We start from the raw sequence: 144,179 nt of genomic DNA on the forward strand, positions 1-144,179 counted from the left end.
TTCTCACATTTTCAAGAGATAACTGCTTACATAGTTGTATCTATATTCAAATAATTGAGATAGCAGTCGGTTCGAGTGTTGGTAGGTACGAGTGTATTTGGCCAAAGCCCTTGTATGGTCCTCATTGCTAGAATATTAAGGCCTAATACATCTCGAGACAAAAAAATTGCCCTAGCATGTTATCGTTATTCATTGTGTTTACAATCCAGGGCATGAGAATATTAAAAATAAACTAAGAGAACTTGGCCATGTGCAAAATATTTAAGGCTATTGGGAATACACACCAATGGTAGATACCTAGCATGTTGCAGTAGCCACAATGTAGACCACTAGCCCAAGTTTGTCAATAACACAACCCTCATATGTCCAACCTGGCCTGAACATTTCAGCTTCAATCCAATCTCTAGTGGTGTTCGTCATGATGTATCTTCAACAACTCAATATCCAACAATCCCTTTGCTACAATAGTATGCACTTTCCCAACAAACACTATCCAATACAGTGAAGACGCCTGTTAAAATTGATGTCACTCGTGCAACAGAAATTAGCAAGAAAGAAAAATGAGAGGAGTAAGAGCGGATTCTGTATTGACCTTGCTGCATGCAAGGATTGAATGTAAGGGCATGGGTACTATTAGGATTCTCTTTGTGACGCATGCAGGTCTTCATCAAAGTCACCATCACGTTCTCCTTCACGATCAGAATCAAAGTCACAATCTCCAATCAAACGTCGGTGCAAGCATTCTCAAACATTGTCCCCTATATTGTAGAGGTGTGACTACTACTTGACTTATCATTCCAAGGACCATTATGGATACACGGGTCATAATTATAGGAGCTACTATAAAGGAGGCTACAATGACTATTTGCGGTGCCGGTATGGTAGAGATTATGATTACCATTATTGTAGGCAAAGTAGAAGCAGAAAATGGAGGCGGTCAAGAACAAGGTCAAGGTCTCTAACAAGGGATAGGAGTAGGGTTAGGAGGCAATCCCTAATCCCTTCTTCCCCTTCAAGAAAATGGTCTCAAACAAGGTCTCCAATAGATTCAAGGAAAGGAAGTGTCTCTCCACCTATAAAATGTTACATATCAAGACCACGACCTACCTCTGAGCCCTACAAGAAGTAGTAGCAGTGAGAACTTGGAAAAGTCTTCAAGCGGCCATATAGTAGAGAAATCTCCTCTCACGGAGCTAAGCAAAGACCAGTCATCAATGGTTAAGGGTGTTAGTTTTTTGGGATCCCCATGATATACGATAGATTCCATGCAAGCTGCGGGGGTTCGTGGAGTCCATTGATCCAATGGATACCCCAACTTTGCAAACCATTACACAAATTTATATAGCACATTCATTATCTGTTTGTTTGTACTCAAATTTTCCTACTTTCATTGGCAAATAACCCTAACTTTGCATCAATTTCATCATTAATGGCTTTTAAAATGTTGATATATTTAGTGTGCTGTTAAATTGTTGCTGAATTTAACAAACAAGAAATCATCTTCATAGCTATGTCTTTGACAAACACTTTTGCAAAAAAAGATAAGTACAATGCTATTGTATAAGAGAAACCCCAGGTATGAAATTTCTCAATGCATAATATAATATACATTTAGCAATATCATTTGGATTATCTCTAACGAGACAACTCTCTTTATGTATCTATAGGCCTAAATGCCATATATAACGCACCATTCTAGTGCTTATTCTACTTCCTTCTTTATCTTAAGACCTTTAAATTTTGCACCACCTCTTACAAACATTCTTATACGAAAATCCCTCAGTTTCATATACACGCTTTGACAAATGCTCGCTTTTTGTTGAGTTGCTCTCTTTGTAGATATTCTCGCTTGGCTTTCTTCACTTTTTTGTAAGTTGCTCTCTTTGCAGATATACTTAACACGCCACACCCAAGAATTTTGGCAACATAGAAGAAATATCGCCAAAAAATAAGGGCTCTTTTACTTATTTGCATTATTGTATGACTTTGTGAAATCAATTGATTCCAACATCGTGGGTTATGCTTGCTCTGGATAAAATTTCTATTGAGATGCTTGGTCACTAAGCTATACAACTACTCATTAGCACTCAAGTAATCTGGGATAATCCACAACACTTCGTATGCGCCAATTTCCACCAAATTTGGTATCACAAATAGGTAGTTAATATCTTGGTTTTTTTAAAGCCTTGTCTAGTCCATTGGTCATGTGCACACATATTCACCAATTTAGGCAATGTGAAAATGCTCATCCAGGTGTATATACACCGATTTAGACAACCCGAGTGCAGATTCACCAATTAGGTAGCACACCAACAAACAACATGATCACTACTTTAAATAATCTCAATGCAAATTCATCGGTTTAAACAACACAAGTACAAATTTGCCAATTTATGCAGCACGTTTAATTGGTGTCGAATCACCGATTTAGGCAACACCGATCACAAAATCATGCTGTAGTGACTGGCCACCATAGCCCTTAGTATGATTTTGTTACTACCTGTGTATACAATGCAGATGATTTCGATTTGGAATTGGATTTGGTTGTCGACACTATGTATGGTTTTTGAATTTTCGAATTGGAGTTGGATTTGAATTTGGTTTACAATGATTGGTTGTCGACGGTGTGTATGGAATTGTACTTGAAATTTATGAGAATTGATTATTGACCAATGAGTGTAACCAATGATATCTTGATACAGCAAGATATGACATATTCTACCTATTCTCGCAATATGGGACATTAGAATATGCAGTATGTGGATGACGATAGCAAATGTTGTTCAAGTTTATGACTTTTTATTCTAATCCATGATACTTTTGACACATAATTTTAATCACTATTTTTGAAATGCGATTTGTAGATTCTTAACTTAGCAATCGAGGACAATTGCTTTTTAATAATGAAAATGAAAAAATATTTATTAATTACTTACAAGTGGCAATTACATAAGTGTCAGTGGACTATGCAAGATGATAGAACGTTCATGAATATTTTATTATTAAAGTGCTCTTAACGAGCCGTGGTCATTCTATGTCCGAACGGACAATTTGTAATCATTTTGAGCGTTCAAAAAATCTATATATAAATACGTGCAAGAGAAAAATGCTCACTCTTGCACGGGGGGAGATTGCACCCAATGTATGTGTTGCTCTACTCTCCTCTCCTCTTCTCTCTCGCTATGCCAGTGTAGCACTTTACTGTAGGAGATGCACTTGCATGTGCTCTTCTCTGCCATCTCTTTCTTCTTCTATCTCTCTTCGATTGTGCAATGTTCTCGTTTATGCGTATGTGTGGTTCATCAGGTATGCACATCTATTTTTTGTGGCTTGTACCTTGTTGTTTCTGGTATTTTTGCAAGCCTTTTACGCTCCCATTTGTCGCATCTATGGTCGAATTGTGAAGCTTCCTTGGGAGCACCTATTCGAGCTTGTATACCTTGTAAAGGTGCAAGAGCTCATAATATGGAAATTGAGGGCTTTTACGAGTGCTTGCATGCTAGATCTTGTAGAAGAGAGAGTGACGACTTATTTTATTGGTGTGAATAAAGAGTTGGCTATTTGGTATCTGGCTTATGCGTGGATGCCTTCCTTGAAAGCCAAAAGAGAAATTGATCCTAGGCTTCTCGTGTAACGAAGGCTCTTAACTTATGGGTCATCACACTGCAAGGTCTCAAATCTTGACATTGTTTTCGATCAAATTATCACAAGTTCTTGACCTTGTTTCCGACCAAGTTATGAAAAGAGGGGAAACTACCAAAAAGCCCTCTATAATTTGAGGAAATTCTCAAAATACCCCTCAAATTTCAACAATTCCCAATATACCTTCTCCTACTTGCTCCTATTTGCTCTTCTTAAGTAAAAACCCCTATTATCGATGCATGACATCTCTCTCTCTCCCCATGTGTCGCCTCTCCCTTTTTTGAACTCAAACCCACCAAAGCATCTGAGTAGATTCCTATGAAAAGAAATGAAGAAAAGATTGCAGCTACATACTTGGGGAAATTTTTCAATAAAATTTGAGGCTTATTTTGGGAATTTCCACAAAATACTTAACAATTGTTATTACCAAAAGTGCTGAAACTAGGGAATGGAGAACGAAAGCTCTTAAGTTATGGGTGGTCACACGTCGGGGCGTAATAGCGGTTGAGGCATTTCTTTGAAGTAGAGTGGAGAATGGTTAAGGGAAGCATCTCACCGCCCTCTTCTGCAAGAAAAGCTGCTTTGTGTGTGTAGGATTGTATGCGTGTGTGTGCATACCCGAAAAACGAACATCAACCATTGCCCGCCATAGCCCACGCTCCTCAAGCTAGCCTCCTTATGCGTTCTCTGTGGGTTAGATCGCCCGTTTGATGGCTCAGTTGCAACCCCTGGTGGATGTTCTCCATTCACCTGGAAGCTCGTCGCCTCCATTGCCTGCCTCAACTTCACCGCAAAGCGTCTCCGATCCTTCTCTTCAGCATGCGCTTCGCCACCTCTCTGCACTCATTTCTCGCCTACCATCGTACCTGCAGCAGCCCCAGGTTGAGAAACAAGAAGAGAAAGAGGAAGAGGAAAAAGGCGATGACAAAAAAAATACAGAATTGGATTCTTTGACAGGCAGGGATACCCACAGCTGGAGTTCCTCGCAGCTTGACTTCGTTCTCAACCTGACACAAGCTTCGATCTTCCATTTTCGGCACGTTCCTATTGGTAGTTATATTTGATCTTCTATTTGCATTTCATCTCTCCTTAATGCTTATGAATTTGACCATAAGCTTGGCGTTTTGCATCTTCTCTGCTCAGTTTTCGAATTTATTCCATATTGGGGATTGGAGCTCCTTCTGAGTGCTTGTGCGAGCTGCAATTATTTGCTGCCTTATTGCTGCTCTGGTTTTCTTGTTGCTGTTGTTTTTGGTATCCTCATGCATGTAGGTGGCTCATTTTCTTGACCTCTCATTCTTTGGGGCAGAGCTTGGCCTTACAGAGCCAGTGGAGGGAGTTTTTTGCAGCACCATAGATGCATGCATTGAGTCTTTCAAGAAGTTAACGCGCTCAGGAAAGGCCAAAGAAAGCCTTAGCTCCTCGGATGAGCAGGTATGCTTTGAGGATACTGCATGTTGAAGCTTTTAGTGACCTTCTCCTGCATTGTGCAGAGCTGTCATTGGTTCTATTATATAATATGCTTTTTTTGGGGGGGTATGTGTGTGAGATGCTTATGCCTGACACTTAAGCTGTGTAATATGGACAGCTGTACAATAAATTGCTTCACCTCATGGAGCTGGCGCTTGACGAAGGAAAAACAATGGGTGCGCCACCTATCTTGAACTGCTCAAAAGAGGAACTGCAGGGGTTGGATATATATGGTCCTCTCAACGTTTCTTTTCAAGAATTTAGATCAAGGAACAGTTTGGACAGCTTTAAGATTGGTAGGTTAGGGATTGTGTGTTTATATTTTTCATGTTCATTATCTTAGTGTTGTTTGGTTTATCAGCTAGCTTGGTTTATCTTGAGATAGTTTGCTACTATTGCTCAGTAACCTTTCATCTTCTGTCTGGATAACTCCAGGTAGGCAGGAAACAGAGATTACTGAAGATATTTTACAGCTCCTAACCAGTGATCAACCGTTGAAACTAGGTATACATGACGTGGAGAAATCTCTTCCAGAGTTCTCAAACATGATTTCAGCATCACAACACTACGCAGTTAGTAATGCTGGCGTCCACAGGGAGCTAGTGAGCACATGTGGCAGTATTTTAGCAAATTTTGACTTCAAGTCTGTTGAAGATTCGCAAGCTCAGTTGCGGCTTCGATTATCTTTGATCTCCAGAATGCTAAGGCTTTTGTGCTCCTTGTCAAAGTTTGCTTCAGGATTCCCACACATGGAGGATATTGTGAGTGGATTGGTTGCACTAGTAGCTTGGACACCTCAGTTGCTCATGGAGGAAGTCTCATTGAACATGGAAGAGATTAATAATTACTGCTGCTATGCAACTTTCATTAGCAGTGTTATAGCTCTTGCAGAGGCTGTAGGTTTTGGAAATTGCTTTACTCAGAACCTTCGGTTGTTCGTGGCTGCCTCAGCCCTTGACATACTGGTCTCAACCAGATCAAATAGTGGCAAGGGCTTGCCATTACAGAAACTACCTGCTGTACTTGAACCTCAAGTTGTGTCCTACATTTCTGGTCTCATCACCGCAATGCATGCTCAAAATTGGCGGAGCAATGGTATTAGTCATGCAAGGAAACATGGACGCTCTTGGGTTTTGTGCAAATCTCCCATGCTAAATCTTCGATCTCAACATTTTGATTTGACAGTGGAAAGGAGCCAGAGGGAGATGATGCAAATGGTCTTTCCGGATGGTGAGACTTGGTTGGTTGGTTTATTAAATGCTGTGGGTCAGCTTTACTCTATAGGAACAGAAGCCAGCCCTGCTGGTGAGAAGGCTCTTCTTCGCAGAAAAGAAATCGATGCTGGCAGCTCAGTAGAAGGTTCATGTGTACCCTGTGAAGATGAGGCCCTGTTTGGGAACCTTTTTTCAGAGTCAAGCCGGCAGCCTTCAAGCAGTGATTCCAATTCTCTGTCTCATGTAGAGAATAGGTCATGTGTCTTTCATGACACAGTTTTACAAGCAGTAATTAATGTCTTGATTTTTATAAGGGATTGCATCTTTTGTCTGGGCTGCCAGACAAGCTGTTATCAAGGATTGCAAAAACACATGAATGCTGAAGGAATTGACCTTTTACTACAAATTTTCTTTCACAGCTCAAGTGAGAAGGTTGATGCACACTGCAGTATCGACTTGATTTTGCAGCTCAGCAAAGTGACCTTTGATCTTATCAACTTCATTTTGGTGAATGGTATTTTGTCCTTCCAGCTGGAACAGCATTTGTTGTGTAGAATTTTGGAGACGGGCTACATGGGGTGCACCATGCCAAGTAAAACCTTAGCAATTTTGATTAAGGTCCTGATTCATCATTCTTCAACACAAGGTGCTGAGCAACATGACTTGCTGACATTGGCAGTGTGGAAAAGTTTTAGGGAGAAAGTAGCTAGCAGCTTTCATGATTGCGAGTGGGCGGATCTTCCTGTGGTTGAGGCTGCTGCTAACCTTCCTTCAGTCTTTTTGGTTGAAGCGCTTTTGATGGCTTTCCATTCAAGCAGTGCTTCAGCTCGATTATCCATTCTAAAGGATGTCAAGGTTCTGTTGAGTGATTTATCAGATGGCTCTATCAATATGGAGGTGACTCGCTTGGATTCCTGCTCCTTGCTCTTCTCCAAAATGATGATGATTTTCAAATATATGTGTGTGCATTTCAAAGCCTTTCCTAGTTGGCTTATCACCGATCTGAAGGTAAATTTGAGCCGTGCCTCAGGGGAAGGCAGCCAGCATAGTACAGCAGTAGGCTTTTCCTTCGCATCCATGGCTGCTACTACTGGCCAGGGTCTCAGAGATGCGGGACCCGTTTCCGGACAAACTGGTGTTAGTGATGCTTTTCTTGCGCAGCTGTATGACATCAATGTCTTTTGCAAAGGAGATGGAGACTTGACAGAGATATCGGAGTCGATGGGAGGGGTTGTTAATGTTGGTGGCAGTATCTTGGGGTTTTTGGACAGGTGGAGGGGCCGAGCTGTATTGAAAGTAGAAGAAATGTTAGTGGAGAGACACACTTTCTTCATAGGGTGGTCTACCATTTGCAGTTTCAGCAAAGGGTCTAAGTTTTGCACATTTTCTGAGTTCAGTGAGATTAGTGGGGATACATCTGGTGCAGAGTTGATCTTGCGATTTACACAAACTCTTCTCAGCTTTTTCTATCATGGCCCGAGTAAGGGAGCCGATGGAATTTTATCTTTTTGGCAAGCTTTCTTGAAAAACACCATCTCTGGTTTTGAAGCTTTAGGGGAGAGAGCTGTAAAGAACTTTTCTATCGACAGGCTAAGACAGAACTCTATGCTGAGCTTGCTCATTTACTTTCTACAGAAAGGTTTTGAAGTCTCCAATGCAATTACCTCGCAAGAATCCCAGCATGAGGAGTTACAAAACTTTTGTAGGCACCTTGCTTGTGGCTATAAGGATGATGGGTCTTTGGAAGGATTATTGAAGACCTTGCTGTCTATTCTCTCTTCCACTATAGATTCATTCCATCATAGTGTCTTAGACATTCTCAATGATAAACAGAAGTGTGAGGTGTCGCCCTCAGTCCTTTTAGTCTTGAGAGGAGGTCTGAGCTGGACCAAGCAGGATCAACTGTTCACAAAGCTTGGGGTGAGCTTTTCTCCTTTACATACTTTGCTGAGGCGGGGAATGCCGGTATCTTGGCACACAGAAATGTTATCAAAGGTCACTGCATTTGGAAACTTTTCTGATCTTGAAAAGTTTTTCCTTCCGTCTTTGCTCCATGGCCACCCCTGTAGCTACCATCCAGCCAGTGCTATGGTCATGTCTTGCATGTGCTTGATAGATTGCGTGCTGGATACTATCAAATCTATATTGAAAGCTGATAAGATATCAGGGCACCATGGTGTAGTTGAGGGCCTTCTGGAGCCGCTCATGGTAGTCAAGTTTGAAGAGATTTTTGAGAGTGTTGTAACCAAGTGTGAAGAAGTTTTAAGCGTTTTACATCCTTCAAAGGATGAAAGATCAGGAGTTTGCCATTTATATCTGATCAAGCAGAAAGAAGCACTGCTGAAGGCTCTCTCATGTAGTGGTCAAATAAGTGATTCTATTCGAGAAGAGCTTATTCTTCATGTTGTTGAGGTCTTCACCACTATTTATACAGATCCTACCAGGTGTGATGTGTTCAGGCAATATTTTACTTCTGGGGGAGGATCCTTATCATCTTTAGTGGATGTTCTAGATGGTTGCCATCAGGAAACTGTCAATTTAAAGGTGCTTCAGTTCTTGACAAATGTGGTTGGAATAGAGTCAATGACACATGGTGGCTTGGGGTCTGCCTTACAAGAAAAGCTTCTCAAGACTGATAGTAAGGCTCTTTCTTTGTGGCTGGAGCAGAGACTACTAGGATCTAGCAACAAGCCAGCTGATGGAAGCCTTACAATTCCATCATCTTCAAACTCTGTGAGAGATGTCCTTGTCGCTTTTTTGAATGGGCTAGTGTCTTCTGAGTTCACTCTGGAAGGAAAGGATCTTCACTCTCATTTATTGAATTCCTTACTTCTGAGCTTAGATCAGGCTTTCAGCTGCCCAGACAGTAGCGGTCGTCGGTCTTATTTTACCATTTTGTTGCAACTAGCTAACAGGGAGCCCTACATAAGACGTGTACTCCAGTCTGTGATTCAGCTCATGGGGAAACTTTCTGGTCAAAGTATTCACATGGAAGGTTTAAAGGCACTTCTAACATTTTTGATTTCTCTGTTAAATTCTTTTGGTAACCAGCGCGGGCAAATTTTATGTAAGGTAGTAGATGGGAAAGGCTGGCATGCGTCAGTGGCTGGTCTGCCTCATTCGACAAACAAAAACAAGCTGTCAGAGCCAAGAAAAACTTTGGAGATAGCGAATGCAGTGATGGATCAAAGTGGCCACAGTGCTGATTGTGATGCTGTGTCTGTTGATGACGAGGAAGATGATGGAACATCAGATGGTGAAATAACTAGCCTTGAGAAGGATGAAGAGGATGATGGAAATAACAGTGAGAAGACTCTTGCTTCAAGAGTCTGCACATTCACATCAAGTGGAAACAATTTCATGGAGCAGCACTGGTACTTTTGCTACACATGTGACTTGACGGTATCAAAGGGTTGCTGCTCAGTATGTGCTAAGGTTTGCCATCGTGGCCACAAGGTGGTATATTCTCGGCTCAGCAGGTTCTTCTGTGACTGTGGAGCAGGTGGTGTTAGAGGGCAAAGTTGTGTCTGTCTGAAACCTCGAAAGTATGTCTCTCCTGCCCCTGTTGTCACATCAACTGATCAAGAGCAGCCTCCTTCTGATAGCGACTCTGATTTAGACGATGATGTGTGGATTGACAATGAGAAACTAAGTAAGGCGTCAATTAACGAATGTGAAGAGACCCAGCTTTTGTCAGTTCTTTCAGACCTGGATGTGGAAGGGCACGTGCTAGCTCTCTGTGACAGGCTTCTAAATAATTTTAACTGGATAAAGTGTTCTATGCCAAGTATACAGGATGAAATTGGTTTAGGTGATGACAAAAACTTGATTCTTAAAAGCGACTTTATGCAATTGAGAAGGTTTTACAAGAGTGGTTCATTTGATATGAAAATCAAAGCTGAATACGTCAATGCTAAGGAGTTGAAGTCTCACCTTGTAAACGGAACACTTTTCAAATCTGTGCTTTCGACAAATGGTAGAGGCAAGCTGGCTGTTGGAGAAGGGGATAAAGTGACTATATTTGATGTTGAGCAAGTAATTGGTCCACCATCGAGCACACCTGTGACTGTGGATAAAACAACAGTGAAGCCGCTCTCAAAGAATTCTGTCCGGTTTGAACTTGTCCATCTTGAGTTCAATCGTGCTAATGAAAGCTACTTAGCTGTAGCTGGATATGAAGATTGTCAAATCTTCACTGTCAACTCTAGAGGGGAAGTGACTGATCGTTTGGCAGTGGAACTGGCATTGCAGGATTCTCACATTTGTCGCGTTCTCTGGGTTCCAGGATCACAGGTGCAGCTAATGGTTGTCACAAGCAGGTTTGTGAAAGTTTATGATCTGTCACAAGATAATATTAGCCCAGTTCAGTATTGTACAATCCTTGAAGACCACATTATGGATGCTTCGCTTATACCATTGGGCCAAGGGCAATTTGTTTTGGTTGTTCTCTCTTATTCAGGATTTCTTTACAGGTTTTGTATAGCTGCAGGTGCTGAGCCCGGGGCTCGTGTCCTTACTGAAAACATACTCATTCCGGACAGGTTTCAAGTCACCAAAGGAGTGTCCTTGCATTATTCTTCAGCTTTGAAACTTCTTCTGGTCTCATTTTCAGATGGGTTATCATTGGTTGGCCGTTTGGATACGGAAGCAACCTGTTTTCTCGAAGTTTTAAGCTTACTTGAGGTTGACCATGATGGAAAACCAAATGGAGCAGGTCTACATCACTGGACAGGGCTTGATGGTGGTCGGGGTTTGTTTGTTGCTCTTAACAATCAGCGATCCAACTCTGCTGTGGCTATCTCTTTTGGATCAGTTGAGATAGAAGCTCAATACTTAAGGTCCTCAGGAAGTTTGGGATGTCCTCGAGTTGATGGGATTACTTCATATAGATCTTCTCTTAAGGAGAAGCATGATCTTCTGATTTTGCATGATGACGGTAGTCTTCAGGTGTTTTGTGTTGGACAGGGAAATGAATCTGTTGGGGATTCTGTAAGAACTTCAACACTAGAGGCAGAGCAGGTGAAAAAGCTGGGTGATGCAATTCTTGGCAGCCGGGCAGGCAATTCACCGGCACCTGTATTCCCTTTGGATTTCTTCGAGAAGACCACTTGCATCACGAACGATATAAGGCTAGGTGGTGATGTCTTAAGGAACCTGGATTCTGAAGGAGCCAAAATGAGTCTAGCATCAGATGATGGTTTTTTGGAGGGGCCAAACCCATCAGGGTTTAAGGTTATACCGTGATTTCTTCCTTGTTCTTTTTGTGGGTAGTGTTTTGCTTTTTGACCTTTCTTTTGAAGCAACACCTAATTGTCAGCATTGGAATGGTGCAGATCACTATCTTCAACTCTAATGCAGACGTTGTGATGGTAGGCTGCAGAGTGCATGTTGGGAATTCCAGTACGAGTCACATCCCTTCTGAGCTTCGCATATTTCAGAGAGCTGTGAAGCTGGAGGAAGGGGTGCGCAGCTGGTATGATTTGCCATTTACAAATGCAGAGGCTTTATTAGCGGATGAAGAGTTTACACTTACTGTTGGCTCAACTTTTGGAGGCTTCTCACTGCCAAGGATAGACAATCTTGAAGTGTATGGAAGACCTAAGGAAGACTTTGGGTGGAAGGAAAAATTAGAGGCTGTCTTGGACATGGAAACTCAAGCGTCTGTTTCAGGGTCTGTGGGAAGTAGGAGCAAATTGAAGTTTTTCAAGAGTGCTTCCACAGAAGAGCAAATTGTGGCTGATTGCTTTAGATTCCTGTTTAGCTATTTTATGGCCGTTAGAACCAAATCAACCTTGGAACTGAGTGGAATAAACATAGAAGCTAGTCGTAGGAGGTGCAAGCCATTGCTTGAGCTTGTGTTTGAAAGTGATAGGCAGCCGTATCTACAGGCAGCTGCTCGCCGAGTTCTTCATGCTCTGTACCCTACCAAGGACGCTTTTTACCAGGTATGATTTTGGCAGATAGTTCCATTGCCTTAGGAAGTGCTTGATTTGGAATTAGCACTGATATTGCATGCTGCAGGCCAAGGACACTTTACGGCTTACAGGAGTATCTCGTGTGTGCCCAGTGCTTGCATCGAAAATGCGTCTTGGTGGGTCTACTTTATCATCGGTCACACAGGAGTTCACAGTTCAGCTGCGAGCTGTTTGTAAAATCGCTTTGCATAGGAGGTCAAATTTTGCTTCCTTTCTGGAGTGTCATGGTGAGTCTGGTGCACGGTTACATCTTATCAGGAATATTGTGTGGTATTATTTGACTTCTTGGTTGTGGCTTGTGTATAGGTCCATCTATTATAGAGGATTTGATGAAGGTCCTGTGGGAGCTTCTGACATTAGACCTGCCAGATGCAGACACTGTGAATTGTCTTATAGTACCTTCAGTTGATCTTATCTATGGGTACGCGGAGTGTTTGGCGCTTCGTACTAACAATGGACTCGGGACATTATTATCTGTGGCTCCTGCTGTCACTCTCTTCAAGAAGTTGCTGTTTGCCCCTCACGAGATAGTTCGAGCATCTTGCAGGTAGAAGCTTTTAGTGTTGATAGTTTGGATGTTGCTGGTGAATTCTTATGGCTTGCATGCTAACATAATATTTTTGTGGGTTGGTAGTTTGGCAATGTCTTCCAGGCTGCTTCAAGTGCCTTTTCCAAAGCAAACAATACTTGCTCATGATGATATTGGTGAGAATACAAAGTCAACAACATTGCCATCAGAAAGCGGGCCAGGTGCTGGGGGATCTGATGGCCAGGTTATGATGGACGAGGATGGTGGAAATGCGTCTGTGCAATTTTGCTGCGATGGATGCTCAACAGTTCCAATAGTTGGGCGACGGTGGCACTGCAATATTTGTCCCGATTTTGATCTTTGTGAAGCTTGTTATGAAATCATGGATGGGGACAGGCTTCCACCACCTCATTCCAGGGATCATCCCATGTCAGCTATTCTTATCGATAATGATAATGCAGTGGGTGACATCGGCTTTGCATCTATTGAGGACCTCAGTGATGAAAATCTCTTGCAGGTGGCTACAGCTCTAAGCATGCAAACTGGTTCTATCCCTTTGGGGTCTTCGTTAGACGTATCTGATAGCAGGACTGACAGTCTTAATGCGGCTCTTGAATCAAGAGGAACCACAATTTCTGCTTCAAAAAGGGCTCTCAACTCTTTACTCCTTAAAAGTTTGATAGATGAGAGTCGAGGCTGGATGAAACAAATGTCTGGTGCTCAAGCACTCCCTCTAATGCAGTTCTTCTATCGGCTAGCTTCAGCATGCACAAGTCCTTTTATTGAGGCATCAGGAACTGAGAGCATAAACTTGGAAATGTTTGTTACATTGCTGCTGGAGGAGCTGAGTTTAGGTGATCCTTTGTCAATTAAAACAAGATCGAATTTTGGGGAGGTAGTTGTTCTAGTTTTCACTTTCTTTAACTTGATGCTAAGAAATTGGCATCAACCTGGGTCTGATCATTCATTGGCAAAACCAACATCAAGGGGTGGTGAAGTGTCTCAAGCAATGCCTTCTTCATCTGGGACTGGTTCACCATCTTCGGATGAAGGCCAGGTTAAGGGGGAGTCAGGCACCCAGCTTGATAGAGCTTGTGCTGCACTCAGACAGCAACAGTTAATGAATTACCTGTTTTTGCTTGTACAGCAGCTAGGACAGATATTCAAAAGTTCTTCGAGGAATCTAGAAGCAAGTCCCGTAACCTTAACGGGTGCAGTGTGTGGTGCTCTACTGACAGTGAAGAAAGAGTTTGCAGCTGGAAATTTTGCTCCTTTCTTCACGGACTCGTATGCAAAAGCCCACCGAAATGATCTTTTTGGTGAATTTCATAGGCTTTTGTTAGAGAGCACATTCCGCCTTGCTTATAATCTGGTTCGTCCAGAGAAAGGCAGTGACAAAGATCAAGTTAGCGGCAAAATGTTGGGGACCCCAGATCTCAAGCTAGACGGTTGGCAGGAAGTATTATGCTCATTTATCAATAATCCTCACACTACTTCAATCAGAAGGTTTGCTCGCAGGCTTTTGCTGCATTTATGTGGGTCAAAGGGACATTACTACAATGTGAGGGACGCTTGGCAACTCTCAAGAGAAGTTCGAAAATTGTTTAAACTGGTTCAAAAGGCAGGCGGATTTCACTCACTTCTCGTGTATGAAAGAAGTGTGAAGCTTGTGAAGTGCTTATCGGCTGTTGTGGAGGTAGCTTCTGCAAGGCCTAGGAATTGGCAGAAGTATTGCTCAAGGCATCCTGAAATTTTGCAGTTTCTCTTCAGTGGGATCTTTGCATTTGGAGAAGAGTCGGTGGTTCAGACATTGAAACTTCTCATGCTAGCATTCTATGCAGGAAAGGAATCAGGGGTATCATCTGCTAGCAAAGGAGAAACTGCAGATTCAGCCAATGCTGTTGCAGATAATGGAACAAAGCAGAACAATGATGTGCGGAAGAAGAAGCGGGGGTCCACTGAAGATTCTCCTGATACTGGATCAGAAAAGCCATTCTTGGACATGGAGCTTTCAGTTGAACAGCTGGCTGCTGAGGATGGGAGTGTTTTACTCCGCTTCATTGATGCCTTTTTACTTGAATGGAATGCTTCATGTGTACGAGCTGAGGCCAAAGCTGTCTTAATGGGTGCATGGTACCATGGAAAATCGCCTGTTCGAGAGCTGCTGCTTAAGAAATTATTGCTCAAGGTTCCCGTCTTACCTTCTTATGGACAGAATATCACTGCATACACAGAGCTCCTTACATGGATTCTAGGCAAGGGCCTTCAAGGATCTGGTTCAAACAATCAAGAATACGCTGTTGTTCAGTCTTGTCTCACCAATAATGCTGTGAAAGTTCTGTTTGATACACTATGCTCACAGAATGAGCTTCTTGCAAATCACCCAAACTCTAGAATCTACTACACACTCAGCAGTCTTGTTGATTTCGATGGGTACTATCTAGAGAGTGAACCATGCTTAGCTTGTAGCTGTCCTGAAGTTCCATACACTCGAATGAAGCTTGATAGCTTGAAATCTGAGACAAAGTTTACTGATAATCGTATTCTTGTGAAGTGTGTCGGGAGTCATACGATACAAAGTGTGACAATGAATGTGCATGATGCTCGCAGGTCTAAGTCAGTAAAAGTCTTGAATCTATATTATAACAACAAGCCAGTCACAGATCTGTCCGAGCTTAAAAACAATTGGTCACTATGGAAGAGAGCAAAAAGTTGCTATCTTGCTTTTAACCAAACAGAACTGAAAGTTGAGTTTTCCATTCCCATCACTGCGTGCAACTTCATGATTGAGCTTGATGCCTTCTATGAGAACCTTCAAGCATCGTCTTTGGAGTCACTGCAGTGTCCTCGCTGCAGTCGTTACGTGACTGACAAGCATGGAATCTGTGGAAATTGTCATGAGAATGCCTATCAATGCCGGCAGTGTAGAAATATCAATTATGAAAACCTTGATTCTTTTTTGTGTAATGAGTGTGGCTATAGCAAGTATGGTCGCTTTGAATTCAATTTCATGGCCAAACCTAGCTTTAATTTTGAAAATATGGAGAATGATGAAGATATGAAAAAAGGTCTTGCTGCTATTGAGCTGGAATCAGAGAATGCACATAAAAGATACCAGCAGCTACTTGGCTTCAAGAAGCCTCTCTTAAAGCTTGTATCCAGTATTGGTGAGACAGAGACAGACTCTCAGCAGAAGGACTCTGTCCAGCAGATGATTGTCTCCTTACCAGGATCATCATCATTCAAAATAAACAGAAAGATAGCAATACTGGGTGTTTTGTATGGAGAAAAATGCAAGATGGCATTTGACTCTGTCAGTAGGAGTGTTCAGAATTTGCAAGGACTAAGACGTGTCCTATCTTCCTATCTGGAACAAAAGAGATCTTCGGGTACAGAGCTGGTGGCATCCAAGCCATCAACAACAAGGCCATCGAACCGTTGCTATGGCTGTGCAAACACGTTTGTTGCGCACTGCCTGGAGTGGCTGCAAGTTCTTGCAAAGATGCCACACTGTAGACAACAGTTGGTATCAGCAGGCATCTTGGCAGAACTTTTTGAAAATAATATCCATCAGGGTTCTAAGATGGCTCGAGTACAGGCAAGGTCTGTTTTGTGTGCCTTCACAGAGGGCGATACAGCAGCAGTGGGGCAACTTAATAATCTGATAAAGCAAAAGGCTCTCTATTGTTTAGATCACCATAGATCTATTGACATTGCTACTTGCGTACGAGAGGAATTAAGTCTTCTATCTGAGACTTGTGCTTTGGTTGATGAATTCTGGGAGTCCAGGCTACGTGTTGTTTTCCAGTTACTCTTCACATCGATTCAGGTTGGGGCTAGGCATCCAGTTATTGCTGAACATATCATCCTGCCTTGCTTAAGAATAATATCACAGGCATGTACACCTCCCAAAGCAGAGGCATCTATTGTAGAAACTGAGAAGCCATCTTCCGGGCAGAGGTCAGAAACCAGAACTGTTGAGATTGACCAGGTATCCTCTGCAATTCATCGAGTGAATAACGTGCTCGTACCAAAAACGCAAAGTAGCTCTCTTGAAAAAGACAGTGACCAGGAGTTAAGAGGACATGATGCACCCCTTGTGAGCTATGTAGAGTGGAAAAATGGTGCTGCTTATGTGGACTTTGTGAGAAGGCAGTACATTGCTTCTCAGGGTGCACGGCCTGCTGTTCTAAAAACAAGAAGAGACCCAAAGCGTGCAGAATTTTTGGCTTTGAAATACATTCTCAGATGGAAGAGACGGGCTTGTAAGATTTCTTTGAAAAATGAGTTTTCAGCATTTGAAGAAAGCTCATGGGTCTGTGAACTTGCCTTAAGTGCTTGCTCCCAGGCCATTCGAGTTGAAATGTGTGGACTTATAGAGGTTCTCTGTTCACAGAGTCCTGCTAGGAGGTCAAAGTTTTTGAACTTACTAATGGCCTTATTACCTGCGACGAGAACAGCTGGTGAAAGTGCTTGTGACTACTTTGAGCTGCTTCACAAGATGATAGAAACAGAGGATGCGAGGCTTTTCTTGACAGTTCGTGGGTTTCTTCAAACACTCTGCAAGCTGATAACTGAGGAAGTCAATCGAATAGAAGCTCAAGAGCACACATTCCATGTAGACATCTCACAGGGTTACATTCTGCATAAACTGATTGAGCTTCTTGGAAAATTTCTTCAAGTCCCTAATATCCGAGTTCGGTACGAGCCAATTTTGGGACGTTAGCCTTTGTCAGTTTGCTGCATTGTTTGTCCTTTTTCTAAACAGCTTGCTGTTTGTAGGTTCATGAAGGAGGGGCTACTCTCGCAAATTCTTGAGGCACTTCTGGTTGTTCGAGGTCTTGTGGTACAGAAAACCAAGTTGATTGGTGATTGCAGCCGCCTTCTGAGGGATCTGTCAGATGGTTTGCTCGAGGAAAGCTTTGAGAACAAGCGACATTTTATACGAGCTTGTATAGTTGGTCTCCAGACTCACAGAAGGCTCAGGAACGATCGGACTTTAGTGGTGAGTAACATACAGTATGAACATGTTTCTGTGTTCAGAAGCAAGCCTTTGATTTCATCAGTTCTAGGGGCATTGGTCATTTTCAAAACTATTTAAATTAAATCATTCTGGTTTATTTCTTGCATCCTTGAGCAGTACATCCTGGAGCTTCTATGCAACATAATATGCCCAATGAAACCAGAGCCTGCGTACATGATGGTGCTGAACAAGGCTCATACTCAAGAAGAGTTCATTCGAGGATCAATGACAAAGAACCCTTACTCTAGTCTGGAGGTTGGCCCCCTTATGCGTGATGTGAAAAACAAGATCTGCCATCAACTGGATCTACTTGGCCTTATTGAAGATGATTATGGAATGGAGTTGCTTGTTGCTGGACACATTATTTCTTTAGATCTCAGTGTAGCTCAAGTGTATGAGCAGGTATGGAAGAAGTTCCAAAATCAGCAATTAGGGTCTGGCGTAGGGTCTGGGGGTGGTGCAGGAACCATGTCAGGCCGAGAATGTCCACCAATGACAATCACCTACAGGTTGCAGGTATGGATTCATGGAAAAGTCTTGACTGTTTATGTTGATTTTCAGCTATTTGCATAATTTTTGACATATCAACCTCTTGATTGTTTTGCAATGGTCTTCATTGTGTGGTGGTTTGTACTGCTCAATGTTCCTTTTTTCTAAGGAATTTGCCTTGAAGAGTGGAACGCTGGTTTAATAATAGGAGGTTTGCAATGAGAGTTGGACTTTCAAGAGTCAATGTGCTGGCTCTTCTGTTTCTCATATATTGCGTTAAGCTAGTGGAATGCTTGCAAGTGCTCTCAAGATGAGCTAAGTTTGTAAGCTCAAGAAACCATAGGAGTAGGCATGATGGTATGGCGAGCCAAAGGTGAGTGAAATGGGGGGCTAAGCAACAAAGGTGGGTGATAATTGCCCTACATGGCGCAAGAGAGCAGCTCGAGCTGCGCAGACACAGTGAGAGCCTGATGAGAGGAGAGGCTAGCCAGTCTCAGAGATGGATCACAGATTTCTTTAGAACAGACATTGGACAACCGGAGGAGTTACTATCACAACAGAGCTCACATTTGTCTCACACCAGAGGCACACTGATCGACCGACTGATTGTGCTGGGGAGTCCAGACGCCCACGACTGCGGAGGACTACACAGCATCGACGGAGGCTGCATCAGAAGATTCGGGTCACTTTGGCCAGGCATGCACGACGCCCGGTTAGACTACTGCCCATGGAGGAGATTGATTAGATCCGCCAATCTCCTGTGAATTAGCTATTTAGCTATCCCAGTCAGCTGCTTAGTTCACGTCGAGTGGCTTAGGTTTCCATAGTATTTTTATTTTGTTATGTTATGTTGTTATTGTTGTTATTTTTGTTACTCTGACTTTGTATCAGATCCACCACATTGTAACGCTCTGGTTTCATAGGTCATTTTTGCCTTTTTGAAGACGTTAATATAACATTTCATTTCATTTCTCTCTCTCTTGCGTGTAAGGTTGCTGCTGCTCGCGTAACCTGCTGTCTGTTCTGTCCTCTCTCTCACTTTGTAACTTTCGGGTCTCATAGGTCATTATGGCCTTTTGAAGACGTTAATATAACATTTCATTTCATTTCATTTCATTTCTCTAGCGCGAGGCTGAGCACGTGCAGGTAGAAGGCTTGCGCAGGTGTAGAAACGTGCAGGCAGGCAGGCAGAGGGCTCACGTCACACTCAGCAGGACAGCGAGCAGGCCCTCTCTCTCTCTCTCTCTCTCTCTCTCTCTCTCTCTCTCTCTCTGCATGGAGCCTGGGAATTATCGCACTATTATGATTGGGCACACACTGGCACGGTTGTATGCATCCATTCTTGAGCAACAACTGAGTAGATGGGCAAAGAGGGAAGGAATACGTGCAACTGGGCAGGCAGGATTCAGGAGAGGCTTCTCTACTCTTGACCATATCCTACCACTCAGGGCCATGATCGAGGAAGGCAGATCTCATGGGAGACGGATCTATTGTAGCTTTGTGGACTTCCGCAAAGCTTTGGACACGGTACCCAGAGCTAGACTGATGCGCAGATTACAGGAAATGGGAGTACCCACAGAACTCATTTGGGGGATCATGGCATTGTACAGATCAGTAGTAGGGCATGTACGCACCCCGGAGGGACTTTCTACACCGGTTCACTCCACTATTGGGGTGAAGCAGGGCTGCCCGCTCTCTCCTACTCTTTTCGGTATGTATGTGGATGAGGTTTCTGACTACATTGACAGCGATGGGGATAAAGGTGCTCAGTTGGCAGGGACATGGATTCCACTTTTGTTATATGCTGATGACATAGTGTTGATCTCCGAATCCCCAGAGGGAATGCAACGTCAATTGGATGCTTTGCATACGTTTGCCCACGAAAGTGGTTTGTCTGTCAACCTGGGTAAAACCAAGGTTATGGTGTTTAATACCACCCCACAATGGATCAGGAGGTCAGCACCTACATTCATATACGGCCAGGAGACTGTGGAGTACACAAACGCTTACACTTACCTTGGAGTGGTTTTTAGCGGACCTGCATTCTCACTCAGAAGAGCAGCTGAGACTAGACTTACTAGAGCCCACGCAGCATTGGGTAGATTGGAGAGGATGGGTTCGCAGGTTCAGTTTCAGGAGCCCCGGACGAAGCTCTGGCTCTTTGACACCTTGGTGGCTTCAGCATTGCTCTATGGAACCGAGATATGGGGACCTTCACTAGATCACCACGGGAGGCCGGGTCACACAGACGGATGGGGGAACATGGAGAAACCTCTCGTCTCTATGATCTCGCGGCTCATTAGAGCCAAAGCATCAGTACCACGGGCCATTATCCGAGCAGAGCTAGCGGCCCCCCCACTAGTGGTGGAGGCGCTCACCAGATCAGTCTCCTCCATAAACCGCACATGGGAACTTCCTAGAGACAGATATGCTCGCATAGGACTTGAATCCTCTCGACAGTTATCCATACAAGGAGATACAACATGCTGGTATGGGGAGATGACATCATGGTTTCAGGCACATGGGTTCAGCATAGACCGGCCGCCACCATTCCATTACTCATTGGATGCACCACCATCTCTCACTCTTACACAGTCAGAGATCACCAAGCTCATACGCCAAGACCTGACCCAGCTAGACACCAGAAGGACATGGATACAACCAGCACAGGAATTGGGCACGAAGATGGCTTTCTACAAAGACCACCTTCTCTAGCTTACGGAAGATGGTTTTGTGGCGAGACCCAGATACATGGATACCCACTTGTCTCATGGGATACGATGTGCTATTGGCCAGTTACGCACATCTTCTCACCAGTTGCGGATTGAGACTGGGAGATATAGCGGAGTACCAGCAGAGGACAGGACATGCCCCTTGTGTAACATGGAACGTGAGACAGAGCTACACTATACATGTCGTTGCCCCGTCTACTACGAGATACGAGGCCGCTTCCATTGCTTGTTCAGAGAAGGTTTTGGACCACTCTCAAGAGTCATGGGATACGAAGATCAGAGATGTCTGGGTTTGTTCTTGCTCGAGCTGCGCAGACACAAAGATAGCCTGATGAATGGTGAGGCTAGCCAGTCTCAAAGACGGATCACAGACTTGTTTAGAGCAGACACAGGACAGCCGCATGAGCCACTTCCACAGCAGAGCCCCCCCTCGTCTCACACCAGAGGCGCACCGATTGACCGAGCGATTGTATTGGGGAAATCCAGACGCCCGCGATTGCGAAGAACTACACAGCATTGACGGAGGCTACGACAGAAAATTTGGAGCACGCTGACCAGGCATGCACGACGCTCGGTCAGACTACTAACCATGGAGGAAATTGATGAGATTCGCCAACGACCTATGCTAGATCTCTTGTGATTCAGCTATCCCAACAAGCCGCCCATTTTTTGCTTAGTCTTTTGCTTGGTTCACATCAATCAACTTAGGACCGCATAGTATATATCTTTGTTTTGTATTGTTGTTAGGTTATTTTGTTACTCTGACTTCGTATCAGATCCACCACTTTGTAACTTTCGGGTCTCATAGGTCATTATATAACATTTCATTTCATTTCATTTCTGCAGGTGACGCAACAGGTGAGTTGAATTTTCTTTATCTCTGTCGCTTAAGGTTCTGTCTCGCAGCAGGTGCAAGGTGCAGGGCAGCAAGAGGTAGCACGCAGGGCAATTCATTTCTGCCTGTGTGTTAGGGTTTCGGGCATCAGGAGGCAGCGCACAGGGAGATTCTCTCTCTCTGCAGATGACGCAACAGATGCAGGGCAGCAAGAGGTGATGCAGGTGACGCAGCAAGTACAAGGCGCGGAGAGACTGCAGCAGCAGGTTCAGCGCGCGGGCTGAAGAGGGCGCAGGTGCAGGACACGCAGAGGCTGCACAGCAGGTGAGCTTCTCCCTCAGAGGGGGCTGCGCGTGGATTGAGCCAGCGCCCAACAGGCGCTTGTCTGAGCCATGAGTTGACTTTGCTGGGGGAAGGAGGGGGGGGGGGGCACGTGCATTTTTCTGCCACTGCGCAGGACAGCGAGTGCAAGGTCTTCATTTGAGTTGCCTCGGTTGCTTACGCCCGTAGTGGGCTGAATTGATGTATACACCCGCATCGGGGGGTTTGCCGAGCTGAGGAGGATACACCCTCGCTCGCCTATCCTTGTTTTTGGATAGGTTTCTAGTGTGCCCTGCCCGCATGGAGTCAGCCGAGCCAGAGCATCGAGCTATATCCGCATCGCCAATGGAGGCCATGAGTGCTTCGCCAATGGAGGCCATGAGCACTTCGCCAATGGAGGCCATGATCATTTCGCCGATATGTAAGCCCCATACGAAGGCAACCTTTGTGCTTACAAACAAGCGGATAGCACAAATGGAAAGGGAGATGAAAGAATGGAAAGCAGAGACGGAGGGATGGTGGAAAGAGAAGGCCAACCTTCTTCAAATGTTTCTTAATGAAAGCGCGCAATGGAAGAAGGAGAAAGAGGACTTGCATGCAGGGCTACAAGCATTTAAGGCGGATTCACAGGCACTTAGAGAAGAGGTCACAGCCCTCAAGCGAGAACTTGTGGATAGAGTAAGCAGTGGACTGGAAGAAGGGGAATTTCAGCCCTCGGTGATAGATGAGATCAAGGTCATCAAGGAGCAAGTACGGATGATCACGGAGGAGGAGAAACAGAAGGTGGTAAGGACATCTTCGTGGATGGATGTGATCACGAAGGCACAGAAGAAGGCGGATGAGGCCGAGAAATGGACAGAAGTCGCTAAGAAAGGGAAAGGAAAAGAAACCACATCCGTCCCCACTCCTACAATCATCAACATGACTCTAGAAGAAGAGCAGCGAAGGAAACTAGAGCATTGCATATAAGAGTAACCGGTCTAAAAGACCGAGATGATGTGGAAGGGGAAGTTAAGGAACTTCTCCGCATGATGGGTAGTGAGGCTACTCATACAAAGGCGTGGAGGGTAGGGAAGAAGACACAAGGCAATGGGGAGACTTCAAAGGGGAGAGCTTTAATCATCCGTTTTCCATCCATGGAGGCAAAGAAGGACCTCATGAAGAAGCGCCCTACACTAAAGAAAACGGGCATATTCCTTGGAGATGACCTCACTCTCACACAGCTGGCGCATATGAGAGAGGTAATGCGAGAGATTCAAGCGGCAAGGGAGAAGGGAAAGACTGCCTTCTACAGAGATGGCCGAGTGGTGATTATAGAGTGGCACTCCACATGACGGTGCGAGACCTATGGGACCACACTCAAAGTTGCCACCTGGAATTGCAATGGATCTATGCGCCTTGATGTGGGTGCCTTTGAGGATAGTTTTACGGGAAGAGACATCGTCTTCTACTCTGAGACACATCAAGCACCGGGGCAATCTATGCCTCATATTAGTGGATATAAATGGGAGACAACTTGTAGACAGGAGACACGATCAGAGCATAGAGGGCGGGGCTCAGGAGGAGTGGCAGTGTTATTTAGGGAGGAGTTGCAGCCATTGATACATATAGTCCGCAGGGATGAGCAAGCTAGGTACATGTGGGTGAGATTGAGAGCGGAGACATGCAGGTATCTTTAGATTGCTATTTGCTACTTTCCCCCGAGTACGTCAGTGTATGCACCACCCAGAGGACAGTCCCCCTTCTCTATTCTGGATGATGACATATGGGAGTTCTCTAGAGATGGTGAGAGAGTTGGATGTTACAGAGACGGGCCTATACAGACTATCACAGGATGGAGAACACACTGAGTATGGACGACACTTTATAGACATGGGAACTGCACATGGATTGGTCATCTTGAATGGCCTACATGGATTTCCCGCTGCTGGGGGTTTTACGTGCTTTCCACACAGACATGGAGCCAGCACAGTGGATTATGTCATGGCATAGCCGAGCCTCATCTCTAGGATCCAGGACCTTACGGTTGGACCCAGACCTGTTGGTGTGACAGTGGATCATGCTCTTGTGTCACTGTCCATTTCTTTTCAGTTTAGTGTAGCACACAGACGACGGGCAGCAGCCCCTACTCGCTACACCTTTACACGGGAGACGGACTCTGTATACATAGATGGGATCTACAGACGCCTGTGCACAGAGGATCCAGGGCGACCTCTGGAGGAGCTTACTACTATACTGACACAGACACTACATGATGCAGCAACAGAGGCATACCCACATACCCAGCCTGAGCAGAGAAGCCGTTCGGGAAGCATGCCCCAGAACAGCTGGTATGATGAGGAATACCGGGACACTAGAGCTAGACTTCAGAAGGAGGTGCTTTTGGGGGACATCACTCACAGGCAGTCACAGATTGACTTTCGACGCCTAGTGCGGCGGAAGAAGAGGGCTTTTTTGGCTCGCCTAGAGCAGGATCTATACCAGCTATTCTTGAGTCAGGACTCACGTGAGGCATGGAGGCTCTTTCATGAGCACTCCCCCTGTCACCAACGTGTGACTACTATCTATCCTTTTTGTTTGTTGATTTCTTTCTTATTATTTATTTACTTTCACTTTTTGGAAACACCCCTCAGGAAATCTAACTGCCTGCCCTGCATTGCATAGCTAGTGTGGAACTGTTCAGAGGGAGTCCAGGCTTGAGGGCAAGAGAGCACTAAGGTTGGACAAGGACTATGGTTAGCCAAAGTGGGGTCATTGACTAGCCAAAGTGGAATCCTTTGCTACAGAGGCTACATTTCAATTCTGGGTGTGGCTGCAGTGTACAAAGGGGGTCAGATGACCTAAAAAGATACAATGGCAACATCTCCTAAAATTTAGGGAAGTGCTATTTTGGACCTGAAAATGTGTTTGCGTCATTACCCTCGGAATGACAAGGGGAACATTTTATTACTCTGCCGCGAAGTCAACTGGGCAACCGGTCAGGATATTTTTAAGCGGCGAACCCAAAACGGGAAAATGCTTGTAAATGCGCCAAGTGTCCTCAAGGAAGAAGTGGCGCTGAATTTGAAGGGAAGAGGGCTCATTTGGAGTTTCTGTCACAGGTTAAGAGCTATGGAGTGCTTCCTTTCCCTCTTATGTACAGTGCGGTGCCAGGAGTGATGCCCTGCACGCTACGCACTGCCCTCTCTCTCCCCTATGGTAGTATGTTATGCCCCTCTAGTGGGCTTTTCTATTGACCAATGTAGAGTTGTGTGGGTTCATGCGCGATTGCCGAGGCAAGAGCCTCTTGCACAGGTATTGGATTAGCTAGCGGCTAATCCCCCGCAGGTACAGGTGAATTCGGAGAGGTTTCACGCCAGAAATCTTGTCCGATTCAAAGTGCAAGTAGCCCTACAAGTGCGGGAGCTCGAGGACATGCTACGGATGCGACCGGCACGCGAAACGGAGCCCGAAACAGTAAATTACAGCCTGCTGTGTATTTTTGCAGGTTTAGGGTTTTGGCCCTAAATGGACCCTAATACCCCCAGGAGGTTCGGGGACGCGAGGGGACCACTGTACAGATGATCTGGCGCGTTTTCGGGGCTGAAAACATAGAATTCAGCGTGCTGCAGATTCTCGCCAGGTTTTGCAAACTGCCCGTATGCGTCGGGAAAGTCATTCAATGCGTGGGAATACTGACTGTGAAGGGTCCTAGTACAGTTATGTTGCCGAAATCGGGCCGGAATAGTTGAAATTCAGCCAAGCTTGTGCGGGGCAGCTTGTAGGGAACCACAACGTTTATTCCCTCTTTTAAACAATAAAGAAATACCGAAAGGAGCGCCTAAGTTAGGGACCAATCTGGTGTCGGTCTTCTCATACTGGTGCAATCTACGAGCCTGTATCCCTCTCCCCTTTGTTGTGTCTTGAAACTACAGGTAAAGTGGGCGACAAATTAAATGGGTGAAAGCAAATAAGGTTTAAGTCTAAAGTCTACCGCCCTTTTGAAAGTACAGGCCGGTTTCATGGTTCCATCCCATGATTAAATCACTTTTTCCCATAGAAGTGAGCCTTGGTCAGTTTGGGCTTGAAGACACAGGGGATCATAGACCAGACACAGGAAATTGCAATTATGGTTGACAGACCAGATGATGTGACTGAAGAGGTTTCCTCTTCGCAGGGTTAACAGAGACATGAAGTGGGTGAGTCTTCAAGACCACCACAGTCGGATGATCATATATTCAGGACGCAGTTGGCTACTGCTGTAGCTATGTTCACACAAGTAATGCAGAACCCGAGGTTTTTAGCCTTTCTGCAACCTTCTCTTCCGTCTCAGCAAGTTGGGTCACTCGATCATATTCAAAAGCCTGTTAAGGCTCGAGCACAGGTGATTCATACTGCAGAGTCAAATGAAACACCTGTACACTTGACGGAGAACATGCAGTCTCCACAACCTGTGCCTAAGGTGCAAGAACAGGTGGCTGAGATGCCAGTCTTTCAAGCTGTACCAGTTCAGCCAGCCACTTTTCAGCAGCGTATAGCTTGTTTTAATGGGCAGGGAAGCAACCTACAGGCTATGCAACAAGTCTTCCCACCACCTTCAGTACACCCTGGCTATTTTGGAGGTGGATCGGTATTCCAGAGCATGGCTGGTCATGCACGTGGAAATCAGTTTTACACGCCAGGAACAGTATTCGGGGGTGCTCAAACAATGATGCCTAACCCCATGTATGGTGTCACGGGCATGCTACCAAGGTTTCAAAGCACTCAGGGCCAATTTGGGATGCCACAGGCAAACTTTGGTATGGCTGGAATATTAAATCAAAAGCCAAATATGGCATTTCCAGGTCAACTTAATAGCGGTCAGGGAACACAGATGAACCCTAACAGTGTTCCCATGTTTCAGTCACTTCCATATGACAATTTAACCCCACTGGAGAGGCCAACTCCGTACAAAGAAGGTGGCAAAGGTGTGACATTCACGACCTTTACAGGGTTTGATGACAGGAAGAAGGCTCTCTCATTCCTCCAACAGTTTGACAAGGCCTATGTAGGTGGAAACTTTACAGAGGCTTCAAAGGTCCGCAAGGCAGCCACTTTCTTGACAGGGAATGCGGGACAATGGTGGACAACTTTATTGCTTCAATGGCAAGCTCCGTCCACATGGATTTACTTCAAGCAGATTTTTGGAGCAGCTTGGTTATCTGATGACTTTGAAGCAGATGTCATGACAGAATGGCACCAGCTTAATGCTGCCACTTGCAAGAATCTAGATGACTACAATCGAAAGTTTTGGAAAGCTCTACTTCCATTAACTTCCTATAGGTTTGTGCCATTGATAGAACAGATTGAAAAATACTGTTTTGGCCTACCCAAAGGATTGAGAAAGTACTGCACGAAGACCAAAGTCACTACTTTGACGCAGCTCATCGAGGTAGCAAACACTGGCAATGGTTTGCTCAAGGGAGAAGATTGTGAATTCAATACTGGCGTCAAGGAAGGATCAGCCAAGAAAAACTCAGCGAAGAAGCACGTTCCCAATGATGTTCCTAAAGGGACTCAGGAGCCAGCCAATGTAGGGAAAGGCAAAGCTATGGCTAAGTCAGAAAAGGGATCAGCAAAGAAATGGAAAAGACGTTTTCCTCGCAAGTCGGAAGAGGAAAAGAAGGTCCTGAGGTCAGAGAACAAATGCTTCATCTGTGAGCAGCCTAGCCACATTGCTTACAATTGTCCTACAAAGAAAAGGCCAGCTCATTTTGAAGACAAAGAGGATAGGAAAGGAAAGAAGCCCATGGCTGGTCTAGTGCCAGCTATGGTGGGCGACAAGCCAAATTCAGATGCAAGTGAGCTTTGCAGAGCATGGGGAAAGGTCAGGGATCAAACAGTCCTTATCTTCTTTGACCCAGGTGCCAAAGCCAACTTCATTTCCCGAGAATTGGCTTCAAAGTTGGGAATCAGACCTGAAGAGATGGGGGTATACAGCAGAGGCAGGTTTGGCATGTCCTGCCATACAGAGGCTCTGACACCCATCATCGGAAAGTTGCGCCTACATATCCAGTCCTATGTAGATGCTGAAGAATTTTACATCATGCCATTGGACGGATGTGATGTTTTGCTAGGTATTCCTTGCTTATTTCGTGTACAGGGAATCATGGATGCCTACAACAAAAAGATCACTGTAGAGAGCAGGGGAAAGACTCACATTCTGGATGTAAAGCTTAAAGGGGAGTCTATTCCCACTGTATCAGCTTCTTCTGTTACTTTTGTAATGAAAAAGCATCTTTCTGCGTACTTGGTTTTTGCACGTGAAGTGTCAGATTGTCATGAATCAAATTTATCTGTGCTAGATAAAGAAAGGTCAATGTTTTTACAACAGTATAGTGATTGTTATTCCGATTCATTACCGTCTCAATTACCGCCAGAGAGACCCGAGGACCATGTGAGAGATTTGGTGCCAGGCAGTAGCCCACCAAATAAGCCTCCGTACAGGGTTAGTGCGGCTCAGCAGAAAGAGATAATGAGCCAAGTACAGGAGTTGTTAGAAAAGGGGCCGATTCAGCCCAGTTCATCCCCATTCTGTTCTCCAGTGTTGTTGGTCCAGAAAAAGGATGGCTCATGGCGTATGTGCATCGACTACCGTGCACTGAACAAGAATACCATCAAGAATAGGTTCCCTATACCTAGAATTGATGATATTCTGGACAAATTAGAAGCAGCAGCTATGTTTAGTAGGATAGATCTAAAGAGTGGCTACCATCAGATCCGCATTAGATCAGAGGATGTGCACAAGACTGCTTTTAGAACGACGTTTGGCCTTTACGAATTTTTAGTGATGCCCTTTGGTCTCACTAATGCTCCTCCTACGTTCAATAGGATGATGGACATAATTTTTCGTCCACACCAGCAGTTTGTTGGTACATTCTTTGATGACATGATAGTACTCAAAGAATGAAGAGGAGCATAGGCATCACTTGGCCATTGTGTTCAAAGAGCTACGCAGTCATAGGTTGCTGATCAATGCAAAGAAAAGTGAATTTTTTCTGTAAGAGATTCACTTTCTGGGACACATTGTCTCAAAGGATGGTGTCAGAATGGATCCTGCAAAAGTTGAAGCGATCAAGTCATGGCCAGATTTGAAGACGGTGCACGATGTCCGAAGTTTCTTCTTGGGACTATGCTCCTATTACAAAAGGTTTATCCGAAATTTCCCTGAGATTGCTTCACCTTTACATGCTCTTCAAAAGAAGGCAGTCACCTTTAGATGGACATAGAAAGAGATTTCAGCTTTTAATCTCTTAAAGGAAAAGATGACTTCAGATCCAGTCATTGTGTTGCCAGATCTTAGGAAGTCATTTGTGGTCCAGTGCGACGCCTGCGGTAGTAGCATTGGTGCAGTGCTAATGCAAGATGGTAGGGTAGTAGCCTATGAGAGTAGAATCTTGCAAGGGCCAGAAAAGAGTATGCAAGTCTATGAAAAAGAACTGTAGGCCGTGATTCATACGCTCTTAAGTTGGAAACACTACCTGCTAGGTGCAGACTTTGTTGTCCAAACGGATCATCAGACCTTGCGATACTTCTTGACACAGGCAAAGTCATCTGAGAAGCATATGCGATGGGCAAATATCTTGTCCATGTTCCACTTTCAGATTGTGGATGTGGAAGGCAAGAAGAACGTTGTGGCTGATGGCTTGTCAAGGAAGCCACAAATTTCAGCTGTGTCAATTCCTTATCGTCATGAACTTGATCATATGAGGGAACAATATGCAAACGATGAAGATTTTGCAAGGGTCTTCGAGCAGCTAATGGATGGACAACGTCATGAACACTATCTTCTCAAAGATGGGTTGATGATGATGCATGGCAGATTGTGTGTCACAAAGCCATTGCGACGCAAAGTTATGGAAGAGAGTCATGTCCCACCGTATGCAGGGCATGGTGGAATCGATGCTACAGTTAAAGCGGTTGAGACATTCTTCTACTGGCCTACATTGAGAAGAGATGTGGATGGCTTTGTGCGAGAATGCCTAATTTGCCAGAAGGTCAAGTTTGATAGGCAAAAGGCACCAGGGTTATTGCAACCACTACCTATTCCAGATAAACCATGGGAAAGTATTGCTATGGATTTTATCTTTGATCTTCCGAGAACGCAGACAGGGAACTATGGTATTTGGAGCATCATTTGCAGATTCAGCAAGCAGGCTCATTTTATTCTTGTTAGGAAGAAGAGAAAGCCAATCAGATGGCACGCTTGTTTATGAGCAATATTTTCAAGTATCATGGCATGCCACGGTCGCTAACACATTTTATTCCTTTCAGGAAGAAGATAAAGCCAGATCAGATTGCACGCTTGTTTATGAGCAATATTTTCAAGTATCATGGCATGCCACAGTCGATTGTTAGCGACCGTGATCCACGCATGACAAGTTTGTTCTGGAGAGGCTTGTTTGAGAATATGGGCACATCGCTCAAATTCTCTTCGTCATTTCATCCTCAAACAGATGGGTAGTCAGAAGAGGCAAATTCTACTGTCCTAGATCTGTTGAAGTGCTATGTGTCAGAACATAAAGGAAAGTGGGAGCAGTATTTGCCATTGGTGGAGTATGCATACAATAATACAATGCATTCATCAACTGGCAAGACACCTTTTGAGATAGTTGAAGGTGGCAAGAAAGTTCCTCCCATACTGCATACAAAGGACAAGATATTTGAAGCAGATAAGTATGTTTAGGACATGGATGAAATGTACAAGAAGGTCAAAGTGGCCTTACAAAAGACTCAGGCAAAGCAAAAGAAAGCAGCTGATCGTCACCGTCGTGAAGTGGTATTTTCACTTGGTGATTGGGTGCTTCTACGCTTTGAAAAGGCAAGGTTAAAGAAGATGAAGGGCAAGGAAAGACTGTTTCCAAAGCTCAGCATGCGTTACTATGGGCCTTTTCAAGTGTGTGACATAATCAGTGATGTTGCATATAGGTTGAAATTGCGTGACAGTTGGAAGATTCACAATGCGTTTCATGTGAGTCTTCTCAGACCCTATGTGGGTGATGTGCCAGAGGATATGCCAGCTGAAGATCAGCCGGAAGTCGAGGAACTTGACGAGATCTTGGTCCCGGAACAGATTTTGGCACATAAAGAAAGAAAAGTGAAAGGCAAGGTCGCTAGGCGTTACTTGGTAAAGTTTAGAAACTATCCACCAATCGATGCTAAGTGGATGGAAGAAGGTGAACTTGCAGAGTCACCAACTGTGTTATCACTTTACCTTGAAGCCTTCGATTTGCAACCTACCTTGACCCCTTGAGTTTCAAAGCTACATGGATTGTCAGTGTGACAATGGCTTCTGAAACAAATGATGTACATGGTATTTAAAGTGAGCTCAAATCAAGTACATGTTACATAAATCTTAGAGCTGTACAGATTGTCAGTTTGGCAATTGCTCTTATGGAATGTCCAAAAGTTTGGTTAGTGCTATAGAAGTGAGTATTTCTTGTCAGTTTCTCAAGGATACAGTAATTGCTTCTATTAAAGGGTACATGTGTAACTGCATTCTTAAACTGTTGGTTTGGGTATGCTCGAAAGTGTTACTGGGCCCAACATGTACTATAAGACAGTGGCAAAATGTGTAGCCTACCATTTTGTCATTGGAAAGTTAGTGACTCAAAGCAATGGCAGAGTGCGAAGCTACCACTATGTCATTGGGACAGGATTCACACGTAGGCAATACATGTGTCGACACGGTTGACAATGAGCATGTATGTGTCGTACATGTGTCGACAGGTGTTCAATACATCAGTATTGACTGTGAGCATGTACGACATAGATGCAAACGAGGACGTTTGAGATTTCAAGAGGGGGGTATGTCACTAGCGTGTGACTACTATCTATCCTTTTTGTTGATTTCTTTCTTATTATTTATTTACTTTCACTTTTTGGAAACACCCCTCGGGAAATCTAACTGCCTTGCATTGCATAGCTAGTGTGGAACTGTTCAGAGGGAGTCCCGGCGTGAGGGCAAGAGAGCACTAAGGTTGGACAAGGACTATGGTTAGCCAAAGTGGGGTCTTTGACTAGCCAAAGTGGAATCCTTTGCTACAGAGGCTACATTTCAATTCTGGGTGTGGCTGAAGTGTACAAAGGGGGTCAGATGACCTAAAAAGATACAATGGCAGCATCTCCTAAAATTTAGGGAAGGGCTATTTTGGGACCTGAAAATGAGTTTGCGTCATTACCTCCGGAATGACACGGGGAACATTTTATTACTCTACCGCGAAGTCAACTGGGCAACCGGTCAGGATATTTTTAAGCGACGAACCCTAAACGGGAAAATGCTTGTAAATGCGCCAAGTGGCACATTTCTATGCACTTGCCTCCTCAAGGAAGAAGTGGCGCTGAATTTGAAGGGAAGAGGGCTCATTTGGAGTTTCTGTCACAGGTTAAGAGCTATGGTTAAGTTTCTTATGTACAGCGCGGTGCTAGGAGTGATGCCCTGCACGCTACGCACTGCCCCTCTCTCCCCTATGGCAATATGTTATGCCCCTCTAGTGGGCTTTTCAATTGACCAATGTACAGTTGTGTGGGTTCATACGCGATTGCCGAGGCAAGAGCCTCTAGTGGGCTTTTCAATTGACCAATGTACAGTTGTGTGGGTTCATGCACGATTGCCGAGGCAAGAGCCTCTTGCACAGGTACTGGATTAGCTAGCGGCTAATCCCCCGCAGGTACAGGTGAATTCGGAGAGGTTTCACGCCAGAAATCTCGTCCGATTCAAAGGGCAAGTAGCCCTACAGGTTCGGGAGCTCGAGGACTTGCTACAGATGCGACCGGCACGCGAAACGGAGCCCGAAACAGTAAATTACAGCCTGCTGTGTATTTTTGCAGGTTTAGGGTTTTGGCCCTAAACGGACCCTAATACCCCCAAGAGGTTCGGGGACGCGAGGGGACTGCTGTACAGGTGATCTGGCGCATTTTCGGGGCTGAAAACAGAGAATTCAGCGTGCTGAAGATTCTCGCCAGGTTTTGCAAACTGCCCGTATGCGTCGGGAAAGTCATTCAATGCGTGGGAATATTGACTGTGAAGGGTCCTAGTATAGTTATGTTGCCGAAATCGGGCCGGAACAGTTGAAATTCAGCCAAGCTTGTGCGGGGCAGCTTGTAGGGAACCACAGCGTTTATTCCCTCTTTTAAACAATAAAGAAATACTGAAAGGGGCGCCTAAGTTAGGGGCCAATCTGGTGTCGGTCTTCTCATACAGGTGCAATCTAGCAGCCTGTATCCCTCTCCCCTTTGTTGTGTCTTGAAAGTACAGGTAAAGTGGGCGACAAATTAAATGGGTGAAAGCAAATAAGGTTTAAGTCTAAAGTCTACCGCCCTTTTTGAAAGTACAAGCCGGTTTCACGCCCCGCTTCCCCCCCCCCCCCCCCCCCCCCCCCCCCTCCCCCCCTTGCCACACTTCTACAGAGGCTTGGGGCCAGTATGCATCATCTTTGTACACAGTTCCTGAGCAGCCCCCCCTTCCCGACCCCCCCGATCCATGCCCACACACATGTGCTTTTTTCACCGCTGAGATGGCGAGGAAGGCCATTGACAGGATGAGGACTGGGAGAGCATATGATCATGATTGCCTAGTGGCTGAGCATTTCACGCATGCCAGAGATTTACTAGCAGAGCTTCTAGCGGTTATGTTTAACCGTGCCATGTGTGAGGGCTTGCCTGATACTTGGAGCCTATCTACTATTGTACCCATCTTCAAGTCAGGAGACCCCATGGAGCCTGGAACTATCGCACTATCATGATTGGACACACATTGGCACGGTTGTACGCATCTATTCTTGAGCAGCAGTTGAGTAGATGGGTAGAGAGGGAGGGGATACGCGCAGCTGGGCATGCAGGTTTCATGAGGGGTTTTTCTACTCTGGACCGTATCTTGACACTCAGAGCCATCATTGAGGAGGGCAGAGCGCATGGGAGACGGATCTATTGTAGCTTTGTGGATTTTCGCAAAGCATTTGACACAGTGCCCAGAGCTAGATTGATGCGTAGATTACAGCAGATGGGAGTACCCAAAGAGCTCATTTGGGGGGTCATGGCATTATACAGGTCAGTAGTGGGGCATGTACGCACCGCAGAGGGTCTATCCACACCGGTTTACTCCACTATTGGGGTGAAGCAGGGCTGCCCGCTCTCTCCTACTCTATTTGGTATGTATGTAGATGAGGCTTCTGACTACATTGAGAGAGATGGTGATAGAGGTGCACAGCCGGCAGGGACATGGATTCCACTATTGTTATATGCTGATGATATTGTGTTGATCTCCGACTCCCCGGAGGCGATGCAACGTCACTTGGATGCTTTGCATAGGTTTGCCCAGGAAAGTGGTTTGTCCGTAAACCTTGGTAAAACCAAGGTCATGGTATTTAATGCCACCCCACAGTGGATCAGGAGGTCAGCGCCCGCATTCACATACGGCCAGGAGAAGGTGGAGTATACAGATGCTTACACTTACCTTGGAGTGGTTTTTAGTGGGCCAGCATTTTCATCAAGGAGGGCAGCAGAGACTAGATTGACCAGAGCCCATGCAGCATTGGGTAGATTGGAAAGGATGTGTTCACAGGTTCAGTTTTAGGAGCCTCGGACGAAGCTCTGGCTCTTTGACACTCTGGTGGCTTTTGCATTGCTTTATGGAGCTGAGATTTGGGGACCTTCACTGGATCATCATGGGAGGACGGGCCGCAGTGATGGATGGGGGGGGGCATGGAGAAGCCTCTGGTCTCTATGATCTCGCGGCTCATTAGAGCCAAGGCTTCAGTACCACGTGCTATTGTACGAGCAAAGCTAGCTGCCCCCCCACTGGTGGTTGAGGCGCTCACCAGATCTGTCTGCTTCATGCACCGCATATGGGAACTTCCCAAAGACAGACATGCACGCCTTGCACTTGAGTCCTCTCGAGAGTTAGCCATGCAGGGAGATACAAGATGCTGGTACGGGGAGATGACATCATGGTTTCAGATGCATGGGTTCAGCATAGACAGATTGCCCCCCTTCCACTACTCACTGGATGCGCCCTCTCTGACTCTTACACAGTCCGAGGTAACCAGGCTCATTCGCCAAGATTTGACTCAGCTAGACACCAAGAGGACATGGATACAACCAGCACAAGAGCTAGGCACGAAGATGGCTTTCTACAGAGAGCATCTCCTCCAGCTTACGGAGGATGGTTTTGTGACGAGGCCTAGCTACATGGACACCCACTTGTCTCATGGAATACATTGTGCTATTGGCCAGATTTGCACATCTTCACACCAGCTGCGGATCGAGACCGGGAGATGCAACGGAATACCAACAAAGGCTAGGACATGCCCCCTGTGTGACATCGAGCCTGAGACAGAGTTGCACTACACATGCCACTGCCCCGTCTACTACGAGATACGAGGCCGCTTCCATTGCTTGTTCAGAGAGGGTTTTGGACCATTCGCTAGAGTCATGCGGTACGAGGATCTGAGATGCCTGGGTTTGTTTTTGCTCGAGCTGCGCAGACACAGAGAGAGCCTGATGAGAGGAGAGGCTAGCCATTCTCAGAGACAGATCACAGACTTCTTTAGAGCTGCCACTGGACACTCGGAGGAGTTACTACCACAGCAGAGCCCGTCGCTTTACACCAGAGGCATACTAATTGACCGAGCGATTGAGCTAGGGAGATCCAGACGCCCACGACTGCGGAGGACTACACAACATCGACAAAGGCTGCATCAGAGGATTCCGATCACTTTGGCTCGACATGCACGACGCCCGGTCAAACTACTGACCATGGAGGAGATTGATGAGATCCGCCAACGATCGATGCTGGATCTCCTGTGATTTACCCATCCCAACTAGTTGTTTAGCTGCTTAGTCCACACCTAGCAGTTTAGGATTCCATAGTATTTTATTCTGTCATTTTGTCATCTTGTTACTCTGACTTTGTATCAGATCCACCACATTGTAACACCACATTGTAACTTTCTGGTCTCATAGGTCACTTTGGCCTTTTGAAGACGTTAATATAACATTTCATTTCATTTCATTTCTCTCTCTCTCTCTCTCTCTCTCTCTCTCTCTCTCTCTCTCTCTCTCTCTCTCTCTCTCTCTCTCTCTCTCTCTCTCTCTCGCTCGCATCATCTTTGTACACAGTACCTCGACAGCCGCCCCTCCCCAACCCCCTCGATCCATGCGCGCACGCATGTGTCTTTTTCACCGCTGAGATGGTGAAGAAAGCTATTGACAGGATGAAGATTGGGAGAGCATATGCTCATGATGGCCTAGTCGCTGAGCATTTCATGCATGCCAAAGACCTACTAGCAGAGCTTCTAGCAGTTATGTTTAACCGTGCCATGTGCGAGGGCCTACCGGACACTTGGAACCTATCTACGATCGTACCTATCTTCAAATTAGGAGACCCCATGGAGCCTGGGAATTATCGCACTATTATGATTGGGCACACATTGGCACGGTTGTATGCATCCATTCTTGAGCAACAGCTGAGTAGATGGGCAGAGAGGGAAGGAATACGTGCAACTGGGCAGGCAGGATTCAAGAGAGGCTTCTCTACTCTTGACCATATCCTGACACTCAGGGCCATCATCAAGGAAGGCAGATCTCATGGGAGACGGATCTATTGTAGCTTTGTGGACTTCCGCAAAGCTTTCGACACAGTACACAGAGCTAGACTGATGCGCAGATTACAGGAAATGGGAGTACCCACAGAACTCATTTGGGGGACCATAGCATTGTACAGATAAGTAGTAGGGCATGTACGCACCCCGGAGGGACTTTCTACACCGGTTCACTCCACTATTGGGGTGAAGGAGGGCTGCCCGCTGTCTCCTACTCTTTTCGGTATGTATGTGGATGAGGTTTCTGACTACATTGACAGCGATGGGGATAAAGGTGCTCAGTTGGCAGGGACATGGATTCCACTTTTGTTATATGCTGATGACATAGTGTTGATCTCCGAATCCCCAGAGGGAATGCAACGTCAATTGGATGCTTTGCATACGTTTGCCCACGAAAGTGGTTTGTCTGTCAACCTGGGTAAAACCAAGGTTATGGTGTTTAATACCACCCCACAGTGGATCAGGAGGTCAGCACCTACATTCATATACGGCCAGGAGACTGTGGAGTACACAAACGCTTACACTTACCTTGGAGTGGTTTTTAGCGGACCTGCATTCTCACTCAGAAGAGCAGTTGAGACTAGACTTACTAGAGCCCACGCAGCATTGGGTAGATTGGAGAGGATGGGTTCGCAGGTTCAGTTTCAGGAGCCCCGGACGAAGCTCTGGCTCTTTGACACCTTGGTGGCTTCAGCATTGCTCTATGGAACCGAGATATGGGGACCTTCACTAGATCACCACGGGAGGCCGGGTCACACAGACGGATGGGGGAACATGGAGAAACCTCTCGTCTCTATGATCTCGCGGCTCATTAGAGCCAAAGCATCAGTACCACGGGCCATTATCCGAGCAGAGCTAGCGGCCCCCCCACTAGTGGTGGAGGCGCTCACCAGATCAGTCTCCTCCATAAACCGCACATGGGAACTTCCTAGAGACAGATATGCTCGCATAGGACTTGAATCCTCTCGACAGTTATCCATACAAGGAGATACAACATGCTGGTATGGGGAGATGACATCATGGTTTCAGGCACATGGGTTCAGCATAGACCGGCCGCCACCATTCCATTACTCATTGGATGCACCACCATCTCTCACTCTTACACAGTCAGAGATCACCAAGCTCATACGCCAAGACCTGACCCAGCTAGACACCAGAAGGACATGGATACAACCAGCACAGGAATTGGGCACGAAGATGGCTTTCTATAGAGACCACCTTCTCTAGCTTACGGAGATGGTTTTGTGACGAGACCCAGATACATGGATACCCACTTGTCTCATGGGATACGATGTGCTATTGGCCAGTTACGCACATCTTCTCACCAGTTGCGGATTGAGACTGGGAGATACAGCGGAGTATCAGCAGAGGACAAGACATGCCCCTTGTGTAACATGGAACCTGAGATGGAGCTACACTATACATGCCGGTGCCCCGTCTACTAGGAGATACAAGGCCGCTTCCATTGCTTGTTCAGAGAGAGTTTTGGACCACTCTCAAGAGTCATGGGGTACGAAGATCAGAGATGTCTGGGTTTGTTCTTGCTCGAGCTGCGCAGACACAGAGATAGCTTGATGAATTGCGAGGCTAGCCAGTCTCAAAGACGGATCACAGACTTCTTCAGAGCAGACACGGGACAGTCGCAAGAGCCACTCCCACAGCAGAGCTCCCCCTTGTCTCACACCAGAGGCACACTGATTGACCGAGCGATTGAACGGGGGAAATCCAGGCGCTCGCGACTGCGAAGAACTACATAGCATCGACGGAGGCTACGACAGAAAATTCGGAGCACGTTGGCCAGGCATGCACGACGCTCGGTCAGACTACTAACCATGGGGGAAATTGATGGGATTCGCCAACGATCGATGCTAGATCTCTTGTGATTCAGCTATCCCAACAAGTCGCCCATTTTTTACTTAGTTTTTTGCTTGGCTCACATCGACCAACTTAGGACCCCATAGTATATATCTTTGTTTTGTATCGTTGTTAGGTTATTTTGTTACTCTGATAGGTCAGTATGGCCTTTTGAAGACGTTAATATAACATTTCATTTCATTTAATTTAATTTCATTTCTCTCTCTCTTAGATTGACCATGGAGGAGATTGATGAGATCCGCCAACAACCGATGCTGGATCTCTTGTGATTTAGCTATCCTAGCCAGCTGCTCATTTTGCTTAGTTCACATCTCGACCAGCTTAGGATCCCATAGTATTTTTGTTACTCTTGACTTTGTATCAGATCCACCACATTGTAACTTTCTGGTCTTATAGGTCACTTTGGCCTTTTGAAGACATTAATATAACACTCTCTCTCTCTCTCTCTCTCTCTCTCTCTCTCTCTGCACCTCTGCTCCCCGCTCCCTGCTGCCCGCCGCGTTGGCCCGCTGCTGCCTCGCCCCCCCCCCCCCCCCCCCCCCCTCGCGCTGCCTCTGCAATCCCTCTCCCTTGCTCCTCGCTCCCCGCTTCTGTTGCCCGCCCCCCTCGCGCTGCTCTTGCAATCCCGCTCCCCTGCTCTCTCGCTCCCGCTCCCTGCTGCCCGCCGTGCTGGCCCGCTGCTGCCCCCCCCCTCCCCCCCCCCCCCGCGCTGACCCTACTCCCCGCTCCCCGCTTCCCTTGCAGTCCCACCTCCCCTGCGCATAGCATGTCCAATTTTTCCTCTACGCGTAGCAAGTCTAGTAGCCCCCCCCCCCCCGCGCTGACCCTACTCCCCGCTCCCGCTTCCCCTGCAGTCCCACCTCCCCTACGCGTAGCATGTCCAATTTTTCCTCTACGCGTAGCAAGTCTAGTAGCCCCCCCCCCCCCCCGCGCTGACCCTACTCCCCGCTCCCCCGCTTCCCCTGCAATCCCACCTCCCCTACGCGTAGCATGTCCAATTTTTCCTCTACGCGTAGCAAGTCTAGTAGCCCCCCCCCCCCCCCCCCCCCCCCCCCCCCCTCTTCTACACGTAGGAAGTCTTTTTGTTTTTTTGTTTTTTTGAGAACCTTAAGACCATACTCTCCCCTCCCCCCCCCCACCCCGCCCCCCCCCCCCCCCCCTCTCTCTCTCTCTCTCTCTCTCTCTCTCTCTCTCTCTCTCTCATTCTCGTCTGCACTCTATCGCTCCCCCCTCCCTTGCCATACCGCCTCACGCTCCCCGTCTCGCCCAGCTACCGCGCCCGCTACTAGTGTGGGTGCACACGTACGTTTAGTGACTCCTTGGCGGACGGCGATCAAGCATGAGGAAGCTGAACGATAAAGCCGACCCCCTAGAGGATGCCATTCAAAAGTGCAAAGAGGAAATGACGGACTTCATTACCAAGATGAACCGCAATCTCTTGGGCACAATAAACATGCTCGAAGGACGCATGCTGATCCAAGAGAGCAAGATAAGTACGCTGGAAGACCGAGTGACGACTCAAGAGGAAGAGATTGCGTCACTCAAGAAAGATCTCGCCGAAGCACGATCAAGAAACACAGTGGAAGAGGGCGAACTGCAACCCTCAGTAATCGAAGAAATCAACACGATCAAGGAGCAAGTACGGGCCATCAAAGAGGGAGAAGAGCAACACAAAGAAATGATGACTTCTTGGGTGGATGTTCTTACCAAAACTCAGCAGAAGGCGGATGAAGCTGAGAAATGGATCAAGGTGGCCAAAAAGGAAAAGGCAAGGAGATAACGCCCACGTCCACACCCACTATCATTAATCAGACACTAGAGGAGGAGCAAAGGAGACGGGTGCGCGCTTTACATTTGAGAATTTGCGGTCTTAAAGACAAAGGCAATGTGGACGAAGAAGTAAAAGAACTCACAGCCTTGATGGGGGTTCATGAGCCGACGCACACAAGGGCATGGAGAGTGGGCAACATAAAGAAAAATGGAAGCAGTGGAGAAACCTCAAAAGAAAGAGTAATCATCCTCCGTTTTCCCTCCATGGAAGCGAAGAAGTCCTTCTTGAAGAAAAGACCAACTCTTAAAGAGACTGGCATCTTTCTCGGGGATGATCTCACCCTCACGCAGATCGCTCATATGCAGGAAGTAATGCCGGAGAATAGAGCGGCAAGGGGAAAAGGCAAGATCGCCTTTTACCGAGATGGAAAAGTGGTAATACTAAAGCGACGCTCCACATGACGGTGCGAGACTTATGGGACCACACTCAAAGTGGTTGTCTGGAATTGTAATGGATCTATGCGTCTTGATGTGGGTGCTTTTGAGGATAGCTTTACTGGAAGAGACATCATCTTTTACTCTGAGACACACCAGGCCCCTGGGCAATCCATGCCTCACATCAGTGGATACAGGTGGGAGACGGCTTACAGACAGGAGACACGCTCAGAGCATAGAGGGCGGGGCTCAGGGGGAGTGGCAGTGTTATTTAGAGAGTATCTGTAGCCACTGATACATATAGCCCGCAGGGATGAGCAAGCTAGGTACATGTGGGTGAGATTGAAAGCAGAGACAGGCAGATATCTCTACCTAGCTATTTGATACTTTCCCTCAAGTACATCAGTTTATGCATCACCCAGAGGACAGTACCCTTTCTCTATTCTGGATGATGACATATGGGAGTTCTCTAGGGATGGTGTCATTATCATCCTAGGGGACTTCAATGCTAGGACTGCCCATCACCGGGCAGTGTTTTATGATACTTCAGAGGAGATGCTAAGAGAGCTAGATGTTGTAGAGACGGGCCTGTCCAGACTATCACACGATGTGGAATATACTGAGTATGGGCGACACCTGATAGGCATGGGCACTGCACATGGATTGGCCATCTTGAACGGCTTACAGAGATTTCCTGCTGCTGCGGGAGGTTTTACATGCTTCCCACACAGACATGGAGCCAGCACAGTGGACTATGTCATGGCATAGCCGAATCTCATCTCTAGTATTCAGGATCTCACAGTTGGGCCCAGGCTGGTCGGGGTGGCAGTGGATCATGCTCTGGTGTCGATGACCATCTCCTTCCACTTCAGTGTAGCACACAGGCCACGGGTAGCAGCCCCTACTCGCTACACATTCACTCGGGAGACGGACTCTGTATACATGGACGGGATATACAGATGCCTATGCATTGAGGACCCGGGGCGACCTTTGGAGGAGCTAACTACTATCTGACACATACATTACATGAGGCAACAACAGAAGCATACCCACACACCCAGCCTGAGCAGAGCCGCCAATCAGGGAGCATGCCTCAGAACAACTGGTACGATAAGGAGTGCCGTTAGACTAGAGCCAGACTTCAGAGGGAGGTGCTTTTGGGGGACGTCACTCACAGACAGTCACAGATTGACTTTCGACGCCTGGTGCGGCGGAAGAAGAGGGCTTTTTTGGCTCGACTCGAGCACGACCTATATCAGCTATTCCTTTGAGTCAGGACTCGCGTGAGGCGTGGCGGCTCTTTCATGAGCAGTCCCCCCCCCCCCCCCCCCCCCCCCGCTATTTCCTCCACAGACCTGGGGTCAGTACGCATCATCTTTGTATACAATACCTAGACAGCCGCCCCTGCCCAACCCCCCCCAATCCATGCACACACCGTTGAGCTGGTGAAGAAAGCTATTGACAGGATGAGGACTGGGAGAGCATATGATCATGATGGCTTAGTCGCTGAGCATTTCATGCATGCCAAAGACCTACTAGCAGAGCTTCTAGCATTTATGTTTAACGGTGTCATGTGTGAGGCCTACCGGACACTTGGAGCCTATTGACGATCATACCTATCTTCAAGTCAGGAGACCCCATGGAGCTTGGGAATTACCGCACCATTATTGGGCACACACTGGCACGGTTGTATGCATCCATTCTTGAGCAACAACTGAGTAGATGGGCAGAGGGAAGGAATGCGTGCAACTGGGCAGGCAGGGTTCAGGAGAGGCTTCTCTACTCTTTACCATATCTTGACACTCAGGGCCATCATCGAGGAAGGCAGATCTCATGCGAGACGGATCTATTGTAGCTTTGTGGACTTCCGCAAAGCTTTTGACACAGTACCCAGAGATAGATTGATGCGTAGATTACAAGAAATAGGAGTACCCACAGAGCTCATTTTAGGGATCATGGCATTGTACAATCAGTAGTAGGGCATGTACGCACCCCGGAGGGACTTTCTACACCGGTTCACTCCACTATTTGGGTGAAGCAGGGCTGCCCGCTCTCTCCTACTCTTTTGAGTATGTATGTGGATGAGGTTTCTGACTACATTGACAGCGATGGGGATAAAGGTGCACAGTTGGCAGGGACATGGATTCCACTTTTGTTATATGCTGATGATATAGTGTTGATCTCTGAATCCCCAGAGCGAATGCAACGTCAATTGGATGCTTTGCATACGTTTGCCTACGAAAGTGGTTTGTCTGTCAACCTTGGTAAAACCAAGGTTATGGTGTTTAATACCACCCCACAGTGAATCAGGAGGTCAGCACCTACATTCACATACGGCCAGGAGACTGTGGAGTACACAGACGCTTACACTTACCTTGGAGTGGTTTTTAGTGGACCTGCATTCTCACTCAGAAGAGCAGCAGAGACCAGACTGACTAGAGCCCACGCAACATTGGGTAGATTGGAGAGGATGTGTTCGCAGGTTCAGTTTCAGGAGCCCCAGACGAAGCTCTGGCTCTTTGACACCCTTGTGGCTTCAACATTGCTCTATGGGGCTGAGATATGGGGACCTTCATTAGATCACCACAGGAGGCCGGGTCGCACAGACGGATGGGGGAACATGGAGAAACCTCTCGCCTCTATGATCTCGCGGCTCATTAGAGCCAAGGCATCAATACCACTGGCCATTATTTGAGCAAAGCTAGCGGCCCCCCCACTAGTGGTGGAGACGCTCACCAGATCAGTCTCCTTCATAAACCGCACATGGGAACTTCCTAGAGACAGATATGCTCGCATAGCACTTGAGTCCTCTCGACAGTTAGCCATACAAGGAGATACAACATGCTGGTATGGGGAGATGACATCATGGTTTCAGGCGCATGGGTTCAGCATAGACAGGCTGCCACCATTCCAGTATTCATTGGATGCACCATCTCTCACTCTTACACAGTCAGAGATCACGAAGCTTATCCGCCAAGACCTGACCCAGCTAGACACCAGGAGGACATGGATACAACCAGCACAGGAATTGGGCACGAAGATGGCTTTCTACAGAGACCACCTTCTCCAGCTTACGGAAGATGGTTTTGTGATGAGACCCAGATACATGGATACCCACTTGTCTCATGGGATACGATGTGCTATTGGCGAGTTACGCACATCTTCTCACTAGCTGCAGATTGAGACTGGGAGATACAGCGGAGTACCAGTAGAGGCCAAGACATGCCCCTTGTGTGACATGGAACCTGAGTCAGAGCTTCATTATACATGCCTCTGCCCCGTCTACTACGAGATACGAGGCCGCTTCCATTGCTTGTTCAGAGAGGGGTTTGGACCACTCTCAAGAGTAATGGGATACGAAGATTAGAGATGCCTGGGTTTGTTCTTGCTAGAGCTGCGCAGACACAAAGATAGCCTGATGAATGGCGAGGCTAGCCAGTCTCAAAGACGGATCACAGACTTCTTCAGAGCAGACACGGGACAGCCGCAAGAGCCACTCCAACAGCACAGCTCCCCCAGCACATCTCCCACACTGATCGACCGAGCGATTGAACTGGGGAAATCCAGGCGCCCACGACTGCGAGGGACTATACAGTATCGACGAGGCTACGTCAGAAGATTCGGAGCACGCTGGCCAGGCATGCACGACGCCCGGTCAGACTACTAACCATGGAGGAAATTGATGAGATTCGCCAATGACCGATGCTAGATCTCTTGTGATTCAGCTATCCCAACAAACCGCCCATTTTTGCTTAGTTTTTTGCTTAGCTCACATCGACCAATCTAAGATCCCATAGTATATATCTTTGTTTTGTACTGTTGTTAGGTTATTTTGTTATCTGACTTTGTATCAGATCCACCACCTTGTAACTTTCTGGTCTCATAGGTCACTATGGCCTTTTGAAGACGTTAATATAACATTTCATTTCATTTCTCTCTCTCTCTCTCTCTCTCTCTCTCTCTCTCTCTCTCTCTCTCTCTCTCTCTCTCTAGACTATCGCAGGATGGGGAATATACTGAGTATGGACGACACTTGATAGACATGGGGACTGCACATGGATTGGCCATCTTGAATGGCCTACAGAGATTTCCCGCTGCGGGAGGTTTCACATGCTTTCCACACAGACATGGAGCCAGCACAATGGATTATGTCATGGCACAGCCGAGCCTCATCTCTAGTATCCAGGATCTCACTGTTGGGCCCCGACCTGTTGGTGTGGCGGTGGATCATGCTCTTGTGTCTTTGACCATCTCTTTCCAGTTCAGTGTAACAGACATGGCACGGGCAGCTGCCCCTACTCTCTACACCTTCACGCGAGAGACGGACTCTGTATACATAGATGGGATATACAGACGCTTATGCACTGAGGAGCCAGGAAGACCCTGGAGGAGCTTACTACTATACTGACACAAACATTACATGATGCAGCAGCAGAGGCATACCCACACACTCAGCTTGAGCAGAGACGCCGTTCTGGGAGCATGCCCCAGAACAGGTGGTATGATGCGGAATGTCGCGAGACTAGAGCTAGACTTCAGAGGGAGGTGCTTTTGGGAGACATCGCTCACAGGCAGTCACAGATTGACTTCCGACGCCTAGTGCGGCGGAAGAAAAGGGCATTTTTGGCTCGACTAGAGTAGGATCTTTACCAGCTATTCTTGAGTCAGGACTCGCGTGAAGCGTGGTGGCTCTTTCATGAGCAGTCCCCCCCCCCCCCCTCTGCCATTACCTCTACAGAGACTTGGGGCTAGTATGCATCATCTCTGTACACAGTTTCTGGACAGCCGCCCCTCTCCGACCCCCCGATCCATGCCCACACACATGTGCTTTTTTTTATCGTTGAGATGGTGAGGAGGGCCATTGACAGGATGAGGATTGGGAGAGCATATGATCATGATGGCTTAGTGGCTGAGCATTTCATGCATGCCAGAGATCTACTAGCAGAGCTTCTAGCAGTTATGTTTAACCGTGCCATGTGTGAGGGCTTACCTGATACTTGGAGCCTCTCTACGATTGTACCCATCTTCAAGTCAGGAGACCCTATGGAGCCTGGGAATTATCGCACTATCATGATTGGACACACATTGGCACAATTGTATGCATCCATTCTTGAGCAGCGACTGAGTAGATGGGCAGAGAGGGAAGGGATACATGTAGCTGGGCAGGCAGGTTTCAGGAGAGGCTTTTCTACTCTTGACCATATCTTGACACTCAGAGCCATCATTGAGGAGGGCAGATCACATGGGAGACGGATCTATTGTAGCTTTGTGGACTTCCGCAAAGCATTTGACACAGTACCCAGAGCTAGATTGATGCGCAGATTACAGGAGATGGGAGTACCCACAGAGCTCATTTGGGGGATCATGGCTTTGTACAGATCAGTAGTGGGGCATGTACGCACCTCAGAGGGTTTGTCCGCACCGGTTCACTCCACTATTGGTGTGAAGCAGGGCTGCCCGCTCTCTCCTACTCTATTTGGTATGTATGTGGATGAGGTTGCTGACTACATTGAGAGAGATGGCGATAGAGGTGCACAGCTGGCAGGGACATGGATTCCACTATTGCTCTATGCTGATGATATTGTGTTGATCTCCGACTCTCCAGAGGGGATGCAACGTCACTTGGATGCTCTTGCAATAATTTGCCCACGAAAGTGGTTTGTCTGTCAACCTTGGTAAAACCAAGGTCATGGTATTTAATACCACCCCACAGTGGATCAGGAGGTCAGCGCCCGCATTCACATACGGCAAGGAGACGATGGAGTATATAGATGCTTACACTTACCTTAGAGTGGTTTTTAGTGGACCAGCATTTTCATTGAGGAGAGCAGCAGAGACTAGACTGACCAGAGCCCATGCAGCATTGGGCAGATTGGAGAGGATGTATTCACAGGTCCAGTTTCAGGAGCCTCGGACGAAGCTCTGGCCATTTGACACTTTAGTGGCGTCTGCATTGCTCTATGGAGCTGAGATATGGGGACCTTCATTGGATCATCACGGGAGGACAGGTCGCACTGATGGGTGGGGGGACATGGAGAAGCCTCTGGTCTCTATGATCTCGCGGCTCATTAAAGCCAAGGCTTCAGTACCACGTGCCATTATCCGAGCAGAGCTAGCTACTTCCCCACTGGTAGTCAAGGCGCTTACCAGATCTGTCTCCTTTCTACATCGCATGTGGGAACTTCCCAGAGACAGATATGCCCGCCTTGCACTTGAGTTCTCTCGACAGTTAACCATGCTGGGAGATACATCATGCTGGTATGGTGAAATGACATCATGGTTTCAGACGCATGGGTTCAACATAGACAGATTGCTCCCCTTCCAGTACTCATTAGAGGCACCCTCTCTGACTCTTACACAGTCCGAGATCACCAGGCTCATCCAACAGGACCTGGCTCAGCTAGACATTAGGAGGACATGGATACATCCAGCACAGGAGCTGGGCACGAAGATGGCTTTCTACAGAGAGCATCTTCTCCAGCTTACAGAGGACGGTTTTGTGACGAGGCCCAGATACATGGACACTCACTTGTCTCATGGGATACAATGTGCTATTGGCCAGATACGCACATCTTCACACCAGCTGCGGATCGAGACTGGGAGATATAGTGGAGTACCAGCAGAGGCCAGAGCATGCCCCCTGTGTGGCATGGAGCCAGAGACAGAGTTGCACTACACATGCCACTGCCCCGTCTACTACGAGATACGAGGCCGCTTCCACTGCTTGTTTAGAGAGGGCTTTGGACCACTCTCCAGAGTCATGCAGTACAAGGATCAGAGATGCTTGGGTTTGTTTCTACTCGAGCTGCGCCGACACAGAGAGAGCCTGATGAGAGGAGAGGCTAGCCAGTCTCAAAGACACATCACAGACTTCTTTAGAGCAGACACTGGACACCCGGAGGAGCTACTACCACAGCAGAGCTCGTCGCCTCACACCAGAGGTACACTAATCGACCGGGCGACCGAGCTCGGGAGATCCCGATGCCCACGACTGCGGAGGACTACACAACATCGACGGAGGCTGCAGCAGAGGATTCGGATCACGTTGGCCCGACATGCACGACGTTCGGTCAGACTACTGACCATGGAGGAGATTGATGAGATCCGCCAGCGACCGATGTTGGATCTCTTGTGATTTAGCTACCCCAGCTAGCTGCTTTGCCCCGCTCACACCTAGCAGTCCAGGATTCCATAGTATATTTGTTGTCATTTTGTTACTCTGACTTTGTATCAGATCCACCACATTGTAACTTTTTGGTCTCATAGGTCACTTTGGCCTTTTGAAGACGTTAATGTAACATTTCATTTCATTTCATTTTTTTCTCTCTCTCTCTCTCTCTCTCTCTCTCTCTCTCTCTCTCTCTCTCTCTCTCTCTCTCTCTTAGATTGACCATGGAGGAGATTGATGAGATCCGCAAACAACCGATGCTGGATCTCTTGTGATTTAGCTATCCCAGCCAGTTGCTCATTTTGCTTAGTTCACATCGACCAGCTTAGGATACCATAGTGTTTTTGTTTTGTTATGCTGTTATTTTGTTACTCTGACTTTGTCTCAGATCCACCACATTGTAACTTTCTGGTCTCATAGGTCACTTTGGCCTTTTGAAGACGTTAATATAACATTTCATTTCATTTCATTTCAGGGGGAGTGGCAGTTCTATTTAGGGAGGAACTGCAGCCACTGCTATATATATAGCACGCATGGATGAACAGGCTAGGTACATGTAGGTGAGGCTCAGGGCAAAGACGGGCAGATACCTCTACATTGCTATTTGTTACTTTCCTCCTAGTACGTCAGTATATGCATCACCTAGAGGACAATCCCTCTTTTCTACTTTGGATAATGACATATGGGAGTTTTCCAAGGATGGTGACGTTATCATACTAGGGGATTTCAATGCTAGGACTGCCCACCACCAGACAATGTTTTATGATACTTCCGAAGAGATGCTTAGGGAGCTCTACGTCACAGAGATGGGTCTATCCAGGCTATCACAAGATGAGGAATACACCGAGTATGACGGATACTTGATAGATATGGGAACCGCACATAGATTGGCCATTGTGAATAGCCTACAAAGATTTTCGACAGCTGGAGGTTTTACTTGCTTTCCACACCGACATGGTGCCAGCATAGTGGATTATGTTATGGCCCAGCCAGGTCTCATTCCATTCTTTCAGAATTTCATGGTGGGCACTAGGCCAGTTGGAGTAGCAGTTGATCATGCTATCGTGTCTTTCACCCTTACCTTTCAGTTTGGCACAGCTCCATTAGGAGAGGTCCCCACACACACTCGGTGTACCTTCATGAGGGAGAGGGATTCTGTGTATATGGATGAGATATACAGGCAGCTATGCACCCAGGAGCCGGGACGACCACTAGATGAAATCACTCAGATAGTGACAGAGACGCTCCATGATGCAGCACCAGAGGCATACCCCCATAGCCACCCAACGTAGAGACGATATGGGAGCATGTCCCAGAACAGTTGGTATGATGAGGAATGCAGAGAGACGAGGATCAAATTATAGAGGGAAATGCCCATGGGTATTACTACACATAGGCAGTCACGGATTATCTTTTGCCGCCTAGTGCGACGAAAGAAAAGGGCCTATCGATCTCAGTTAGAGCAGGGTCTATATCAGCTATTTATAAGTCACGACTCAAGAGTGAGTTCTTTCTAAAAGAAATTCACTACTTGTGCCATATAGTTTCTCACAACCAGGTAAGAATGGACCCTGATAAGATTCAAGCAGTTGTAGAATGGCCTACGCCAACTACAGTACTTGACGTACGAAGTTTTCTCGGCCTCTGTTCCTATTATCGGCGTTTCATTCGAGCCTTTGCCGCCATAGCGGATCCTCTCCATGATCTGACAAACAAGCGGATTCCATTCCATTTGGGCATGGACAAAAACAAGCTTTTGAAAAGCTTAAGTATCTACTCAGTCACGGACCTGTTCTCACCGTCCTTGATCTTCGCAAACCTTTCGAGGTGTACTGTGATGCATCTGGAGATTGTGTAGGAGCAGTTTTGAACCAACAAGGTCATACCATAGCCTACGAAAGTTTGCGCCTTAAAGATGCAGAGTGGCATGCTTCCATTTATGAGAGAGCTAATTTCAGTATTTTATGCTCTTTCCATTTGGAAACATTATTTGTTAGGAGCTGACTTTATAATCAAGATAGATCATCAGAGTCTTTGCTACTTTCTCACATAGAGAAAATTATCAGAACAGCAGATTGAGATGAGATGGGCCAACTTTCTTTCAATGTGCCATTTTCAGATTCTACACACTTCTGGAACAAAGAATGCAGTTGCAGATGCTCTCTCTAGGCGTCCAAAGATCAATGCAATGACAACTATCTATCATGAGGAACTAGAATCTCTCAGTGAGATGTATCCTCAAGATCCAGATTTCGCTACAATTTGGGCAGATCTTCAAGCTGGTCACTCAAGGCCACCTTATTCCATTAGGGATAGTACACTATATCGTCAACAAGCAATATGCATAGCTCAGCCCTTACGACAGAAGGTGATGAATGAAGCGTATAATTCTCCTTATGCCGGGCATTGGGAAATTGTTGCTACCACTAGTGCCCTCGAAAGATATTTCTTATGGCCAACACTCTAGGCGGACATTGAAAAATATGTACGCAAGTGTTTAGTATGCCAAAAAGTGAAATATGACAGACATAAAGTTTATGACAAGCTTCAGCCACTCCCTCTGCCTAACACGCCTTGGGAAAGTATTACCATGGATTTTATTACGGATCTTCCTAGATCCAAGAATGGAAATGATGCAATCTAGTCTATAGTAGACATATCCAGTAAGCAAGCACATTTCCTTCCAGTTAAGAAGACGATCAAAGCTGATCACATGGCTAGAATATTTCTAGCTTAGAATTTTAAACATCATGGATTGCCAAAGACTATTGTTAGTGATAGAGATCCTCGCACGACTAGTCTATTTTGGCAAGCAATGTTCGAGCACTTGGGAACTAAGCTTGATTTTTCATCAGCTTACCATCCTCAAACAGATGGTCAAAGCGAAATTGCTTATGCCACTGTTTTAGACTACCTTAAGTGCTATGTTTCGGAAAGACAATTGAAATGGGAACAATACTTACCGTTAGTTGAGTTTGCGTATAATAATACCATACATTCCTCAATTGGTAAAGCTCCCTTCGAAATTATTTATGGGAAGCCACTCTTACTTCCTATTATGGTTACCAAAGAAAACATCTTTGCCGCAAATAATTTGTGTGCAATATATACTGCCTACCAACAAGTAAAGCAAGCGATTCTTGGTACTCAAGAGCAACAGAAGAGAAAAGCAGACAAGCACAAAAGGAAGCTCAATCTTGAGAAAGGACAATATGTCCTACTTAAGTTTGACAAAGCTAGATTGAAAAAGCGGGTTGAAAAAGGAAAAGTTGTTAAACTTTCCCATAGATTTTACGGCCCTTTCAAGATTACAGATAAAGTCAATGAAGTGACTTTTAGATTGGGTTTGCCTTTGCATTGACGCATCCATAATGCTTTTCATGTAAGTCTCCTCCGACCATATGTTTTTCCTCCTCCAATGGCGCTAGTACAAGAAGATTCTCCAGAAGTCGAAGAGACTTAGGAAATCCTATAGCTGAACATATAATATACAACTCTGAGAGACAACTAAAGTCCGGGAGCCTGCATCGAAAGTATTTAGTCAAGTTCAAGAATTACACCCCGTTAGATGCAAAGTGGATGACTTAGTCCGATCTCAATGAGTACTCAGACATCTTGCACAGTTATGTTGACACTCTACAATTTAGGTCAATTGTTTAGAACCAAGAGGGATGTAACAATGTCAGACTTTGTAAATAATTAATTTATTTATGAGAAAATAATAATCTAATTAGTTGTGTGCACATCAGGAATAGAACTAGCAGTTCTAGGGCCTCAGGTGCGCCCAAATTTGGGCCAGATCATCTGAGGGAGACCCTAACAAAAATATTCTGAAGCCCTAGTGATTGGGAAATCGGTCTTCAATAAAGGGGTAGATAGTAGCCTCAGATTTCAGGCTCAGAAAAGTACGCGCGTCAGTGCAAGCACAAGAATGAGATGGGGTCCTTAGAACAGTAACCCTAAGGCGTGAATTTATTCCTACGGCCTTAGGATAAGTCAATTAACATATTTTAAATGGTTTGTACTGGACCAAATGGCCGGTCAAGTGCGAACAGGTAATGCCATAGCAATGTCCGTACGGCATTGTGTTGGGGAGCAGCTAACATTTCACTAGTTGCATCTATGTGTGCAGTCGTGAGTTAATTTGTACATTTCATTAATAGCCTAAGAACTTTTAAATGTGAAAGTTGAATGGTTTAAAGTTATTAAGTGTGCCACTTGGCACACTTGCCAATGCAAACTGACTCTCTCTCTCTCTCCCTCTCCCCCTCCCCCCCCCCCCCCCCCCCCCCCCCCCCCCCCCCCCCCCCCCTCCCCTTTGCTCGCGCGCCCTCATAAACTCTCTTTCTCTCTCTCTTCCAATACTCTCTTGAGGCTCCATCACTGGCAATTACACGAACGGAGATTAATAAAATCATCCGTCAGGATCTTATACAGTTGGATACTAAGAGGACATGGGTAGACCCTACACAAGAATTGGGTACGAAGATGGCCGACTACAAAGAAAACTTCCTACAGCTATCTAAAGATGGATTTGTGATTCGCCCGAGCTACATGGATACCCACCTGTCTCATGGTTTGAGATGTGCTATTGGTCAGATTCGTACATCCTCACACCAGTTGAAAATTGAATTTGGCAGATTTAGGGGAATCCCACCTGAGAGCAGAATTTGCAAGTTATGCGGAATGGAGCCGGAGATAGAATTACACTACATATGCCACTGCACCGTATACTATGAGATACGTGGGCGTTTCCATTGCCTATTGAAAGAAGGCTTTGGACCTCTAGATAGAGTCATGCAATACCAAGATCAAAGATGCTTAGGCTTGTACCTACTGGAACTACATCGGCACAGGGATAATCTAATGAGAAGACAAAGAGCACTACAGCCTCAGAGGCAGATCACAGATTTCTTCGGATTGAGAGAAGCAGGAGTGGGAGGAGAAGCAAGAGGCCAGCAGCCAGCACAAAGGAGTACCCACATTTATACCAAAGGCACCCTCATTGATAGGGCGATTGAGTTTAGGAAATCGAGACGACCACGACCGAGATGCAGAAGCACACTTCACCGGAGGAGACTACAACAAAGGATTAGAAGCATTCTAGCCAGACACCCAGAATGCTCCTAAGAAGTTTATTTAATACTTTGTATTTAGTCTTTCACATTTATTTTCACACTTTCACACTTTTCACACTTAGTACTTTAGTACTAAGGTACCCAGACATTGTAACAGATTCACCACTTTTGTATCAGTTTGGTCTCACAGGTCATTCTGGCCTTTTGAAGACGTTAATATAACATTTCATTTCATTTCATCTCTCTCTCTCTCTCTCTCTCTCTCTCTCTCTCTCTCTCTCTCTCTCTCTCTCTCTCTCTCTCTCTCTCTCTCTCTCTCTCTCTCTCTCTCTCTCTCTCTCTCTCTCTCTCTCTCGCGCTCCCCGCTACCTTGCACCCTCGCGGCGCGCGCTCCGCTCCCCGTTGCCCTGCCCTTGCTGCCCCCCCCCCCCCCCCCCCCGCTGCTCCCGCACCCTCGCGCTCTCTCGCTCGCTCCTGCGGCCCTGCCCCTTGCGCTCCCTTGCTACCCCCCCCCCCCCCCCCGCTCGTGCTGTGTTGCCCCCGCCCCCGCCCCCGCTCCCTCGTGCTCTCCCCGCAACTCCCCAACCTAGCGTAGAGAGAGAAAGAAGGGGGGAAACTTTCGTAGAGAGAGAAAATTAGAAAAGTGTAGAGAGAGAAAGGATTTTTTTCAAGCGTAGAGAGAGAGAGAGAGAGAGAGAGAGAGAGAGAGAGAGAGAGAGAGAGAGAGAGAGAGAGAGAGAGAGAGAGAGAGAGAGAGAGAGAGAGAGAGAGAGAGAGAGAGAGAGAGAGAGAGAGAGAGAGAGAGAGAGAGAGAGGAAAAAAAAAAAAACCCGTACCTGCGGGGAGACTTTCTTCCTATCTTGGGTGCGGCCTTCCGACCATGAGGAAGCAGAGTGGCAAAGATGACCCGGTGGAGGATGCCATCAAAAAATGCAAATAAGAACTGAGCGAGTCCATTAGCAGGATCAACCGCCACCTCCTAGGTACTATCGACATACTCGACGCGCGCGTGGCAGCACAGGAAAACACGATAAATACACTCAAGGATCGCGTGAAGGCTCAAGATGAGGAAATCGCACTACTCAAGAAAGAGCTTGTAGAGGTGCGATCGTAGAACGTCCTCGAAGAGGGAGAGCTTCAACCCTCAGTAATTGAAGAGCTTAACACGATCAAAGAACAAATGCGGGCCATCAAAGAAGGTGGGGAGCAACAAAAAGACATGACGACCTCGCAGGCAACAAAAAGCAGAAAAGGCCAAAAAATGGATCGAGATTGTGAAGAAAGGGGAAGGCAAGGAAATAACCCCCACCCCCACACCAACCATCATCAACTTGACACTAGAAGAGGAGCAAAGGAGACGTGTGCGGGCCTTACACGTAAGGGTATGTGGCCTCAGAGACCAAGGTAATGTGGAGAAAGAGGTGAAAGAACTCATGACTCTGACGGGGGTCAATGAACAGACGCATACGAGGGCCTGGAGAGTGGGCACAAAGAAAAGCGGAAGCAACGGAGAAACCTCGAAGAAAAGGGCACTCATTCTCCGCTTCCCATCCATGGAAGCGAAGAAGGATTTCCTGAAGAAGAGACCGACTCTAAAGAAGACTGGCATCTTTCTTGGAGATGACCTCACCCTCTCGCAGATTGCTCATATGCAAGAAGTAATGCCGGAAATTAGAGCAGCAAGGGAAAAGGGGAAGATTGCTTTTTACAGAGATGGAAAGGTGGTGATATTGGAGCGACGTCCCGCATGACGGTGCGAGACCCATGGGACCACACTAAAGATGGCAACCTGGAATTGTAACGGTTCACTTCGTCTTGATGTAGGGGCCTTTGAGGATAGCTTCACAGGGAGAGACATCATCTTCTACTCGGAGACACATCAAGCCCCTGGGCAATCCATGCCACAAGTGAGCGGATATAGATGGGAGACAACCTGCAAACAAGAGACCAGATCAGAGCATCTAGGACTAGGCTCAGGGGGAGTGGCAGTTTTATTTAGGGAGGAGTTGCAGCCATTGTTATATATAGCATGTAGGGATGAGCATGCTAAGTACATGTGGGTGAGGCTCAGGGTAGAGACGGGCAAATACCTCTACGTTGCTATCTGGTACTTTGCTCCTAGTACGTCAGTATATGCATCACCTAGGGGACAATCTCGCTTTGCTATTTTGGATAATGACATATGGGAGTTTTCCAAGGATGGTGACATTATCATACTAGGGGATTTCAATGCTAGGACTGCCCACCACCAGACAATATTTTATGATACTTCCGAAGAAATGCTCAGGGAGTTGGACGTCACAGAGATGGGTCTGTCCAGACTATGACAAGATGAGGAATACACTGAGTATGGTAGATACTTGATAGATATGGGAACCGCACACAGATTGGCCATTGTGAACGGCCTACAAAGATTTTCGACAGCTGGAGGTTTTACTTGCTTTCCACACCGACATGGTGCAAGCACAGTGGATTATGTTATGGCCCAGCCAGGTCTCATCCCATTCTTTCAGGATTTCATGGTGGGCACTAGGCCAGTTGGAGTAGCAGTTGATCATGCTATTGTGTCTTTCACCCTGACCTTTCAGTTCAGCACAACTCCATTAGGTGGGGTCCCCATACACACTCGGTATACCTTCATGAGGGAGACGGATTCTGTATATATGGATGAGATATACAGGCAGCTATGCACCCAGGAGCCGGGGTGGCCACTAGATGAACTCACTCAGATTTTGACAGAGACGCTCCATGATGCAGCATCAAAGGCATACCCCCACAGTCAGCCCACACGGAGACGATCTGGGAACATGCCCCAGAACAGTTGGTATGATGATGAGTGCAAAGAGACGAGGATCAAACTACAGAGGGAAGTGCTCACGGGTATTACCACACATCGACAGTCACGGATTATTTTTCGGCGCCTAGTGCGACGAAAGAAAAGGGCCTATCTATCTCAGCTAGAGCGGGATCTATATCAGCTATTTATAAGTCAGGACTCAAGCGAAGCATGGAGGCTATTCCATGAGCATTCACCACCACCCGCGGTCACCTCCACTGAGACATGGGGGAATAAGCCACATCTCTCTACACGGCATCAGAGCAACCACCTCTGCCGGACCCACTAGAGACATGCCCAGAGACATGTTCTTTCTTTACTGCCAAGAGGCTAAGGAAAGCCATTGACAAGGAGAGCGCATGATCATGATGGCGTGGTAGCAGAGCACTTCATCCATGCCAGGGATATGCTTGCAGAGCTCCTGGCTATGATGTTTAATCGAGCCATGTATGAAGGCTTCCCGGAGACCTGGAGTATGTCTACGATTGTGCCTATTTTCAAGTCAGGAGACCCCATGATTCCCGCGAATTATCGCACCATCATGGTTGGCCACACATTAGCTAGGTTGTATGCATCCGTCCTTGAGCAGGAGCTGAGTAGATGGGCAGAGTGAGAGGGAATAAGAGCACCAGGGCAAGCAGGTTTCAGGAGAGGTTTCTCCACTCTTGACCAGATTCTAACACTCAGAGCTATTATTGAGGAGGGTAGACACCATGGCAAGAGAATCTATTGTAGCTTTGTGGGTTTCCGCAAAGCTTTTGACACAGTGCCGAGAGCCAGACTTAATACACAGACTACATGTCATGGGTGTGCCTACAGAGCTGATATGGGGTATTCTGGCTCTATACAGGACAGTGATGGGACGGGTACGCACCACTGAGGGAATGTCTGACATGGTCCACTCCACTATTGGAGTAAAGCAGGGATGCCCACTATCCCCGACTCTTTTTGAAATGTATGTGGATGAGTTTTCAGACAATGTAGAGCGGCAAGGAGACAGGGGGGCTCAGCTAGCAGGGACATGGATTCCGCTGTTACTATATGCTGATGATATTGTGCTGATTTCAGACTCCCCAGAGGGGATGCAACGTCATTTGGATGCTCTGCATACATTTGCTCGTGACAGTGGATTATCGGTAAACCTGGGAAAAACCAAGGTTATGCTGTTCAACACCACACCACAGTGGGTCAGGAGGTCGGCACCCACATTTATGTATGGCTAGGAGACTGTGGAGTACACAGATGCATATACCTATCTTGGGGTAGTATTCAGTGGACTGGTGTTTTCACTAAGGAGAGCATCAAAGACTAGACTGACGAGAGCATATGCAGCTTTGGGAGGACTGGAGAGGATGTGTTCGCAAGTTCAGTTTCAGGAACCGCAAACAAAGCTATGGCTCTTTGACACTGTAGTGACTCCAGCTATGCTCTATGGAGTTCATGTATGGGTACCCTCAGTAGACCACCATGGGAGATCTGGTAACATAGATGGATGGAGATGTATGGAGAGGCCTTCGGTCTCTATGATCGCTCGGATGATTCGGGCTAAGGCCTCAATACCACATGAGATTATCCGAGCCGAGCTAGCCGCCCCCCCCCCCCCCCCCCCCCCCTTCGTGGTGGAGGCACTGACGAGATCAGTTTCCTTTATGCACGGTTTATGGGATCTCCCCAGAGACAGATACGCTCGGCTTGCCCTGGAGTCATCTCGACAACTAGCTCTACAAGGCGATACAGCATGTTGGTATGGACAGATGGCATCATGGTTCCAATCGCATGGTCTCAATATCGATAGAGTACCTTCGCTTCAATACTCCTTGGATGCACCCTCCTTGTCTCTCACATGGACAGAGATCACCAGGCTCATACGTCAGGATCTGATTCAGCTAAATACTAGGAGCACATGGATACAGCTGACACAGGAGTTGGGCACGAAGATGGCCTTCTACAGAGAGCATCTTCTCCAACTCACGGATGACGGCTTTGTGACTAGGCCACCATACATGGATACACACTTATCTCATGGGATAAGATGCGCTATTGGACAGATACACACATCCTCATATCAGCTCCAGATCGAGACTGGCCGATTCCGAGGGGTGCCGGCGGGAGCCAGGATATGTCACCTATGTAACTTAGAGCCAGAGACAGAACTGCACTATTTGCTTTCTCCTTAGTGCCTTAGTGTTTTAATGTTAGTCCTCTGTAATTGGGTAACTTTGTAACTTGGTAATTTCCGTACTCAGACATGGTATCAGATTCACCAATTGTAACTTTTTGGTCTCATAGGTCATTTTGGCCTTTTTGAAGACGTTAATATAACATTTCATTTCATTTCATCTCTCTCTCTCTCTCTGTGTGTGTGTGTGTGTGTGTGTGTGTGTGTGTGTGTGTGTGTGTGTGTGTGTGTGTGCGCTCGCGCGCCCCCTGCTTCCTCGCTGCCCCTTGCACCTCCGCCCTTTGCTCCCCCGTTGTCCCTGCATCTGCCCCCTACACCCCCGCCCTCTGCTCCCCCGTTGCCCCTGCACCCGCCCCCTGCTCGCGCGCTACCCCTTGCACCCCTGCCCTCTGCTTGCGCGCTGCGCCTGATCCCCTGCTCTCCCGCCCTGCTCCCTGCTCGCGCGCCAACCTAGCCTAACCTAGCACGTTGAGAGAGAAAGAGGGGAGGGGAAAAGTAGCGTAGAGAGGCACCCCCGCCCTCTGCTTGCGCCCTGATCCCCTGCTCTCCCGCCCTATCCCTTGCTCGCGCGCCAACCCAGCCTAACCTAGTGCATAGAGAGAGAAAGAGGGGAGGGGTAAAGTAGCGTAGAGAGAGAAAGAGGGGGAAAAACAAGGCGTAGAGAGAGAGGAATTGCGTAGAGAGAAGAGGGCAGAGCGTAGAGAGAGAGAGAGAGGTAGAGAGTTTGTGAGCGTAGAGAGAGAGAGGGGTTTTAAATTAAAAAAAAAAAATTGCAAGCGTAGATAGAGAAAGACCCTCGCCCCTCGCCCCTTCCCTGACTGCCCGCCCTCGCCCCTCGACTCTCCTCTTGCCCTCGCCCCCTGACTGCTCGCCCTTGGCTGCTCGCCCTCGTCCATTCCAAAGGTGCTCGTCCAACAAAATTTTTTCGCCCTTTCCAAAGGTGCTCGCCCAATAGGTGCTCGCCGCTCGCCGTCAGGTAGAGCTGCTCGCCTTCAAGTAGACACGAATTGCTCGCCTTTCGGGCGACAATTAAGCATGAGGAAGCTGAACGATAAAGCCGACCCCCTAGAGGATGCCATCCACAAGTGCAAAGAGGAAATGACGGAGACCATTACCAAGATGAACCGAAATCTATTGGGCACAATAAAAATGCTCGAAGAACGCGTTTTAATTCAAGAAAGCAAGATAAATGCACCCGAAGATCGGGTGACGACTCAGGATGAAGAGATTGCGTCACTCAAGAAGGATCTCGCCGAAGCACGATCAAGAAACACACTAGAAGAGTGCGAATTGCAACCCTCAGTAATCGAAGAAATCAACACGATCAAGGAGCAAGTACAGGCCATCAAAGAGGGAGAAGAGCAACACAAAGAGATGACGACTTCTTGGGTGGATGTTCTTACAAAAACTCAATAGAAGGCAGACAAGGCCGAGAAATGGATCCAGGTTGCCAAGAAACGAAAAGGCAAGGAGATAACGCACCCACTATCATTAATCTGACACTAGAGGAGGAGCAAAGAAGACGTGTGCGCGGTTTACTTGTGAGAATTTGCGGTCTTAAAGACAAAGACAATGTAGACGAGGAGGTAAAAGAACTTATGGCCTTGATGGGGGTTCATGATCCGACGCACACAAGAGCCTGGATTTTTAAAGAATAAAGAAATACCGAAAGGGGCGCGTATTTAGGGGTCAATTTGGTGTCGGTCTTCTCATACAGGTGCAATCTAGCAACCTGTATCCCTTTCCCCTTTTGTTGTGTCTTGAAAGTACAGGTGAAGTGGGCGACAAATTAAATGGGTGAAAGCAAATAAGGTTTAAGTCTCAGGTCTACCGCCCTTTTTGGATTAAACAGGCCGGTTTCATGGTTCCATTGCCGGGATTAAATCACTTTTTCCCATAGAAGTGAGCCTTGGTTAGTTTGGGCTTGAAGACACAGGGGATCATAGACCAGACACAAGAAACTGCAATTATGACGGACAGACCAGATGATGTGATTGAAGAGGTTTCCTCTTCACAGGGTCAACAGACACATCAAGTGGGTGAGTCTTCAAGACCACCACAGACGGATGATGATATATTCAGGACCCAATTGGCTAATGCTGTGGCCATGTTCACACAAGTAACACAGAACCCGAGGTTTTTAGCCTTTCTGCAACCTCCTCTTCCGTCTCAGCAAGTTGGGTCACTGGATCATATTCAAAAGCATGTTAAGGCTCAAGCACAAGTGATTCATACTGCAGAGTCAATGGAAACACCTGTACACTTGACGGAGAACATGCAGTCTGCACAACCTGTGCCTAAGGTGCAAGAACAGATGGCTGAGATGCCAGTCTTTCAAGCTGTACCAGTTCAGCCAGCCACTTTTCAGCAGCCTATAGCTGGTTCTAATGGGCAGGGAAGCAACCTACAGGCTATGCAACAAGTCTTCCCACCACCTTCAGTACACCCTGGCTATTTTGGAGGTGGATCGGTATTCCAGAGCATGGCTGGTCATGCACGTGGAAATCAGTTTTACACGCCAGGAACAGTGTTCGGGGGTGCTCAAACAATGATGCTTGACCCCATGTATGGTGTCATGAGCATGCTACCATGGTTTCAAAGCGCCCAGGGCCAATTTGGGATGCCACATGCAAATTTTGGTATGGCTGGAATTACAAATCAAGAACCAAATATGGCATTTCCAGGTCAACTTAATAGCGGTCAAGGAACACAGATGAACCCTAACAGTGTTCCCATGTTTCAGTCACTTCCATATGACAACATAACGCTGCTGGAGAAGCCAACTCCGTACAAAGGTGGCAAAGGTGTGGCATTCGCAACCTCTACAGGGTTTGATGACAGGAAAAAGGCTCTCTCATTCCTCGAGCAGTTTGACAAGGACTCTGCAGGGGGAAACTTTATAGAGGCTTCAAAGGTCCGCAAGGCAGCCACTTTCTTGACAAGGAATGCGGGAAAATGGTGGACAACTTTATTGCTTCAAGGGCAAGCTCCGTCCACATGGATTTACTTCAAGTAGATTTTTGCAGCAGCATGGTTATCTGATGACTTTGAACCAAATGTCATGACAAAATGGCACCAGCTTAGTGCTGCCACTTGCAAGAATCTGGATGACTACAATCGGAAGTTTTGGAAAGCTCCACTTCCAGTAACTTCCTATAGGTTTGTGCCATTGACAGAACAGATTGAAAAATACTGTTGTGGCCTACCCAAAGGATTGAGAAAGTACTGTTCGAAGACCAAAGTCACTACTTTGACGTAGCTCATCGAGGTAGCAAACACTGGCAATGGTTTGCTCAAGGGAGAAGATTGTGAATTTAATACTGGCGTCAAGGAAGGATCAGCCAAGAAAAATTCAACGGAGAAGTACGTTCCCAATGAGGTTCCTAAAGGGACTCAGGAGCCAGCCACCGCAGGGAAAGGCAAAGCTACGACTGAATTAGAAAAGGGACCAGCAAAGATTTGGAAAAGACGTTTTCCTCGCAAGTCGGAAGAGGAAAAGAAGGTCCTGAGGTCAGAGAACAAATGCTTCATCTGTGAGCAACCTGGCCACATTGCTTACAATTGTCCTACAAAGAAAAGGCCAGCTCATTTTGAAGACAAAGAGGACAGGAAAGGAAAGAAGCCCATGGCTGGTCTAGTGCCAGCTATGGTGGGCGACAAGCCAAATTCAGATGCAAGTGAGCTTTGCAGAGCATGGGGAAAGGTCAGGGATCAAACAGTCCTTATCTTCTTTGACCCAGGTGCCAAAGCCAACTTCATTTCCCCAGAATTGGCTTCAAAGTTGGGAATCAGACCTGAAGAGATGGGGGTATACAGCAGAGGCAGGTTTGGCATGTCCTGGCCATACAGAGGCTCTGACACCCATCATCGGAAAGTTGCGCCTACATATCCAGTCCTATGTAGATGCTGAAGAATTTTACATCATGCCATTGGACGGATGTGATGTTTTGCTAGGTATTCCTTGCTTATTTCGTGTACAGGGAATCATGGATGCCTACAACAAAAAGATCACTGTAGAGAGCAGGGGAAAGACTCACACTCTGGATGTAAAGCTTAAAGGGGAGTCTATTCCCACTGTATCAGCTTCTTCTGTTACTTTTGTAATGAAAAAGCATCTTTCTGCGTACTTGGTTTTTGCACGTGAAGTGTCAGATTGTCATGAATCAAATTTATCTGTGTTAGATAAAGAAAGGTCAATGTTTTTACAACAGTATAGTGATTGTTATTCCGATTCATTACCGTCTCAATTACCGCCAGAGAGACCCGAGGACCATGCGATAGATTTGGTGCCAGGCAGTAGCCCACCAAATAAGCCTCCGTACAGGGTTAGTGCGGCTCAGTAGCAAGAGATAATGAGCCAAGTACAGGAGCTGTTATAAAAGGGGCCGATTCAGCCCAGTTCATCTCCATTCTGTTCTCCAGTGTTGTTGGTGCAGAAAACGGATGGCTCATGGCGTATGTGCATCGACTACCGTGCACTGAACAAGAATACCATCAAGAATAGGTTCCCTATACCTAGAATTGATGATATTCTGGACAAATTAGAAAGAGCAGCTATTTTTAGCAGGATAGATCTAAAGAGTGGGTACCATCAGATCCGCATTAGATCAGAGGATGTGCACAAGACTGCTTTTAGAACGACGTTTGGCCTTTACGAATTTTTAGTGATGCCCTTTGGTCTCACAAATGCTCCTGCTACGTTCAATAGGATGATGGACATAATTTTCCGACCACACCAGTAGTTTGTTGGTACATTCTTTGACGACATGATAGTCTACTCAAAGAATGAAGAGGAGCATAGGCATCACTTGGCCATTGTGTTCAAAGAGCTACGCAACCATAGGTTGCTCATCAATGCAAAGAAAAGTGAATTTTTCCTGGAAGAGATTCATTTTCTCGGACACATTGTCTCAAAGGATGGTGTCAGAATGGATCCTGCAAAAGTTGAAGCGATCAAGTCATGGCCAGATTTGAAGACGGTGCACGATGTCTGAAGCTTCTTAGGACTATGCTCCTATTACAGAAGGTTTATCCGAAATTTCGCTGAGATTGCTTCACCTTTACATGCTCTTCAAAAGGAGGTAGTCACCTTTAGATGGACATAGAAAGAGATTTCAGCTTTTAATCTCTTAAAGGAAAAGATGACTTCAGATCCAGTCATTGTGTTGCCAGATCTTAGGAAGTCATTTGTGGTCCAGTGTGACGCCTGGGGTAGTAGCATTGGTGTAGTGCTAATGCAAGATGGCAGGGTAGTAGCCTATGAGAGTAGAATCTTGCAAGGGCCAGAAAAGACTATGCAAGTCTATGAAAAAGAACTGTAGGCCGTGATTCATGCGCTCTTTAGTTGGAAACACTACGTGCTAGGTCCAGATTTCGTTGTCCAAACGAATCATCAGATCTTGCGATACTTCTTGACACAGGCAAAGTTATCTGAGAAGCATATGCGATGGGCAAATATCTTGTCCATGTTCCATTTTCAGATTGTGCATGTGGAAGGCAAGAAGAATGTTGTGGCTGATGCCTTGTCAAGGAAGCCACAAATTTCAGCTATGTCAATCTGTTATCATCATGAACTTGATGATATGAGGGAACAGTATGCAAATGATGAAGATTTTGCAAGGGTCTTCAAGCTGCTAATGGATGGACAACGTCATGAACACTATCTTCTCAAAGATGGGTTCATGATGATGCATGGCAGATTGTGTGTCACAAAGCCATTGCGACGCAAAGTTATGGAAGAGAGTCATGTCCCACCGTATGCAGGGCATCGTGGTATCGATGCTACAGTTAAAGGTGTTGAGACATTCTTCTACTGGCCTACATTGAGAAGAGATGTGATGCCTTTGTGCGAGAATGCCTAATATGCCAGAAGGTCAAGTTTGACAGGCAAAAGGCACCAGGGTTATTGCAACCACTACTTATTCCAGATAAACCATGGAAAAGTATTGCTATGGATTTTATCTTTGATCTTCCGAGAACGCAGACAGGAAACGATGGTATTTGGACCATCATTTGCAGATTTAGCAAGCAGACCCAGCTAGACACCAGGAGGACATGGATACAGCCGGCGCAGGAGCTGGGCACGAAGATGGCTTTCTAGAGAGAGCATCTTCTCCAGCTTACGGAGGATGGGTGACGAGACCCAGATACATGGACACCCACTTGTCTCATGGGATAAGATGTGCTATTGGCCAGCTACGCACATCTTGTCACCAGCTGCGGATTGAGACTGGGAGATACAGCGGAGTACCAGCAGAGACCAGGACTTGCCCCTTTGTGTGACATGGAGCCTTAGACAGAGTTGCACTACACATGCCGCTGCCCCGTCTACTACGAGATACGAGGTCGCTTCCATTGCTTGTTTAGAGAGGGTTTTGGAACACTCTCCAAAGTCATGGGATATGAGGATCAGAGATGCTTGGGTTTGTTCTTGCTCGAGCTGTGCAGACACAGAGATAGCCTGATGAGTGGAAAGGCTAGCCAGTCTCAGAGACGGATCACAGATTTCTTTAGAGCAGACACTGGACAGCCGCGCAGGAGCTACTACCACAGTAGAGCTCACTTTCGTCTCAAACCAGAGGCACACTGATTGATCGAGCGAGTGAGCCTGGGAAATCCAGGCGCCCACGACTGTGGAGAACTACACAACATCGACGGAGGCTTCATCAGAAGATTGGGAGCACTCTGGCTAGGCATGCACGACGTCAGGTCTGACTACTGACCATGGAGGAGATTGATGAGATCCGCCAGTGCCCGATGCTAGATCTCCTGTGATTTAGCTATCCCGGCAAGCTGCCCCTTTTGCTTAGTTCACATCGACCAGTCTAGGATCCCATAGTATTTTTTGTTTTATTTTGTTATCTTGTTAGTTAGTCTGTTACTCTGACTTTGTATCAGATCCACCACATTGTAACTTTCTGGTCTCATAGGTCACTTTGGCCTTTTGAAGACGTTAATATAACATTTCATTTCATTTCATTTTTCACTCTCACCCTCTCTCTTCTTCTAACGCCCCCTTCTTGCTGGAGTCTATAAGAGAGCAATCTCTCCCGTTGGCAGTGTTCCTACCCCCCCTATTGTGAGTGTGCTCTACACGTTGGAGCCCTCCATGGGAGCTTGAGAGCAGCCCCTTGCGACATGTGGGCCTCATGCTCCCATTGTCTAGAACAAGGGTTGTCATAGCCATAGCCAGCCTTTGGTGAAGATTCATCCCGAGAAGTTGAGCAAGCACTCTCTCAGTAGAGTGTGGTGGCTGTAAATTTTCTGTTTTCAGCCCCTAATCATGTCTTTTAGGGTGAATTTCAGCAAAATACTCTTAGAATCTAGTTCTTCTCTACCTGCACTACGCGTACACAAGGTTTGGTGTGATTCCATCGCAGAAAAGGTCTCTAATTCGACATTGAAACGTGCTCAGGTAACATTTTCAGGTTATGTGTAGAAAATTACAGTAAGCATGTGTGCGTCCATTTTGCGTGTTTCTCCCTTGTTTTATTGCAGGAATGATTATGCATAAAAGGACACAGTTAGCGGAAGGTAGACTCTCACTGTCGATAGCTTCCGTTGAGTTAGACTCTCGCTTCCGAGAGCTTCCCAAAATCTCACAGCAAAGGGAAAATCCTCTCAGTATTCAGAGAGTAGCTTTCAGTCAGAAGCAGAAAAGAAAGAATAGAGGACGGGCTTTTGCTCCATTCTTGTGCTTGTAAAGATTCTCCCTTAGTAATAAAGATAATTTCTTTATGGGGGGGGGGGGGGACCAGCCCATCTTCTGGTCCCCAATGAAGTGTCAAGCTTTCTCTCTCTCCTCCAATTTTCTTGAGTATTTGAAGTTTAATTAAAAGTCAGTTTACGCTTCCGTATTTTTGTGACAATCACTGCCACCACAGGAACACTGTCTGTCTAAGAGCTTATGGACCATGGTGCGGTTGGCACAACCTTATGAAAGAAAAATTTAACCCTAATTTTGGTGCAGGTTTCAGGAGCTAGTCATCTTTTCGAGCTCGACTGATGTCGAGATTGCTTTTTAAGTTTAAGTTCTTGTTTGGTGATCTTGTTTGGAATTTATTTGAAATGGATGGTATCTGTTTTGAACCTGTCTTGGTACCTATTTGAAATGTTTGACTTTGGTTTTAATACTGGTTTCAATGATTGGTGATTTTAATCATGGGTAGAGTAGGGAGAAATGTTGTTTTGATATTGTTTGAACCTCGGAATGACACTGACGGGATGTCTGGGGAGCGTTACGTTGTATGCTTGAAAACCTCGGAATGATGCAGACGGGATGTTTGGGGAGCGTTTCGTTGTATGCTTAAAAACCTCCGAACGACTTTGACGGGATGTTTGGGGAGCGTTTCGTTATATGCTTAAAAACCTCCAAACGACACAGACGGATCCCGTCTATGGAGCGTTTTGTTGTATGCTGGAAAAAATCTGAACGACGCAGACGGGATGTCTGGGGAGCGTTTGGTTGTATGCTTGAACCTCCAAGCGATGCAGGCGGCGATTTGGGGAGCGTTTGGTTGTACCAGTCCTTTGAACTCATGGCCCGGATCTTTTTAGGTTATTTGTGGGGGGAGTGACGAGGTAGTCGTTGAGTAGCTTCATAACGCAGACCATTTGTCTTGGGGGAGTGCTCAACGGCGCTGTTCGTTGTGTCTTGTAACATGCATATGTAAGCATTTGTGTTGCATTGTGATGTGCCAACTAGTGAATATTCCTTACTGAATGAGATACTTCGGGGAAGTCAATGACTCAAGATATCAAGAGTTCCGATTTGGAATTATTGGATGAGATTCTTCTGGGAAGCCAATGACCCAGGAAATCAAGAGCTCCGATTTGGAATGAGAAAACTGATTGTTCCTCAGATTGTCCCTCGGAATGACCTTCGAAAATTTTTGAGCTAACTCGAGTTGTTTTGCAGACATGCTGTAATCCCAGACGATTACTTTCTTTCAAGGAGGAGGGATGTCACAAATTGCTGACATGTCAAGTCACTGAAGAACGAAGCCAACCTTCAGATCCCGACCGAGGAGCCTAAACCCTAAGTGAAGAAGCAGAAGCAGCATAAGAAGTTATACCAACTTGCAAAGTCTTGCCAAGAGGCCTATTTTTAAAGAGAAGTTCCCACCAACTTATGGGACCCCATCCGATGGGGCCCAAGTGACCCAAAGGCATTATAAAAAAGCAAGCCCATATACACAAGCGCGTAGAAGCTGATAAGGTGGCCTCCTGTACGGAATTCCGGATTTTACACTAGCTGCTGTCGTGGCAGATTGTACGGTTTTCCGTGTTCTACGCTGATTGTTGACGTGGTAGAGCTGTACAGATTTCCGCAAATCGATTTGGCAGCTTTTTGGGTGCAGCGCTTTTGGACCAGATGCTTTTGAGTTTACTGCTTTTCATGACTGCTTTTGAGGCCAAAGGGCCTTTAAATATGTGCAGAGGGCTCATTCCCTGGCACGCTTTGGTGAGAAGGTGCAGAGCGCGAGTACCGACATTGTTCTGAGTTCAATTAATATAAAGAAATACCGAAAGGGACGCCAAGGTTTGCGGCCAATGCTCTTTGGGGTGGAATTCTGCCACTCCGTGTCGCGTTTGCTCTCTCTTTCAGTTCAGTTATTATTGAAGTGCTAAAAGTCTGTTCAGCCTGCTCTTTTCTATTGGCACATGGTGCGTGTCTTGCGACAGCCATGTCATCATTCGTACGGACACTGCCGCCTTATGATCTTGGCTCTCTCTTTATTTGTCACAATCAATGGGGCCTAGTGCCGTGTCATCAATTTTGTGAGATACCCTCATCTTAAAAGAAGAGTAATGGCCCTCGACTATGCCCTCGACTATGCCTGCAAAACAGAGGGTGAACAGAAAATAGCTCAGCAAATAGTGAGACTATGCTTACATGCATTTGACCACTTCAAATCATGCACTGACACAAAGTGTAATAGACGTGGACACGCCAAGTCGAGAATTTGGTTCGACACAAGAAAGAGCAAGTGAAAACCACTCAATATTTTTAATCACAATTGAGAGAGACGACACGGCCCGACGTAGTTTTGAGGTATTGGCCCCAAAGTCTGACGCCCCTATCGTTGTTTCTTTTTATATTAATTCTTGGCAAAATACAATGTCCGAGGGTCCTTTCTCTCTGCTCAGTGCTCCCAAGCCAATCCTTTGGTCCAAAAGCAGTTACATGAAAAGCTTCAGATGCTAAAAGCAATTGATCCCAAAAGCATCTGGTCTCCAACGCCAAAAGCTGCCAGCATGAATTGCAACGGAGAATGCCGAAATCTGTACATTGTGCCATGTCAACATTAGTCTGTAAATCGCAAGAGCTGTCCGTACACTACTGCCATGTCAGTAGGTCGACGCATTTTCTCTATTTTTATACAGTCCTAGTGTCCCATGGGTCCCATCCAACAGGACCCCCATAAGTTGGAACAACTTATTATAATCTGTCAGTTTCCACTAGGTGGACATGCCACGTCATCACTTTTGTGACATACCCCGCTCTTGAAAGAATTGTGATCGCCCACGATTATGCCTGCACATAAGTGAGAAACCAGTATAGTAAACACTGACTCTAAGTTAGTAAACACTGACTCTAATTACTGACAACATATATCCAACACTGGCACAAAGACGACAGTCACTGAGCATTCAAATCACATTCAAATCATTACGTTCGTCGAAATCTTGGATGAGAATCATGATTAATTGGCAACGTATTTAGCAATCACATCTACGCCTATCAGAGATCTCCAAAGATGTCTCGATTGACTAAATCGTGTTACTATCATGCCCATCTCATCTCTCCATAAAAACAGACCGAAATGGTGTAGTCATTTCGTCTTTCAAACATGCACTCAAACACTATCACATGAGAGAGCATACATATATCAGACACATTTCGGGAATTGCCAGTTCAAAGTACTTCTTTCATAAAGTCATACAACAGAATACTATCAACCCATTAGTATCCTTGAAATCCAAAGGGATATGAGAGTCTTTATCGGTAATTTGTGATATAGGAGCGAAGCAGCTCTCCTGTTGTGCAGCCCCATCTGCACCAGATTCAACCGTGCCGATCTTCGGGATCTCTTGCAATGGTCAAAGCTAGACCGAAAGCCTCAAGGTAAAGTTCCAGTATCAGAGGAGTATCTGCTAGGTCCTCCTCCTCCATCCACTTCGCATCCAATGCTTGATAGTTCTTGAATTTAGCTAAGAACCGTCGTATCACTTTACCTTTCACTTTCCTTTCCTTGTGAGCCAGTATCTGATCTAGAACAATAATCTCCTCACTCTCTTCCACCCCAGGTTGCTTCTCAGGCTCCTTGTCCACTGGTACCTCACCTCTGAAAGGTTTCAACAGCTCACATGAAAAGCATTGTGAATTTTCCAAGTATCTGGCAACTTCAGTTTGAATGATATATCATTGATCTTCTCTTAAATTTAGAAAGGGCCATAGTATCACATATTTAGCTTTGGAAAAAGCCGCTCCTTCCCCTTCCGTTTCCTTAGGCATGCCTTCTCAACATAAGAGCACCCAATCATCTTCCTTCAACTGCAAGTTGCGTCGATGCTTGTCTGCTGCCTTCTTGTGCCGTGCTTGAGACTTCTCAACAGCCTCGCAAACCTTGGCAAAAGCAGTGTCCAGATCTTGATTGTACAGATCCGCTTCAAGAATCTTATCCTTGGTGCTTAGAAATGGTGGTACTTTCTTAGCACCCTCGATTATCGCAAATGGTAGCTTTCGTGTCGATGAATGAACTGTCTTATTGTAGGCAAACTCCACCAAGGGCAACTACTTTTCCCATTGAGTCTTCTGATTCGAAATATAAGACTTCAACAAATCCAAAACCATTGAATTGGCTATCTTAGATTGCCCGTCTGTCGGTGGGTGGAACGAGGATTAGAACTGCAACCGCGTGACATTGTTCTCCCATGATTGCCCTCCAAAACAAACCAGTGAATCGGGGATCTCCGTTGGAAACAATGGACTCATGCATGCCATGTAATCAGAAAATCTGTGAGACCAACAATTTCGCCAAATGATTGGGCTTAACTGTCTTCTTTATCGGAATGAAGTGAGCCTGCTTATTGAATCTGTTGATGACTGTCCAAATGCCATCATGATGACTCTGAGTCTCGGGAATTTTAAAAAATAAAATCCATAGCGATGCTTTCCCAAGGACGAGAGAGTATAGGTAAAGGATGTAAGAGACTTGGTGCCTTATGCCTGTAACTTGACCTTTTGGCATACTAAGAAACTGCGAACAAACTCGTCCACATCCTTTTTGAGCCTTGGCTAGTAGAAGTAACACTCAACACGCTTCAAGGTGGTGTTTATGCTACGGTGGCCCAAAAAAGGTGGACAATGGCATTGTCAAAACCTTTAACCTCAAAGGCTATGTAACCCACAAACATCGTTCTCCGCATCAAAGTAACCGGTTAAAGATGTGTGCAAAATCAGGATCGGTGGCGTACTGATCTACCATATCTTGGAAGCTTCTATGATGGGTCGTGGAAATAGCCAAAACCAAGGGTTTGCGAGACAACGCGTCTGCCACTAAATTCTTGTCCTTGAACATGGACAATTTGGAAATGAAACTGTGACAGAATGTTAACCCACCTCATTTGGTTTTCCGAAAGCTCCTTGTGAGACAGGAAGTAGCGTAAACTTTGGTGATCGGTGAACACAGTAAAATCGGCTCCGAGTAGAAAATGTCACCATTGTGTAAGAGCATGGATCACTACCAAAAGCTCTTAAATTTGTGCAATATCTCATTATCGACCCCGTCTGCGCTACCGGCCAAGCACATCGTCATACCTTCCTTGGTCCTTTTTTGCGTCCTCTCTCTCGTGTCGTCGTCCTCTCTCTCCTTCTTGCCAAGCCTTCCCCCCAGCAAGGGTGTTTCCCCGCGTTTGCCTATGCGTGGGGTTGAAACGCGCCGTGTGGTTTCTTTGGACCGCGGGGTTCATGGGCGCCGTGGGGTTTTTTGGGACCGCCGGGTTCATGCCCGGCCGTGGGGTTTAGCGCCCTGGACCGCGGGGTTCACGGTTGGGATTTCTATCCGGGTTGCCACGGTGCTTGTGGGGTTTGCCGGCCCGCACCGAATTTTCGCAACTATAAGGGTAGTGGTGCTCGGTTGAGACGGGAACGGGGCGGACCGCGGAGCGAGGGACGGGTGAGGTGAGGCGACGAGTTCCCCGCACCCCTCTTGTGACGTTGGGATGCAATCCCCCCCTTGGGCGAGTGCCAAGGCTACCTTCCGCCGACGGGCTTGGCTACTTTCGGGCCGTTTTCGGGTCTTGCGGGGCTCGGCGCGCTCGGGGGTGGCCGACGGGGCTCGGTAGGCGATGAGTGACGGCGGACCGTGTCCGGGGTCGGGGCGTCGACGACGGTGAGCTCCCGCTCGGGCCGCGGTGTGATCAAGAAACGCGGCGGGCATTTTCCCCGCCGCGAGCTACGTGCGGCTTGTATCGATACGGAAGGTCCCGAACCCGTGTGCCTAGACGTGAGACGGGGCACGGCCGAGCCGACGGGCTTTGTTCCCGGCCGGTGCGGTGCGTTTTCCCTCGACGGGGAGGTGCTCGGTACGAGCCGGCGGAGTCGCTTCATCTCCTACTCTCATAAGCTATAACAACCCTCCTGCATCAAGATTGCTCCCTATGCGACCACATGCATCACAATGAACTTCAAAGGGCTTTTGCAAGTCTTTGGCAAAGCCAATACTGGTCCCATTGTCAACTTTTCCTTGAGAGTCTAAGAGGTTGCAATCTCTGACGGTCCCAAAGTAAAAGGAACCCCTTTCTGAGTCAACACATGCAAAGGAGAACTATCTGTGCAAATTTTTGAATGAAGTGCTTATAGTATGAGTACAAACTCAAAAAGCTTCGATCTTCATGAACATTCTTTAGATCGGGCCAATCATGAATGGTCTCAACTTTGGCCGTGTCCATCTTTACATGTTCCACTGAGACGATGTGTCCCAAAACGTGTATCTCGGGCAAGAAAATGTAACAGACTTGGACACTTCAAGTCGAGAATCTACCGCGATAGCACAAATAACCACTTCAAAACAGTTCACAGTTCACAATTGATTCGACATTGGCCCGACGGAGTTCGGTGCCTAGAGATTTGGCCCCAAAGATTGGCGCCCCTTTTGGTCTTTCTTTTTGTATTAATCTGTGTTCGAAGTACAAGAGTGCGGGCAGGCACTCAACACTCAGACTCTACGTCGAGATGCTCTGAGTTGTGAGAGGCTTGCTCACGTATTTAAAGAGTACAAGGGATGCCAAACGCAGAGCCCAAAAGCTGCTAAACTCAAAAGCCCAAAAATAAAGCAAAGGCTCTTTCTCTCTCTTGCTTGTAAAATAAAGCAGGTTCCAAAAGCTGTCCTTAAAATAGCTTTTTAAAATAAAGCAGCAGAACTCTCTCTCTCTCTCTCTCTCTCTCTCTCTCTCTCTCTCTCTCTCTCTTCAATTGCGTAGAAAAAGCAGCCAGCTTTCCGTACACCCTACCACGTTAGTAGCCCAGCGTAAATAGCGTCGTAATTCACGGAAATCCGTACAGTGTGCCACGTCAGCATGTCCAGCATAAATTTCGGAAAACTGCCACGTGTCACTGTTGCATCTTCTCGGCTTGTGCAAGGTGTGTTGGGCAGCCACGTCATCAATTTGTGACATACCCCCCTCTTGAAAGCATTGTAATCGCCCTCGATTACGCCTGCAAAACAGACAGAAGCCATAAACTGTCTTAGCAGACACCGACTGTTAGTACCTATGCACTAGGAACACACATCTAGCACATGTACTAATCAACAGTCACATCACACGACATCATAGGACATCACTAGAGATCACAGGACATCACATGACATTCAACATTCATTCGGATCTTAGACCATGATTTATTGGCAATGCAGTTAGCAATCACATCTAGATCCAACTCGGGACCTCATAGATGCCCGATTGACTAACCCCTATTGCAACTTAGACCAAAATGCTGCAGTCATTTTGTCTATCAGTTCCTGCACTTAAAAACAAGTCAAGAACAAATTAGTTTCATATTCAGGAATTCCATTTCATAAAGTCATACAACAGAATACTGTCAGCTCTTAGTATCCCTGAAGCTCAAAGAGACATCAACGACTCTAGTATTCTAAAAATCAAGGCATTTGTTGACGAAGGAGCGGAGTAACTCCTCTCTTGTGCATCCGACTGCACCAGATCTGCGGCCAAGCTGAATTCTGGGTTCCATTTGGAATAGACTATGCTAAACCAAAAGCTTCAAGGTAAAGGTTCACAATCTGAGGAGTATCTGCTAGGAGGTTCTCCTCCATCCACTTCGCATCCAATGCAGGATAGTTCTTGAATTTAACCAAGAATCGCCTTCTTATTTTACCCTTATTCTTTGTGTCCTTATGTGTCAAATCTGTTCAGGAATAAGGATCTTCTCGTTTTCCTCCACTTTGGGTTGCTCATTGGGCTCCCCATCATCAGACACTTCACCTTTGAAAGGTTTCAAGAGACTCACATGAAATGCATTGTGAATCTTCCAAGTGTCAGACAATTTCAGTCGGAAGGAGACATCATTGATCTTTTCGAAGATCTAGAAAGGTCCGTAGTATCTCATACTAAGCTTTGGAAAAAGCCTCTCCTTTCCCTTCTTCTTTCTCAAGCGTGCCTTCTCAAAACGTAAGAGCACCCAATTATCCTCCTTCAATTTCAAATCGCGACGATGGTGATCGGCTGCCTCTTTCTGTCTTTCTTGAGATTTCTGCAAAGCCTCGCGGACCTTGGCAAAAGCAGTGTCTAAGTCGCGCTATACTCATCAGCTTCAAAAATCTTATCTTTTGTGCTTAAGAAGGGTGGAACCTTCGCAGCACCTTCAACAATCTCAAATGGCGCCTTTCCCGTCGAAGAGTGTATCGTGTTATTGTAGGCAAATTCCACCAAAGGTAGATACTTTTCCCATTGAGTCTTCTGATCCGAGATATAAAACTTCAATAAATCTAAAACCATTGAATTGGCAATCTCAGATTGCCCGTCAGTCTGCGGGTGGAAAGATGACGAGAACTGCAACCGCGTGCCAATGTTCTCCCAAATTGCCTTCCAAACAAACTCGTAAATCTGGGGTCTCTGTCGGAGACAATCGTCTCAGGCATGCCATGTAATCTGAAAATCTGGGCCACAAACAGTCTTGCTAAGTGATCCGGCTTGACTATTTTCTTCACTGGAATGAAATGAGCATGTTTACTAAATCTGTCAATAACAGTCCCAATACCATCGTGACCACTCTGTGTACTTGGGAGATCAAAAATGAAATCCATTGCAATACTTTCCCATGGGCAGGTGGGTATGGGTAAAGGCTGTAACAATCCCTGTGCTTTATGCCTGTCAAACTTGACCTGCCATACCAAGCACCTGCGCACAAACTCGTCCACATCCTTCTTGAGTCTCGGTCAAAAGAAATATCTCTCACCCCTTTCATGGTGGTAGCAATGCCGCGGTGACCCGTAAAAGGCGGATAGTGGCATTCGGTCATAACCTTTTCCCTCAACGGCTGTGTAACGCACAACATGGTTTTCCTCATCAAGTAGCCATCCCGAATGGAATATCCCGCTATTGTCTCCCCATCTCGTATCCGTGTGAAAACGTCTGCAAAATCCGGGTCTGTGGCATACCGGTCGACCATATTCTCGAAGCTCCTATGATGTATCGCGGAAATAGCCAGAACCAACGTCTTCCGAGACAAAGCATCTGCCACCAAATTCTTCTGTCCCTGCACGTCGACAATCTAAAAGTGAAACTGTGACAAGATGTTCGCCCACTGCATCTGCTTTTCTGAAGTTGCTTCTGTGACAAGAAGTAGCGTAAACTCTGATGGCCTGTAAAGACAATAAAATCCGCTCTGAGGAGGTAATGCCGCCTCTGAGTAAGAGCATAGATAACCGCGAAAAGCTCTTTCTATAAATCTGTGGTGTCAATTCCGGCCTTGAGAACAATCGGCTCTCGTAAGCAATGACATGGCCTTCTTGCATTAAGACCGCACCCAGACTACGACCACAAGCATCACAATATACTTCAAATGACTTCTGCAAGTCCGGCAAAGTCAAAACTGGTCCCGTAGTCAATTTCTCTTTCAATGTCTGAAAGGTAGTTCCACGAGAAACGGACTCCTTTCTGTGTCAAGATATGCGAAGGGGAAGCAACCTCTGCAAACTTTCTAATGAACCGTTTGTAGTACGAACACAATTCTAAGAAGCTTCTAACTTCCTGGACATTCTTCAAATCGGGCCAATCACGGGTAGTCTCTATCTTGGCCCCGGATCCATTTGCACTCTTGCTGCTGACACAATGTGTCCCAAAAAGTGTATCTCTGGTAAGAAAAATTCACTTTTCTTTGCATTAATCATGTGATCTCGTAATGTGTGAAAGACCTGAAGTAGATGATCTCTATGTTCTGCCTCATTCTTGGAGAAAACAATGATATCGTCAAAGAAAGTGCCAACAAATAGCTTGTACTCTCGAAAAATCCTGTCCATCATCTAGTTAAAATGTCGCAGGAGCATTTGTTAAGCCAAAAGGCATGACCAAAAAACCCAAAAGTCATCCGAAAGGCTCTCTTGTAGACGTCTCCCGGCGCGATTCAGATATGATGATATCCACTCTTCAAATCAATCTTGCTAAAACACGAGGATCTTGTAATCTGTCGAGTATATCATCGATCCTAGGAATCGGAAATCTGTTCTTGATGGTGATTTTGTTGAGAGCTCTATAATTGATGCACATTCTCCAAGATCCGTCTTTCTTCAAAACCAACAATATTGGAGAGCAATACGGTGATGTACTAGGCTGGACAAGACCCTTTTCCAAGAGGTCTTTCACTTGGTTCATAATCTCTTCGTTCGGGGCTCGGCTCACACGGTAAGGTGGCCGGTTCGGTGGTGTGCTTCCAAGTATCAGATCTATAGTATGATCTTTAGGACAAGCAGGTGGTAACTCGCCTGGCAGGCCCTCTGAGAAGCAATCGGCAAGAGAGTGGAGAAAATCTTGGCATTCTTTATCAAGTTTAGACATATTTGTCCTATCCTCATCACTCAACTCTTTCATAAAGATCGAGTAAACAAACAGACTGGAATTCATTAATTTAGAAATGGCCGAAGCCGATACAATAGGGACAGACTCGCCCTTAAGTTTTATATCGAGTACAATGGTTCTGCCCTTCTCTGTTGTCAATGTCGCTTTCTTCGCCCGATAGTCGACCACGGCGTTGTTCTTGTGACGTACCAGGGAATTCCCAAGAGGACATCACAACCTTCCAAAGGCATTTGTAAAAGTCCTCATGTCCCAAATACCCCCGACAATGCAATCGAAGTTTGCCAATGACAAGTGTAATGGTTACGTCCCTGTCGGGTGCCGCTTGAACTGCCTCCGCAAGTGGTCCCATCCAATCGGGAGTGATCTCGAGCCGCGCCGCCAATTCCGGTGAAATGAAGTTGGCCTTGGCTCCTCCATCGAAGAAAATAAGGGCTTCTTGATCTTTCACTTTTTCCAAAGCTCGGCAAAGTTCTGTACTCTCGTCTACCGTGCTGGGATCGGTACCCACGCAATCTGGAACCAGTGCTGTTTTCATCTTGCCTTTTCTTCCACGTTCCTCTGCTGCTCTTGAACTCTTAGCCTTTCGTCGTCCTTGTCGTTCTGTTCTTTCTGTGCCTTTTTAGGGCACTTCGCGGAGATATGTCTAGTTTCCCCGCATCCAAAGCACTTCCCTTCCCTGATGTAGCGAGCCCATTCCTGAGGAGTAAGCTTGGGTCGTGCATCTTTCTATTCTGGGTTGCTCTTTCTCTTTCTACTTTCATTTGTCGAAGTTTCTTCAGCTCTTTGTGTCATGATCTCATCGGTGGGGTAGGTCAAAGTGCCTGAGTGAATGGCAAAACCCCGTTTTGCATGACTCATCAACTCTTGAATAGAAGTTGACTTTTGTTCCAAGCAGTGATCTCGGATCTTTGTAGGTAGACTCAAGGTAAACCGCTCAATCTGTTCCTTGAACGAGATCATCTTAAATGAAGAGGGGGTAGAAAAGAGCTTCAGAATCTCTCGCAATAAGCATCCACCGTATCCTTCTTGGTCATCCGAAGATGGTTCCAAGTAGTTCGTATATCACGTTCATACTCTCGAGTCAGCCAAGAAGACCGAAGATGGTTCCAAGTAGTTCGTATATCACGTTCATACTCTCGAGTCAGCCAAGAAGAAATAAAAAGCCTCTTGAATTTCAGCCATTTAACTGGCGCAGTCTTGTTTAATAGAAGCGTGCACCACCAAGTTCAAGCATTCCCCTTAAAGTAAGAGGCAGCTCTTCGAATCTTAGAGTGCTCTGAGTAACGCCCTCCTACGAAAGCGATGTCAAACTGTTGTACAAAAGACAAAGCCTTTGAAGCATCTCTATTTCCAAAAAATGTGTTAAATTTAATTGAGTGTCCACCTACCTTAAACTCTCGGACCTTCTTGCTTTTGTCTTCCAGAAAGTCATACTGGTTGGCTTTGTAAAAATTCTTCTTCTGTGCATAAAAGTTTCTGTCATCAGAGTCCGAACTGTCTGTAGGTGAGTCCTGTGTAGAACTGTCACTCACGGGGCGAGATTTAGACTTCTTTGCCTTTTTCTTGCCCTTTCCGAAGCGTTGCTTTTTGCTTCGCTTTTTACCTTTTCTGTCTTCTTCGCTCGAGTAAGAACTATCGGAAGAAGAAGAAGAAGAAGAAGAACTGGGTACTCCTTCAAATCGAACACGCTTCTTCTGTTTCTTTGCCTTTCCAAAAGTCGATCGACGACCCAAATAACCCGGGAAGTCGGTGCCTTTCTTCTGCGTTTTGTCGTGCTTTTTAACTTTGTTTTGCGCGTCAAAAAGCTGAGCAATTCGTGCATCAACCACCTCTACTAATTCTTTCTCTGTGTACTTCTTGGCAGTAGGAGGTTTCTTGAGAGCGGGTTTTCGAGGCTGTGGTTTTCTGCCATGCGTGTGCACCTCTTCGAAGAAGTCTTGCTCGTATATTTAGCCAATTTCGGGTCCTTGGCAAAATTAAGCATCATCTTTGTTGCATCACCGATCAATTGTCGACGCTCCATCTCTTGACACTCCGCCTGAGTAGGCCGAGGCGGGCCATACTCCTCGCGTAAATCTTCGTTGTGATCACGTCCCGCATCTCCGGATGCCGATTGATCTTTGCTTGAAGCCATAGGTGCCGCGAAAAAAAAAATAGGGATCGGATTTCCCGTAGAAGAGAAATTGGCCATGCTCTGATACCACTATAACAAACTTGGACACTCCAAGTCCAGAATCTACCGCGAAAGCACAAATAACCACTTCAAAATAGTTCACAATCCACAATTGATTCGACACTGGCTCGGTGGAGTTCCGTGCCTAGAGATATTGGCCCCAAAGACTTGCGCCCCTTTCGGTATTTCTTTTTGTATTAATCTGTGTTCAAAGTACAAGAGTGGGGGCAGGCACTCACACTCAGACTCTACGTTCAGATGCTCTGAGTAGTGAGAGGCCTGCTCACGTATTTAAAGAGTACAAGGGATGCCAAAAGCAGAGTCCAAAAGCTGCTAAACTCAAAAGCCCAAAAATAAAGCAAAGGCTCTTTCTCTCTCTTGCTTGTAAAATAAAGCAGGTTCCAAAAGCTGTCCTTAAAATAGCTTTTTAAAATAAAGCAGAAGATCTCTCTCTCTCTCTCTCTCTTCAATTGCATAGAAAAAGCAGCCAGCTTTCCGTACACCCTACCACATCAGTAGCCCAGCGCAAACAGCGTCGCAATTCACGGAAATCCGTACAGTGTGCGACGTCAACATGTCCAGCATAAATTTCAGAAAACTGCCACGTGTCACTGCTGCATCTTCTCTGCCTGTGCAAGGTGTGTTGGGCAGCCTCGTCATCAATTTGTGACAGAAAAACTCGCTCTTTTTGCAGTTACTACCAATCTATGTTGCCACAGTGCCTGGAAAACCTTTAACAAATGGTGTCTGTGCTCTGCCTCATTCTTGGAGAAGACGATGATGTCATCAAAGAAAGTGCCCACAAATGATTGGTATTCTCTGAAAATCCCAAAAGCTGTCTTGTAGACGTCCCAGGAGCAATTCAGATTTGATGATTCTGCTAAAGCACCCGAAGTCTGTCTAGTATATCATGGATCCTTGGGATAGGGGATTTGTTCTTGATGGTGGTTTTATTGAGAGCTCTATAGTCAATGCACATTCTCCAAGATCCATCTTCCTTTAAAATTAGCAACACAGGCGAACATCGTGAAGTACTAGGCTGGATGAGACCCTTCTCAAGAAGTTCTTTTACCTACTTCATTATTTCTTCATTTTGGGCATGGCTAACTCAGTAAGGTGGTTGGCTCGGTGGTGTACTACGGGGAATTAAGTCAATCGTGTGATCTTCAGGACGTGCAGAAGGTAAAAATCTTGTTGTTCTTTTTCGAGGTCTGACATATTTAACCTGTGATTATCATTCAATTCTTTCAAGAAAATCGAGCAAACAAAGAGTGAATTTCATTAATTTGGAAACGGCTGAAGCCGAGACAAGTGGGATGGACTCGCCCTTCAATTTTACATCAAGTACAATCTCTTTGCCGTTCTCATTCTTCAAGATGACTTTCCTTGCCCTATAGTCGACTGCACACCTTTCCAAAGGCATGATGTAAAAGTTCTTGTGCCTTAATTGCCCCTGACAATGCAAACGTAGTTTGCCAATGACAAGTGTAATGGCAATATCCCGTCCGGGTGCCGCTAGAACTGCCTCGAGGAAAGGAAAGTGAAGGGTAAACTGGTCCGCTTATATTTGGTCAAGTTTAGGAACTATTTGGCTTTTGACGCAAAGTGGATGGAGGAGGACGACTTAGTAATTTCTCCTCATATACTAGAGCTTTACCTTGATGCTTTTGGTTTAGCACTGATTATTCCAAAAGTGATGATGAATCAGGAGGTTGAATTTGGTGCGGGATGGATTGCACAAGAGGGGAGCCACTCCACTCCCTTATCAAAGGTTGCCTAGAATGGAATAAAGTCACTAATTTCTCCATGAGATTTTAGGGATATGGACAGGCTGACAATGTTCTGTTGATGACTTTCAAAAAGATGTACATTGAAATGGGAATTTATAAAAAGAACTTGTTACATGTGCTATCTCATGTGTGTGTTGTTTGTGTGATTTCAAAAAGAGGGCCCCAAAAATTAAATAAAAATCAAGGAAAGGAAACCAACAAATAAAGTTAGTGATTGTCACAACCTCATGATAGTGGGACTTCCCTCCCTCCCTCCTACTTTCTCAAATGGCACTTGGCTTTTTTGTGGTTGTGCTCGACCGGAGTGAGGTAGTTTTCTCATGTCAAGATTTATTTAGCCATGTTTAGCTCAGGGTTTTGGCTTAGTTCCATGGCCATCACGTTCTTGTAGGTTGGGAGTATTTTTCCTAGCCATGCTGATATTTTCCCCATGGCCCTAGAGAGCCTTTGGTGCTTTGTTGCCCTATTTTCCCTATTATACTGTTGTGAGGGCTGCCTGCTAGCTGGCCTACCAGCACTCTCAAGGACATATAGGTTTCAGCAGGGATAGCTTGGGAGTATAGTGTGTGGCTTAGGCTTTGGTTGCAAGGCGCTCCTAGTGGGCAGTACTCGGGTGACCATTGAGCAGAGAGGGGGTAGACTGCTAGTGTTTTTGAGCAGCACTCCCTAGTGTTTTTGCAGCCTGTGCAATTGCATTATTGCGGTCACCAGCCAGAGCACACCACCGGCAAATGTGATGGGCAGGAGGGGGATCTCCCTTGTGTATTTGCTTCTCAGGGCATATTTGCAGTGGCGATTTGATCATGCAGATGCAGAGCGCCACCGTGTAGACATAGGGGAGGAAGAGATCCATGATCTCCAAAGGGTAGCCACACCATGAGTAGCCTTGATCCTTGTCCTTGTCCCTCCCGATCAGTTCTCTTGCTAGGAGAAGTTCCATTGGAGCTGTGCTGTTATACTTGGGTAGGGTTGTAGCCCATGTCGAGGTTGAGAGAGTGGTCTCATGTGCAAAAGTAGTAGCAGTTGTGTGTACCTTGGGTCTATCCACTTAGGCATGTTAGTTCTATGCCGGACCACCCTTAGTCACTCGTATGAGCAGTCTAATATGAGCACAGGGAGTCTTTCCTAGATCTCTTTCTCTCTCTTTCTCAGATGTGCTGACTCTTTTTACCTCAGTGATCTCCTCCACAGTTGCCTTGTCTATGTATGTGACATTGTAGGTGTTCTCTAGCATCAGAGGATCTATTGGAGTTGAGGTGTCCACCGGATTGGAGGCCAGTTCATGTCTTCATTGCATCTTTTGTTGCCTATTTTGACATGGTATCTGATCCGTAGGTGTCACAACCCCTGGATGCCCGATAGTGGCTGATCTGGTGCCGTTTTGGACTTGACAAGGAGAGAAGAAGCTTGCTTTTTTTCCTGGTTTTTCTGCAGTTTGGGGCAGATTTGGGTATGTGGAGGCCATGGAACCTCATCTATGATTTCCCCATCTTTTGCCCTTGATTACCCCGACCTCTCTTCACCAAGGGGAACCGGATGGAGGTTTCAAGATGTGGAGCATTGCTGGATTGTTTTTGTTTTCCCAAATGGAGTTATGTTGTTGTGCCTTCCTGCAAGGGAAGCAAGCATGTGGCTTTTGGACCCCAGAGGGGGAGCTATTTCTTTTCTAGCTTTCTTCATCAAAGAGAAGTTTTTGGACGGCAGTAGGATCTTCTTCAACACTCTGGAGTAGGTTCTATGGCTACGTTCTCTTGTAGGAGATGGATTGGCAGATTTGCTGTGCCTCGTGCATGAATGTCCTCAAGTTGTCGACATAGCTATCTATCAAAGGGGTAGTAGGTTGATGATTTAGTTGCACGTTTGTACCAGGTTGTGGATTATGGATGACAGAGAGGGATCTTTCCTTTTAGAAGCTGAGGATATTCTTTGATTTTTTTCTTTTCCATATCTGGATGGAAGTTTCAGTTCCAGCTTCAGTTGGCTCTTGTTCATCCAGTACCAGAAGCATGTTCATGTGCATGTGCTCAATGTTGGAGTTGACTTTGGTAGGCAGAGGGGAATTCTTATATCTCCAGTACCACTTCTTGTATGATTATTTGACTTCAGAGGTTGTGGCCTAGTGATGGAGTATGTGTTGCCAGATGCTTCCCGACGATGGAAACATTTCGAGGAGGTTTTGTTGGAGTGTGTACTACTCCTATCTCCATGTTCTCTCTTCACCTATGGTAGTGTGGCCCTATGATTTGGTCACTTCTATGCCTTCTTGTCAGCTTGTCAATACCATTTGTGGGACAAGCTTGCAATCACTTATGGGCGGTATTCTCAATGTTTGACAACAGATTTGTCGCGATCCTATTGATGACATGTTTACATGCACTGTCGGCAGCTGGTGGGGACATCTAGTTCCCACTTCTGGAGTTTGCAACACTTTGGGTCGCTCCTGTACTTCCCTCTGGAGAGCTCCAATCGTGGGGCAGCCCATTCCGATCTTCATGGACATGCTGCATGTCCCCTAGGCGGTTCCTTTACTCTCACCATGAGTATTGGTGTTATGTTGTGTATTGGATATTGATTGCTGATGGGGTATATTCTCTCCAGCTCAAGTGGCACAGGAGCAGAAAAACCAGACTTCTAAAGGGACGTGGAAAGCCCCTATCCTTGGTAATGGGGAGAGGGAGGCTATGCGATTCTTTGAATTTGGGGGTGGGGGGGGTTCATATTTCGTTACGATACTATTGAAAGCCACAGATTTACATCTTTTAAATTACTTTTTGCTTTATTATATCGTAAGCTCTTTCAAATTGTTATCATCAATGTTTCCTTCTAGAGTTAATCTTTTTGAGTATCTATGGTGCAGGGATTGGATGGAGAAGCTACGGAACCAATGATCAAAGAGCTGGAGGATGATAGAGAAGAGACCCAGGATCCAGAAGTGGAGTTTTGTATTGCGGGAGTCATGAGAGAGTGTGATGGTCTGGAAGTCGTTCTAAACATGGTTGAGGTATGGAGTTCTTCCGTCTTCAATACAATGTGCCTCGTCTGCCCTGCTTCTTTGTGCAGTTCTTTTGTGGAGTCGTTCACTTCTGAAAGATTACTTTTGTTTCACAGGCTCTTACTGATGATGAAATTAGATCTAGCCAAGAGGAATTGGCACTAGTGTTAAAGCTGCTTATGTATTGTTGTAAGATACGAGAGAACCGGCTAGCTTTGCTGGCTTTGGGAGCTTTGGGTGTTCTAATTGACACTTCTAGGCGGGCTTTTGCCGTAGAAGCCACAGAATCAGCTGAACGCCTTTTGCTTATTGTTGAGTGTCTTGTGACAGAGGCAAATGAGAATGATATTGGAATAGCAAAGAGTTCTCTGAGCGTGTCAAAGCTTCCTGATGGAGATGGGAGTCAGGCCGCTTACGTTGTTCAGACGTTTTTAGAGCGACTGTCACATGCACATGGTGCAGAGAAGTCCAGTAAGCAGCAGCGTAATAATGACATGGTTGCACGGATTCTACCTTATCTTACATATGGAGAGCAGACAGCCATGGAACTTCTTGTTAAGTATTTTGATCCCTATCTCCATGACTGGAGTAGTTTTGATCAGCTTATAAGAATGTATAATGAGAAAACAGGCGATGTTAACCTGCCGCAGCAAGCCACCCAGCAGCTGTTAGCACTTGAAAATTTTTGCAAGGTCACCGAGTCCATCAAACATGATGCCCAAGGGGAGAAACTGAAGGGGATCATAATGGAGAAAGGCATTATCACAGGCAAGCTCCTTGTACTTAAAATCATTTGTTATAGCCTTAAGTCTAGGGAATCTTGTTTGCGTGTGCTAGCATAATTGCTTAGTTTTGTTTGAATGTGTTGCAGAATGCATACAGCATCTAAGAAGAGCATTTGCTGTTTTTGAGAGTGCTAGCGATTATAAAGCAACTGTGGAATGGGCTCAAAGCTTAGAGTTGCCATCAATCCCCATTATACTTTCAATATTAAAGGGTCTTTCTAGTGGTCACAAAATGACCCAAAAGTCTTTGAAGGAAGGAGGGGTTTTACCCCTCCTCCATGCACTTGAAGGTGTTCCGGGGGAAAGTGAGATAGGAGTAAGGGCAGAAAATCTCATGGATGCTTTAGCAGATAAAGAGGGCAAAGGTGAAGGCTTTCTTTCAGAAGAGGTTATGAAGTTGAGGCATGCAACCCGTGAGGAGACGCGGAAACGAGCTTTGCAGAAGCGAGAGGAGCTTCTTCAGGTAAGAAATGTGGTATTGGAGGCTGTCCGCTACGATCATGTACAGTGAATATTGGTTATTTGTATTGAATACGTTGTGCTGAAGCTAGATTCTTTTACAGGGATTGGGGATGAGGAGTGAGACAACTTCAGGGGGTGAGCGCATTGTCATTTCCCTTCCATCGATTGAAGGTTTGGATGATGTACAAGAAGAAGAAGCAGGTTTGGCGTGCATGGTTTGTAGGGAAGGTTATAGTTTGTGCCCTAGTGATATGTTGGGCACATATTGCTACAGTAAACGTGTAAACTTGGGTATTGGCACCAATCATAACACTCGTGCTGAGTGGGTCTACACAACTGTGAGTCACTTCAATGTAATTCATTTTCAATGTCACCTAGAAGCCAAAAGAGCTGATGCATCCCTAAGGAATCCCAAGAAGGAATGGGATGGTGCAGCTCTTCGCAACAATGAAACACTCTGCAACAACTTGTTTCCGCTGCGAGGTCCATCTGTTTCTCTTTCACAGTATGCTCGGTGCGTTGATCAATATTGGGATAATTTAAATGCCCTGGGACGAGCTGATGGTAGCCGTCTGCGGTTGCTGATCTATGATGTTGTGCTGGTATGTTGTTTCAAAAGATTCCTATCAGCCTTTATGTTGCTGTTTTGGCTTTTGGTCTTGATTGTGATTGCTTACAATGTTTTGCAATTACAGATGCTGGCTCGTTTTGCGACAGGGGCATCATTCTCCACAGACAGCAAGGGAGGTGGCAAAGAAAGCAATTCTCGACTGTTACCCTTCATGCTGCAGATGGCGTGCCATCTGTATGATCAAGGGGGTGTTAGCCAGAAGCGACTTCAATCCAAGGCACTGGCAACCTATTTGAATACACCCTCCTTGCAAGAGATTACTCCATCAGGATCTAAGTCATCAACTGGAAGTGGTCCTCAGAGGCTGGGAGCAGTTGATGAAACTGTGCAGTTCATGATGGTTCAATCGTTGCTAGTAGAGTCTCTGGATGATTGGCAGCAGCATCGACGGTTATTTTTACAGAGAGGTGTTTATCATGCTTACATGCAGTTTAAGCACGGTCGCTCATCACTTGCAGCATCGCCAGTTGCATCAGCAGCTGCTCCGACTCGCTCCTCTGCTGAAAGCTTGAACTCTACCTCTTTTTCAAAACCTGTGGAAGATGATTTACAATCGGGTGCAATGGACAATAAGCAGCTATTCACAGTTGTGCAACCCATGCTCATCTACACGGGTTTGGTTGATCAGTTGCAACACTATCTTAAATTGGGTCCCGTGAGAACACAAGCGTGTGGATCTGTACAAGAGGACCACTCCAAAGGGGAAGGAGGGTCAGTGCATGCAGCTTTAGAACCTTGGGAAGTAGCTATGAAGGAGAGGCTGCGGGATATCAAAGCCATGCTAGGCTTTTCAAATAAGCTCCTTGAATGGCTAGATGAAATGCAAAGGGCCGAGGATTTGCAGGAGGCTTTTGATGTCATGGGAGCATTAGGTGATGCTCTAGCTGGTCATTCATCTTGTGAAGAGTTCATTATAGATGCCATCAACTCCAACTCAATGCGATAGTTGAAGAGGGCATATGAGGCTGTTGCTTTCCGTGATTGGATTGGGATGTGATATGCTTATAAGCATATGCTGGTCAACATGCCAAGGATAAATGCTGCTTTACAAATATGAGCCCTGGAAGCATAAACAGTAGTGCCCCTTGAATTGCTTGAAGGATGGGACGTACACATGGATTTTTGGGAGTTCAGGAATCTGGTGTTCATCTCTTCCACTAGACTGCTTGCCTAATAACTCGTATCACAATAGGATGTGCTGCACAAAGTGAGAGGGTCTGCATATTCTGCATTGCGAAGTACTAGTTAAAGAGGCACAAAGAATCCATGTGAAGCTACAACAAGATGCGTCATTCTTAACATGTAGCTCTCTACAAAGCTTGTAATGACCAGAAGATGGGACTTAAGGTCATCGCAGCGTGTATGTTGATTAAGCACAATTTCAACAGGAAGGTGCAAAGAGAATTGCAGAAGAAGAGGAACTTTGCAGAAGGGATTGTTGGTTGCAGAATTTTGAAGATACCGGTTTGTGCCATCATGTATTTTGTACACTGTATAGGGACTTTGCATGGAACGTGCAAGAAATTTTGAAAGTGATGTACAGAAGAGAAAAATAAAGGGCTGACACTGCTGGCATTGTAGATGTCATCTCATGACAAGTTGTGTACAATTCCCTTGAATCATCATAGTGGCCATTGTATGAGGTAAATTAAATTTTACATCTTGGATGCCTAATGTGCCTCAGTATTCTTTTAAAGTTTATTAAGGGACTGCAAGAATGGCTTTATGATTAACTACAAATGGTGGCTTAAGCATGCACTTCATGAAGAATGTATGCTTTTGAAGGGAATCGCAGGCTTCAAATTCTAGTTGTGCCATTACTTCCACTGGATGATCTAGGGAAAAGAAACATCCTAACCCCTTGGAGAAGAGACATGCTTGTTTTTCTCGAACTTCTCCATTAAGTATCGGAAAAAATTTGATGATATTGCTAATGGGAAAGAGTGATATGCATTAGCAAGGAAGAAGTACTAAGAGGATGATGAATAACTTTATCTTGTTTACAACAAGTGCCAAAGTCATAATTAGCGCACTAACCTTGGACCTAATGTTTAACAATGGGTAGTAGTCGGTAGACATGAAAGAAAGATCGAGATGTAAAACTCAATTATTCAACATGAAATGTGACCCTTTTCATCAACTTGAAGGGTTATGTTGCCCACCACACATGATATCAGAAATCATTTGGGAAACCTGAGAGGAAACTACGATGAATAAAAGGCAGTACGCTTTTCTTGTTAGGAAAACTTGCACTTTCTTGCTTAGCTTAGAACTCTTAAACATGATATAATACCTTCGTAAGCTCTTAGACCAAGGTACACGAATTGCGATCCATGTTTATCAACACCTAAACTTGATCTCTTAGAAGCTTGTCACACACTATGTATACAAGTTATATCTGCAACTTAATTTGGACCTTTGATGGGTCATCAGTTCTTTGGTTTGTACTATGGGTTGTTCATTTGTATGTATTTTTTGGGAACTCTCTTAAATTTTTCAACTTTTTTGATGGCCAAACCCCTTAGGGAAGTTTCTTTCTATTGACTCTTTGCACTTGTGGTCTTTTTAGCCAAAAATCACTCCAAGGTACATGAATCTTTTGCATGATTTGGCTTCAAGAGGATCATTTGTAGCTGATTCCCACAAAAAATTTTGGATTTTGACACCAAAAACTCAAAAATTTCTTGTGTTTTGGTTTGGTGAGCTTGTCTTTTGGAACTTTCCAATTTCTTGGTTTTGGTGTGGTTTCAGGAATCTTTTTGCACCCAAAATTTTTTAAGCGGTGTTTGCATGTGGTGAGGATTTAAGGCTTTGCAAAAATCTCCAAGTTGTTGCTATGAGGCACATGACTCGCAATTAACAATTTATAGAACCAAATGTATTAGACATGATTTGTTTGTGATTTGGATATGATTTGTCCTACTTCTCAACACTTACGGTATTTTTGTTCAAAATAAGGTTTTCACCCAAGTTCTTTGTAACTTTTGCAGCTCATATTGATGGTGTTTTGACTACTTAATCTACTCTAGGAACTTGAAATGATAGAATGCAAAGAAATGGACCAAAAAAAAAAAAGTTAATGGTGGCGGAATGTACAATGCTCATAAAGCAATGAGAAAAATGGTAATTGAAATGCTTTGTTTGGCCTTCAATCACAAACCTCTTTGCTACCAAATGAAATAGTCAGTTAATCTTCAACTCTATCAAGTCACAAAATTGCATTTTGCCACTAGAATGCTTAGTAAAAATGGAATGCGATTTAAGTGCAGATAATATTAGTGTGGCTATAAGATCACTAAACCATCGTAGGATTGAATCCTCGGCAACGTTGGCATTGTTAGCGGAAGGCTACGATGGACGTCACACACTTCTTGTCGGCATTGTTTTTTGCACATTGTCCTTATACATGTATTTCTCTTGTTTATCCCCTTTTTATATTCACTTATGGAAATTGATATGTGTGATAGCTTTGAGTCCACGACGATGACTCATGTGAGGCAACAGAGGAGATGTATGCAACATGTAGAGTCAACTTTGACACATGTTAAAGAAGCAATTGTAATGCCGGTATATGCGAATGACTTGATGCCACGCTTGCCTTGAGTATATCTCTTGTAAATGTCTATGGATAGCACACTTTCTCCACAATGGCTACTAGATGGTGATGCTACTTTCCACATCACACCATGTCGTGAGTTGTTAACCATGTCAAGCAATCACATGTCTTAGATGGGGATGCATATGTTCATAAAGGCTATGGCAAAAAAAAGGGGGACTGGACGAGTATGACTAGGGGGACTCTAGCCCCCCTTTTTTTTCGCAATAGCCTCTATACACATGCATTCCCAAGTGAAATACTTTAGTGTTTTCTTTTTTGTTTGCTTGCTTCTATTTTACAATTGCTTTACGCAATGAAACAATGTCGTTATATTATGCATGCTTCTATCCCACAATACAAACACACAAATTTGAAAAAAAAAGAGGGGACTAGAGCCCTTCGATCATCTGCACCTCCGCGAGTGATCAGGGGCCTCCCTCCCTCCCTCCCCCCCCCCCCCCCCCCCCCCCCCCCCCCCCCCCCCCCCCCAATTTTTTTTTTCAAGTTTGTGTGTACGTCTTTCTAATTGAATGTATAAATGATAGTCGGCTAATGAAGGTCATTAGCATTGTATTGTTTTATTATATCAATAGAAAATCCTAAACTAGATCATTAGCATTATATTGTTTATTATATCAATAGAATACCCTAAACTAGATCATGATTTCTAAATTAATACACCATACAATTAAAATGAAAAATGAACTACATTATTTTACTGCCTATCTTCAACTATTGTGTCCAAATTACATATAATATAAGAGATGTTGAGCTCCTTGATCATCTGCGTGCACATGGATGATCAAAGAGTTATCTTTTTTAGTGATATTATTAAAAAAATATATATGTAATAAGATTTGGGTTGTCTTTTTTCTGTTTTGAACATCCTTAATCTCCTATCGAGGCCATCATGATGAGGTGCAGAACATTTTTCTGAAATTTTATGCCTTCATTGTATGATTATATGAATTTTATACTGTATTTTATTGACAAATTTAAAAATAGATTTCTTGCCTATTTTCAATTATTGTGTCAAAATTGAATATAACATAATAGTTGTTGAGATCTCTTTAATCATTGGCTTAAAGACCTCAAATACCTACTATACAAAAGGAAATAATGAGAAATGGTGCCTTGAAAAAAGTGATTTAAAGCGTATTTGCAACGTCCTTAATATCTAGTGGAGGCCTTCATGATAAAAGTGGAGAGGGTTTTTCTGAAGTTTATATGTCAAAACAAAATGTGTCCAATTTTTTCTAGTTTTTACACTTAGATTTTCTTGGTTATGACAAACCTAGTTGTCTTGATTGCTTTGATTATGTGTTATTTAATGGAGCGTTAAAAAATAGATTAGTTTTGTTGTTTATTTTAAACTATTGTTTCAAACTTACATATAACATAAGAGTTGTCGAGCTCTTTGCGGATGATTAGAGAGCTCAAACACATACTATACACTAAGTGATAACGACAAATGGTGCTTTGAAAAAGTGTATTCAATAAGATATTGGGTTGTGTTTTTACCGTTTCAAACGTCCTTAATCTCTTGTGGAGGCCTTCATGATGAAGGTGGAGAGGGTTATTTTGAATGTCTTGATTGCTTTGATTAATAGTTCTTATAGTGTATTTGGTGGAGTCCAAGAGGAAGAATACAAAAAAAAAGCTCCATATCTCTCAACATAATAGCCGTCTAGTGAACATGAAGTTGCGTTCAGAATGTATTTTAAAAAGGATGATAGAACAAGAAGCATCATCACCTGTGTCTCCCTTAAACACTACCCTCAAAAAGAAAAAGCCTACATGTGCAAAAAAATGTTTCTTCATTATGATGATGAAGCACAAGTGGATGAAGACTCTAATAATATAGAAGATAAATTTCAAGCATTCCTCTTCAAAGAAAAGGGAAAGGTTGAAGCACTTGGTTTAGATGAGGTTGAGAGGAAGAAATGTTTAAATAAAGTCACAAGAGCAAAGGAGGAACGACTCAAAGATAGAGGCTACAAGTACCTATGCATTGCAAAGCCCCACAATGGAGAGGATTTTTTAAAAGTGTTGATTGACATAAAGTGGGATGATAGAAGCATGTGTAAAACTACAAGTGATAAGTTGTATTGCAATGATTGATCATTTGAAATAATTTCTTAAGAGGTTTAGCTGCATTCTTCTGACTTTGAAGGTCTAAATTAAAGTCTATTATTGTATTTTTAAATCTCAAATTATCATTTATAAGTAGCTATTCTAATATGGCTTGAAGTGCTGTTGTGTTTGTTTGGGAGGATTGTGAATGGTTGATACATAAAATTGTAATTAGAATCATTGCGGTTGAGTATTGCATGGTGACATATGTTGTAACTATTTATATGAAAATTTTAATAAAGAATTTATACCCAATTTTGTTTGTAGATATTTTAAGATTGATAGATATCTTTTATCAATTTTACCTTTGGGTGATGCCATCTGCGGCCCCTAAACTATATATATGCGCGCGCGTGCACACACACACACACACACACACACACACTAATTATTATTATATAAACTATAGCTATATATACTTATAATATGTATATTGATATGTAATATAGTATAGTATATTTATATATTATATAGCTATATATAGCTATAGTTATAATATATAAGAGCTATTGTCTTGGAAGTCTTCAATGTTACAGGGTCACATTTCCTTTTGACATGAGTAAAAGAAGATACAATGATGCATTCTTGCATGGTCATTTGGAAAGACAAGTCAGCATGAGCTATCCTGCTAGCGAAAGTAAATCTAAAATAACTTGCCAGTATTGTGAGAAAGCTGTCACTTGCTCAAATATTTCACATGTATCATCTATTATGTGATGCCAAAGGATTTCAAAATGACACATTTGGTGATCGATCTTGGGGAGCATGGCTATAATGTTCAGACAGGTACGTAGTCTTGTTAGCACAGTTCTAAAGATTGATAAGGGGGGTCCTAGAAAAGTATAGATGCTAGTTGCTTGACAAATGTTATTCCAATCTTTGACTAAGGAAGATGATTTGGAAGCCACTGATATTAGTGATAGATGTGACAATATACTAATGCTACAAAAGCGTTGTGTACAACATGAGAGCATTGCAGATGATTGCAATATGTGAAAGTAAAGAGGAAGACGAAGAGTTGCAAATCTTGTTTTGGAGAAATTTAAATACAATGGCGGAGAAATGCGGCTATGAATCACCAGACTTTTCCGGATTCATGTCTGACGAAGCTGGAGCTAATTGGTTAGCAATATGGATTGTGCAAAGAAAGGAGAAAGGAAGTGCATCCAATACAAGTTCACATAAACTTGGATATGTAATGGACACAAAGCAACACAAAACTAGGGATAGACCACGGAGTATGCAATTTGATAGAGAGGATAATGAAGAGATATATGTTAGTGGTGACAATGAAGCAGAAGAAAACATACTAGTGGAGCAAGGAGCAAGTCAAGCAAGCTCTATCAAGAGGTGAAAGTAGCACCCGAAGAGTGGGCTTTACAAAGGATGCCAACCAATCGCATGAGAAAATGTTTTGGTATGGAGGGGAAGAAAAATTGTAGCAACAAAGTACATAGCCTTCAAGTGGGATTGCACCATGTGCTTGGTCTGAGTGAGCCTTTAAAGACAAGACCATTGCACAGTGGATATGGTTCTACAATCATGACACAAGACATACACAAGGCATATAGAGGCAAGTTGAATTCTCACCTATTGCTCCTACATTTTGGCATGGAACAAATTTATCTAAGGAAGAGAGTGACAACCTAGTGCAAAGTGGATTTTAATTTACAAATTTTGTAACACCACCACGAAACATCAACAATATGTCTGCTGCTTTTACGAAAGGAGGATCAAGTAGGAGGAGGCATAAGTGGAGGAATGGTATTTCCAAAGAAGCACAAAGGAGATTGGAGTCAACTATATGCATGGTTGCAATGTTCTTGGAAGAGAAAGTTGAAAGTGAACAACACATGGTTTTTTGAGCCTTGATAGAGAAATTGTTATGATGTACACATAAAGGTAGAACCTAGTTGCACCTGCCGCGATTTTCAAAAGAGAGAATCTATGCAGAAAGCCTTTCTAGCAGTAGGAGGCACAAGTGGAGGAATGGCATTTCCAAAGAAGCACAAAGGATATTGGAGTTAGCTACATGCATGGTTGCAGTGTTCTTGGAAGAGAAAGTTGAAAGTGAACACTGCATTGTTTTTTGAGTCTTAACAGAGAGTTGTTATGATGTACACATAAAGGCAGAACCTAGTTGCACCTTCTCCGATTTTCAAAAGAGGGAATCTATGAAGAAAGTAGTTCTAGCATGTAAACACATGTATTATGTGTATGCGCACATACTTGGACTTCAACCAAAAGTGTACATGGTCATTCGTCAGTCTGCACTAACTCCTATGGACCTTGCATTTGTATTGGGGAAAACATGTAAGATACCCTATAATGTAGTGAACCTGTGCAAAAACAAAGTGGTCTAGGGTCATCCATCGAAGGAGTCATCTCTTATGTGTGAGCTACGAAATTACTTCTCTCCACCCTTTGAAGTCTTTTTTCAATCCCCTCTTGTTATAGATGTATGCTTTGCGGTTCATATCTTGCATGATATTTAAGCTCAAAGTTAGGACTGTTGAAAACTTATACATGTTTTTTGGTGTATCGTATGAGTAATGTCTATTTTTTTGGTTTTTTTTGTGTCATTAGAAAAGGATCCAGATTTAAAGTCAAAAATATCACAAAAATGGTTTTCATTGCAAAAGCTTGAAATCAGAAGCTTGCAAAAAAAAAAAACACTCCCCACAGAGCTGAATGTAGTTTTTGGTCCTAATCGGCTCTCGACTCGTCTACAATTTTGGTGAGCATGGTACATAGAATTTTGTTTGTTCTCTCAACTTCTCCGTTTTCTTGAGGGTGAAACGGGACTGACTTCAAATGAATCACCATGAATTCATGCAACAAGAACTCAATCATATCATTGATGAAGTGAGTCCCTTGATCACTCACTATCTCAATCAGAAGCCCATATCTAGTAAAGATGTTCTCATATAAGAACTGCGTTGTAGTTCGAGCATTGATCTTCTGTGTGGCTTTGGCTTCTACCCACTTGGTCAAATAATTTATGGCTACTATGATGTATTAAGCATGCATCCTATATGATGGTGGCGAGATAGATCCAACAAAGTCTATCCCCATTTGGCAAAACCCCTTGCACCCATAATCGATCGTAATGGCATTTCATCTTGTCACATAGGTGCTTTTGTGCATTGGCAATTGTCACATCATTTCACATATTGCTTTGCATCCATGTACAGAGTTGGCCACAAGATTCGTACAAGAAGTGTCGCTTTTATAATTTTGTATGCAAAGAAGTGACCTCCTACCGGCTGCTCCGGTGTGTGCTTGCTCAAGAATCAAAATGTACTCGATTTTCGTGGCACAAATTTGCAATTTGTTATCGTTTCCTCTCTGAGAAAGGTGATTTTCAATTATTGTGTAGTTTTTCATTTCTCTTTGGATAGACTTTGTCTAGATCGTCTCATGTTCACAGGCAATAACACCTCTTCTAGGTAATCCACAATGTATTTCCCCCAGTTGAGTGCTACTACTAATTTGAATAGCGTAGAATGTTTGATTGGAGCTTGAATTGCACAAGTGTCATAGAAACTAACATAGTCATGAACACTCCACTGCATATGAGGCCAATACACCCCAAGTCTCATTTGTCTCTGGTACGTTTTCATTTTTACATTGTGAATCCCCATCATGTGTACATGAGCTTGTCTCAAGTACATGTCTTTTTGTGATGGCTCTATACATAGCCTAAGTATTTCGTCAATCCACAATTATATAGCGTTTCGTCAATTAGCACAAGTGAGCGTGTTTTCTCAATGAGTGATGGCTACCTTTCAATCTGTAGAGAACCAATGGCGAGCAATGGTATCACATGTTCGCTCCACCTCTGTACATCTGTATATTGAAAAGAGACGAATTTAGCAGGTCATTGGCTACTCCAAGAGGTGCTTTGCCATGAATCAATTGTGATAAATGGTCTACCCTCTAATGTGTAGTCTCTTTTTTGACTACTACAGTGAAATAAAACTCTAGCAATAAATGAACCACCGAATTATGCGGCCAATATTGCATGATTTGTTCACTAAGTACAATAGTACATGGTGATCCACAAAGAATATAAATTTGTTTGCAAGAAGGTGATTTCTAAACTTTTTGCCGACATAGATCAATTCCAATCCTTCTCTTTCCATGCTCGAGTAATTTTTCTCCACACTATTAAGTTGCCTAATGGAGTAACAAATTGGAAAATCCATCTTGTTCTCTCTAGGTTGTGCTAAGATGCATCCCATTGCATAGACTGATGCTTCTACGTGGACGTGAAAAACCTTTTTCCAATTAGGAGCTTTCAAAATTGGAGCAAAAATCAATCTCTGCTTCAATTGTTAAAATGCTTTTTCACATTCTTCATTCCACTCAAGTTTTGTGATGAGAGCATAGAGAGGCTTTGCAATGACTGCATGTATGTAGATAAACCTTTTATGCATGAATGCCCATAAAAGCGTGTACCTCTCTAAATTTTGTAGGTCTTGAAAGAGAAACAATGACTTGTATCTTCTCAAGATATGTGGAAATGCCATTTTTGGACACAATATGCCCTAAAACCTTGCCTTGTCTTACCATGAAGGCACATTTTTTTGGATTTAAATAGATACAATATGTTTTGCACTTCTCAAAGATCTTTTATAGATGCTCAACGTGTTCGTATCTTCGTAGAGAATGCACACACAGGTCATCCATGTAAATTTCTAAGAATTGTCTTAGATATCAATTGAATGAGTAACTCATTAGCCTTTGAAATGTGGCAGGTGCATTGGTTAAGCTAAATGAAATCACGCTATATGCAAATATGTCCCATCCTCTGGATTTATTGCAAACTGGTTGTAGCCTGAAAAGCCATCAAGAAAGCTGTAAGCTTCCTTGCGTGTAACTCTCTCACTCACATGGTCTATGATAGGTAAGAGATAGTTGTCTATTATTGTGGTAGCATTTACCTGCTTGAGATTCACACACACTCAGAATTTACCATTCTTTTTGGGCACTACCACAATCGATGAAACCCAATCTGTGTGCTTGATCTCATAGATAAACTCCACCTCTTTAAGCTTATCTATCCCCTCTTTGATTTTTTTTTCTCGCAAAAGTCTCATTGTAAGTATAGGGACATTGTCTGCGCGGATTAGCATCACTCTTAAGGGGTATTGTGTGTTGATATATGCATGGATCCACTCCCCTAAGATCCTTATACGACCACTCAAACAAGCTATTAAACACTGCTCTTCCTCTTTCATGAGATTCATGGCTATGTAAGATGGTCTTGGTTCTTTCCTTGGTTCAACTAGGTCTATCCTTTTGGAATTCTCAGGTCCATCATATGAGGTACTTGGCTCCTTGAGTTCCCTCATTGGTTACTGAATCACATTTGTTTGTCTTGTATGGTGTAGTTTTTATAGTGAGAGGGTGTATGAAATTTCTTCGTGTTGGATGCCTCTTCACTTTCCATTTTTGTTGTCCAAACCTTATTCAAAGTTTGTTTCAACTTTTGGTATTTGCATTTGCGTTCTGTTTTGAACATTCTTGTGGATGTTTCTGCTATGTCCTTGGGTTTCTTTTTGCTTTACTTCTTCGGATTCGTTCATGGAAAAACTTGTTTTACTAGTTTGCGTGTGATTTTGTTTTCATCCACTCCTATGAGCATAAGACATAACATTTTGCTCATTAATCAAGGCATTGGCTTTTCTTGTCGGTTGTATTGATTTCTGACTCGTTTCTCTCGATACATTTCTTGTCTTCTTGACTTTTGATTAGAAAAATCATAGAAGATGACCTGGTTTTGTTTCGGTTTGTCCTCACTTTTTGAGCTATTTCATTGCTTGTCCTTTGCATCATCTCCTAACTTGCCACTTTGCAAATCATGATCTCTTCCTTGTCATCGTCACTAAGATCTTGAATGAAATCTTTATTCACTATTCATTTACAATCGATCGCTTTGTGAGTCTCCTTCATCTCAATTTTTGCTTTTGGTACTAGGATAGAATTTACCATCTGGAAGGACATTATGTCATAACCTTCTTCATCGCAGATTGTGGTGGGTGTTATCTCATTTATATACACATCTAGAGTCACAAGTATTTGTTCCCAACCAAAGGGTTTAAATAACTTCTCTAGAAATTGCTCATGCATATAGCTTTTATTCTCAATTGATTGCTCTAGGATTTAGTCTTCTTTTCTCAGGCTTCCACATTCAGATGCTCTGCACATCCAAACATGTGTTTGTCTTGTCAACCAGGCAGGTAATTGTGTTGTAGATTTTGTAGTTACATCAAAGTCTTCCATTGGGGTTTGATTTATGTCGCAGTAACTATGGTCCTTTATGTTGACCCTTGTTGTTATGCCTTTATGCCGCAAGGAGCGGTGGTCATAGCCCCAATCTTGAACCATCTTGAGTTGAAGCATGAATGGTCACCCCAAAATAACTTCAAAGTTGTTTCTTTTTTCAACGTCTACTATGGAAAAAGTATGTTCATACTCAATCCTACAAAAGGATATGATTATCTATTCAAGCATTCCAAAAGGTTGCTCTACAAGCCCGTCTTCTAGTTGCAATTTCATACACATTTTCTTGAGAGCCGGTCTTCCCCCCTTCTCCCATATCTCTTTTGTAATCAAAATGGCCTATGAACTTTGAGAATCACGGAATTAGGAGAATTAAAGAGAGAATTTTTGTGAGACTACTTTGAGAACATAGAGGGTGAACTTAATTGATGGTAGCAACATAATCATAGTACTTAATTACCTTGGCATGAACAATACTTTTGCAAGATAGAGAGTTTAGAGAACTTGACAACAATTGAGGACCGGATTTATGTGGAGCCGGCGGTCCGCCCTCCAATAGGCTTTTGTTTTATAGATTCTCCCATCAAGAGAGACTTGGTACAATATAATTTTTGTGTTCCTTGTGACCTAGGCGATGCAATGAAGATGGAAATCTTCATGCGTCACGAGCATATCATAGACTTTGTAAAGAGCATTAACTATCCCTAGCTTCAGTCCCAAGGCCTCAAACACCTTCAAAGGGTGAGAGAGCTAACGGGCAGGGAAGAGGAAGAAGAAACATTCATAGGAGAAAGAAATAGTTCCTCACTTATCATCCCCAGGGGGAATTCACTCTATATATAAAATGAAATGCCACCTGCAAGCGGAAAACTTTGATAAAACCCCTATATACGACTCATATTAGGGAATATGACCCCCCTTTCTATGCTTATATGACAATCAATGAAGAAAACTATCATACCCCTATCGTACATATAAAATTTAGGTTTGACATGATCTAATTGAGTAAAACTAGTCAAAGAGTGTGTAGCATAGTGACTCACAATGTACTAAAGAATCACTTTTGTTGATGACTAGATGTATCCTCAATGTGTATTAATTTAACTTTCAAACTGTGTGCTCGATCAGTCTGTACTCTGGCTACTCGTCCAATTTTGGTCCATTCAAAGCTAGTGTAAATTAACCCTTGACCTTTTCCAAATTAATCCTTATCTCTATGACCAGCTTGATGCAAAATTTGATGTGTGACCTGATAAAAAAATTCCCCTAAATTCATCCGAGTTCTAGTGCATATTGGTGACCAATCGTTACAAGTAATCAACCAGGGTCAGGTCCCTCCCATACCCCCTCCCTTACTTTTAATCTTGGGAGATAAATTACTGGGGCCTGCCTCTAACTTATATCGCTTATGTAACTTGTAAAAAAATCCCCCTCCCCTACACTTACATGGTGCGGTAAGTTGTGGTGAATCCCTCGGGATCATCACGCTTCTTGCTAGCATACATAATAGCATATTAATGAAGATGGAGGAGATGACAAGCTTAAGCATTGAATCATAGCTCTTGGTTGGATTTTCATTCCATAGCCAAGAGTGTTGATGTAGGCTCTCAACTTCTCTACTAGCTTGGAGAAGGAGATGGAGCTCTTGCACTTTGCACTTCACACACAGAGAGAGAGAGAGAGAGAGAGAGAGAGAGAGAGAGAGAGAGAGAGAGAGAGAGAGAGAGAGAGAGAGAGAGAGAGAGAGAGAGAGAGTGTATGTGTGTGTGTGTGTGTGAGAGAGAGAGAGAGTATATCCTACAAGAAACCCCCCTCCTTGCTTTGGTTGACCCCCCTCTTCTAGCTCTAGATGAAAGCTCATTGGCCTTTCTAAGCCTATCCACCACAAGCTCGGTGTATATCAAGCAACAAGGGTAGCCCTAGGACAAGTGTCCCCCTTTCCTCTTTGAGAGAGAGGACTTGATCAATGCAGAAACAATTAATTAAATCAACTAAATTATCATTGGATCTCTCTAGGGATCAACCAATAGGCTTTGGACACTCCTTAAGGACAACCTAGCTAGGGGCTTGACATGTGTCCTACTTGCCTCTTGAGCAAGGGGTGCCCTTTGGGAGAGAGAGAGGTTAAGCAACCACCCCCGATACCTGCATGGCTCCACCCCTCCTTGTAGGGATATTTGTTGCCTTTTGTGATACCTCAAGTCCTTTAACCTTGGGCCCCGTTCTCACCACAAGCTTGGTCCTTAAACCCCTCAAGATTGGGCTGGGTTCCCTCCTCAAGTACAACCCTAGCGTCTCAAGCATGACAAGCCCCTCAATCATCTCAGTCATCAAGCACCTCAAGCACCTCAGTCATCAGGCACGACAAGCACCTCAAGCTTGGGCCAGGTTCCCACCTCAAGCACATCCCTAGCTTTCCTAAGGTCAAAGGACTTTTAACACTAACCATTGGAGGTCTTTAATGGAGCTAACCCTAAGGTTTTTAAGCTCCATTTTCTAGCCTTGCTCTTTGACATATCATATCTCATTTGGACCCCTTTACCATTTGCCCCGTGTTGAGACCCGTAAGCACATGTCTATATTATACCTCTGTTTACCGTCTATTCTCCCACATTAAATGATCAGTTTAATTGGTGAAAATCATTTGGGTTGGTTAGATATTAGATTTTATGACATTACCTCTCTCTTGAAATCATAGTCGTCCAGGACTATGAGGTAGAAGACATAAAGTCTTAGTCATTAGTCAATGTTTCTTAGCGGGTAGAGGATCCCTTTTTACCCTACGACTTCTTTCCAAGATGGATGACTAATTCATTTGGTGCTTGGGACACATAGCTGCTGCAAGCATGTCTCTGCTCTTTAGTCCATTTCATTCTCCCAAAGTAGAGTGACAAGTTCTCTTGTGTTCCTCCAAGGACTAGGAGATGATGATATCATTGAAGAACACTTCAATGAATTTGCAGTATGGTCTAAATATTTTCTTTATTAAATGGATGGTGCATTAGTCAAGCCAAAAGGCATGACTAGATATTCATAAAGGCCAAACATTGTACGAAAAGTGGTCTTTAGGATATCTTCATCCACTATCCTTATTTGATGATAGCCACTTTTAAGGTCAATCCTACTGAAGTAGGTAGAGCCTTGTAGCTTATCAAACAACTCTTCTACCTGAGGCACGGGAAATTTGTTTTTGATAGTGATATGGTTTAGTGCTTGATAGTCCACACACATGCGATATATACCATCATTCTTTTACACTAAAAGGACTGTAGAGCAAGAGGGAGAGGAGCTAGGCCTCACCATCCTACCAATTCTTGTACTTGCCTCATGATCTCCTCTTGTTGAGCTTGGGAGCCTTGATAAGGAGGCTTGTTAGGCTGTGAGCTTCCTGGTAGGAGCTCAATTCGATGGTGGAGGTAAGTCCATAGCGATATCGTCGATGAACACATCTAGGAATCCTTTTAAAAAATCAAACAATTCTAGCTCTTCTTGATTCCTAACATTTATATTTGATGAAACATTAGGACCTTTTAGAGACTCTTTGACAAAAATCATGTACGCAAAAATTGAGCTCTTCATTGATTTATCAAAAGCAGAAGGATTTACAAGTGGTATAGTATGACCAGACTTACTAGCATCTATATACATGTACTTTTCCCTGTAGGTGAAGTAGATTCTCCTTTCAGGGAACTTCATGTTGGCAGCCATGTGGTTGAACCATGGTGCCTCTAGGATAGCATCCTCATGTTGGAGAGGAGAGATGAAACAGTCTTCTTTGTCGACGTAGGTTTGGACATGAAGCCTCAATTTCCCAATTAAGGGAGCAATGGAGGCTTGCTGTCCCTTGAAATCCGTGTCGGCCATTACAGTATCTCCCATCTCAAAAGCTTGAATGCCCAACTTGATGGCCACCATTTCCATGAAGGCTAGCCCACCATTGACGAGCCGAGTTTTGGTAGTGCATAGCTACATGGTAGCTTGGAGGACTCCGTGAGGCCCTCGTCTCCAAAGGCTGCATCAAATTGCTGGATGAAGGCCAATAATTTATCGGTAGCACCAAAGGTGCCTTCATAGGTGAGAAAAGAGAAACTCTCTCCTCTCTCTTTGAACTTCTTGAGAATTTGTGACCTTCGCCATGCAGGGTAAGATTTGCGATGTCCTCCCCTCTTGTATTCTCTGGGAGAATAGCCATATCTTTCATCGAAAGAGGAGGAAGGTGAAGAAGACGGAGAAGAGGGTGACCTCTTTCTTGCCCTTTTCTTCCTTTGTTTCTTCTCTTATTTTTTGGAGTGACGAGGAGAAGGTTTTCCATTTCCTCTTGGGAGGAGTTGACGATCGTCTAGACCGCCGTGGAGCCACATCTTTAGAGGAACTTAGGGATTCAATACTTTCTCATTCTTTGGATTACTCCTCCTGTATGGAAGAGAGTCTTATTTTGGGCGTCTCATCAAGAGGCCTCCTAAGCTCTCTCTCCTCTTGGAGAGGAAAGGAAACCCCATAAGCACGAAGTTGTTGAGTAACTTCGACTTGCAAAGCAGGATTGCCCATAGCTTGCTGCAACCTAGTAATAAGATAATTGACAAACATGGGGACATCATCATTAGCACCTTCATGTGCAAAATCAAAGTTATTAATGTTCATTCTAATCTCTTGGTTATTGTCAGCCATGCTAATTAAACTTATGTATATATTACTTTGTGCTTTGGTACCCTCAAAAACCTTAGTCACTACTCTTCTTTACCTTGAAAATCGGTTCTCAAGCAACCACACCCATGGTTTAGACACTAATGATTGCAAAGACTAGTACATTGCTCAATTGATTATGTTTCCTGTTGAGCTTGCTCGTAGCTCAATAATGGTAAAGCCAAAGGCAAGCCCCAAGAGGCTCCATTATTAAGATTATAGTTCCCATCGGTGTACCTTGAACTAAGTCCTTCTAAACCAAGATAATAGATCCCTGTCCCACTTACCCTATTGCAATAAACATGCGCAACCTTATATCGACAACTTAAGGACCTCTCTTCTTAAGCAAGAAAAGAAAAACCAATAGCTCGGATACCAATGTAATGGAAATGGCCTATAAACTTTGAGAGTAGCGGAATTAGGAGAATTAAAGAGAGCATTTTTGTGAGACTTCTTTGAGAACATAGAGGGTGAACTTAATTGATGGTATCAACATAATCATAGTACTTAATTAACTTGGCATGAACAATACTTTTGCAAGAGAGAGAATTTAGAGAAATTGACAACAATTGAGGACCAGATTTATGTGGAGCCGGTTCCCCCTCCAATAGGCTTTTTTAATAAAGATTCTCCCATCAAGAGAGACTTGGTGCAATACAATCTTTGTGTTGCTTGTGACCTAGGTGATGCAATGAATATGGAAAGCTTCATGTATCACGAGCATAACATAGACTTTGTAAAGAGCATTAACTATCTCTAGCCTCAGTCCCAAGGCCTCAAACACCTTCAAAGGTGGAGAGAGCTAGCGAGGAATGAGGGTAGGGAAGAGGAAGAATAAACATTCATACGAGAAGCATCACTCTTCTTGCTAGCATACATAATAGCATAGTAATGAAGATGGAGAAGATTGAAAGCTTAAGCATTGAAGCATGTTTCTTGGTTGGATTTGCATTCCATAGCCAAGAGTGTTGGTGTAGGCTCTCAATTTCTCTACTAGCTTGGAGAAGGAGATGGAGCTGTTGCACTTTGCACTTTACACAATAAGAGAGAGAGAGAGAGAGAGAGAGGGGGGGGGGGGGGGGGGGGGGGGGGGGGGGGGGGGGGGGGGAGAGTATATCCTGCAAGCAGGCCCCCTCCTTGCTTGGGTTGACCCCCTCTTCTAGCTCTAGATGAAAGATCATTGGCCTTTTCAAGCCTAGCCAATCACAAGCTGGGTGCATATCAAGCAGCAAGGGTAGCCCTAGGACAAGTGTCCCCCTTTACCCTTTGAGAGAGAGGACTTGATCAATGCAAAAACAATTAATTAAATAAACTAAATTATCATTGGAACTCTCTAGGGATCAACCAATAGGCTTTGGACACTCCTTGAGGGCAACCTAACTAGGGGCTTGACATGTGTGCTACTTGCCTCTTGAGTAAGGGGTGCCCTTTGGGAGAGAGAGAGGTCAAGAAACCACCCCCCCTACCTGCATGGCTCGACCCCTCCTGGTAGGGACATTCATTGACTTTTGTGACACCTCAAGCCCCTTAACCTTGGGCCCGGTTCTCACCACAATCTCGGTCCTTAAGCCCCTCAAGATTGGGCCGGGTTCCCACCTCAAGTACAACCCTAGCATCTCAAGCATGACAAGTTCCTCAAGCATCTCAGTCATCAAGGACCTCAAGAACCTCATGCATCTCAATCATCAGGCACAACAAGCACCTTAATCTTGGGCTGGGTTCCCACCTCAAGCACAACCCTAGCTTGCCTAATATCAAAGGACTTACAACATGAACCATTGTAGGTCTTTAATGAATCTAACCCTAAGGTCTTTAAGCTTCATTGACTAGCCTTGCTCTTTGATAGATCATCTCTCATTTGGACCCCTTTACCATTGGCCCCGTGTTGAGATAGGCCTGTAAGCACATGTCTATATTCTAACCCTTGCTACATCTATTCTCACACATTAAGTGATCAATTTAATAGGAGAAAATCATTTGGGTTGGTTAGATATTATGTTTTATGACATCTTTTGTAGCAATGGCTACACCAACTCCATTTTCAAGGATAGACATCGTCTTCACTCCTTTGTAGTCTACTGAGAAGGTGGTGTTTCCTTCTTCTCCTTTGTAGAAATCACCCACCTTATTCATTTGTACAGACTTTGCTTCTGGTTTCTCAAGTTGAGTTTTCTTCCCATTTTCAATTGCAAGATTATTGGTTGAAGGTATTTTCAACCCAATATTTTCCAGGTTCTTGCCCATTTGACCCCATAAATGTTAAGAAATAGGACATAGCTAAGTAGATATTAGAGAAGCTTACTTAATGTAGAGAGATAATTTGTCACACATAAGAGATGTGTGTGTGTGTGAGAGAGAGAAAGAGATAGAGAGAGATAGATAGATAGATAGAGAGAGAGAGAGAGAGAGAGAGAGAGAGAGAGAGAGAGAGAGAGAGAGAGAGAGAGAGAGAGAGAGAGAGAGCACATGATATACCTGGTTCACCCAATGTGGGCTACGTCCATGGAAAAGCAGCCACTCAATGGATTTAGTACTTCAAACAAGAAGTAGCTTACAAAGGGATTATACCCTTAATGGAGCTCCCACCTTGCTTCACTCTCACCACCTCACACAAACCTTGTGGCATCAACTTAAATACACCAAAATATCATTTTGTGTATATAAGAGAGACCTTATTTTATATGCCAAAGGGGCTGTCCTCTCTCATGAGAGATAGCCGTGTGTATCTGCCCTTATGTAGACAAGTCCAAGTTGGACTCTATTGCGTCCATGTGTGTCTGCCCTTGAGAAGACAAGTCTGTCTTGATATCAACCACCGGCCATTGACTTCCATCCACATGCCATCGGCCAATTGACCATCCGTTTTCCAACCACTTTTCGGCCGCTGTCTTGACATAATAGCCCGGTAAAAATGGAATATTTTGGGGCATGAATATTTGGTATTCTGATGAGTTTTTTTGCTCACGCACGATGGATTCTCCTCATAACAAGGGCCTTATAAATGTACATTTTTATGTTTAAGGGGTAAATCAGACTCAATACTTAACAATCTCCCACTTGGAGACTAATCTCCACACCAAACCTATGACTGCTTTTCATCCTGGCTTCTTATCTTTAAATGTCGATTCAAGATGATCAAAACTTCTTCTTGTTTACTACCTTTGTAAACATGTCTGCAGGATTCTTGCTTGTGTTCACCTTTCCTAGCTTTAGCTGACCTTCTTCCAAAATAGTACGTATGAAGTGATATCTCACCTCAATGTGCTTTGTCCTTAAGTGAAAGGTTGAATTCTTTGTAAGATGAATGGCACTTTGACTATCACTGTACAAGACACAATTGTCTTGCTTGTATCCAAGCTCCTCCAAGAATTTGTGAAGCCACAAAATTTCTTTGCTTGTCTCCGTCATTGCTACATATTCTGCTTCTGTGGTAGAAAGTGAGACCACTTTATGCAGCGTTAAAGCCCAACTTACTCATGTGCCTCCGATTGTGAAGACATGGCCAGTAGTGCTTCTTTGAGTCTATTTGTCACGTGCCATATCTACATCAACTTACCCTTGCAAGAAATTATCAATGCCTCCAAAATACAAATCATTTGCTATTGTCCCTTCTAGATACCTAAGTATCCACTTCACAACTTGCCAGTGGTCTTTACCTGGATTGCCCATGAATCTACTCACAACTCCCACTGCATGTGCAATGTCTGGCCTTTTTCACACCATAGCATACATTAGAGAACCTACCAATGAAGCTCATATGGAGCTCTAGAAATATAGGATGTCTCTTCTTGAGTCTTTGGACACATATCCTTTGTTAGTTTAAAGTGACTAGCCAAAGGTGTAGAAACTAATTTTCATCTTGCATTGCAAACATTTCTAGTACCTTCTTGATGTAATCCTCTTGAGATAGCTTTACTGTCTTCTTCATTTTGTCCCTTGATATCTTCATACCAAGTATCCGCTTTGAAACACCTAGATCTTACTTTGAAAAAGACTTAGAAAACTCCTCTTTTAGATCTTTGATATCTTGCATGTTAGCACTTGCAGTTAGCATGTCATCAATATACGACATTAGGATGATGAATTTTTCATGTCCCAAGTTCTTTGTGTAGACATAGTGATCTGAGTTGCATCTTCTGAATCCGTGAGCCAACATCAATCGATCGAACTTCAAGTACCACTATCTTGATGCTTACTTTAGACCATACAAGCTCTTTTTTAATTTTCAAACCATTTTCTCTTACCTTTTACTTCTTATCCCTTTGGTTGAAGCATGTAATTTTCCTCCTCTAAGTCACCATGAGGGAACACCATATTTACATCCATTTGCTCAAGATTTAAGTCATGAGTACCCACAAGCCTTAGGACAAGTATAATTGAGTTCATTTTTACAACAAGAGAAAATATTTCATTGAAATTAATACCTTTATTTTGAAAAAAACCTTTCACCACAAGCGTGGACTTGTACCGTTTCTTCCCACCTTCTTCTTCCTTCAGCTTGAACACCCATTTGTTCTGTAGTGCCCGCTTATCTTTAGGAAACTCAACCAACTCCCATGTTTGGTTGCAATGTAATGAGTCTATCTCCACTTGCATGCTCTTCATCCATTCTTCTTTGGATTCGTGTTGCATAGCTTCTTTGTACGATTCCGTCTCTCCAGAATCCGAGACCAAGAGATGGTTGAAAAAAGGAATGAACCTTTCTGGAGATCTACTTGCTCTTGTAGATCTTCGGGGTATAGGTTGAGGATCCTCATGTGGTTGACGTTGTTGCACGTTGTCACCGCTTGCACTCCTTGAGTATTCACTGTCCTCAAGCTCCATGTACTCATCACCTGTTTCTTTTTTTTGTTTCTTCCCAAGTAATCTTTGTACATACTTGTTTGTTGAAAATTACATCCCTACTTCTAAAGATATTACCATCTTTAGGATTTCATAGGCGATACTCAAAGTCAACTTCTCCATAGCCAATGAAAAAACACTTTTTGGACTTTGTATCTAGCTTTGACCTCAGACTTCTTTTGATGTGCATAAAAGCCTCGCACCCAAACACTTTGAGAAATGCATAAGTCACCGATTTACCTGTCCATGCCTCTTCTTGAACTTCCCCATCCAATGCTGTTGAGGGTGACCGGTTGATTAAGTACACAGAGGTACTTACTGCTTCTACTCAAACCTCAAGCGATAGACCTATATGTAGCCACATGCTTTGGGCTTGCTCCATGATTGTTCTGTTCATCCTTTCCAAAATGCCATTTTGTTGAGGTGTCCTTGGGGTTGATCTTTTCCTCCAAATTCCATTGCTAGCATATAAGCTTTCAAAATATTGACCACAATATTCACCTCCATTGTTGGATTTGAGGCATTTGAGCTTGGTACCTGCTTCATTCTCCTCAAAGGCTTTTCACCTTTGAAAAATGAAAAACACATCAGATTTATTTTTCATTACATAAACCAATGTTTTCCTAGTTGCATCGTCTATGAATGTTACATAGTACAATGAGCCACCAAGGGATGGTGTACTTACAGGACCCTAAACATCAAATTGAACCAATTCAAGTTTTTTTTTTTAATTTCCTATTTTTTGAGAATTTACCCTCTTTTGTTTACGGTAAACACAATCTTCACAGAACTCTAAGTCCACTTATTTCAAACCTGGTAGAAGCTTCTTTGAGTGAAGGATTTGTATTCCTTTGGCACTCATATGCCCAAGCCGGTAGTGCCACACCGCAATGTCAACTTCTATAGCTGTTGCACAAGTTGAAGATTGCGTGCTGACAATACACAAGTAAAGTGTACCAACATTTTCTCCATTGGAGACCACTAAAGACCCCTTGAAATGTTCCAACGTTTATTTACAAATGCAATGTTGTGACCTTCATCATCCAATTGTCATGTAGAGATCCATTTTTGCGAAGAGAAGGAACATGCTTAATCTTTAAGCTTCCATTCATTTTCATTAGCAGTTTTGACAAAAACTATATCTTTGCCAACAATTTCACAAGCTTCATCATCTCCCAAGTATACATACCCAAAATTACCTTTGGTGTAATCTTGGAAATGCATCTTGTGCAATGTCGCATGCAATGAAGCCGTGGAATCTACTATCCAAGAATAAGACATATTGTCTAATGAGAGAAATAGAGCATCTTGATATACTTTACCTACCACATTGGCCTTTGATGTTGGCTTGTTGTCTTGAGACTCTGACTCCTTCTTCTTGGACCAACAATCCTTTTTGACGTGGCACTTCTTGTTGTAGTTTTAACATTCAAGAACTGACTTTGTGCATGACTTGCTTATCTTGAGTGATCACAACCCTTTTGGTTTTTGAACCTCTCCTTAAGCCTTCCTCTTATTTCCACTGATAGTGCAACACTTGATGATTCACTTGTGTTTTTCCTTTGCATTTCCTTGCTTAGGAGAACATCCATAACATCATCAAACTTAAGAGTATTTGTGCTTGAGATAGAGTTACTTACATCCATCGCAAGGTTGTCCTAACTATTTGGTAGAGACGATAGTATAAGGAGAGCTTACATTTCATCGTCAAAATTGACCTTCACCGATTGAAGCTGACTTATAATGGTGTTTGTTTAGGTGTTTTGCAACTGAACCATTCTCTACCATCTTTAGATTGAACAAGCGCTTCATGAGAAATATCTCATTGGATGCCTATGGTTTCTCGTAGAGGCTGTCAAGTGACTTCATTAAGTCCTCCATGGTCTTCATCTCCAAAATATTGAAGGCCACCACTAACGTTAAGCTTAGCCGGATTGTTCCTAATACCTTTAGTTCAAGAACAATCCATGCTTCATCTGCCATTGTTGCAAGCTTCTTTGCAAGAACGCCTAGTAAAGGTCCTTCTAGTAGAGATAATCTTCAATGTGCATCTTCGAGTGTTGGTAGTTTTTGCCGTTGAACTTCTCGATCTTGAGCTTACCTTCCTCCGCCATTACTCCCACTCAATTCAAGGAATCCTTTCCTTGAGATAATTTAGCTATGAGAAAACCTTGCTCTGATACCAGTTGTTAGGAAATAGGACGTAGCTAAGTAGATATTAGAGTAGCTTACTTAATGGAGAGAGATAAATTTTCACACATGAGATATTAGAGAGAGAGAGAGAGAGAGAGAGAGAGAGAGAGAGAGAGAGAGAGAGAGAGAGAGAGAGAGGGATCACATGACGTACATGGCTCACCCAATGTGGGCTACGTCCACAAAAAAGCAGCCACTCAATGGATTTAGTATTTCAAACAAGAAGTAAGTTACAAAGGGATTATACCCTTAATAGAGCTCGCGCCTTGCTTCACTCTTACCACCTCACACACACCTGTTGCATCAACTTCACAATGCACCACAATGACATTTTGTGTGTAGAAGAGGCATCCTTTTATAGGCCAAAAGGGCTGCCCTCTCTCATGAGAGGTAGCTGTGTGTAGTTGCCCTTGTGCAGAGAAGTCAAAATTGGACTCTCCAATGTGCCCATGTTTGGCCGTTCTTGAGAAGACAAGTTCGCCTTGAAATTGACCACCAGCCATTGAATTTGGCCATCACCCATTGACTTCTACCCATCGGCCAATCGGCCAATCGACCGTCTGTTTTTCGACCACTTTTCGACCACTGTCCGACCATAATATTCTGACGAAAAGGGAATTTTTCGAGGTGTGAATTTTACGTTTTCCGATGAGTTCTTTTTCTCACGCACGATGAATTCTCCTCATAACTGGGGCCTTTCAAATGTGTGTTTTTATGAACAAAAAGTTACAAGGGGTGATCAAGCTCCATACTTAATAATAAATGTGGCGTAATCTTTAATAGTTCTATAAGAGTAACGGTTAATCTTATAGGGGATGATGTCAATTTGTGAAGGCTTTTTGTGTCCATATCATTTGTGGAATTAGAGTCCATTGAGATGGCACAACCTTTACCTTGGATTTCATCTCGTATCCTCCCACAAAAGAAGGTAAAGTCCTCAACGTTCTGGGTTTACTCTCTACGGACACATCAATCCCTACATCTTTGTACAATGACTATATATCCCCATGATAAATCTCATGGTCCATGTTGATTTCTTTAACAGGTGCTGATTGAGATGTGACACTTCCATCTTTCTGGTTTCTTATTGTTTCCCACAGGGATTGTGGCCATGGCTCATCCACTTTAGGAATTGGTTGAATCTCATGAGTCTTAGTCTCATCCGTTGTGTTTGCAGCCTCCCATGTATCCAATGGATTTTCATTCTCCAGTTAAGTTGGTTCACCCATTTTGTCTTCTTTTGGTACACTTTTTCTCTCTTTTTTAGGCACATGCACTACTGATTTAGGAATATTCAATATTTCTAGCTGCATGAGAGCTTGAGCTATCTCTATGAGCCGTCAGCACATTTCCAATCGTTTTGTTTCAACGTTTGGATGTGGATATGTCAACCATCTTTGTTCTATTGTTTGGTTGCTTTTCAATCTCACTTGCTAAGCTTGCATCATGACCACCACATGCTTGTTCACCTTTTCTACTAAGACTAAACCACTTGATGAAGTTTTGACACTTTCACTCCTTCAATTTTTCCTTTGTTTTCTTGCTCACGCTTGAGCTGTTTCCTCATTTGGTGCAATTCTGTCTCTAAGGACGTTTTTTTCTTTGGCCTTTTTGCTTTCATTTTGTCTCTTTTTTCTTTCCAAGATTTCCTTTGAGTCCTCGCTGTTAAGCTTTCAAACTCCATTTGTTCTAGCAACTTTAGCTCGTCATCCATTGACTTATTTTTGGCTACTTCTTGAGCTTGAGCTCTAGTCACCACATTGACTGGAATTGTAGGCTTTGACTCAGATTTGATTGAACAATCTTTTCCACAACCCTCACAAAACCCAAATATCTTTGTCCTTGTGTGGAAAAACTCTACCCCAATGTTTACCTCCACATTCATAGCATGGAACTTATGGCTGGGCAGCTCATGGTGCTCCTATTGGCTGTCCTCTCCTAGGAGGATATACTTTAGGTTTATAATTTTGGTTAGCTATGAACATAAGCGTATTTCATCCATCGTATATTGGTTCCTTGTTGGTTGAGCTATATATGATGGTTTTGTAGCCTCATTTGTGCTTGCCCAAAAAGGAAAATCTTGAGTGGTATATGCTATTCCTTCAGGCTCTCTCCCATGAGTTTCCACTGGCTCATCATAATAAGTAGTTGGTGTCATCACTTGTTGACACATGAGTGGTGGTATTGGCTATGTGTTGTTGAATAGTGGATTGATTTCCTTGAGGTAAAGGTGGGTGTTGGACCAACAAAGGCTACAATTTATCTCCTCCTTAATGATGCATTACTGGGTCCTATCTGGTACCTTGGTGGTGGTGGCAATACTGCACTGCATGAGGTCTATATGGCCTTTCTCTCACATAATTGTGGTTGTAAAAACACTCAATTGAAGTAGTGGTTGGTGTATTTTTGCCCAATTGCACACCACTTCAATACTCTTGGAGCATTTGCTAGTTGTGGCGGCTGTTGTCACATATTTAGATTTTGTCTATAAGCCATTTTCATCCTTCAGATCACTTTCTTGAGCACTTGATCCATGTCTTGTGTGATTGAAGCAGGAGCACTACATTTTTTTGCTGACTCACTAACAATTGAAGAGACACTACTGATATTCGTGTTTGTGTCTTTTGATAGCTCTCCTTCTCTTACAATTGTCCACTAGATACCAAGCTTCTCTAGTGACCTGCTTCGAAAGTGGTGCACGCCTTCAAGTGCAAGTCCTTTTTGAGAGTTTCATTCCTCAAAAACCCTCTATGAAGAGAAACGATAACCGTTTGTCTTATAGCCTTAACTCTCACATTGGACATCTCTTAATATATAAAGCCATGCTTCCTTCACTTTTTTGTTTTCCTTCTACTTAGGCATAGATTTGGGACTTGGAGAATTTCTTTGCAAACTCTTGCAGGAGTTGCTCGATGTTGAAGAAATCTCAGCTATTCAATGCTTGGAACCATGTTAATGCTGTTCCTTCTAGTGTGAATCCAAATACCTTGTATTGCATATGGAAATTCATAACTTGTTCTGCTCTTAAGACTTGCTTAAAAAGGGAAACATGTGCGTAAGGATCTCTCGATCTGTTGTATATTTTGGGCACACACTTTGCCACTTGAGATGGTTGCATTTGGCGTGCTTCTACGTGCTTCTACTACCATTATCTCTACTCTCGACTCTTCTAAAATTGTGTCCCTTGCTTTGTATCCACTAATAAGAACTTTGGTAGGAGTTCTTTTAGTCACTCTCTCAATAGGTCTTACATCTCTAGCCTCGGTTCTATTGTTTGGAACCCTCGTTGTATGAATAGTTTCTGGAGCATTATTACCACGATGCATGGTAATTGAACCCTCAAACTTAAGGATCCCATCGGTTTAGGCTCAAAAAAATGTGGTCGACTAAATGACTCTTCCACTCTTGTTCTCACAAGACTCGCTCTCATGGTTTCTGGCCTCGTTTCAAAGAGGTTGTCTTGAATGCTATAGGTGACATAGTACTGGTGGAGTGGCCTTGTTTCAGAGATAGTTGGTCTATGAATGCTAGGGGTGACATAGTAGTGGTGGAGTGGCCCTCCAAAGTATGTATATCCCTCAAGATCTTTGCGATCTACAACAGAGTACCTTTGACCATACTTGTCTATCATGATCACTTGAGTATCTCTACCCACTTTGTATGTAAAGCCATATAAGCATTTTTGCTTCAATAACTCTTGCACATTGGGTTGTTGCATCTATAATAGAGCATTTGATCTTTGTTATCATACTTGTACAAGACCACATGCGTATTGTCCGTGTTGATATGGATAGCCATATTCATTCACCTAAGCTTTGCATTGGGACTGTCCAGCTTTGGCGGCTTTTCCTTAGGCTCAACATCAACCTTATCTTTGGTGCCTATCAATCCCCACCTGCCCATAATAAAGAAATTTTGCACAACTAAATACATGTTTCCTTCCTCATCAAAGTATCAATCACCACTATAATCTACGAGCACTATGAGGCTGAGCTCACTAGGTCTGTTTTCTAGTTTCACGCAGTAATGATCCATAACATCTTTATAGATTTTAGCACCTTGTTAATTTTCAAACTGATGTTGCAGATGCAAAAGTTTCATGTTTGGTGCTGTTTGTGATGGTCCCACTCCCATATTGGTTTCCTCCTTAAAACTCACACTCTTGAGCCCTTCTTCCATGTACGTAGAAGATCTCTCCGACGAAGTATCAGAAAGACTTTCCTCTATGATGGGCTCTAAGGCTGGCAAGGATCCTTGATTTACACTCCCATCTATTGAGGTGTGACTTGACTGATCTCTAACAATAGGATTGCTATTCTGATATAACTTGCCCGATCGCAAATACATCAATAAAATTACATTTGCAAAATCCTCACTTGTTACCTTGTTTGATGCATCCAAGCTTCCAATCGAATGCAATTTGGACCGCAAACTTTGATTTCCACAACCAATACAAAAATCACTTGGTAGCTATAAGTCTATAGTCACTATGTTAGTCAAAATCTGCACGGAACAAAATTTATCGCACTTCCGATGGAATGTTTTATTTTTCTTGTAATATGCACAAATCAAATCCAAATTGAATTTGAAAAGACCACTATGCTTCTAGGGACTGATGCTAGCTCTGGTATGAGTCTGGGCTCAATCTATGACAAAGGAACATGGATCGCCATCCATGTACCTTTGTGTCAGATCTTACTGAAACTTGATAGACAGGTCTCTCTTAGTTCATTGATCCTAGTTATATGGTTTTTTATGTGATTTGGATCAAATTAGGTCACCCTAAAGTCAAACCCTAGGTCTGCTTTGCAATTTTCGGCCTTGAATGGCTTTTGCCCCGTTTTGACTCACTTCTTTAACTTTTTTGACTACCTTGCTTTTGGATATTTTGTTGGTAATGGTCTCTAATACAATTGTGTATGGTACCTGTCCAGATTTGGACCCCAAATTTGGCTGGTTGATTACTTGCAATTTTTGTAGTATATTTCTCCACATATTATGGATTTGAAAAGCTTTTTGTTAATCAAAAGAAAATTTCTATGTGTGCCTTGCGGTTTTGACTTGGTTCTAGTTTTTTGATGATTTGATCAGCTTTTTTACAATTTTTGCATTGGTGTCCTTTGCAAAAGTTGTTTCAATTGATGTCAGCTTTCTACTGATAAAATCTCAGCCCCTGATGGTCAAAAGGTACATGGATCGCGATGTTGTCCAGTTGACAACATCTGGACATGAAATCTCAGCCCCTGATGGTCAAAAGGTACATGGATCGCGATGTTGTCCAGCTGACAACATCTGGACATGAAATTTGGTCAGCTGAATGTTTTCACTCTATAGAGTTCAATTTCTCACTCCTTTCTGGATTTGTATCACAAAAAAGTTTAAAAGCCCCAAATTTGATAAAATTCCAAGGCTTTTGCAAGTTTTGCCTAATTTCTTGATTTGAGTGTGTTTCTGTGTCTATTTTTCTCCAAACAGTGTATTCATTGACTAGGAATCACACTTGACCCAATGGTATCAATTTTCTATTCAAATAGTCACACGGATACATGGATTGTGATCCATGTTCCTTTATCAAACTGGATGGAACTTTCTAGATTGCTTTTCTTGGGTTTGGATATCCCCTTTTTTGCACTTATTTTTGGCTTTAGATCAACTTTTGAGTTCTAACCATCTCACTTACCAAAATATGGTTTTTGCAAAATTTTCAGCCCAATTTGATGGTTCTAGTTGCTACTTAACCTACTCCTAAGTTTTGAAATGAATCCTAAGAACAAAAATAAACAAATATTACAAAATCAAAAGTAAAACGGATGATGGAACAATACTTTCAAATCATAAACAAAAAATGCAAAATGAAACGCTTTTCATATCTCACTCACAACTCCCTAAGCCCCTCAAGAATAGATCTAGCAAGTCCCTGACTTCTAGCCTCTACTAGCACTAAACCCCGCGTCTAGTTGCTGGACTGCTAAAGTGTAAAAAAATGGATATCAAAATCTAAGGACTCAAAAGTTAAGGCTACGACTAGGTCACTTACCACCTAAGGATCACTATCCCTAGCAACGGTGCCAATGTTAGTGGGTCACCGCGATCGAACGTCCGTAACATAGCTGTCTAACACTAACATGATATCAATAAGCAGGGAAGCAACTCAGATGGGGCATGAACACTCTTTCAGGGTGTCAACCTCAAGAAGTGAATCTACGGAACGAAGCCATCTCTAGCAATAGCAAATCTATCACTCTATGTTCTATCTCACTACTCTCAATCGTCACACCACTTCGGCACTCGAATAGACTCAAAATATAATGAAACTTTAGGAGGATCTATAGAAGGCCTAGGGGCATTATCCTATCAAGTGTGGTCGCAATCCAACAGGGTACCAAAATCACGATCCATCATGATCAAGGTCCCAAAAATTGCAACAAGACTATCCAAACAGGTTTCTCTAAGGTCTAGGAACACTCTCCTATGTTTGAAATGTAAAAAAAAACAATTTAAGTACTCAAAAGAGAAGATTTAGCTCGTTAACATGAAGTCACAAACCATAGAAAAATTGGGTAGGTTTACATTTAGTTTAAAGAGCAAGAGAATAGAAACACAATGCAATTGTTAGAATTCAATTTGGATTACTAGAGCTCAAGTAAAATGGATTACAAGTTGCTTGAGAGTGGTTGTTCTTAGTCGTGAGCTCCAAACCCTTCAAAACTTTTTGATGATGATAATAATTTTGTGTTCTAAATTACAATACCTAGGGCTCTTTTGGAGCATGCTGTAGCTCAATAGCTTGTTGACAAATCATCGAAGGTTTTTATCGGTTGAAGGTCTGAGATTGGGATTGAAGTATCGACCATCATTCTTGGGTTGTGACTTTGGAAGAGTGTTGGAGTGACTGCGATACCATTGAGTTAGATTATTTTCTTGGCAATATCTGTTTCTTTGAAATCCATTTTTGCATGGGTAGATGCTACACCTCTTTGGGCTTTGGTATCTCCCACTTTGAAAGCTTATTAGCTCATTTGACAATCTGATTTGTCGTGGTTACCGGAGTAGACTGAGTTCGCTATCTTGTAGACTATAGGAGGACTTTTGGAATCGAAACCAAGTTTCCTTGAACTTGTGGGGATCCCTTAAGTATCCAAACTTGCTTTACAGTCTATCTTTTGTTTGGCACAGGTTGTACTCTCACAGTTGGTTGTTTAGGTATCCACATTGGCTTGGGTTTTTTGTTGTGCTTCGGGTGGATAATTTTTGATGTATTGTTTGGGGTCGAGGATTGCATCTTTTACACCTATTTTGAAGGAAGTGGATGACCTACTGCAACTTCACATCTATCCATGGACCCACTAGTGGTAGTGACCTGTATTGGTTGTTGTTTCTGATTTTTAGTTACCCCATTGGCTTCATTCATGTCTTTGTTAGTATCTACCTTGGAAGACAAATCAACATACATGAATTGAATCCCTGCTTTGACATACACTTGGTTGTTGGACCATTGTATGCATGCATTATATCTTCGTTGCCATGCTGTTCTTAGTATTAGTTGATCAATTGGAGCATCTAGTGAAATCTCAAAAAAGTCATGAGGACATTCATATCCATTGATGTGTACTTTGAGTTCCACAAACCTTGTAGCAATACTGATAGTTCTATTTAAGCTTGTAAATGATCTTTGCAAGGATTGTAGGATCAGTTTTGACATTTGTTGGTAAAGATTACAACTCATGTATTTGTTTGAGCAGTGAAGTTGATGAGTGCATGAGTAGGTAACATTCTAGCTCCTAGCTTTACAACAATGTATGGGTCTACATTGTAATCATCTTCCTCAATGCTGGTAATATGGTAAACTTTGTGTTTCCTCTTTGCTGCTCACTCTTTGGCTTCTTGTTGGGCCTGTTGAATCTCGAGTTATTGATTTTCCTTCTTACTCTTAGCTGCATGTGCTCTTTTGAGCATCTCTTGTGTCAACAATAGGTGTTACTTTTTCAGTGTGCATCCACTTATCCAATTTTGTATTTCCTATCCATCTAATGTAGTGAGCTTAATGCTCCCACTTGGTGATATTGAGTGAATCACGAAGGGTCCCATTTCTCACTTTTTTTTTTTGGGTTTTTTGCTTAAGAGTATAGACAAACACATAATCCTCTGGTGCAAAGTCCTTAGAGTTTACATGTTTGTTATGAAACTCTTTCATGCATTGTTTTTAGGCACAAATTACGAATACAACCTTTAGCCAAATTTCATCCACATTTTCTAGCTCATCCAAACTATCGGATTATTCATGTCCAATTCATTCAAGTTTTGTCGCAATTCACAACGTGGGGATCATAAACTCTATGAGTAATATGGCATTAAGTCCAAACACCATGTTATAAGGTGTAGTCCCTAAAACCATCTTGTATGCAACTCTATAAACCCAAAGGGCAGAGTGCAACTTTTGATCCCAATTCGATCTATATCATTAACAATTTTAGTGAGAACTGTGCACAAAACTTTGTTGGTGCTTTCAGCTTGGACCATTAGCTTGTGGGTAATAGGGGTTATTTTTTGATGTATAACCATAAACTCATCAAGCAAATATTCAATGACTTCATTAACAAAATGGGTTCCTCAATCACTCACAATTTCTATAGGAAAACCATAGCGTGTAAATACATTTTCATACAAAAATTGTGTTGTGGTACGCACATCATTTTTTTGTGTAGCTTTAGCTTTGACCTACTTAGTGTGGCTACAATGATATTTTTTGCATGAGTTTCGTAAGCCGACAACGATATGGGACCCATGAAATCTAGACCCCACTACTTGGTAAACGTGCATGCTGCCATCATTGATCTTATCGGCATTTCATTCTTTTAATTGGAAGTTTTGTTCTTTGACACTCATCACACCATTTCGCAAATGCTTCAACACCCATAAAGAGTGTAGGCCACCACATTCTAACTAACATTATAGCCTTAATTGTTTTATCCACTAAAAAATGACATCCCGCTTGCTCGGAATATGACTCCTACAAGATTGGTATGTACTTACTTTTTGATGCACAAAGTTTGAGTTGATTATCTTTTCACTGCTTGTACAACTGGTTGCCAATCAATTCATATGACTGTGTTTCAATTGTTATTGCCTTTATTCTTGTTTTTGACATGTTTTCAGGGAAAGGAATCTAGCTCAAATAGTCCACAATGTGCTTACTCTAGTGTGGTGCTATGTTCACATGGTACAATGTAGCGTAATTCTTTGGGGTGTTGGCTGCACATGATTTTTGATTCTTAACACACATGTGAGCATTAAACTTCATACTAGGCGAGAACTCCATTCTCATTAAGTTTTGATATGTTTTGATCTTCCCATTCTAGATGAAGTCCATTGTGACATGCGCTTCTTTTAGGTACAAAGGAATGTCAAAGGTTTCTATGCAAATTTGCAACATGCCATATGGACCCTTATGATATAGTCGTCTGCTAAGCAGTTTGGGAAGGACTTCTTTGCTTAATTATGTGTCTGTTAGCTATTTGTTTCCAATCTATCAACCACTGTCCTACGGCCAAAAGTGGAATTATTGTTTTCACTCCATCTATGTGTCAATTCTAGGTTAAAGAGATATGCATCTGGAAAATCATTTTCAACTTTGTCTGGGTTCTCTTCATTTAGTAGTCTGGATAGGTGATCAATTCGTTGATGAGTTGTCCCCCATTTTAACCACAATTGTGAAGTCAAATTCAAGCAAGATGATAACACACCTCATTGTTCGGTCAATGTTGTATGGATTGTTGATCAAATACGACAATGCTTGATGATCTACAAAGAAAATGAACTGGTTGGCTAGGAGGTAATGTTGGAATTTCTTCATAGCATAAACCATATCCAATACTTCCCTTTCCATAGTTGTGTAGTTTTGTTTGGCATTGTTTTGTTGACGACTGGCGTAGCAGATCAAGAAATCCATGGATCCTTCACCAGATTGTGCTAGAACACATCCTATCAAAAAAGCGGAGGCATCTACATGAACATGAAAGATTTTTACTCCAACCTGGTGCCTTAAGGATCAATGCTGAAACCAAAGCCTGCTTCAACTTTTGAAATGATTTTTACTCCAATCGAATGTTATAATCAAACCGTAGAGAGGCTTAGCAATAATTGTGTACATGTAGATATATTTTCAATAGTATCCATAATGTCCCATGAATGATTGAACCTCTTTTACTGTTTTTGGACGTGGCATATCCACACTCATCCTGATCTTGTCCATATCCTTATATATTCTATTTGCTGATACAATATGTCCCAAGATCTTGCCCTATCTAACCATGAAGACACATTTTCCTGGATTAAGGTAGATTTGATAGGTGCAACTTTTTTTGAGTACCTTTTTCAGATATTGTATATTGTCTTCGCTAACATTGAATGCACACATAAGTCATCCATACAGATTTCCAAAAAGATATGCAAGCACTCTCTTAAAGCATGAGCCATAAGTTTTTGGAAGGTGACTGGTGCATTTGTCAACCCAAAAGGCATTACTTGGTAAGCAAAAATGTCCCATTCAGTCGCAAAAGCTATTTTACACCGATCTTCTGATTTGATTGCTAGTGATTATAACATAAAAATCCATCCAAAGAGCTATACGCACGTTTTCTTGCAACTCTTTCCAAGACGTGATCAATGATAGGAAGAGGATAATTGTCACAGATAGTAGCTATGTTCACACAATCTTAATTTTCCATTCTTCTTAGGTATCACCACAATCGGGGATACCCAATCGTGCTCAATTTCATAGATGCATTTAACTTCTTTTAGTTTGTCAATTTCCTCTTTGATTTTCTTGGCAAATGTTTTTTTGTAAGTGTAAGGACATTGTCTGCTTCATACATGAGGTTCCATACATCACATAACATCATTCCATCAACATAATCATGATGTAAAACAACTCATCACTTTGATCAACCAAATACCATATCAGCCCACGTATGCAAAAAAATAATTTTTGGCCATTTTTGGGAGCATGCATAACACACAAATGAAAGTATTTGACCTCAAACCAATGCATCAAGATCAGCCCCATAAATAGATTAACACCTTATTACATCATTTTGCCAATATGAGACTCGTGCAACAATTGGTAACAAAAAAAGATAGCCACTTTATTTTATGTTTGCCTGTACGGTTCCAGTTGGCTAACCATATACCGCCATATAAGTTATGGACATCAAACACATGAAATAAAGTCATGAAACCAACACATAAAACATATATGAACAACTCATTCAACTCACGACTTCATATGGTACTCCCCCTTTGTAGCACCCCTACATGCATAGGTAAAGGTGTACCATAAGAAAAATATAAAATGACCCTGTGTAGGGATCGGCTGGTCCACCATTCACTTCCGCTCTATTATTGATAGAGAGAATTTCACTTTGCCCCATGAGCGAGCTAGACCACCTCCAACCTACCTAAGCCAGACATAGACCGAGGCCACTTCACCTCCCTTCATGAACTCGAGCTCTGAAAGGATCCCAAATATTAGTAGGTGGTAGGGAATCAATACCAACTATGCCAGTTTAGGTTCCACATCTCTTCGATGCCCAACATTAGGTGTTTAGGCAAAGCCAAGGCAAGATCCCCAACGGGTTAGCCAGGTAGGTTATTCAACCCTTGACGCACTAATTGTGTAGATGAACATTACAAAAAAGAAGAAGAACTAAGCAACGCTCCTCATCCAACAAAGCCCCACGTCATCGACCCTTTTGTCTAAGGCTAAGTGATGTAGGTGATCCAAGTCTCGTAGTGATGCTGCCATGAAAAACATAACACATGAGTCAGATTACAATAGCATCTTCCATATGCACAAACAATCTTTTCCAAGAATCAATCTATATAGGGTCTCTACCCTTACACATCCACCATAAACCATCAAAACCATTTCTTGATCCAATCCAAAACCATAAACCTTAATCCATATTTCATCACATGGGTGAGCACTCCACTCACTAAGGGTGATGCACATTTAATCCTGCAAAACCTCTTTAGCACATAACATGGCTGCAAAAATTTTGGTAGCACAATCATATTCCAAAAAACGATCCGAGAGATACCCCAGCTTACTAAATAAAAAATACAACCATAGTCCATGAGGGATGTCAGCCCTTAACCATAAACCATATTCTATACTGAATCAACTCCTACACTTGGAGTTTGGCATATCCATTGCAATCAAACTGAGCCCACACACATGGCCCTTAAAACATGAACTTTTAATGCATAAAATAAGTCCAACTAGCAACTAAACATGACTTCAAAATCCAATATGTAACCACACATAAGTGATGCACTATGAACGTACCTCACCCCCTAGCACATTGAGCTAGTTTTGACCTAGAAGGGTGGAAAGCAATATGCATTTACACACGAGGCATCCTCATCCGTACACGAGGTTCCGTAAATCACATGAAATCATTCCATCAACATAATCATGATACAAAAAAGCCCCGTCCCAAATACCATATCAACACACATATGCAAAAAAACAACTTTTTATCATTTTTGGGTGCAAACCAATGCATCAAGCTCGGCCCCATAGCATAGATTAACACCTTATCACATCATTTTGCCCATATGAGACTTGTGCAAAAATTGGTAACACAAAAAGAAAGCCACTATATTCATATTTACCTATACGATTCGGGTTGGCTAACCATATACCTCCATATAGTTTATGGAAATCAAACTCATGAAATCAACTCATCAAAACAACCCATAAAACATATACTCACCCAACTCACGACGTCATATGGTACTTTCCCTTCGTAGCACCCCTACAAGCATAGGTAACCCCATACATGGAACGATTAATAACTTGCCCTCATGAAGTGATCTCTGAGGTCTAAATATATTTATCAGTAAGTTTAATCAAGGTTTTGATTTTTGTACGTAAGTTTTTGCTTTCGATGAATCTATATAGTGGTTCTCCAAGGAGCTGGACTCCAAAAATTTGACTGTGCAGTGGTCAACAAACGAATTTTGACTATAAGTCTTTGTTCGTGCAAAATTTTCAAGTGACACCCAAGAGAGAAAATGTTCTAAAGGATGTGTTTAATCTCTAGTTTAAATATTTTGACTTGATTCATAGCGGTTTGAGAGATATGATCTAAACAATGTTCCTATCGTCTACGTGACGTGATACGAAAAACGCTTTTTTTGTACACAGATAACCATAAACACATCGTGTGCATAAATCAATGTGCTAAACATGATGATACAAGCATGGAGCATCCTCATACACATTCGGCAAGTCTGTACATGCACTTATACACGAAAAAGAAACCACTGAGAGGGTGGCTACTTAGAAAATGGCTTAGAAAGTGAAAGAGATGATGGTTATGGAGTTTAGAGATTCTCACTGTGCTTTGGTAGGGATTACTAGTTGTCGAAAGGCTTCTTGTTTTGCTGCAAGAGAGCGGTGATGAGAGCTACGTAGAGGTTTACACCATGAAGTCATTGGAGAATGCGCATAGTACCATGAAAAGAGAAGAGAAGATAGTAAGCAAGTAGAGAGAGAGAGAGAGAGAGAGAGAGAGAGAGAGAGAGAGAGAGAGAGAGAGAGAGAGAGAGAGAGAGAGAGAGAGAGAGAGAGAGAGAGAGTTATTCTTCTTCTTCTTCCCGCGAACGAGAGTGAAGATCTTATGGAGATGGTGATGGAGAGTTTGCACCACTCAATATAATAGATACATATTGCTGTGCAACAATAGGCACAATTGTTGGCTCTAAAAACTGAGGCTTGCGGGTCAATTTATAGCTACTCTTGGTAAGATGGAGTGTGTCCCAAGCTTGTAGGTAGCGCTATCTCTTATGCCAAATTTAGCTGTACAGCTTTTGGGACTTTGTTATAAAAACAAGGCATGGCTTTTGGCAGTCAGCTCTCCCACTTATCATTCAATTTTTACAAGTAAGAATTGACTAATTGGGCAGTATTTTGGCAATTAACATGACCGTGACTAGACTATGCTCTACTGTGATGCCCTGACATAATTATAGCTTTCTTGTACTACCTTGACATATTTACGGTGCCACTTTTTATAAAACTATTTCCCGTCCAAATCTCGTTTCTTCATCGGATGGTTGTTTTTAAACCTGACGGTGACTAACAATAATATTTTTATATTTAGGTCATCCTAAAAAGCATGTTGCTTTTAAAAAATGTTGAAAAGCACAAAAAGCTAAAAATAGCATAAAAAACAAAAAGCCCAAACTTTTCTAAAATGGAACAAGAAAGCGCACTCGCTTTTCACAAAAAGCACTAAAAATCATGAAAAGCTAAAAATAACGTGAAAAGAGTTCGAAAAGCAGATGTTTACAAAATTGAAAAATAACTTTCCTGGGACTTATAGATTAAGGATATTGATTTCTTTTTGCAAAAAAGCACTATAAAACAAAAAAAAGAGCGAAAAGCTTTAGAAAAAAAGAATTTTCAAAATGGAACCAACCGTCCGTCTGACCTACCAGAACATAAAATGACTTTGCATTTCACTTTAAAACCTTACAACACTGCCAAACAAGCAATCTAAACCAAAATTTCTCCAAGTGGATATTGGAATTTATTTTTCTTATTATTGAAAGAGACCCAAAAATCGGGGATCTTACACTTCTCTCGGTAATATCTCTAATAGAAATCTCATCCCGGATGCACAAACATTGCACTTCGGTATCAAATCCTCGTATTTCACACTTTTTGTTGTTTCTTGATAAAGTTCTCTTGGATTTACTCTAATAAAGGAACTAAGTCTATGCCATTCTCGTCACAAAACTTGGTGGGTGTGATCTCATTGACACACATATCTAAGGTGGTTAACATCTGAGCCACTCCAAGGGCTCCATTCTCTCTTCAGGAAACGACTCAGGTACGTAGTTTGGATCTTCAAATGGTCTTGCCTTCTTGTTTTGTCCTTGATAGAACTGTCACATTCAGAGGATCCTCACATCCAGCTGTGAGCTTTAGAGTTCAACCAAGCAAGTACTTAAGACTCTGTAGTAGTTGTAGAATCAAAATACTGGGTGTTCTTTGCACATCTCTGTAACTGTGGTCATTTAAGTTGATGTGTGTAGTGGTCTCCATGTGGTGCAAGTAGATATAATCATAACCCCAATCTTGGACCATCTTTAACTGACGCATGAATGACATTCCTAGAATGACGTCATAGTTATTTTCAGTACCAAAATCTACAATGGCAAACGTATGTTCATACTCAATTCCACAAGAAGTCCTCAATATTTGCTTCAAGATACCAATAGATTTTGCAATATATCCATCATCTAATTGCAATTTCATCCTCTTTTTCCTAAGGTCATGTTTTTTCCATTTCTCCCAAACCAATTTTGTAGCGATAGACCCCTGCTACACTATCCGAGATAGCAATGGTTTCTACTCTCTGATGCTCTTGGGTAATGTGATTATTGCTTCTTCTCCCTAGCAGTATTCCCCAACCTTGTTTATGGGAATTGATTTTGCATTCTTTTGGGTTGGTTCCACTTCTCTATTTCAAGATTTAAGGTTTTGATTGGTTTTTAAACACTAGGTTGGTAACCTAACAGGACATAAAAGTGTCCCTTCAGGGTTTTGAAAAAAACCTCCAAAACCATAGTAGATCCACTCATTTTGTAAAATCCTTTCATGAGGTTATAGTTCAAGGCCTACTACACATGGAAAAAATAAGAAACTTGTAAAATTTCTCATCTTTTGGTCACACCAAGCCTCCAAAGTTGATGGACCAGTACATTTTCATCAAAACAGTCATTTCTTACGTTTTGTTGCATAAAAATAAGATTAGGGATTTTTGTAGGACTTGAGATAAATTCCCTAGTTAACTTCAATGGGTTGGTGATCAGAACATATGATTGCTTCTCACTCACTATTTTTTGTTTTGCCAAAAGAAATAGGTACAAAAAGTTGAATTTTTACCATTCTGCAAACCTATCATCAAAGTTTCTATAGCCACGCTCAATACAAATAATATATGCATGTTTTCTTAGTTCCCTATTGTCCTTTAGGTTCATAAGGAGCCATGGAGCATATCAAAAGAATAATACATCTCTTACGAAGGGGAATCTTGGGGACAAAGATGAAGTGCTAAATACAACAAACATGAAAAAACTGGGTTCAACATTATGAGTTGTAGAATCCCATAGAAACTATTCAACATCTAGCCAAATTTTATCCTTATGACTAGATATGGTAACTACCTACAAAATGCATGTAGTTGTCACAAGAAACTAACAATATTGACAAAGCTATACTTGATATACTAGAATGTTTTGTTTTCTTCTATAATTGAAAAAATCAACCATCGTTGTCTACTATGCAAAATAGGGTATTAGGTGTCCCAAAACTCAAGGAATATTAGCTTTATGTTACAATATGTGACATAGAAAATCAAAACTGCTTTTGGATATAATGAAAGCCACCAAAAAAATCATAGAAGAGCTAAAATTGGCTAAAAAACAGGATTTGATATTTTTTGTAATTTGGTCATAACTTACAACTTTAACATTTATTTCTCCCTAGAAGCATCAGGACATGTTGAGGACTACTAAAGATATTTCTCTAGCATTATAGACCTCACAAACATGAATTCTAGAGTGGTATAGTTGCAAAAAGTTGAAAAAAGCCAAAAATAGGACCCGTTTTTTCACACAGTTTAGGTTGTGAAATGTTGTGCAAGGACAAGGTTAAAGATGGAATTGATATTCCAAAAAAATGACGAGTTTTTTTCAGCTCATGAGACAACTTTCTAGACAGATAGCACCTCAAAATCCGTTTTGAAACTCTTGACATGATTCAAGGAAAATGGTCACTTAACAGGACATAAAAGTGTCCCATTACCAACCTAGTGTTAACACTAGAATGGTAACCTAACAGGACATAAAAGTGTCCTTTTAGGCTTTTGGGAAAAAATTCCAAAACCATAGTAGATCCACTCATTTTGAAAAATCCTTTCATGAGCTTATAGTTCAATAACTACTACATAAGGAAAAAATGAGAAACTTGTAATTTTTCTCATCCCTTGGTCACTACAATCCTTCAAAGTTGATGGACCAGTGCATTTTGCCCAAAACAGCAATTTCTTACGGTTGATTGCATATAAATAAGAGTGGAGATTTTTGTAGGACATGAGATAAAATGCCTCGTTAACTTCAATGGGTTGGTGACCAAAACATATGGTTGCTTTTACCTGACTAATTTTTTTTTGGGCAAAAAAAATAGGTACAAAAAAGTTTCATTTTTGTCATTCTGCGGACCTATCATCAAAGTTTCTATAGTCACGCTCAATACAGATCCTATATACATGTTTTCTTAGTTCCCTTTGGGCCTCTGGATTCAAAAGAAGCCATGAAGCATGTCAAAAGGATAATGGATCTCTTACAATTGGAACCTTGGGGGCAATGATAAAGTGCTAAATACAGCAAACATGAAAAAACTGGGTTTAGCATTATGACCTCTAGAAACCCATAGAAACTACTCAATATCTAGCCAAGTTTGTAGTCTATGATTAGATATGGTTACTACCTACAAAATACACAGAATTGGCCTAAGAAACTAGCATTATTGAGAAAGTTATACTTGCTACTCTAAAATGTATCGTATTCTTCAGCAATCAAAAAACTCAACCATCATCATATACTATGCTATATAGCATATTAGGTCCCCCAAAACTCAAGGAAGATTAGCTTTATGTTATACATTACACTTACACAATCAAAATTGAATTTGGATATCAAGAAAGCCACCAAAAAAATCATAAAAGTGCTAATTTTGGCCAAAAAACAGGATTATGCAATTCTTGTAAATTGGTCCTAACTTTCAATTTTAACACTTAGCTCTCTCTACAAGCATTAAAACATGTTGAGAACTATGAAGGCCTAAACTCTAGCCATCTAAACGTCACAAAACATGAAGTTTAGAGTGGTATAGTTGCCAAAAATTAAAAAAAAATCCAAAAACAAAACCCATTTTTTCACACAGTTTAGGTTTAAAAATGTTGTGCAAGAGTAAGGTTAATGGTGAGATCGATACTCAAAAAAAATGCTAAGTTTTTTCAGTTCATAAGGCAAATTTGTGGATATATAGCACCTAGAAATTCATTTTCATACTCTTCAAATAATTCAAGCAAAATGGTCACTTAACAGGACACAAAAGTGTCCAAGGACATAAAAGTGTCCTGTTACCATTCTAGTGTTAATGCCCATTTTCTCAAGACATTTTTTGATATCATCCACATGTGTGGTCTAATTTTTAGTAGTTCTGCCATTGTTAGAGTACATCTCACTGGTGTGGAAGAAGGTTCTTGCAACCCTCAAGAATCTATGATTGGTTGTAAAGTCCCTCGTTGTGATGGTAGGACCATAACATCCGATTTTCCTTCATAAGGACCCAAGTAGGGAGGTAACTCCTTAACGGCAGCCTCTTGACTATCCTTTGATTTATCTATACCTTGATCACCGTACATTTACTGAATGTTGACATCGATCATGCCCTTGTCAAGATCAACTTCTTCAATGGGTGCTGTTCTCTCATTTTGATTCTCATCTCTCGCTTTTCTGAACATTTTCTAGAGTTCTTTGGGCCAACTGTCTCTAACCTCTAGCACATTAGGCGGTATCTGGTAGGCGGAGTTATCCATAGTGTTCTTGACTACTTGATTTGCTACATATTTCTAGCATAGTCTATTTGTTCTTTTTCTAAATGGTGTTCCACAACTCCCTCTCCTCGTCTCGTTCGTCCACTGTTTCCCTTTGGTTTTTCTTTGTGACTGAAACTTCAAGGCCTTGTTCCTGTTCACTCACTTCTTTTGTTCCATCAAGATCTTTCAAGTCTTTAGATGGTTGAAGGACTATCCTCCCCTTGAATGGACATTGTTAGGGGAGACCCCATGAGAGTCTGAGCAGTCTCGATCAACTTTTTGCACATCTCCAATCGTAGCTTTTCCCATTCCATGTTAGGATAAGCCATTTATCTATGTTCCATTGTCTCCAACCTTGCTTCAAAGACTTTAGAATTGCTTCCAATTTCTTGATGAAGCTTGTGTGGAGTGTGCATAAGTGGGAAGGAGAAGGGGGAAGGGGATGCAGAGAATCCTATGGGTGGAGCATGAGAGAGTAATGCCTCTCTCCTCCTTATTATACATATGAACAATTGATAAATGTAATGGGAGCCCGGGCCATGGCCATCGTCCACTTGGCCTAAAACCCAACAAAATCCCACTTGAAGGCCAACGTGGACCACGTGGCTAAAGAATGTAGGGGCTATTATGTACAAATGTACAAAATTGTGAAGCATGATTGTAGCTTCACCCTACGCCCATCATCTCTTTGTAATGTGTGAATCACTCTGAGGCTAGGCTCTTTGTTAGAGCATCCACTGGGTTTCCATCTGTGTGAACTTTGACTAACTCAATGCGTTTGCTAGCCAAATTATCTCGTACCACATGATACATGACCTCTATGTGTTTTGACTTGGAGTGAAACACGGGGTTCTTTGATAACGCAATTACACTCTGGCTGTCACAATGTAGTACTGGAGTCTGGTGTATACCAAAATCTCCCACTAGACGAGATAACCATACAACTTCCTTACTAGAACTAGAAACTGCAACATACTTTGCCTTAGTGGTGGAAGACAAAGTGAAATTTTGGATACATGAACTCCAAGAAATTATCACTTCAGCGAAACAAGAAAACGTAGCCAGATGTGGATTGCCTAGTGTCCGCACAACCCGCATAATTTGAATCAGTGTATCCAACTATGGGTGTGTCACTGTTCCCAAAGCATAAGCAATTGCTATCTGAGCCCTTTGACATATCTCAAGATGTGCTTCACTGCTTCCCAATGCTTTCTGCCTAGATTTTCCATAAATCTATTGACTACTCCCACTACATATGCAATGTCTGACTGTGTGCTAATCATGGCAAACATAAGACTGCCAACTGCAAAAGAATATGACACCTTTGCCATCTCTGCCTTTTTAGCATCCGATTTGGGACAATCATGCTTGCTAAGTTTTTTGTATGCTACCATTGGAGTACTCAATGCTTTTCCCCCTTGCATACTAAAACATTGCAAGACCTTGTGGACATACTCTTCCTGTGAAAGTTCAAGTATACCATGTTTGGAATCTCTCTTGATATGCATACCAAGAAAGTGACGTGCATCACCCAAATCTTTCATATCAAACAACTTGCTTAAGGCATCCTTGAGAAGCGCAATCTCATCTTTTGATTTCTTGGCTATGAGCATATCATCCACGTACAAAATTAGAATTATGAGGGAACCATCGTTCAATGTCTTTGTGTACAAGCAGTGATCCTCTTGGCTCCGTATGTAACCTTGGGATTGAATGTACTTATCAAACTTGATGTACCATTGCCTTGATGTTGCTTTAATCCATACAAAGCTTTCTTGATTCTACACACCAGCTCTACCCTTGTTGGCTTCTTAGGATTTATCGCAAAACCCTCTGGCTGTTTCATGTAAACATACTCTTCAAGATCCCCATGAAGGAACACCGTCTTCACATACATTTGGACCAATTCCAAGTCCTCAATGGTTACAAGACCAAGCACAAGGTGCAATGTAGTCATCTTGACCATTGGAGAAAAGATTTCATCAAAATCCATGCCCTTCGATTGCTTGAACCCTTTAGCAACCAGTCTGGCCTCAGGCTTAGGCTTGGGATCATCTCTGATATACTTCTTCTTGTACACCCATTTGCATGGCAATGCCTGTTAACCCGTAGGTAACTCTGTCAATTCCCATGTTACATTGGCCAAAATCGAGTTATACTCAAATTGTGTAGTTTCTTCCCACTTCACGCTATCGTCCATTTGAATGGCCTCTTTATAGCAAGTGGGTTCACCGCAATCAATGACTAGTAAGTAGTTGAATCCTGGCTCAAAATGCTCATGTGCACAAGATGTACGAGTAGATCTCCAAAGTGCCCAACTACTAGATTTTGCTCTCTGTGAAGTAACATGCGTGTGTGTACTAGTAGAAGGTACATCACTAGCACGTCCAATATTCTGTGTAACTGTGGTGAGGAGACATCCTCAAACCGTACTTTTGATACTCAATGTATTTTATTGGCTTTTTATGCATCTTAGACTCGTTGAATATCACTTGTAAGCTGCATATGACCTTCTTAGATTCCAAGTGCCAAAGACAATATCCCATCTCTCCGTCTACACCATATCCAATGAAGATGCACTTGTGTGATTTGGGGTCCATCTTTTGTCTAAGCGCTTTTGGCACATGTGAGAATGCCTCACACCCAACTACATGTAATCTATCATAACTGGCCTTTTGGCCCATTCACATCTCCTACAGAACCTTGTACTCTAGTGGTGTACTAGGTGACTGATTGCTCAAGTAAGAAGCCATCGTAATTGCTTCTCCCCAAAATTTTTGGGGTAAGTTGGCCGTAGACAACATAGAAGTGACTCGTCATTGAATGGTTCTATTCATCCTTTCAAGCACACCATTTTGGGTGGGTGTGTAAGGTGTGGCAAACTATCTTCTAATGCCTCTTTTACTGCAAAAGTCCTTGAACTTGGAGGAGATGTACTCGCCTCCATTGTCATTGTGCAAAGTTTTAAGATTTCTACCCGATTTGTTCTTGACCAATGCTAAGAACTTCTAAAAGACACTAAAGATGTCGCTCTTCTACTTCAAGAGATAAACCCACACCTTTCTAGTATAGTCGTTTATGAATGTTAGGAAGTATAATTATCCCCCTAGAGACTTGACTTGCATAGGTTCGCACAAGTCACTATGAATGAGATCTAGAGGACTCCCTAATTCTTTGTCCAAATGCATTGATGTCAACAGGGTCTGTTTGCCATAGACACAATGCTCATGTAAAGAGAAGAGTAATCTAGCACATGGATATAACCAAAATGTTGCAAGACTTTCATTCCATTTTGACTCATATGTCCTAGATAGCTATGTCACAACTCTGTAGGCGGCAACTTGCCTACACAAATAGAATTCTCTTTCACAAAAGAGACATAAAATGAGTATAATGAGCCATACTTTTTGCCTTTAAGCATGACCAGACTTCCATTCTTGATGATCCAAGAACCATGAACAGATATGATACTGTAACCCAAATCATCCAACTATCCAATTGACATCAAACTCTTTGTGTACATGTCTAACATTATGCAGCATAAACTCAGTGCCATTACGCATAGAAAACTTGATGCTGCCCACACCGCATATATCAAGCTCATAAGAATTGCCTAGCTTCACCGTCCATGCATGGAAGTGTATGTAGAAAACCACTCCTTGTGAGGAGTCACATGAAAGCTAGCACTTGAGTCCACAATCCAATTCTGGGCATAACACTCATCATGAGCTAACAATGTATCAAGACTCAAATCGATGTAAAAATCAACACATCATTTGATACTTCAGAAACTTTTTCAATGGCTGGAGACTTAACCATGTTAAGCTCTTCAATTTTGACGCTGATTTTAGGTTTGTCAGAATTTTCTCTTATCACACTGCATTGTGCGGCAATCTTTCTTCAAGTGTCCCTTTTTATGGCAGTAGTAACACTCTATATTTTGCAGGTCTTTGCTGCAACTCTTGCTACAACCTTGCCTACGATCGTGTGAATGACTGTGGATATGACCACACTGCTTTTGCTTGTCACGATTTCCACTAGCTACATATGCATCACCATGCCCACTCACATCAAGAGATTGACGTCCAATCTCCTTAGTGAGCAATGCACCAGCAATGCTACTGAAATCTAGCTTGCCATTGGGTGCAAAATTGCTTATGTTTGTATTGAAAGTATTCCATGAAAATGGTAGCAAATATAGCAAGAAAATGGCCTTCATTTCATCATCAAAATTGAGACCTTTTGAAGTAAGCTGCGAAAACACGTTGTTGAACTCGTTCAAGTGAGAACTAATATTAGTGCCTTCTTTCATGTTCATGCGCATCAATTTATTCATCAAGTAAACCTTGTTCAAGGCCTTGTTGCCATTCCAAGCGTGCCATAGAGCATCCCACAAATCTTTAGCATTGGTCTTATCCATTATGGTAAAGTAAATGGATTCACCAAGGTGTAGGTAAATGGTCGCCATAGCACGCTCATTCAAGCATCCCACTCATCATCAGTGTATGCATTCTCTTTTTTTGCACGCAAGGGTGCTATCAAGCCTTTGTTGATCAAAGTATCTTGCATACGCTATCGCCAAATGACAAAGTTTGAGCCATCAAACTTTTTGATGGAAGCACTACTCGCAGCCATGATCAAGAGAATGTAGCCAAAGACTTTATGGAAAATTTCCTGGGACAAGTTCAACAGAGTTTCCCCTAGAATAGGAGCAAAACTCAAACCAAAATGTAGTACAATCACTGTGTAAGAACAATCAGAACTACCAATAACGTATAAAACAGACTTGTGAGAAAAATCCAACATAGTCTCCTTTGTATGAGGAGTCAAAACTCAACTCAAAATCGCATAAACTGCACAAAAGAACAATCATTGGGTATATACTGTGTAAAACCACTGCTGTGTTACCGCCAACTCGGTGTCAAAAGCACAAAAAACCATCTAGATACATGTCCTATGGCGAGGGTACCATAAAGAGGAACTCCAACTACTTGTATTACTGAAGGTATCTCAACATTCGAGAATACCCCAGCTCAAAGAAAACCTCACGCTATCGACCCTCCAAAGGCTAATGCAGACACAAATGGACTAGCCACAGGATCAAAAAGAGCTCTTCCGGTCCAATTCTAAAAACGGTCGAGAAAAATGCCAAAATAGCCAGAAATGGCTCCACACGCAGTACAATGAGCAGTGTCTGCAAGTCAACGTACATGAGCGAACCGCAATCAAATAGGCGCCAAGAACTGATATATGCAGTAAAAGTGATCCTTGCGGGGATATCTGCTCTCAAAAGAGCTTAGTAGCACTAGGTGTGCTCACACAAAAATGCATTTGTCAACGCATTTGTCCGCAAAGAAGCTGTTGTCGAAATGAATGCTAAATAGCATGTGAAAGCACTGTGTCTGGAAACCTGGAGAATCTGTGTGTAAACGGACTAAAAAGCCCCCTGTAACTTGTAACCTCGGTGTCGATGTCTCTATGTGCCGATTTTCACCACCGAGCGGAAATGCGCTAGTCAAATAGGCGCCAAAGGTGTTGTAGCCAAAAATTGTGCCGTAGAGTGCGATTGGTGCGCTTGGTGCCAATGCCAAGTGTCAATCCTCTATGGTAGAGGCACCTCATCCGTGCATATGGCAAGCACGATCATCCGCAAGAAAGCACTCGGTATTGGGGTCCAATGTCAAAAATCTACCCATGTAAAGAGAGTGTTGTGACGATGCGAGCACTAAGAAAGGAAGCGTGCATTCCGTGTCGCTCTGTATGCCATTGGAAGTGCCGATGCGGAGTGACAAGTCGCCAATGTTGGTGCCAAAGCCAAAGCCAAAGCCAAAGCCAGAGCTCTCTCTCACTCTCTGTGGATGCTAGCACTCGGTATTGGGGTCCGATGTCAAAAAATGGGTTAGAGGGGATATTCCAAATAAAGCTATTATATTGGGGAAATAAAGTTTCTTTTGGAGGGGGGACCATGCTCTGTTGTTTTGGGAAAATGGGGTCGCACATAGTAATTATCGTGTCTTGGGAATTACCCAAGCCATCTATGGGCCTCAAATGAAACCTGATGTTTGTAAAACAAATTGTGATTTAGTTGTGAGAGACCACTTGACACGTTGGGTGTCTTACGAGAGGGTGCCTATTTTGGGATCTGAAGTGGGGTCCACATAGATTTTTCTAAGGTTAGGTGCTCTTAGATTGAACATTTCAGGAAAGAAGTCACACGGATAAATTGACATTATAGTGTAGGAGGGGTAAGTGACAGGTGGTATCAAATCAGAAGTGATACAGAGCTATATGGCGGTTCTCTACACCTACAAAAGCTTGATCAAATTTTTTGCGTAGCTCTCAGAGATACCAAAAGAAAGTAAACTCATTTTTCACTAACAACAAATAGACAATTTCTAACCTTTAATTTTAGCGGTATCTTGACTGCATAACTACTAATCTTAAGATATTAGTTGAGATTAACAATCACAAATTTTTTCAAATGACTATTTATCATTGTCCACTAAGGTAAACTCTACTAAGAGAGATGATGCAACCACTAGGAATGGATGCTCGCTATAATGAACTTTCACAGTTCATCCCCACAATCAAAGAGTAATAAATGTACTCCCCATCGTAAGTCTAGATGTACCAAGTAATAGTGGCTAGTCAGACCAACTCCCTATCTTATCTCACACATATGGAAGTCGGGGGTTCTAAGGGTTGGCCTTTGGTGGAAAACACACACCATATTTAGACCATCAATCCAAAAATGAACCCTCATATCTACTCATGATTATAGGACTTAAAACCACTGGAATAACACATGTTGGTAGCCTTTACCATCTGCTGGTGGAAGGACATCTGGACTACACATACTGATGACCCAATTATACTTCTTAATTTTCATCTCTTATTGGTTCTTTTGCTTGGTAAGCAAATGCATACAAGAAATCAGTAAAGCATATTTTCGCAACTTTCTTGGTTAATATCAGTAAACCAAACTTTGATCTTAGGCAACTAAGTGTACATTGTGGTAAAATATCAGGTAGTTAAAGTACATCAAACTTTCTAAGATTATGACAGAGCATTACTTATTTATCTAAAAAGTCATTTATATATATGTTTTGTTTTGATCATGATGGTGACTATTACACCTTTCTTGCAGTTCTGATTAGTCAATTGCTTTGGTCAAGGATTGAGTATGAGTACAACTCTATCATTATTAGTCTTGTAAAGCATGACTACATTTAGGTCAAACTCAATCTAATTGAACATGATTAGTTTCCAATCAATTTTACACAAAAAAACACTCCCCCTTAGGAATGGCTTGGTCGTCTAAAATTTGGACAACTTGAGTTTATGAAGAATTCCTAATTATTTTGTTATTCTTAGATTATCCTATTACTCCCCCCACTACAATTAGACATTCAGAATGAAATAAAATTAAACAACTAAGAATTTCAATTATTGTTGCACAAGATAGCAACTTGCCATTGTGCATAGTTAATTCATAGATAGACATCACACTTATGAATTAAGCATATCAAATTGATAATCTAGAATATCCAAAATTTTTGGTTCCTTTTTGTTACTATTTTGTTGAATTTTTTTCAATGGGAATAAAATGAATCCATTAGAGAGTCATTATGATTTAAACAATTTGATTGCATAATTAAGTCAAAAAATAAATTCAAGATCCCAATTCTTGTACAAAGATATAGATTTTAAGAAACATATAAGCATTGATAAGAGGAAAAACTTTATACGATTAAGTTGGGAAAATTTTGATAGCATAACGATAGTAAACTGAGCCGTTCAATAATTTCCCAAATAAACTAGCAAATCTATTAGCATAAAACGATATATGTTTATCAATAAATTCAATCCATAAAGATTATGCAAGTACAAATAACTCAGAGATAGATTCATTATCATAGTAGATATTTGCACATCATGATCATAAAATTGATTATTTTAACACACTCAAAATGTTACCTTAAGCAAACAAGTGTATATTTCAAAAAGAAATATAATATTAGATAATAATTCATGAAATAATGAAAGAACGTAATTTAACTTTCCATAAAATCCATATGCGCCACCTAGAGCATCTGACAGAGTAACGCTTTAAAAATTGATTTTCGAAAACAAAGTTTTCTTAAAATAATTAAATTAAACTTATCAATAGATTCAATTGGACAACTATGATTCTCGTTCCTTGAAAAAAATAAAAATTCAGCAAAAATCAATTGTAACTTGAAAAGCACTCAAGCTTCATAAGTTTTTTCAAGCAAAGCAAAATTCTTGCAAAAATGAGAAGTCAATACCATAGGGTATCTTGCGCGTGAATAGGGCTTACGAAGGAACTTAATTAATGTCTTAATCACTCAAATAATCACTATGTGTGTGGCATAGTGGTTGCAAAAATCATGGGTGATTAAATGGGCATGAAATTCAACAAGCAAGCAATCAATAAGAAGCTATCAATTGGAGAATCAATGTAAAATGAAAATTTTGGTTAGAATTTTTACCTGAAGTGATCACAAGGCACACTTGCAAACCTCTTTTGTTTTGGATAAATTTAAAGAAATTTTAGCAATTTTGCATCATAGGAGTGATCAACACGATCAAATTTGCAAGCTTTTGTTCAATTGTAGCTGATTTTCTCTTCTTCACCTCTTCTCTTACTCAATCAACATCATAGTGTCTGGAGAATTCATTATTTTCTCAAATCCATTAATTCAATTAATTAAGGTTATTGACGAGGATTCACACGTTTTATGCCTAAACTGGTCAATTTACCACTGGTTGATTAGTAGACATGCGTGTCAACAACCAATATAAAGAACAAACACCCGATTACAATCTTGAACATGTTTAGATGCCATTCAAAGTTTTAAACTTTTGCTAACGGTACCCCGATGCCGTAATTCAAAACGTTGCTGCATATAGTCAATAAGTTAAATCTTATTTCTATTTGACTCTGCCAATGAATTCATTATGTGTGCATAGATCAGCATATTAGATGAAATCTCCATTTGATATGATACGTGAGTGCACGAGATTCAAAGCTATTTTGGTGATACCCGCAAAAATTCAAGATTTAATCTCTAAAATTCACACACTTACTACGATTATTTAAAATATGAAAAATACTATACTTAAAATTTTATATAATTATAGAGCTAAAAAATACACAAATTTATTTGTATTTTTTTTACAATTCCAAATGCTGTACAATGGCAACAAAGGACGTACCAAAATGATTCAAACACCAAACCTGCCTCATCAAGGATATTACATATATTGCCAATTGAAGACCCTCGGCTCTTGTGTCAATGAATTCATCTAGGGCTAGACGAAACAATGAATTGGATGCACCTATAGACCTCAAGCAATGGGCTACAGATTATTCCCCTGAAACATGAGGTGGATATGTGACAAATTCCTAGAATACATTTGCCTCTAGAAAGAGGTCAACATGGGTCTCCAACCTCCTTGTCACAAACCCTGCTGCTATTGACTGATTCTAGCCGGGTTGTTCAACTACTATCGACAAAGTCACCTGTCCAAATGCATCAGTACTGCCTATCACCCCAATCCGTGCTAGTGGCTCTTAAAATAGTTTTCTTTCCTAAAAAAGAATTATCCCTGTGTCCTCTTCAATTTTGAATCTTTGATTGCCGCCCTTCAATAATAAAACTGCTATAATTCACTTCACCCACCATGAAGATAACCCCGACCTCGCCTACCACATTTGTGTTAATTGCTTCACCACTTCGTACATACTTTATTACCTTGCCTTCTGTTGCTGCCATGAGAAACACTAAACCTTATAGTCCTTCTGTCTTGTATTGTATCTCAACCATGGCCTCAATAGCAATCATACAAGAATCCGGTCCTATGAAGATTTGGAAATTTTCTCATGTAAGAAAATGGAGCCTTTTTAGTGTTTTTCATGCAATGTATAACATCACGAGCTTCTGCTCGAGAGGCACCTCATACCTAGCTAGGTACCATGGGGGCAAGGGACCACCGGCCTCCCTACTGGGCCTGTGGTCCCCTGTTCCCAATCGTACCTAGCTAGGTATGCGGTGCCTCCCTCTCAGAAGCTCATGATGTTGAGGTAAGTTAGAATGTGGGAATTATTGTGAGAATTTGTCCAAAACTTCTTATGTGCATGAAGGAACTTCCCAAAGTAACTTCTTAGCATTTTGTCTTGTGCATGAAGGAACTTCCCAAAGTAATGTCTAAAGAGTTTGTTTGAAGTTGATGATTGTTTACTACTGTCTTAACAATAAACTACATTTTATGGTATATTCAAGATATATATTTTACGGTCTTGATCCATGTATTTCTTTGATTTTTCAGGCTTTTGTGGCTTTGTATATTTTTTGTGCTATGGTTGGCATCATAGACACGCCATGACCATGGTTGATTTCATAGGTTTGTGGTTGATTTACTAGGGCTTAATCATTTTTCTAGGGCTAGGTTGAGAGACCTTTAAAAGGTCTAAAATGTACATTGTGAAGGAGTCTTTGGAATGAACAAGAACCTCTCTCTCTCTCTCTCTCTCTCTCTCTCTCTCTCTAATCATACAAGAGATGTGTGAGTTGTCATTACATCCTCAAGTGGGTATGTGGGAACACAAAGCATACCACAATGATCAAGAGGCCAAGCTCTATGCATTGGTAGTGAGGGTGGAGGCTATCATGAAGTCTACAATGGACTGGTTTTGAAGCTCACCCCGAAGGCAATAGACACACTTGGAACCTTTGACTCCTTGACCTCTACACAATGGTGAAATTGTTCTATGATTCCATTGTGTGTATGATGCATAGTGATTTCAAAGAGGTGTCCTTATCTCCCTCTTTCAAGATCCTATGAGTTCAAATGATGCACTAGGTGAGAGATGGTGACCTTGGGTTCTTCCTTAACAACAACATGCTAAAACTATAGCCCTTGTGTCTTTGATCAACTATAGAGAAGGACCCTAAGACCTTGTTGTGTGCGCTCGAAAGAGTTGCCGCAACACAGGCTCACAACAACTGGTGCCATTGTTAGGGAACATATCTATAATTTGCATAACGGTTATAGGATTGAGCTCATAGGGTTCCCATTGATCAATAGATCCAAACTCTATTGACTTTGGAGGATTAAGGAGCGTTTAAAATAGGATTTGTTTGTTTTTTTTTTTTTTTGCGTGTAATTTTTGCTTTGACTTGTAACAATAAGAAGATAGTTCCAGAGGCTTAAAAAATCTCTAATTTGCATTTAGTGTAGCTTTAGTGTAAGGTTAGTGCTTGATGTTCAATTGATTAATATATTTAATTCGTATGTCCAATAGGTTAGGCTAAATTAGATCTATAGGCTAGTCAAAATTTAAGCTCAAAATAACCACTTGACTGTGCTGGGAGACAACAAAGTACATACTTGACAAAGAAACCAATTAAAGCATTGAGGAATTGAGAAATGGAGTTGATAAATAGATACAAAACATTCCATACTATTGACTTAGTTAAACCGAAAAATTGTAAGTTGATATACTTGGTTAGAACTTGATATCCACACATGCTCAAGGATAAACCGATGTAATAGCCTTTATCGACTTAGTTAAGACACCATACACTCACAAGAAGATTTGAGAATTTTCTCATGTAAGAACACGGAGTCTTTTACAGTGTTTTTCATACAATGCATAACATCATGGGCTTTTTCTCGAGAGGCACCACATACCAAGCTAGGTACGATTGGGGGCAGGGGACCACCGGCTCCCCCATCGGGCTGGCGGTCCCCTGTCCCCAATCGTACCTAGCTAGGTATGTGGTGCTTGCCTCACAGAAGCTCATGATGTTGAGGTAAGTCAGAATGTGGGTATTATTGTGAGAATTTGTCCAAAACTTTTTGTCTTAGCAAGGCATATCAAAAGATTGACAGCTAATTGATTGAAGAAGAACAATACAAACCACCTAACCTAAAAGAAACCCCATTCCAATGATGTGTTGAATACACAAAAGAAATGAAACCATCAAGTTGACCACATATGGGTGGTCTTTACATGATCACCTTTACATATGGGTGGCCTTTACATGATGACCTTTACATGGGAGCCTAGGGAGACATTCTCACACCAACCCAAGGAAATCATGCTAGCACACCCAGGATTGGATCATCATAATTTGAGTATCACAAGTGATGATCCAAAACAATGGGATAAGCCATTTGTTGAACCTCTTGTAGCCCATTGCATGGAAAAATAATGCATTTACTAAGGCCCATTGGCTTAGTATAAAATTCACTTAGCCATCAACCCGCTTAATTTTAGTTTGAATGCTATCCATTAGAGATAGTGGGATCTTTGATCACATCATCCCAAGCAAGGAGGAATACCATCCTGCATGTGAGAAAGTGTTGGAACGTGATGTGCATTACCAAACCATATGCAGTGGAAGACACATCTTTGAGTAGTAATCACAAGAAGTTTTGGACAAATTCTCACAATAATTCCCACATTCTGACTTACCTCAACATCATGAGCTTCTGTGAGGGAGGCACTGCATACCTAGCTAGGTACGATTGGGGGCAGGGGACCACCGACCCCGCCACGGGGCCGGTGGCCCCCTACCCCCAATCGTACCTAGCTAGGTATGCGCTGCCTCTCGAGCAGAAGCTCATGATGTTATGCATTGTATGAAAAACATTGAAAAAGGCTTTGTTTTCTTACATGAGAAATTTCCAAATCTTCTTGTGAATGAAGAGACTTGGCATGAAGTGCCCGCACAGAGAAAAGCAAGAGCTGAAGGACAAGAAACGCATTTGATACCAAAGGAATTGTGCTATAAGGAAAACCTAAGACTATCTCTCATTGGTTTTGCTACTTAAAGCTAAAGATGCACTTGATTACTTCTATGAGGATTGGAGGACGGAATTATCCGAAGATGATACAAAGACATGGAGAGACTTTCTTCCAAATTGGTCAAACACCCCATTCGATGGTGCAAAACCCCTTGTTCAAAATCCATACACCATGTACCCAAATTATGTAGCTACAATCAAGGAGGAAATCTAGTTCTAGCTTATTGCTGCAAACTTCATTTATGAAATCAAACACACATACTGGATTTCACACATATTGATACTCAAGAAGGAAAATTGGAAGTTAGGAGTATCACAAGAAGATTTGGAAAATTTTCTCATGTAAGAAATCGGAGCCTTTTTTAGTTTTTTTAATAGAATGCATAACATCATGAGCTTCTGCTCGAGAGGCACTGCATACCTACTGTGCGCTCCTTGCCGCACTGTCGAAGCAAGGGACTTGTCTAACACTGTGTGCGAGCCACATACGGCTCCAAGCACACAACTAGCTTAACTAGTAAGCTCAAAAGAGGGCAATGGTGTGTCACTCATCGCTCTATGCTCCTGTCGTGGAGGATTCCTCGCCGCGAAGAAGAGGGAGACGCTGCTACGTCGCGCTCAACCGCTTCACCGCCGTCGTGCCGCCGCAATGCTCGATCGCACTCTCTCTCTCTCTCTCTCTCTCTCTCTCTCTCTCACATACACATACACACAAGGAGGTGAAGAAGAAGAAGATGGAGATGGAGATGGAGCAAGAGCACTCTTCTATTGCACAAATGAGAGAATGAGTGAATTTTAGGTTTAGTTGGCTTTTATATGAGTTCACCCCATTCACACTTGGACGCCCATGCTTAGCCAGCTAATCCCTTGAATGTCCCAGTTAGAGTGCGCCTCTCATCGGCGATCACTCTTACCCTTTTTCTATTGGACCGATAAGCCCGGTACCTGACTCTACCAAATAAATAATACAATGTCCACCGTAGGTTACAACGTCCGTCTCTTAGGTGATAGGGTGTCCGTGAGCCGTGAGGGTTAACATGCCCCCCTTCCTGATGTAGATTCCGTCCTCGGAAGCTATTGAGTTGAAGCTCGTTGGTCGAGGTTGAAGAGCATTTGAGATGAATGTCCTTAGCCTTCATTAGTCACTGCAAAATCAAACAACATTGCACAATAATTGCATTTTCATAAGCGATTAAAAAGCATATGCAATTTTAGGCCGACAATTGATTGGTAACAGAATTTTAAACAATTTGTCAGCAATAAGCATTAAATTGCAATGTAATCAAATGCATAAACAGATGTAAAGGTAAAAAATTAAACAAGTCTAGGGGTCGCTAATTTAACGGTCGAAAGGCACTAGAGATCGACTATTAGTACCATGGGTAAGCTTCTTAATTTTTTCTGGTTAATTAAGTTGTTTAATCGCGAGAGCCAAGTATTTCATGTTCCAGGGCTGACTAGAGGCTATACCTAGAGGACCTTGTAGTTAAGCTACGATAAAAGGAATTTCTCATGAAATCATCGCCTGACTGATTACCTTTTCTTTGACCCCCCAAAGTCTTTTCACAGTGATTCAATTTGATGTGTGTGCTTATTTTGTATGCCTTGGGTTTTTTGCTTTTCATGGAAAAGCGCCCACACTGGGAACCTCTAGGGCTCTAGTACCATAGGCAATACATGTGAGTGAAGTACCAAATCGAGCTGAGATTTCTCTTCCAGCTTAAGATTTTACAGTGTGGCACTTTGATTTTTTGTTTGTTCATTTTCAGCATTTTAATTTTGTAACTTTGGGGGGTCATATAACACTGATACACCTCCCCAGGCTAATCACACTAGTAAACTCCCTTTATAATACTTAAGCTAAAGATCAATAGGGTCAAGCCCACTAGAAAGCCCTAGTACATTTCACATAATGCTGCCTAAATCGGATTAAGAACCTAAGTAACCATTAATTATTAGAAAGGCATTCCCCATGGTATTAAGAGAAGATCTCTAACACCTAACTTGGTCAAACTAGCTTAGTCGGACTTGCTTGATGTTTAAACCTAGACAAGAGATTATGACAAAAAAGACATTGAATTAAATGTTTGATACTAAGAAAATGTGCTGGATATTATGCTACCAATCACAATCAAAGCAGACAATCATAGATGCAAAAAAGATAAGGGACAATGCTAATGGACAAGAAACACCTGTTTGTGTTGATGGTGGCGCTTGATCTGAAGTGTGAACGAGAGAAAGGTTCCATGAAGGTCCAAATCCTATCAATAGCAACACGCTCCTGTACACACTAGGAAACAAAAGGAATACCTCCAGGAGGCACATTAGTGGGAAAAGGTACCAACACTTATTGAACACAATAAAAAACATAAGGAACCCTAAACTAATTAGTTGCACTCCCCCTAGAGAGTCAAGGGAATAGGATATTGTAGAGGTCAAGGGAATAGGATATTGTAGAGGTTGGGGGGAAACCCTAAGGCTAAACCCCTATCCTCGTCGTCGAGATAAACAAAGTCATCATCCATGAGACCATATGTGCCATCTGTGTAGTCCTGTAAATTTTCTTCTTCATCATAGGTGCCCATGTTTACTAAGAAGGTCACTAGATGCCTATAGTCATCTTGGTCAAAAGGGTAGGCTTGTGCAATGGGAGAAACGCTCTCTACTAAGTATGGATCGGACGTGGTCAAGAGACGTACCAGCCATTCTAACTCCTCAAAATTCCTCTCACATGCTAGCGTACCTATCAAATCCCATTCATATGCAAGCACTGGAAAGACCATGTGAAATATTTGTGAAAAATAACGAGGGTACCTCTCACCCAAGGCAGGAGTGGATGACTCTAGCGTACTAGCCATATCTGTACACGCAAATAGATGATGGTTAGAGTGCAAATATTACAAAGATCGTGTTCTTGTGCATAATTTGTTTTTATGATTTGTGTTATGGCTCTTGCTCTTTTACTTTTTTATCTTGTTTTTGTGATGGATGGGAGGGTTGACGTAGTTGGAAGTAAGGCCTTGGGGACCCATTGATATGTACTTTTAGGTCATGTAGGTTGAGTACTTGCAATATTACTGCTTGCTGCAACTACAAGTGTTGAAGTGCTAGGTTCATGGGTAGCCGACAAGGACGAGTTAACCACCTTGGCTTGTGAATGTTGGCTATCCTTCAACTTTGTTAGAGTTTGCAATGTAGGTGACTTTGCTTGAATGATAGGGGTAAGAGTCGGTGGTCGCGTCGTGACACTACCAGTATCCCAATCAATAGTGCATTTGGTTGCCAACATCCATGTGCGTCCCAGGTTTACGTTGCCTTCCATAGCTCCCGTGGGCATGACTAGAAACCTCTGCACTATGCTTCCATTGTCATAGACAACAGGGGTCTGAAGGACTCCAAGAATAGCAGTTTTCTTTTTATTAATGCCCTTGACTTGCATTGTACTCGGGGATAGGGTCGGTTTCCCTAATTGACACCAAACTCCATAGGATAACAAATTGTGTTTAGCTCCCGTATCTAATAAGGCATTGTATAGTATTGTCCCATAGGGGCTATTTAGCTCAATTGGCTATTGTAGGGGTGGCTCAGATTCTAATGAGTCGTCATCTGTGTCCTCGAAAAATGCTTGCGTGATTCCCAGATTAGCCTCTCGTTGGCGTCTAAGACGTTGTTGTCGTTCTCGAGCCTCAACTCTTGCTTGGATTTTTCTAAGCTCTACTTGTTCCTTGGCAGCCTTCTTTTGATGGATGGCTTGCAACTCTTCCTGGCTTAGAAGATCATAATATCTTTTGAATTTACTCCCATTAA

The 144,179-nt window shown here is 43.2% G+C and overlaps 1 protein-coding gene across 1 annotated transcript; it reads left to right on the forward strand.

The window, feature by feature from the left end:
• Nucleotides 1–4,159: 4,159 nt before the first annotated feature.
• Nucleotides 4,160–86,795, forward strand: BIG (auxin transport protein (BIG)). The gene is made up of 15 exons (XM_086524949.1): nucleotides 4,160–4,692; nucleotides 4,952–5,076; nucleotides 5,231–5,408; nucleotides 5,548–11,558; nucleotides 11,660–12,271; nucleotides 12,348–12,528; nucleotides 12,608–12,848; nucleotides 12,936–17,531; nucleotides 17,613–17,835; nucleotides 17,971–18,369; nucleotides 83,109–83,252; nucleotides 83,360–84,011; nucleotides 84,115–84,491; nucleotides 84,592–85,092; nucleotides 85,186–86,795. The coding sequence occupies exons 1-15, from the start codon at nucleotides 4,353–4,355 to the stop codon at nucleotides 86,065–86,067; spliced, it is 15,462 nt and encodes a 5,153-aa protein (XP_086381075.1). The 5' UTR covers nucleotides 4,160–4,352; the 3' UTR covers nucleotides 86,068–86,795.
• Nucleotides 86,796–144,179: the final 57,384 nt, after the last annotated feature.

This window comes from Adiantum capillus-veneris, chromosome 12, assembly GCF_014529385.1.
Source record: "Adiantum capillus-veneris isolate H3 chromosome 12, ASM1452938v2, whole genome shotgun sequence".
Lineage (NCBI taxonomy): Eukaryota > Viridiplantae > Streptophyta > Polypodiopsida > Polypodiales > Pteridaceae > Adiantum > Adiantum capillus-veneris.

Excerpts from the sequence above, each read along its gene's own strand:
- BIG (XM_086524949.1), top strand. The coding sequence starts at position 4,353 with ATGGCTCAGTTGCAACCCCTGGTGGATGTTCTCCATTCACCTGGAAGC. Across the intron at positions 12,272-12,347 it reads CCAAGGACGCTTTTTACCAG|GCCAAGGACACTTTACGGCT; the intron begins GTATGATTTTGG and ends TGCATGCTGCAG. Across the intron at positions 84,012-84,114 it reads GGAGAAAGGCATTATCACAG|AATGCATACAGCATCTAAGA; the intron begins GCAAGCTCCTTG and ends AATGTGTTGCAG.